Source organism: Eucalyptus grandis, chromosome 4 (assembly GCF_016545825.1).
Source record: "Eucalyptus grandis isolate ANBG69807.140 chromosome 4, ASM1654582v1, whole genome shotgun sequence".
NCBI lineage: Eukaryota > Viridiplantae > Streptophyta > Magnoliopsida > Myrtales > Myrtaceae > Eucalyptus > Eucalyptus grandis.
In genome coordinates, this window is record NC_052615.1 from 16,803,064 (window position 1) to 16,945,936 (window position 142,873).

The window sequence follows — 142,873 nt, forward strand, 5'->3', positions numbered from 1 at the left end:
GACAGCCGTTGATTTTGATGTGCACGGTTGAAGAGGTAGAAGTCAAATTTGTCAGCAATAATTCAACAATATGGACTAGTTCAAATTAGATTTCTCCCTTCAGTTTGCTTTCAGTTGGTCCTCGCGATTTTCAGCCGATTATTGCACAATGTCAGCCAATAGTCTCCTCTTCTATGAATGACTTATTGACAACAGCTGTCACGGAGGATGAGATCAAGGCAGCCACCTTTCAGCTCAGACGCACAAAAGCACCCGAACCTGACGGTCTGAATGGTCTTTTTTACCAAACTTATTGGAACACTTTGTGTGTTGATTTTATCCCCCTTATACAACAGTTTTTTTTTTTTTTTTATCTCGGGGTTATGCCTTTAGCTCTAAATCAAACCATTATTACCCTGATCCCCAAAGTTTCAAACCCTGAAAGCTTAGATCAGTACCGCCCTATTAGTCTGTGCAATTATGCTTATAAGATTATCTCAAAAGTGATTGCAAATAGACTTAAGCCTTGGCTCCCTGAATTGATATCTCCTTAGCATAGTGCCTTTGTTAGTGGTCGTCAAATTCAGGATAATATTCTCATCGTCCAGGAAGTGCTACATCAGTTGCGCACTAGAAAAAGCCAGAAGACTTTCCATGCAGTTTTAAAGATGGACATGCAAAAAGCTTATGACCAGGTGAAGTGGGATTTTCTAGAGGCTTACCTACTAAAATTGGGATTTCATCCTACTTGGGTCAGATGGGTCATGCAATGTATTACCACTGTGTCTTGCAATGTGCATTTTAATGGTGAACAACTACCCTTCTTCCAGCCAACCCGTGGTATCCAACAGGGTGATCCCCTTTCCCCTTATTTATTTATCCTTCTAGCTAATATGTTATCGAATATGATCAGTCAAGCTATCAACATGGGCAATCTCAAAGGCATTAAGCTCAATAGGTGGTGTCATGTACTATCTCATCCATTCTTTGCTGATGATGCAATTTTCTTTATAGAGCCAAACTACGGGAATGTCTAAATCTTGCAAATATTCTCAACCAGTATTGTTTAGCTACAGGACAGGCAATCAACCGAAACAAGTCTGGGATTTCTTTCTCTAAGGTTTGTCCTCTACGTTTACAGCACAATTTAGCTAATGCGTTGAGAGTTCCAATTCTTATTTAGACTGGCAAATATTTGGGAATCCCCTCGGATTGGGGACGATCTAAGAAGGAAATGTTCGCTTGGATACTTGCTCTAGTGAACAAAAAATTAGAGGGTTGGAAAGAAAGACTCATATATAAAGGGGGGAAGGAAGTTCTTATCAAAGCTGTGGTCCAGGCGATCTCACATTTCGCTATGTCTATCTTCAAAATCCCGGTTTCCATTTATATAGCCATTGAAAAGAGAATTGCACGATTCCGGTGGCAGAATGACTCTTCTAAATCAGGCATTCACTGGACACGATGGGAGTACCTAAAGGGTAGCAAATCTGAAGGTGGTCTCGGCTTTCGGGACCTATTGCAATTCAATAAAGCCTTACTAGGTAAACAGGCTTGGCGACTGCATCAAAATCCAACGGCTCTATGGAGCTAGCTTCTTAGAGGTATTTATTTCCACTCTATGGATTTTCTTACTGCTGCTAGAGGTTCTAGGCCTTCTTGGGGATGGCAGGGTCTTTTACTAGGTCGGGATTCCATTAGTCACGGCTTCCGTTGGTCAGTAGGTGATGGACGAAAAATTAGAATAAGAAAAGACTGCTGGCTGCCCAAAGGAGTTCTAGGAGGTCCAGCTAACCAACATGAACCTTTTAAGGTTGCTGATCTGGTTGATCCCCAGACCAATGACTGGAATTTCTCTGTTATTCATGAACTATATGATTATCATACAGTGCAGCAGATACTCGCAATCCACGTCAGCCCCTCACATATTGAGGATCAGCTGATTTGGACAAAATCTATTCATGGAGACTACACGGTTAGAAGTGGTTACCAATCTCTGAGGCAAACTGCAATACACCAAAGTCAGCCTCAAGTTTCGCCTGCTCACACTCTCCCTCAAGCATTGTGGAAACATCTTTGGAAACTACAAGTAGCCCCTAAAGTTAAATTTTTTATTTGGGCCTTATGCCATAATGTTTTACCCACCAGAGATAACCTGTTCCATCGGCATATTACTTCAGACCCGATTTGCCCACTCTGTCAGGATACCCTACCTGAAACAGCAACCCAACTGTTCCTATTCTGCCCAAAAACAGTCCGTGTTTGGTCCATGCTAGCTCAACATATGCCCATTCACATACACACTACGCATAGTATAGAACATTGGGTAGCAGCTCAGATACTTAAACAACAAAACTCACCTGATTCAACTACACTTGCTTATGTTCTTTGGAATCTCTGGAAGGCGAGGAATCACTTTATTTTCTGTCATCAGCAACTGGATCCCCCTCGGATTGTGGACTCAGCTCTTATACATGCCCGATCAATTATGTTATCTTCTCCTTGTTCTGTAGCACAAGCGCAACAGGGGATCAGTGGTGGCGAACTATGGAGACCACCCGAACCAGACACAATCGAGGTTAATTTTGATGGGGCTTTTGATCCACATACCACAAGTGGCACAATTGCCACCATTTGCAGAGATCAGCGCGGTAGAATGCTCGATGGACTTACCCGGACGATCACTGTCTCTTCCCCTCTGCAAGCGGAGTTTATGGCGTTGTTGCTCACTCTTCGTTATCGGCAACAAACTGGTAGACAGCAAGATAAACTCATCCTCGAATCGGATAGTTTGATTTTGGTGGAAGCGATTAATGAACTTACCTTGCCGCCGTGGGAGGTTCGGTCGATATTTGCAGAGGTTCAGTTTTTGTTGAGAAGTTTTTCCTGCGCTAGGGTTGTCCATTGTCGAAGGGGGGCAAATCGTGTAGCGGATTGGGCCGCAAAGCTTCATAGAGCTGGGGGTCTCTCTAATGCGTGGCCCATCTCGCCTCCCCCTCTGTTATTAGATCTGTTAACTCCTGATCTTTTAGCCGCTTGGTGTAATCCTCAGTTTTATTGAATATAGTTATGTTTCTGTCCAAAAAAAAAAAATTCTCCCAAAATAATAATAATAATAATAATAATAATAATAATAATAATAATAATAATAATAATAATAATAATAATAATAATAATAAAAAGAACTTTGAATTAGATGGACGGGGAGATGCGGAAGTTCGAATTTCAATTTCAGCTCTAGAGATCCATTGGGATGAACTTTTTGAAAAGGAAATCTTGGAGGCCCATATCTTTTTAATTAGAAGCGATAAAGGGTTGGGTTGCTGTTGACAAGTCGGTTTGAATCTAACCAAAAAAAAAAAAAGTCGGTTTGAAACAAGGTTGTCTTAAATTTGAAAATAATTTTTGGCTTCGGGTAGTTTCGGGCTCTTTCTTGAATGCATTGAGTGGAATCTGGTTGGACTCAATAAGGGAAAAGTGCTAAAAAAAGTCTTAAATCTGTTATCTTTGTGCTGATTTAGTCCTAAACATTTTTACGTTGTGCCAATTCAATTCTTTCTGACCAATTTTGGCCGGATTTTGTTGACTGAACGCCGGCCGACTGACATGGCATGATCAGCGCTGACGTGGACAACTTTTTATAATATTTTAATATTTTTGATTTCTTTTCTTCTCTTCTTCTTCCTTCACCCGATTGCCGAGCTCGGCAAGAATCGGGTAGAGGCGACGGCCAGCGAGGTCAAGGTCGACCTCATCGGCCACCTCGCTAGTGGCCACGAGGGTGGCCTCGCGCTAGGCGGCGAGAGGCCGCCCTCCAGGCCTAGGCGACAAGGCTCGCCCTCGTCGGATCTAGCAAGGGTCGAGCCTTGCCCATGGCCAACCGGGGGTGAGCCCTACCAGCAACGCAAGGCCAACTCGAGGCCGCCTCCTCATGCCAAGCTAGCGGGCTCGCTCTCACCAGCCATGGACGAGGCTCAGCCCTCACTAGATCCGGCGAGGCCGCCCCTCACGGCCACCGGCGAGGTGGCCGGCAAGGTCAACCTCGACCTCGCCGGCCGATTGCCAAGCCGGCGATCGGTTGGAGGAAGAAGAGAAGAATAAAAACGAAAAAGAAAAAGAAATCAAAAATATTAAAACATTATTAGAAGTTGTCCACATTAGCACTGATCAGGCCACGTCACCACCGGCGTCTAATCAGAAAAATCTAGCCAAAATTGGCCAGAAATGACTAAATTGACATAACGTAAAAAAGTTTAGGACTAAATCGGCACAAAACCAAAATGTTTAGGACTTTTGGCACTTTCCCGACTCAATAATCCTCAAGACATCTTCATCTTCACTACATTGCATAAATAGAAGTTAGGTTCTAGTTGGATAGTACCAACTTAATTCGGATAGTTTGGGTTTGGTTTTTCTTCAATTACTAATTCAATGGTCAAATTCGAATAATATGCGAAAATTATCTAAAAATTCATAAATCTATTGAACTTTTGTCAATTCAGTTATAAACATTTTAATTTTACTAATTTAGCATTTTCACTTTTTACCAATTAAATTTATCCGGTCAATTTTAGCTAGATATTATTGATGTGGACACCATCGATATGGCTGGCACTAACAAGAACTATTTTTAATAATTATTTGTTATTATTTTTTCTTTCTTTTTTTCTTTTTTCTTTTTTCTTCTTCCTTTTACGTCATAGGCGATGGCTAGCTGCCAACCATGGCCAAGTCAGCTGGCCTCACCTAGGCAAGGGTGGCCCTTGCTTACCCTAGGCAAGGTGCAATACGACGAGGCTCACCCTCACCTGGCAAGACTTAGCAAGGGTCAACCTTGCCTAAGCCAAATATGGCAAGACCAACCCTCACCCAGACCAAGATGGCCTTGTTGAGTAATAACCAAGTCAAGACGACTCCAAGTAAGGGCCAGCTTGGCCTAAGCAAGGCCAACCTTCACCAAGTCTCGCTTGGGCTAAGGCGAGCCTTGGTGAGGACTCCCCTCACTAAATCTAGCGAGGCCAACCTTCACTCTAGCTAAGGCAGCCTTGCCAAGCATTGCTTGTGGCATGTGAGGCCATCCCATTTGGCCATTGCCTATGGTTGATGGCCAACCACCAACAAAAGAAAGAATAAAGCAAAAAAAAAAATCAATAAAAATTTTGAAAAAAAAATAAAATATTATTAAAAATTGTCCACATTAGTATGGCCGTGTCACTTAGAACAGTTGATGTCCATGTTAGTAAATTCCAGTCAAAATTTGCTGGATAAACTCAATTAGTAAAATATGAAAAATTTAGAAATAAATTAGTGAAAATATGATAAGTTTAAGATATTTTGGACAATTTTTTCTTTACAATACGTTAGGATTGCATTTGGCTGGGCTTATTTTGTCTTTGGTACTTTGGTGAATGGGCTCCTATCCATAGCTTCATTTCGGAAGAATGGGAACTGTGCCTATATACAAATCTCATCTCCTGTCCTCATCATATCAATTGTTGGATGTGCGCTCCATGACAATTTATATACCCAAAAAAAAGAAAAGAAAAAAAAAAGCAGTATCCTTTGTCACCTTAGCCTACATTGTTGTGCCTCATGGCTTCCATCAAGCCGCCTATATGTGTCCCTCTCCCCATTAGTTGGCTCTACAAACCCATCACCTAGGGTCAATTCGGACCTAAAAAAAGACACCTTTGACCATCGCCAACACTGATTGACCTTGCACTAAGGCCAATCGGAGGTCCTCAACCTCAGAATAACCTAGATCTGAGGTCAAGCGAGTTCTTCATCTACTCCAATTCAATTAGAGTTCAGCCTACAAAATTGTTTGGTAATTTAATATAAAAAAAAAGTTAGTAAGTCGGACAAAAATAATTGATAACTTTATAAAATAGTTAGTAAATTTAAAGCATTGGTAAGAAATGTTAACAAAATTAATAAAAGATCAAAGAAGTTGGTAAAAATATATATATAAACATAAGTTGTGTTAATGCAACTAGCTAGTAATTTAACCATAAAAAACATGATAATCACTTTAATTGAGGTTGAAATTTTTCACAAATAGTTGGTAAATTTTAAGAGCTGGTAAGCAAAATAATAAAAGTGGCAACTCAATAGAAAAGTTGGTAAATTTAAGAATTGATAAATAAACGTCGGTAAGTAACTCAAAATAGGTAAGTAACTTAATCAAAGAAAAATTTATGAGTTGTACAAAAGAAAGTTGGCAATTCATGTAGTTCTCAGTAAATTTAAGCATGGTAAATAAGTGATAAGAGAAATTTTATGTTAAAATGAGTGTAGTAAGATCGGTGAATAAGTGGTAAGAGAAGTTCTTTTGTCAAAGATGATAAAAATTGGTAATTTTAAAAAAAGACGCTGATAACAAATTCAAATAAGAGCTGGTGATACAAAACCAGCTTATAATTTTACTAAGAAAACTTGGTAATCATGCTAACTACTAGGGTTAGTAATTTATAAAATAAAAAGTGGTAAATTCTAAAATTGGCAAACAAGAAAAATAGAAGTGATAACTCAATACAAAAATTGGTGAATTTAAAAAAAAAAAAATAAACGCCATTTTCTTATAAGTTGGGGAGTTTGATAGAGTTGAGAATCTTCCATTATTAACAGTTTCTACTTCTGAATGAACGCATCCATGAAGAGAGCATCTAATTGTCACAATGAGAACATACATAGTTGAAGATTATATGTAATCCTTCGACCGATATTGAAATCTTTATCAGGTTTTGTATCTCTATAGCTAGAGTTGGCACTAAGCCTCTCTATAACAAGGCTGATTAAATCAGATTATGATTCACCTAAACCGATAATCATAATACGTACCAATCGAATGCATATGGCATTCGGGCTGATCAGGCGAGAGTCAGATGTGCAAAATCCCCCATTAAAATTCAAAAAGGAATGTGAACTCAACCTCAATGATTCAAAACGCTCACTCGTAACTGTCTTCCTGTGAGAGCAATCCCTCACGAATCAACTTACATGCCTTCTCATAAGCCTGTTGGGGCAATGAATATGTGCAACCTTTTTCCACCTAATGATTTAAACCAAGACATACAACCATTTTATTAGAGTACAAGTCAAGAGTTGTCACGACCTCTCTTTTCCGTTCAGAAAGGGAAAAGACATAGATTTAAGGGTATTGCCCAAAGTTGAGCCCATCCGTTAGGCGTGGACTTTCCCAAGTCCATATCTTGCGCCAGAGTGTCGTCTCTATTAAATCAGGGACTCTAGAATCAAAGACTTGTTTACACTAATGTTTCTATTAGCACTTTTCTAGTGCCTAACTTGAGAGTATACTATTTGAAGTCTGAACTTGAACGTGAACGTGAAGAGCTTCTTTCAAAATGCGTATCTACAATTAGTTTTGAAAAGTGCCGACAATGACGATGAAGACGAAGAAGATGATGATGTTGGTAAAGACTCCCGGCCTTGAGTTTCGGGCAGGGGACTTGTTTTTAGCTATAAATTATGCCCTTAGGAGAGAAGGGTTACCCGTGAATTAGATGAGCTTATGAACAACGCGTGCAGAATGAGTATTTTGTTTGTGTAGAGGGTGGGCGAGTCATTGAGCGGCGTTATCTATAGAACATTGAAGTAGTTGGCAAGATGTTCTTAAGTTTCAGTACCTTGAAAATAAGGCGCATTTGAGGCAATTTTACATCACTTTGATGTTTTCTTAAGAGGGTTGAATGTCGTGGAAATTTTTTTGTGGAAGGGATTTACAAGTCATGAGAGAGGTAAGTTTAGTTTATTTGGTAGCTTAACAAGACCCGGGTGCTTCGATAATTAATGAATGAGAGAGAGTTGAGATCATTGTAGTATCACATGGGATTACTATACACCGAAAAGTTTAAAAAAAAAAACCAATCGTTAGCTAATGGATTCCAAATTACATGATGGACGGCAACTAACGGATTCCAAATTAGTCGATGGACGGCAACGGTTTGATAGGAAAGGCAACAAGTTGTGGAATTTCTGTGGCCATGTCAAGCATGTTTGGGCCAGGGATTAGGAACTTGCAGGGGGTCGTTGAGGCATTGCTTTCCCCATTTACCTCTTCTCTCTTGGGCCGGTAAGCTCAGAAAAAACTACATTCTTCACCCATGCTATAGAAAAATTCAGTCGAAGAAGCCTCGTATCGAGCAATCGAAATGAAGGCATTAAAATATTTAGGTTTATTTGTAATGACTAACTTGAAGTCAAGCATATGTGGTTAACGTTATAAGTGTGCAGTTCAGGAGATTGGGCTTTCAGTGCAATGGGCCTCTTAGTTTAGTCAGCTTGGCCCGACCTCCCCTCCTCCCTCCCTTCCTCCCTCTCTATCGGCCAAACCCTCCCATTTGCTCTTAGGGTTTTTATTATAGCACTCATTTTGCTCCGATCACCTCCCGCTGTGCGCTGCCTACCCGACCCTCCGACTCACTCGGATTCCACTTCCATCAACTCCCTGTTGACCAGACCTCCCGATCCTCCCATAGCTTCCACTCAAATCACGGTTAGCGTTCGAAGGTAGTGAAAGTGAAGGATGCTGATATGGTTCTTAGTTTTGTGAAGTCTTACTATGCTTAAATAAGTTTCTCTCCATTTCCTTTGTCATCTGTACCATCCATTTTTCTCTCGTTTAGATGGCGCCATTATAGGTGCGTAATTTTAGGCTTTGCAAATGGGTGTTCTTATGTCCATGGAGAGTAATTGAAGCATTATGCCTGAGTTTCTTTAAAGTGCTAACTTGCTTGATTGCTTTTCACTTTGTCAGATCCCAGGGTCTAAATCGAAGATGATTGTTGTTTCTCATTTTGACCCAATAATTCAGTGAGGGCTATCTTGAGTCCGACATGATTGTTTCTGTTATGACTAATAAGGCCACTCCTTCTGGATTAGAGATCACTTATATAGGGAGACACGCCCGAAAGAGGTTTCTAGGTTTGTATATTTGCACTGCAAGACTGTTTCTCTTTGGATCTTTGATTATTTGGATAATGTTATTAAGCCTGTGAAGCTGATAATTAGGGAAAAGCAAAAGTGAAAACAAAAGAAAGATGAATTTTTTTTCTTGTGATGTTTGCTTTGGCCATCGTTTTCACAAGACGGTGAGGAAGGACCCTCCGTAACGTGCAAGGAATGTGCAAGGGAACCAAACCCGAACCTGAACTTGAACGTGAACGTGAAGAGCTTCCTTCAAAATGCGTATCTACACCCAGTGTTGAAAAGTGCCGGCGACAACAATGAAGACGACGATGTTGGTGAAGACTCCCAACCTTGAGTTTCTGGTAGGGGACTTGTATTTTAGCTGTAAATTATACCCTTAGGAGAGAAGGGTTTCCCATGACTTAGATGAGCTTATGAACATTGCGTGCAGGATGAGTATTTTGTCTGTGTAGAGGGCGGGCGGGTCGTTGAGCGGGTTTTTACTATAGCACTCATTCCACTCGATCACCTCCCTATCGTGCGCTGCCTACTCGACCCTCCGACTCACTCAAATTCCACTCCCATCAACTCCCTGCCGACTAGACCACCCGATCCTCCCACCCGGGGTTTTGCTATAACTTCCACTTGGATCACGGTTAGCGTTCGAATGTAGTGAAAGTGAAGGATGCTTATATGGTTCTTGATTTTGTGAAGTCTTCCTATGCTTATTTAGGCAAAATAAGTTTCTCTCCATTTCCTTTATCATTTGTACCGTCCATTTTTCTCTTGTTTAGATGGCACCATTACAGGTGTGTAATTTTAGGCTTTGCAAATGGGTGTTCTTATGTCCATGGAGAGTAATTGAAGCTTTGTGCCGGAGTTTCTTTAATGTGCTAACTTGCTTGATTGATTTTCAATTTGCCGGATCCCGAGGTCTAAATTGAAGATGATTGTTGCTTCTAATTTTGACCCAATCATTTAGTGAGGGCATTTGCATGGAACATCCTATCTTAAGCCTGACAGAATTGTTTCTGTTATCACTAATATGGCCACTCCGTCTGGATTAGGGAGACACACCCAAAGCAGGTTTCTAGGTTTGTATAGTTACACCGCATGGCTATTTCTCTTTGGATCTTTGATCATTTGGATAATGTTGTTAGGCTTGTAATACTGATAATTAGGGAAAAGTGAAAGCGAAAACAAAAGAAAGATTAATGTTTTTTTCTCGTGATGTTTGGTTTGGCCATCGTTTTCAGGAGACGATAAGGAAGGACCCTCCAGAACGTGTAAGGAACGTGCAAGGGAATTGAACCCGAACCCAAACCTGAACGTGAAGGTGAAGAGCTTCCTTAAAAATGCGTATCTACATCAAGTCTTGAAAAGTGCCGACGACAAAGACAACGGTGTTGGTGAAGACTCCCAGCCTTGAGTTTTCAGCAGGGGACTTGTATTTTAGCTGTAAATTATGCCTTAAGGAGAAAAGGGTTTCCCGTGACTTAGATGAGCTTATGAGCAACACGTGCAGGATGAGTATTTTGTTTGTGTAGAGGATGGACGGGTTGTTGAGCGGGTTTTTACTGTAGCACTCATTGCACTTTGATCACCTCCCCGCCATGCGCCGCCTACCCGACCCTCCGACACACTCATATTCCATTCCCATCAACTCCCTGCCGACTAGACCTCCCGATCCTCCCACCCAAGGATTTGCCGTAGCTTCCACTGGGATCACGGTTAGCGTTCGAAGGTAATGAAAGTGAAGGATGCTGATATGGTTCTTGATTTTGTGAAGTCTTCCTATGCTTATTTAGGCAAAATAAGTTTCTCTCCATTTTCTTTGTCATTTGTATCGTCCATCTTTCTCTTATTTAGATGGCGCCATTACAGGTGCAAAATTTTAGGCTTTGCAGATGGGTGTTCTTATGTCCATGGAGAGTAATTGAAGCCTTGTGCCCGATTAATGTGCTAACTTACTTGATTGCTTTTCACTTTGCTGGATCCCGAGGTCTAAATTAAAGATGATTGTTGCTTCTAATTTTGACCCAATCATTTAGTGAGGGCATTTGCATGGAACATCCTATCTTAGGCCTGAAAGGATTGTTTCTGTTATCACTAATATTAACACTCCTTCCGGATTAGGGAGACACGCTTTGAAAGAGGTTTCTAGGTTTGTATAGTTGCTCTGCATCGCTGTTTCTCTTTAGATCTTTGATCATTTGGATAATGTTGTTAGGTCTGTGATGCTGATAATTAGGGAATAGCAAAAGCGAAAACAAAAGAAAGATGAAAGTTCTTTCTAGTGATGTTTGGTTAGGCCATCGTTTTCAGGAGACAATCAAAAAGGACCCTTCAGAACGTGCAAGTAACGTGCTAACTTGCTTGATTGCTTTTCACTTTACCGGATCCCGAGATCTAAATTGAAGATGATTGTTGCTTCTAATTTTGACCCAATCATTTAGTGAGGAAATTTGCATGGAACATCCTATCTTGAGCCTGAAAGGATTGTTTCTGTTATCACTAATATGGCAACTCCTTCTGAATTAGGGAGACACGCTCGAAGGAGGTTTCTAGGTTTGTATACTTGCACTGCATGGCTGTTTCTCTTTGGATCTTTGATCATTTGGATGATGTTGTTAGGCCTATGGTGCTGATAATTAGGGAAAAGCGAAAGCGAAAACAAAAGAAAGATGTAAGTTTTTTCCAGTGATGTTTGGTTTGGCCATCGTTTTCAGGAGACGATGAGGATGGACCCTCCAAAATGTGCAAGAACGTGCAAGGGAATTGGACCCGAACGCGAACCTGAACGTCAACGTGAAGAGCTTCCTTCAAAATGCGTATCTACACCCGGTATTGAAAAGTGATGATGACGAAGAGGACGGTGTTGGTGAAAACTCCCAGCCTTGAGTTTCCGGCATGGGATTTGTTTTTTAGCTGTAAATTATGCCCTTAGAGAGAAGGGTTTCCGTGACTTAGATGAGCTTATGAACAATGCGTGCGGGATGAGTATTTTGTTTGTGTAGAGGGTAGGCGGGTCTTAGAGTGGGTTTTTACTGTACCACTTATTCCACTCTGATCACCTCCCTGCTGTGCGCTGCCTACCCGACCCTCTAACTCACTCATATTCCACTCCTATCAACTCCCTGCCGACCAGACCTCCCGATCCTCCCACCCGAGGTTTTGCTGTAGCTTCCACTCTGATCACGGTTAGCGTTCGAATGTAGTGAAAGTGATGGATGCTGATATGGTTCTTGGTTTTGTGAAGTCTTAATATGCTTATTTAGGCGAAATAAGTTTCTCTCCATTTTCTTTGTCATTTGTACCGTCCATTTTTCTCTTGTTTAGATGGCGCCATTACAGGTGTGTAATTTTAGGCTATGCAGATGGGTGTTCTTATGTCCATGGAGAGTAATTGAAGCCTTGTGCCCGAGTTTCTTTATTGTGCTAACTTGCTTGATTGCTTTTCACTTTGCCGAATCCCGAGGTCTAAATTGAAGATGACTGTTGCTTCTAATTTTGACCCAATCATTTAGTGAGGGCATTTGCATGGAAAATCCTATATTGAGCCTGGAAGAATTGTTTCGTTATCTCAACTATGGCCACTCCTTCTGGATTAGGGAGAGACGCCCGAAGGAGGTTTCTAGGTTTGTATAGTTGCACTGCATAGCTGTTTCTCTTTGGATCTTTGATCATTTTGATAATGTTGTTAGGCTTGTGATGCTGATAATTAGGGAAAAGTGAAAGCGAAAACAAAATAAAGATGAATGTTTTTTTTTCGGTGATGTTTGGTTTGGCCATCGTTTTCAGGAGACGATGAGGAAGGACCCTCCAGAACGTGCAAGGAACGTGCAAGGGAATCGAACTGAACCCAAACCTAAACGTGAAGGTGAAGAGCTTCCTTCAAAATGCGTATCTACATCAAGTCTTGAAAAGTGCCGACGGCGAAGACAACGGTGTTGGTCAAGACTCTCAGCCTTGAGTTTCCGGCATGGGATTTGTTTTTTAGCTGTAAATTATGCCCTTAGGAGAGAAGGGTTTCCCGTGACTTAGATGAGCTTATGAACAATGCGTGCAGGATGAGTATTTTGTTTGTGTAGAGGGTAGGCAGGTCTTAGAGTGGGTTTTTACTGTACCACTTATTCCACTCTGATCACCTCCCTGCTGTGCGCTGCCTACCCGACCCTCTAACTCACTCATATTCCACTCCTATCAACTCCCTGCCGACCAGACCTCCCGATCCTCCCACCCGAGGTTTTGCTGTAGCTTCCACTCTGATCACGATTAGCGTTCGAATGTAGTGAAAGTGATGGATGCTGATATGGTTCTTGGTTTTGTGAAGTCTTAATATGCTTATTTAGGCGAAATAAGTTTCTCTCCATTTTCTTTGTCATTTGTACCGTCCATTTTTCTCTTGTTTAGATGGCGCCATTACAGGTGTGTAATTTTAGGCTATGCAGATGGGTGTTCTTATGTCCATGGAGAGTAATTGAAGCCTTGTGCCCGAGTTTCTTTATTGTGCTAACTTGCTTGATTGCTTTTCACTTTGAATCCCGAGGTCTAAATTGAAGATGACTGTTGCTTCTAATTTTGACCCAATCATTTAGTGAGGGCATTTGCATGGAAAATCCTATATTGAGCCTGGAAGAATTGTTTCTGTTATCTCAACTATGGCCACTCCTTCTGGATTAGGGAGAGACGCCCGAAGGAGGTTTCTAGGTTTGTATAGTTGCACTGCATAGCTGTTTCTCTTTGGATCTTTGATCATTTGGATAATGTTGTTAGGCTTGTGATGCTGATAATTAGGGAAAAGTGAAAGCGAAAACAAAATAAAGATTTATGTTTTTTCTCGTGATGTTTGGTTTGGCCATCGTTTTCAGGAGACGATGAGGAAGGACCCTCCAGAACGTGCAAGGAACGTGCAAGGGAATCGAACCTGAACCCAAACCTAAACGTGAAGGTGAAAAGCTTCCTTCAAAATGTGTATCTACATCAAGTCTTGAAAAGTGCCGACGGCGAAGACAACGGTGTTGGTCAAGACTCCCGGCCTTGAGTTTCCGGCAGGGGACTTGTATTTTAGCTGTAAAATATGCCCTTAGGAGAGAAGGGTTTCCCATGGCTTAGATGAGCTTATGAGCAACACGTGCAGGATGAGTATTTTGTTTGTGTAGAAGGTGGGCGGGTTGTTGAGCGGGTTTTTACCTGTAGCACTCATTGCACTCGATCACCTCCCGCCGTGCGCTGCCTACCCGACCCTCCGACTCACTCGATTCCACTCCCATCAACTCCCCGCCGATCCTCCCACCCGAGGATTTGCTGTAGCTTCCACTAGGATCACGATTAGAGTTTGAAGGTAGTGAAAGTGAAGGATGCTGATATGGTTCTTGGTTTTGTGAAGTCTTCCTATGCTTATTTAGGCGAAATAAATTTCTCTCCAGTTTCTTTGTCATTTGTACCGTCCATCTTTCTCTTATTTAGATGGCGTCATTACAGGTGCAAAATTCTAGGCTTTGCAGATGGGTGTTCTTATGTCCATGGAGAGTAATTCAAGCCTTGTGCCAGAGTTTCTTTAATGTGCTAACTTGCTTGATTGCTTTTCACTTTGCCGGATCCCGAGATCTAAATTGAAGATGATTGTTGCTTCTAATTTTGACCATATCATTTAGTGAGGGCATTTGCATGGAACATCCTATCTTGAGCCTGAAAGGATTGTTTCTGTTATCACTAATATGGCAACTCCTTCTGAATTAGGGAGACACGCTCGAAGGAGGTTTCTAGGTTTGTATACTTGCACTGCATGGCTGTTTCTCTTTGGATCTTTGATCATTTGGATGATGTTGTTAGGCCTGTGGTGCTGATAATTAGGGAAAAGCGAAAGCGAAAACAAAAGAAAGATGTAAGTTTTTTTCCAGTGATGTTTGGTTTGGCCATCGTTTTCAGGAGACGATGAGGATGGACCCTCCAAAATGTGCAAGAACGTGCAAGGGAATTGGACCCGAACGCGAACCTGAACGTGAACGTGAACGTGAACGTGAAGAGCTTCCTTCAAAATGCGTATCTACACCCAGTATTGAAAAGTGACGATGACGAAGAGGACGATGTTGGTGAAAACTCCCAGCCTTGAGTTTCCGGCATGGGATTTGTTTTTTAGCTGTAAATTATGCCCTTAGGAGAGAAGGGTTTCCCGTGACTTAGATGAGCTTATGAACAATGCGTGCAGGATGAGTATTTTGTTTGTGTAGAGAGTGGGCGGGTCGTTGAGTGGGTTTTTACTATACCACTCATTCCACTCTGATCACCTCCCTGCCGTGCACTGGCTACCCGACCCTCCGTCTTACTCATATTCCACTCCCATCAACTCCCCGCCGACCGACCTCCCAATCCTCCCACCCGAGGTTTTTCAGCTTCCACTCGATCACGGTTAGTGTTCGAAGGTAGTGAAAGTGATGGATGCTGATATGGTTCTTGGTTTTCTGAAGTCTTGCTATGTTTATTTAGGCGAAATAAGTTTCTCTCCATTTTCTTTGTTATTTGTACCGTCCATTTTTCTCTTGTTTAGATGGCGCCATTATACGTGCGTAATTTTAGGTTTTGCAGATGGGTGTTCTTATGTCCATGGAGAGGAATTGAAGTCTTGTGCCCGAGTTTCTTTAATGTGCTAACTTGCTTGATTGCTTTTCACTTTGCCGGATCCCGAGATCCAAATTGAAGATGATTGTTGCTTCTAATTTTGACCATATCATTTAGTGAGGGCATTTGCATGGAACATCCTATCTTGAGCCTGAAAGGATTGTTTCTGTTATCACTAATATGGCAACTCCTTCTGAATTAGGGAGACACGCTCGAAGGAGGTTTCTAGGTTTGTATACTTGCACTGCATGGTTGTTTCTCTTTGGATCTTTGATCATTTGGATAATGTTGTTAGGCCTGTGATGCTGATAATTAGGGAAAAGCGAAAGCAAAAACAAAAGAAAGATGTAAGTTTTTTCCATTGATGTTTGGTTTGGCCATCGCTTTCAGGAGACGATGAGGAAGAACCCTCCAGAACGTGCAAGAACATGTAAGGGAATCGAACCCGAACGCGAACTTGAACGTGAACGTGAAACCTTCCTTCAAAATGCGTATCTACACCCAGTATTGAAAAGTGACGATGACGAAGAAGACGGTGTTGGTGAAGACTCCCAGCCTTGAGTTTCCGGCATGGGATTTGTTTTTTAGCTGTAAATTATGCCCTTATTAGAGAAGGGTTTCCTGAGACTTAGATGAGCTTATGAACAATGCGTGCAGGATGAGTATTTTGTTTGTGTAGAGGGTGGGTGGGTCGTTGAGTGGGTTTTTACTATACCACTCATTCCACTCTGATCACCTCCCTGCCGTGCACTGGCTACCCGACCCTCCGTCTTACTCATATTCCACTCCCATAAACTCCCTGCCGACCAGACCTCCCAATCCTCCCACCCGAGGTTTTGCTGTAGCTTCCACTCTAATCACGGTTAGCGTTCGAAGGTAGTGAAAGTGATGGATGCTGATATGGTTCTTGGTTTTGTGAAGTCTTGCTATGCTTATTTAGGCAAAATAAGTTTCTCTCCATTTTCTTTGTCATTTGTACCGTCCATTTTTCTCTTGTTTAGATGGCGCCATTATAGGTGCGTAATTTTAGGCTTTGCAGATGGGTGTTCTTATGTCCATGGAGAGTAATTGTAGTCCTGTGCCCGAGTTTCTTTAATGTGCTAACTTGCTTGATTGCTTTTCACTTTGCCGGATCCCGAGGTCTGAATTGAAGATGATTGTTGCTGCTAATTTTGACCCAATCATTTAGTGAGGGAATTTGCATGGAACATCCTATCTTGAGCCTGATAGGATTGTTTCTGTTATCACTAATATGGCAACTCCTTCTGAATTAGGGAGACATGCCCGAAGGAGGTTTCTATGTTTGTATAGTTGCACTGCATGGCTATTTCTCTTTGGATCTTTGATAATTTTGATACTGTTGTTAGGCCTATGATGCTGATAATTAGGGAAAAGAGAAAGCGAAAACAAAAGAAAGATGAATGTTTTTTTTTCGGTGATGTTTGGTTTGGCCATCGTTTTCAGGAGACGATGAGGAAGGACCCTCCAGAACGTGCAAGGAACGTGCAAGGGAATCAAACCCAAACGTGAATGTGAAGAGCTTCCTTCAAAATGCGTATCTACACCAAGTATTGAAAAGTGACAATGACGAAGAAGGCAGTGTTGGTGAAGACTCCCAGCCTTGAGTTTCCGGCATGGGATTTGTATTTTAGTTGTAAATTATGCCATTAGGAGAGAAGGGTTTCTTGTGACTTAGATGAGCTTATGAATAATGCATGCAGGATGAGTATTTTGTTTGTGTAGAGGGTGGATGGGTTGTTGAGTGGGTTTTTACTATAGCACTCATTCCACTCTGATCACCTCCCTGTCGTGCGTTGCCTACCCAACCCTCCAACTCACTCAGATTCCACTCCCATCAACTCCTTGCCGACCAGACCTCCCAATCCTCCCACCCAAGGTTTTGCTGTAGCTTCCACTCTGATCACGGTTAGCGTTCGAAGGTAGTGAAAGTGATGGATGCTACTATGGTTCTTGGTTTTGTGAAGTCTTGCTATGCTTATTTAGGCGAAATAAGTTTCTCTCCATTTTCTTTGTCATTTGTACCGTCCATTTTTCTCTTGTTTAGATGGCGCCATTATAGGTGCGTAATTTTAGGCTTTGCAGATGGGTGTTCTTATGTCCATGGAGATTAATTGAAGTCTTGTGCCGGAGTTTCTTTAATGTGCTAACTTGCTTGATTGCTTTTCACTTTGTCGGATCCCGAGGTCTGAATTGAAGATGATTGTTGCTTCTAATTTTGACCCAATCATTTAGTGAGGGCATTTGCATGGAACATCCTATCTTGAGCCTGATAGGATTGTTTCTGTTATCACTAATATGGCCACTCCTTCTGAATTAGGGAGACACGCCCAAAGGAGGTTTCTAGGTTTGTATAGTTGCACTGCATGGCTGTTTCGCTTTGGATCTTTGATAATTTGGATAATGTTGTTAGGCATGTGATGCTAATAATTAGGGAAAAGCGAAAACAAAAGAAAGATGAAAGTTTTTTTCCAGTGATGTTTGGTTTGGCCATCGTTTTCAGGAGACAATGAGGAAGGACCCTCTAGAACGTGCAAGGAATGTGCAAGGGATTCAAACCCGAACCTAAACCTAAATGTGAATGTGAAGAGCTTCCTTCAAAGTGCGTATCTACACTCAGTATTGAAAAGTGACGACGACGAAGAAGACGGTGTTGGTGAAGACTCTCAGCCTTGAGTTTCCGACAGGGGATTTGTATTTTAGCTATAAATTATGCCCTTAAGATAGAAGGGTTTCCCGTGACTTAGATGAACTTATGAACAATGCGTGCAGGATGAGTATTTTGTTTGTGTAGAGGGTGGGCAAGTCGTTGAGCGGGTTTTTACTGTAGCACTCATTCCACTCTGATCACCTCCCTGTCATGCGCTGCCTACCTGACCCTCCGACTCACTCAGATTCCACTCCCATCAACTCCCTACCGACCAGACCTCCCGATCCTCCCACCCGAGGTTTTGCTGTAGCTTCCACCTTGATCACGGTTAGCGTTCAAGGGTAGTGAAAGTGAAGGATGTTGATATGGTTCTTGGTTTTGTGAAGTCTTGCTATGCTTATTTAGGCAAAATAAGTTTCTCTCCATTTCCTTTGTCATTTGTACCATCCATTTTGAAGTAGATTTTATGGTGATCATGGGGAGTCCCAAAACTATAATGAAACGACATCGATGTTTATTTGATTGAATTCCCGAGTCCTTTTTTTTTTTTTCCTTAAATGCTCTAAAATTGATATTCTTTGATGGTCTCATTTAGATGGCCAAGGAACTGAAGATGGAGGCGATTATGGATAGCAAAAAAGACCTTTACCATAATTTAAAAATCCTCTTTAAGGGAATGGTAGAGGATAGTCAATCTGAGTGAAAATGGGAAGGACGCAAGGAAGAGGTGGACAAACTCTTGACAATGACCTTGAATTCGAAACAAGTGGAGAAGACGAATTCGAGTTTAAGGGATTGGGTGTCATTTTATGAGGCCAAAAAGCTGAAATTGACGGCTTGATGGAATCATCAATGGGAGTCACGAAAAAGCTTCAGCAACAATTTTTATAATCTCTTGTTTGATGAGCTGCTACCACTGGAGTCTAAAATGCGGGCATCAGCTATGTTTCACAAGAAACTGGATAGTATGTTACACTACTTTATTTAGAAACTTGTCATATCATAGCAAATTGTCAAACAAATGGTTTCCCAAACCCCTTCCTCCACTGGTAATTGACCGTTCGATGCCATTTAAAGTCTACTTCTTTTCTGTTTTGTCCTATCACCACTAACATTTCGACTATTCGTTTTGTCTTTCCTTGTTTTAAGATGAAAGGGTTGAAGTGGAGACTGAAGAGGAAGAGGAACAAAAACGTCGCATTGAAAATAAAATGATTGGTATGTAAAAAGAGTTGGTAGAAATGGAAAGCAAAGCAAGCATCATCGTAGCTGTTCATGGCAGTTATCTAGGAGTATATTCTCTTCTATATAACGCAATCACCTTAATGATTAACTGCACATGGTATACTTGGTTTTGCGGGTGGGCCTGATGTTGGCTTTTGTATTTCTGATGTTGGGGAAAATTTACTTTTCATATCACAAGATACAAAACATTGGCAGAAAGAGACAGATTTTAATCAGACAACTAAGGGAATTATGGGAGGATGGTAACATACTCGCTAGAACTCTTTAACAACAATCGTCCATAAATGGAAATCCTCAAATAAATTCATCTACAAGGACTGTGATGGAGCTTGCTTCAAAGTTTGATCTAGAGTGGAGTATATCACTATTTTCCGGGATTTTCCTTAATAAAAAGATCTTGCCAGCTATATGCATAATTATCGTATTGGGTGTCACAATGTATTCTGGTTGTCAAGGTTGCGGTAAGATAATTTCTTTGTGCTTTGTTTCGAGTTATGTTCAATTACTAATAGTTGGTCTAATGTGTTTTAATAGGCAAAGCGCCGACACCAGCCCCTTACATTGGGGAAATGTGAGATTTAGCAGGTGAGCTTTTCTTTTGGTTATACAATGCCATAAACAAATTCAACTTTGTATGCTATATATTAGAGATGTGGCTGAAGCTCGATTTTAAAACAAAATTGTTTGTGAGTATCACTTTTCGCAACAGGAATTGCCACAAACTCAATCTGCATTCTGTTGGTTGGGATTGTCTTTCGTAGTTAATCTTTGCACTAAAAAAATGTTGAATCATTGTTTTTGACTTTTTGAGCCAAATGAAGGAGAGCCTCTTTTGTTCTATTGATAAGGGCCATCAATTGACCTATAAACAATTGCTGCTTTGACTGATGCCTCTCGAGCAATGAAGTTATGCTTCTATGAGGTTCAATCTTCAGTAGTTGAAATAGTTGTAGTTTTCATGATACAGGAGAAAAAGAGGAGAAAGAACCGGGTCCCTAAAGGCGTGGGAGAGAAGAAGAAGTTGGCCGGTAGTTTTTGCAAAAGAGGCCATGGCAAACCTCTCTTGAACTTTGAGCGGTTTTGAGTAGGAGGCCTCATCTTGTATAGTGGTTAGAATAGGAGATCTAATACGATGGGTAGAGTAGGAGGCGGCATCATTTTGGCATTTTGTATATTTGCACGCTAAATGTGTTGTTTATATGTCAATTCTGTCTATACATATTCTCTTTGGGATTATTTGTTGCTCTTCTAAATATCTTTGCTTAGCATGGGATAGGAGATAGAGGAATGGGCATGGGACAAAGCCATGCCCCACGGTCAATTTTTCTCCGAAAATGCTTCTACGAAGAAAAGAGAAAAATTAATTGTTATTGGTATCGGATAATGAACCAAAAGAGTGACGCAAGATATCAAATGGAACTGTAAAGTAAGCCGGTGTATGGAATGGGTACTCATGGATAGCGGGTAAGAAGGAATGAGTACCCATTTTCCTATGGAAAAGATCACTTGATCGAAATGAAAGTAGGTAATATGGACTTTCAAATGCAACAAACATCACAAAGAATGATGAATCGAACACATTGAAATGACCTCTTCAAGAAGCATATACACATGGTCCACACTAACCAGCCATGAATCAATATGGATTCTAATATTTTAGGAGAAAATAATTTGTTTGGTAAATCCAATATATGTAATATGTATTATCCACACTCATGTTAGTCAAAAGTAATCGGAAGTTGACAAAAGGAGATTTTCTACTCTTGTTCGTGTTCTTATTCAGTACCTCAATAATCCCAAACCATAGATTCACGTGGGAGAGGTTACTTTTGAAATCCATCACTCAAAGCAACAATAATTGAGTTAGTTGGGATACTTTGTGAGACTAAGGATTTTCATAGATGGTGAATGTTTTGTCTTGATTTATGCTGTGGTATCATGTCATTATGTTGTAATTTTTGCAACCAAACAAGGTGTTTTTTTTTTTTTTTTTTGGTGAGAAGAATATACTTACTAAATCAAAGTGAAGAAAAATCTCAAATATCGAATAATTGAGAATGTATCTATTCAACAGTGATCAACTTGGGTCTATGTCATTGACCTTGTATAGTGTTACTTCTGCGCAATTAATCAAGATGATTTTGCACTTATTTTATTTTATTTTTAACGTGAGAAGAAACTCCTTATTAAATCATCGGAAAAATAAAATTTTACAGACGAGTGTAGGTATACCACTTCAATGGTGGTCAATCGGGGTCCCTTCGATGGCACCCGGTAATGCGGTGCCTCCGCGCGGTGGAAGTCAATCCCCACCGTAGCAAGAGTTTCCTGCATCCTCGAAATCCCAATATTTCCCTCTTCCCCGACTCCAAATGCCTCATCATAGCGTGAGCTCTCTCCATCGTCAAACTCCAAAAATTTCCCTCTTCCCCCCACACAACATACGTATACCCTTTCATGCGAACCGGATAAACTTCACCACATGAACTGTCCCCACTTTCGTGCTTTTCTATCATATAATCAGCAAGCACTTTTGTATTCCTCTGCAAAGAAGGCCGGCTCGCAGCGATCGAGGCCCTAGCCCTCTCGTCAGACTTCTTGAGGAAGACGAGTGCGAGGAACACAGTGGCGGTAATCGCCGCCTTGGATCTGTTGTGGAAGTACAAGACTATCAACACGATCACCCAAATCAATTTGATCTGAAGCTGCCAATTGTACCTCCTCCACTGCTCGTTGTCATCAAGACTGTATGCAGAGATAGAATCAGCACTCCCGAGGACGAGCATCAGGAACACTGCCCAGATGGGGAATAATTCGTTGCGGAACGGAGCATCGCTCATGAGGCCTAGAGCATAGGTGAGTACGTAGGTTGAGAGAGTGCAGACCAAGAAAATGACAAGCCGGAACTTGCCACTGTTGTAGAAACGTCGCCACGAACCAAAGGCAACAAGGAAAAGGAGCAGGAAGCCGGTGAAGATGACTAGGAGCTCGATTTGCAAGAGCATCCCCGTGGGAGTTTCCAGGGACTTCACATTGCCCATCGTGACATTGCACTTTCTAATTGTCGCTGGCGCCATTACAATGCTTTGGTTCGTTTCCATCAGATTCCTCATGTTTGGTACTGATTAGTTCGCTGGCTATTCAGCTTCTAATTGGTGAAAGAAACGATAGGATTTCTGTGAGAGAAAGAGAGAGAGTTTACGGACTAAATCTTAGTTCTTATAGAGTAGGGATGCTAGGGACTAAGAATGTCAATTTTTTTTTTTTTCTGTTAATAATACGGGACATCCGAATTTGTCTCGGATAATCTTCACAATCACAGGAATTAAATTGCTTGATCCATATGAATCAGGTAAGGTCCAATGGCAGACCTCTCTTACAAGGTTACTACATTGGAAGATGCTATGACTTGTATGTATAATGTCTCGTGTCTATATGTACTTTAAATAGCTAAAAGTAGAAGTGTTATCCCAGCTAAGACAAGAAGAAAAATACTTTATTATGGATATTCTCCCCCTTTTTTTTTGTCAATAACCATTTTATGTCTATCTTTTCGTTTTGACAATAGTTTATGGATATCTAGAATTCTTGTGTGACAATACATCACAAAGAGAATTGTCGTATATTTTGTAAAAATTGCAATGTTCAATTTAGAGATCTGCAATATTTCTTTCTCAAGAATGCATATCTAGAATTTCATTGATTTATTTTCAAAAGAGAATATTGACATCCTTGCTTCCATATTTTTTTGGTGAAAATTTCATTGCTAATAGTTGGTTTTATTTGGCCTTTATTGATGCTTCCGGTCAATTATATTTTCAAATTTTATCATAATTAATTTTTAAATCTACATTATTATATCTAAAATTTTATATATATTAAGGTCACAATAGTGAAATATTCAAGGCCGTGTATTATAATTTATAACAGCTCTATGAGAAAAGAATTTGATAATAAATCAAAAGGAACATGAGATATCGTTAGAAGTTACAATAAAAAATAAGCTTAAAGTATGATGCAAATAATATTTTGCACTTGTTGTTGGTTTTATATATATATATATATATATATATATATATATATATATATATATATTAGAACCAAATGGGTTAAACAATGCCAATAGATGATTGAAAATATCTTCAATTGACGAGCTTTGTTGGATATTATCGTGACCTCCCCTTTCGCTCGAAGGGAAAAAGACATATAAGGTTTAGTGGAGTCGTCTAACAGATGGGCCTAGAGCTGTGATTATGTTTGCTTCCCTATCCCCCATACCTCACGTGACGATAGAGTGTTCAATCTAGCATTATAAGGATTTTTTAATGAAGAGTTGCCACTAGCTTATTAGAGTTGACTAGTTACCAAGTGAGCATAGAATTATATCTCAATTCCTACATAATTAGAGAATTTAGGGTCGGTGACTTAATTACACTAATTAATCAATTAATGCATTTTCGGTACCTAATTTTGTTCATTTCAAAAAAAAAATTGTCAATAGTTTGGATTGATTTTAAACCTGTCCACCAACAAATTATCGGGTACGCAATCATTAAAATATCAATTAGAAACCAATGAAATGTTAAATAAATTGCATGGAAGAACATAAATCTAACGTTACCAAATAAGGATCATGCCATTTCTAACTATGCTAAAGGCTCGACCCAAAAAAACTAAGCTAAAGGAAGGCCATAGTCATCATAAAAGTATGCAATCAAGAGTATTCATTTCTAGGAACAATTGAAATCCTATGATAAAAATCTAAGAGCTTGGTCAATTTTTTATCATGATTTTTGCAAAGGGTTTTTGCACATTTTAGGGATGGCTACCCAGAAGACTACTTTAAAGCTTTTTTTCAAGAAATTCTAATCTTTTGAAATTTTTTTCTCTTTTTCTGGGTTTGGGATTTTTGGGATTTTCCGAATTTTCTAAATTTTTCTAAATTTTTATGATTTTCTCAATTTTCTAATTTTTTTTTTTATGAATCTTCTGATTTTTATAATTTTGGAAATTTTTATAGAATTTCTTGTTTTGTAAAATTCTTTATATTTATTTTTTAAATTAACTCATTTTTATATTAAAATAATAATAATATCATATACGGACCCGGATCGGATCTTGACATCCGACCCAGGTCAAGGCCGACCCGGACCTGTACTGGGCTCACCAAATCAGCCCGGTTCGACCGCGGCCACAAACAAAAGAGAAGACAAAACGAGCCCAGCCCAAAGCTTCCTAAAAAACATTAGCAGTCTGCAGCCCGTATCACTATTCCCTTATTCTTATCCTTTTTATTTTTTCATTTATTTTTTCTCTTTTTTATTTCCTCTGTCGCTGCATCTTCTTCTTCTCCCCACTCTCTCCTTACCGAAGCACGTCTCCCTCGCGAAGGCCTTCTCCGAACCAGCAACGCCCAGAGCAACACCATCTCCCAAACGTGTTGTCACCAGCACCTACACCGACGCCGAACCACCACCATCCACAGGTCGTCCACTCCGACCGCCACTCGTCGCCCGACCTCCCCGCCGTCGGCCAAACACCGAACGACAACGGCGACGATGGGAACGCGGCGAACGACTACATGGCCGACGCACAAGGTCGCCCAACGCCATTGGAACATCACAATAGAGCGCGACGCACAAGGGCGACTCGATTTCGGCTAAAGACGAAGGTGCAAAGACTCGATCTCGTTGTGGCATCCTATCGAACAGGTGGAATACGCTAGAGGAACGAGAGATTGCGTCTCGCCCGAGACTCAAATCCGGACCGGAACTTTCGACAAGCAAACCAGAACACATAGCATCTCAACGGGGAACCGGCGGGGCTGGAGGTCGCGTGATCCGGAGCGGCCGTGAGCTCCGGCCCGGCGTGCCCAAGACAGGGTCGGAACAGGGAAAATAAAGGGGCTTACCGGTTCAGCCTGAGGACGTCGACCGGAAGAGATCGTCGGACAGGGTCCACGCGCGACCCAAGGTTCCCTTGCTTTCTCTCCATGGCTGTGGCTCTATAAAACAAAATCATTAAGGAAATGGAACTTTGTGGATGAGGCTTAAAGTGTAGGTTAATATGTAAGTCGAGAGCGTGTGGGCTGTGAAAATGATCGAACCATTCGGACTAAACCAATGGAATTTATTAAAATTGTGTCTCAAGTTTGAGCAACACAATACCCGATATAAATTTACGGAGGTCATCTCACTGATTTTGAGGATTCGGCTACACACGTTTTCATCTTAGAAAAATGAGAGGCTACTTTTTGACTAACGCGCAGAGGAGTCCTCAAATTTTTCTTCATGTTCAGGACTTTCACAAGCTGCCTTCGTTTGGAGTCTTGCACGGGGTGTACAAGTCGATTGAGACTTAGTAGGTTCTAACGTGCGTTCAGAAGAAACGTGTGCTTTCGAGTTGGTTTTCAAGTTGAATAAGCTCAATAGCCTTCAGGAGAAATGTGTGCTTTCGAATGTGCAAGAAGAGATAGATTAATAGCAGTGTCGTAACGTGTTCATAGCTAGAAACAAGTACAATTGAGTTTTAAAAGTTATTGCGAAAGTACAATTGAGTTTTAAAATTTAAAAAAAAAAATACAATTCATTATAGACAAATTGGTTTCCATGATACAGTCTTGGAGATCAAAGAGAATATCGAAAAACACCAAGGAATACCCATCTATAGACAAACTTTTGTCTTCAATGATGACGCCCTTGATAACAAGCTTGATGTTGATGTTGAGGGCTGCAACATCGTCAATTGCTCCCCCATTCGGCTCATAAGATTGAATTACGCATCGGAATGCTACCATCCAAAATGCAGCTCCCCATAGAAATTGAAGTGAATGACCCTGTGAAACGCTTGAGAAAGGTTGTCCGGTCCTTGGAAGATGTCCCTCTTAAGCGGGTGAAGCTGTATGCATATGGAACTAAATTTGAAGATGATCGTCGGACGTGCGACTACGAGCTTCAGGACATTTCCAGTGTTGATGTGCACATCAAGCCTCTGAAGTTCATGGTGATGGTGTTGCTGTGGAAAGCCAACCTCAAAGTTGCAGTGAAAGTGAAACAGTTGGATAAAGTAAAGGTTCTGAGGAAACAACTTGAGAAATTGTAGCCAAGCCTAAAGTTCGATCTTCCTTTAGAGGGGTATTTTTTCATAAGTAAGCAGAGTGGGATGGATGAAGATAAGTCATTCAAATGGCACGGCATCGAGATGGGCGATACTATTGAGGTTTTCAAGGGGACGATTTCACGATGAGACTTGGTTTTCGTGTCCCATTAGCGCTTTCAATGGGAGATCTAGAGCATGATGACAATAAAGTGCTTAGTGTGAGTATAGGCTATACGTCTAGTGACAAATGCAATCCCCTTTTACCTTTTATATTGACATTATCGGGTTTTATAGGCTCAGTTTTTCTTTCTCCCTTTTCTGTCTTTGTCGTCATTATTACTCTCTTCTTAAATAGGCGTCATTAGGAACATCATTTAATCTTGGCACGTGATATTCTTATTTCATTTCAATTCTGTTTGCAAAATGGGGAATCACATCCACAGGTCAAGCCAATTAATTTGCATTGAGAAATGGTGGAATCAAATAGTTTTCAAATATGGATTGATTAGCTTGCACAAACGTTGCCTCCTTAAGTACATGCTCGGATCGACAAATTTTCAGTTTATCTTTCACTTGTTCTCCTCAGCTGCTGAATCCTTTTGGCCAAATCCTTGCACCAACCAAAGAAGCTCTAGTTGTAAAATTCACCCAAATGCAACATCTACTCTGTCATTTTCGTCATTTTCTACCAAATGAGCAATCTTGTGGAAAAGCTTTGGAGGAAAAAAAAGATAAATGCTATCCCACAAGTTATCTTCTCTATAAAATCAGACAATCGTGTTCGAGGCGGTACTTCTTTCTTGCAAAAGTTGATCAATCCAATCTGAATCAATATGATCCTAAGAGATGATCGACTAGGTTCTTTCCTTATGCAAAATCTGGTCAGTGCTAGAACAACCCTATATATGCTCATCCATGAGGATCTATCCTAGAAAGCAAGCCATACCAAATTAATTGGCGGGTATCAGTTTAGCAGAGATCAATCCAGATCAAGGGGAATTACTATTTAACATAATTGTTCTCAATCTTACTCATAGCAAGAATGCTATAAGTACTGTGAAACTTTGTTACATAATCTTGACTACAAGAACCACCTTCCGCATTGATGTCTTTGATATATCAAAAGGATTCTAGTCATGTGTATAATGTCATCACTTTGGAATAAACTCAAGGTAAATATTCCTAGAACTATATTACAAGACCAAAAATAAGATGTCTCTGCATAATACATATGATGTAATAGTAGGGATAGATTTAATGCATGGTAAGAGCTGCAAGTGATGTGGCCAAAGACATTGCACAGTTAACTGGCGTGAGATCCATATGAATCGTACATAGGCAACCATTTACCATGGCAATCACCAGGCGCTTGCAACAAATGCTATCAAACACTGGACTAGTTCAGAAGCTATTCCTTCTTTCTAGTGCATTACGTTGTTTGGTAGGAGGACCTCTTTCAATCCCTGCGTGAGAGAGCAAAGCCCACAAGTGAGTCACAAACTCGCCTCCTCTGGTCAAATGCTCCGCATGTGCTGTCGCATTGTCCGAAGGTGCCACATATAACACCATTTCCGCCCAAAAGTCAGCTAAAATCCTCCAAATCATGTCCTTGTGTTTTATATCATTAGCGAGCTGATTCCCGAGCCGAGCACCCTGGTTGATAACAGTTTCTCCACACGCAGAAGGACCACTATTGTTCTCCTTCATCTTCTTAACCCGGTCCTTCATCCTCTTGCACTTTTGAAAGAAGTCCTTGGCTTCGATGATCGCCTGATCAAACAAGCACTCCGTAATGTAAGCATGATCCGGCAATAGCGATGGAGCAAAAGCAACCAAGTAAGCTAGATACTTGGACAAGCTAGTTGCCACTAGAAAACCCCTCCTTGTTGCAGGTGAGTCTGATCTTTCCAATGGTAGTTGGAACTCACAGAAGCTAGTGGCGATGTGCCACACTATTATGACCCGAGTCTGTGTCTCAAGTCGACATGCCCACAATAACTTCTTGGATTCATTGTTTACTCTTAGTGAGGCCTGTCCATTCTCCAATTTAGTACTGTAATTCGACTTTAGAGCATGAAACACCGCTTGCTTGACTTCTTCAGGCAATTTAATGGGCGCACTTTGTCTCTGGCCATCCCTAGTTTGATTAATGCAGACTGCCGTTGATTTGTTGTTCGATAACTTGCAAGGCTTATATGAGTATGACTCGAGGAATGAGTATTGATGAAGCTTTTGCTCCCAAGGCTTCATCAATTTGACCCGACAAATTGCTCCGACTATCCTCTCAATCCACACATTTTCTTGCCATGACTTCTTCTGCACATACTTACAGATCAATATCACTTTAGCCCATTCCGAGAAACCTACAAAGATGAATTGCATAAGCTCCATCAGGATGAACGAGATTATCATCATGCTGGTCACGACTACTTCGACGCTCAACCCATTTGGCATAGTGCCCAGTTGATTTTTATTGTCATGTCTCTTGTAATTCTTCAATATTGATGTTGTAGACAAAATGCCAAGAGTGACATAAAGAAACTCTAGCAATTTGAGGTGTAATCGGCCAGGCTGGAATATGATACTGTACTTGGTGTAGAAGAAATCGAAAAGAAATGTGAGCTCATTCTCAACGACTCGAAATGCTCGCTTGTAGCCATCTTCTTTCGAGAGCAATCCATGGTGAATCAAGTCCCATGTCTTCTTGTGAGCCTCTTGGGGCAATGTGTAGCCAGCATATCTTAAACGGAGGAGCTTGAAGAGTGCAAAAGAGAGGCATACGTCCTTGATCTTGTGGTGGGGGTCTCCTTCTGAGCTTAAGAGCCTCCCTTCACACTTCCACACCTGGGTGATGAGTTGAGCTTGGATATAAGTTTATTGCCTAGTTTATTGTCCAAATGCATGGTTATAAATTGCCTTATATAATTTAGTCTCCCTCCATTTAATGGTTTAAGCATTTTGGTTGGACATACTAACGTGGCATCATAGCACATATCAAGAGTTCATATGCCAGCACTTTTTTCTCGAAGTCGTTGCTTGTAGTGGGTTTAGAACAACTGACTTCCTTAAAACAAGAGCCATTTCTATTTCACAAATAACTAAGCGGAGTCATACGCCCGTAAGAGGTTGGGCCAGGATTGCTAATTGTAATCCTGCTTTGCTTAAAGCTACGAGGTTATAATGTGCCTCATTTGCATTTAGTTTCCCTCTACCTTGTCGCTTAAATTTTTCATTAAATTTTACTAACGTGCAAAATGAAATCAAATGACCTAAGTATGATAAACGATGCATGCTGAGATAAAGAATCCAAAAGTAATATGAGTCAAATGTAATGAGGATTCACAGGAGGAGATCCTCCGCCTTCATTTGTGTTCTTATTCAGTGCGTCAATAAGCCCAACTGTATGTCCAATTGAAGGGGGTTAATTTTGAAATCTATCACTCAACACATTGATAATTGAGATTCATTAAAATACCATGGCAGGTAGAGGTTCATATTGTCATTTGGCGCCTCAATAGTCCTAAACATAGATTCATGTGAAAGAGGCTAGTTTTAAAATTTATCACTCAATGCATCATGGTTGCTAGAAGACTATGTTGAGTCCAAAAAGTCATAAATATATTGCGCTTTTACCAATCTAATCCTAAACCTTTCAAAGTTGAGCCCTAAACATTTTCACGTTTTACCCATTGAGTCCATTTGGAAATCGCTGACGTAGATGCCGACTGTCTTACGTGGACAAATTTTTTTTTTATAATTTTTTAAAATTTCTGAATTTTTATGTTTTTTCTTTGTAAGTTGGGCCTCGACTATTCTTGGCCGGGCCTCGGCCATGACCGGCAAGAATTGGCCAACAACCCTTGCCAAACTTGATAGAAAGAAAAGGAAAAGATAAAAATAAAAAATAAAAAAAATTGTGCATGTTAGTGCCGACCGTCGACACTGTCAGCATCCACATTTAAAATTGATTAGATGGATTCAAATGGAAAAACATGAAAAGATTTAGGACCCAATTAATAAAATTGAAATTTTTATAACCGAATTTGTAAAAATGCAATAAATTTAGGATTTTCTGGATAATTTCCGATCATGCTCTATCCTATGGTATCGAATAATTTATAATGCATACTATCATAATTTCTGTGGTATTTTTTTCACGATTAATTGAGATTTTTTTTTTTTAATGGGCGAGAAGAAGATCTGTATTAAACTGAAGTTTAGGGAAAAAAAATCGAACAGTTAAAGATATACCTTTTCAATGGTGATTAATTCATCTACGTTATCCAATGGGGTCCGAGGGTCCCGTGCGAGCGCAGCCTCCTTCTTCCCAAGACACCTCTTGATGAATCTCTTAGCAAGAGCAAAGGTACCCACCCATCTCTCCTCTTCACCCCTCACCAAATATGTGTACCCACTCATGCGAATCGGATCGACTTCACCAGGTGCAACGCCCCCACTTTCGTGCTCCACGCTCATATAATCAGCAATCACTTTTGTAGTCCTCTCCAAAGATTGCCGGCTCGCCGCCATCAAGGCCCGAGCCCTCTCGTCAGTCGTCAAGGACAAGATTAAGAGGAGGTACGGGGTCGCGAGCCCGGCCCCCGTGTTGGAACTGTCTCGGAATTGCCAGTCTACCAAAAAGAACAACCAAAACAAGTTGATGATGACCTGCCAATAGTAGCTCTTCCACCTCTCGTTGTCCTCAAGACTGTATGCTGAGATAGAATCGGTGCTCCCGAGGATGATCACAAGTAACACTGCCCAGACAGGGAATAACTCGTTAAACGGAGCGTCTTGCATGAGGCCTAAAGCGTAGGTGAATACATAGGTTGAGAGATTGTAGGCCGCGAAAGTGACGAGCTGGAACATGCTGCTGCTGCAGCGGCGCCGGCATGAGCCGAAGGTGACGAGGAAGAGGAGCAAGAAGGCGGTGACTATGAGTAGGAGCTCGATCCTCACGAGCCTCCCCTTGGGAGTTTCCAGGAGCCGCGTGATGCCGTCTGTGACATTGTCGTTTGGGATCGGCACCGGCGCCACCGCCGTGTTTAGGTTCGTTTCCATCAAATTCCTCATGTTTGGTACTGATTACTTAAGCTGGTTATTCGGTTTCTAATTGGAGAAAGAAATGATGGAATTTCTGTGTGTGAGAGAGAGAGAGAGTCGCAAAGTTTTGATTATGCTAGAGTACTAAAAACACTTGATAGACGCATATCTATGACGAGAGAATCAGTGGCTTTTGGGAGGTTCAAGGGAAAGGAGATAAGGAAACGAACGAAGGAGAAAGGAAGTTGACAACAAGAGTTTTAGGAATGGGTTTGTCAAAAGAAAGGGAAGTCGAAAATACCTTTGCCATGTTTTTTTTTTTTTTTTTTTTTTTTTTTGAACTTTTGGCAAGTACTAACAAAATTCCACACAGTGGGCCCTCCCTATATATGTGTCAATCAATCAATCAATGGGTCTAGTACAGTCTACTTGGCACTTGTGAAGTATGCGGTATGGGAAGACATTTTCTCATACATGCGATATTTTCTCTCAAGAATAAGTATGGTGGTATGAATTTGAGTGGAGCAGTGGACATGTCGAGAAATCGTGCTGTGACCTGGATGGTTTCAGTTTGGAACTGCTCTTGAACTTTCACGGTTTGATTCAATTCAACTTGACTTTCAAGTTGAACTGGCTTGATAGGCTTTAGGATAAACATGTGACATCAAATGTGCAAAAAGAGGAAGATTAATAAGAGTGTGGTAACGTGTTTAGAGCTTATTATACCATTTAGAAATAAGTAAGATAAAATAAGGGTGTACATTGATCCCAATCCAACTAGAGAGCCTGATCAAATTGGATCAAGCCAACTAGTTTTGGGTTGTTTCTACAAGAATCGATCTGGTTCTAGTTCTTGGTTCCCAATTTTTGGAAGCAAGAGTAGCTAGTCCGCTTCCTGGCTTTGAGGGATGAACTGGACCAATTGAAACAAACCGATGAAACTTGTTAAAATTGTGTCTTAAGTTTGAGCCACACAATATCCGATATAAATTTACCGATTGGACCAAACCGATGGTACTTTTTGACCAATGCGCAGAAGAGTCCTCATTTCCCTTCTTGTGCGGGAATGTCACAAGCTGCCTCCGTTTGGAGTCTTGCTCAACTTGGCAACAGGGAAAACTGGAAGAAACGAAGGAAGGAGAGAATCCCACTTTTATTAGTATTTTAATAAGAAATAAATATACTAAATATCCTAAGACTTATTATGAAAATATAATTAAGTTCTAAAACTTTCAAAAAGTGTAATGAAGTTCTTTCATCAATGCAATCAATTTGGCTAATGGAAAATACTGACATCGAAATTTTAAATTATTTTCTCTCTCTTGCATGGCATTTTTATTACTTTTTTCCTTTAAATTTTATTTAGTTTAGACTAAAAAATGAAAAAAAAAAAAAGAGGCTAAAATGCTTAAATTTTACTTTGTTTCATATAAATTTCTAAAATAGCCAAGTTAATTTCAAATAAGGGCTCAATCTTACTGACGGGCCAAATTTTCACGGGCAAGCGGCACTTGATTTTTCTGGCTGTGGAAACATAAAAATCCTTCCAGCAAAGGACTTGACGCTGATTTTTTTTCTTGGGCCTGGAGGGCGGCCAAGGAGTCCTGCAACATGCAGCTTTTCTCCTCCATGTCCTCCATGAGCATCTTACTCACGTACCTAAGAATAGAATTAGAGTTTCCCAATCTTTGGGAGATTGCACCTCCGAGCTATCGGAAGCCGCGATGCATCAACAATCAGGTTGTCGGGTTAGCGGCGTGTTTGAATCCATTAACAAGATTCCGACTTGGGTGGATCAAAAAATCAAAATCAATCCATGGTCAAGCGTCAACCCATATAAGAAATTAAAATGTTATCTGAAAAGTGTTTCCATAAAAATCTAACCCAGAAAAATCCAGACCACAATTCCTTGCAAAAAAAAAAAAAAAAAAAAATTGAGAAAACGAAGATGCCACGTGTATTCAAGAAGCGTTAAGCCTTCTAATGCGCCTCATCCTGCTCTTCACTGATCTCGACCTCCGCCGTGGCATCTGGTTGGAAGAGTGCGGAGAGGCCCGACATCGAGCTCCGCCAGCCCAGATTCGTGGACAAGCTCTGTCATGAAGCCGAGCATCAGTCAACCCTCGCCAAGGGTCAACTGCTCTCGCCGGGAAAATCCAACCGGCCATGACGTACGCCCCCACCATCTGCAATCTCTCTCTCTCTCTCTCCTAGTTTGAGACTTTTTTTTTTTTTTTTTTTAAGTTTTCCAGTTTTTCATTTTTCGTTTTAATCTTTGTCCATATTTTGTTTGGGACAAAATTGCCCAGTTTTGGCCGTAGGAGAAATTAAGCACTCGTTAGTCTGCAAATTCAAATTCTTATTTTAAATTAACTCCGCCACTTTAAAATTTATTTAAAATAAGGTTGTTTGTGAATTCTATTTTTTTTTTTTTTTAAATGCTCCTACTTTATGCCCTTATTTATAATTTTCCATCATCAATTAACGGTCACTCCCTTGTGCAAATGTCTAAGATACATTTAAGATCATGAACCCTAGTGATTGGATTTTTTTTTTTCCATATATGTATCCATTTCACTTCTAAGACATTCACTCAATTTTGTGACAATAAGCATCTGGATTGAGCTTTTATTCAAATCACATTTTCATGTTTTCTTTGAGCTCTAGGAAGGATGACGTTTGAAATTGGTTATGATGATACATTCCTGGAGATTAAAGGGAAGATAAAAAAATAACACGAAAAATCCATCTATGGCCAAACTTTTGTTTTCGACAGTGAGGTTCTTGAAGACGAGCTCAATGTCGAGGTTGCAACATCCTCAATCATTCCCACATTTAGGTCATCTTTGTGCCAGAGTCACTTCCATCCATTAAAATTGAACTTAGCATAGGATTGCCACCGTCCGAAATGTAGCTTCACATCAAAGTTAACATGAATGATCTTATGAAACCCTTTAGAGAGGTAGTCTGATTCCTAGAAGATGTCCCTCTTGAATGGGGGATGCTATTTGCAAATGGAACTTATCTTGAAGATGATCACCGGATTTGCTATTATGAGCTTCAGGAAAATTCCGGTGTCGACATTCATAGCAAGCCTCTGTTGAAGAAGTTTGCGATGATAGTGTTGCCATGGAAGGCCAACCTAAAAGTTGTGGTGGAAGTGAAACCGTGGGATAAAGTAAAGAATTTGAGGAAAGAGCTCGAGAAGTCACAGCCAAGCCCAAAGTTTGATCTTCCCTTGGAGGGGTATTTTTTTCATACATAAACAAAGCAGGATGGATGAAGATAAGTCTTTCAAATTGGCGCGACGTCGAGATGGGTGATGGTATTGAGGTTTTTAGGGGGAGGATGTCACGGTGAGTCCTGGTTTTTGCTTCCAATATCCATTCAATGCGGTTTCTCGGGAGATCTATGGCAGGATGACAATCAGATTTTTCAAAAATCAATTTCTTATATCACCTTTCCTCTTCCATGAAAACACCCACCTTCTCCCTCTCCTCCTTTGCTCTGTTCTCCTCTCTTCAACGCCCTCACATTTTCCTCCCCCAAATCGCAATCTCAATCCGCTCAGTTTCTCGTCGTCCTTCATGATCCACATCTTCGCCGAAGGAGATTCTCTTTCTATTCACTTCCATCTAGACTCGCCTCTTCAAAGCACTGCAAGTGGAGAGAGACAAGGTAGGGGCATTTATTTATTTATTTATTTATTTGGTAAGGTAAGAGGTAGGGGAATTTATTTGTTGACACCTTGTTGGAAAACTTGGGATTGCGGAGAAGAAGTAAGTTTCTTTCGCGATCAAAAACATCCCTTTCTTCTATATTATAACTCTTGTTCTGATGTAGAATTCGCGCTGTTTCGATCGTTTTTCGCTTCTCTGATTTTGACCCATTGGGTTTCTTTCTCCCCGTCCCGAGACCCAAGTAGTCTGTCAATCAATCAATCGTTTCGTTGAACCCCCAAAGTCTGAATCTTCCTTTCTTTCTTTTCTTGATTTCGTGTCTGGTATGCTATTGCAGTGCCTTTTTATACGCTACGTTCTTGGTTCTCTCACTCTTTTCCCGGTTTTCAATCTATTTTTTGTGCTCTTGATTATGTGGGTTTGTAGGTTTGCTGGAGAGAGAGAGAGAGAGAGAGAGAGAGAGAGGGTTATTTGTGTGGGGCACAAGCGTGATGTTTTGGTGCTTGAAATCTGCAGAGTGTAATTGGAGTTTGATAAGGTAGAAGTTTTGGGATATTCCTTTTCCCCTAATTCTTTTAGTTCAAAGCACAAGTTGTGTGTTACTTCTATATATATATATTGGGCACAACCCCGGAGAAATTCAATTTTTAGCTCTTTGTTTCTAGCTCTACCTTCTTGTCACAGGCTGAAAAAGCAGCACGTATGACGGCTGAAACAAAGAAATGAACTTTGAAGACGTTTTTGTTGTCATAGCCTGGGTGTGAAAGCAGGAGATACTGTGACACTGTTTTACGACCCTGCTGAACACAGCCTTGCATGGAAAGTCAGAAATTTAGTTGAGATATTCCTATAACCGACCCACCGGAATGGGCCATTGCCGCCACAGAGAATGGTACCTGCAGAAAATGGTCCTCATGTAAAAGCCACTGGTGAGTCTTAAAGTCAAAATGGTCTGTATGTGGGGTGCCTGTACAGCTTCTCTAGAAATACAAGAACTAGTCAGTAGTATTCAGCCTGTTTCATTGTTTTTGGATTTATTAATTTCTCTTTCTTAACTTCTCGAATAAAGCTGAAAGAGAAATGATGAAATATGACAATGTGCGGGAACTCTTAAGATATTGTTTTAGCTCATCGTGATTCCAAGATGCTTGTCTCTAGGAGTGAATTTTCTAAGGAATTATATCCTTATGCTGCTTAATAAGTAATTGACTGACATACACTAAGTGCTCTTATCAGCCAGAGTCAAAATCATTCTTACATGCAAGTTAATTAGCATGTTGACTTGCTTTGCAGTGGAAGTTCCATTGGATGCTTACATGATAGACTTTGTGTTCTCTGAGAGAGAAGATGGAGGGATTTTTGACAACAAAGATGGCATGGACTACCAATACCTGTGTTTGGAGGATTAATAAGGGAGCCACCAATGCACACATTACACATTGCAGTTGAAATGGCTCCAATTGCGAGGGTAATCTCTATGTTGTGATTCCAGGTATTATTGTCTGTCTACTTCGCGCTCCTTTATCAGGCCGTTTTTTCTTGACGCTACTGTTGGCCATTGGTTACTCCTCAAAAATACTTCCAACAACTTCAACTTCTCATTTTGTTCAGTGTGGACTTGAGATTTGATACTAAAGAGAGTGCGAGAGTGCAAGGATATCCATGTAACCAGCTCCACTTAGTTGGAGACAGATTAGTGGTTATTTTTGTTGGTAGTCATTATCCTGTTCTTGGGGCATGATTATCATATAGTACTTGAGAGTGCCAATGCTATCAGAGTTTTAATGGACATGGATTTGATGTTTTTGCAAGTTTTATTATTCTCATGGAAAAATTGTCAAAAGCTGAAGTAGGTTTTTGCCTACTATTCTGCCTATTTGTCCTGCATTGTGGATGAACATTCACAGAAGTAGAAATATTCCATCACCATGGCCCCTTGGAGGACCCTCCAAAGTCTGTAACGTGCTGCACCATGGGGATTGGAATGAACTTGAGTGGTTCTTGTTTGGCATTCCTGGACAATCAAGGACGGGACATGATAGCGAGCTTGCTGAAATATGCCATCATATTGTAAAAGATCATTTTTGCTCCTTTTTGATAGTTGGTCTAGCTTTTAAGCTAAATTAGAGGTTCAAAAATCAGTACTCCAAACTTTTTATCCTTACCAAAAGGAAGTTCTGCTCAGCACCTCATTGGCCTTCTTCCTTGTGGTTCTCCACTCAGTTCCTTTGTGACCCCACTCCCATCCTTTTCTCATATTTGTTGCATGTGGAAAAAATAAGCACAAGTTTTGCAGTTCTGATGGTATGTCATGAACATGAAACTTGCTCATCATCTCCAGCAGTAGATAATTCTCCAATATAGAAATAGTAAAACTGTCGGGATTGAAGTAGTTGGCCATGTTAAACTTCCATCTTTCAACTCCAAGCAATATGGTATGATGAAGAATCTTCTTCAATGAGAAAAGTTTGGAAGTTGAAACCGAACAAGCGTGGTGGTTGTAATTTTTGCTTTCTTAAAACAGATATGATTTTTTCTAAATATGACTAGATATGTAAACCTAAATGTTGAATTGTCATGCAATTTGCTGCAGTAGTCTGATGACGTGCAGATGCACTTGCATTGCTTCTCAAGGACCAGAAGAAAAAACAACTTCCCCCACCGCCCGCATTATCTTTCTTTACCTATATTGTGAAATTCCATGATAACTTCGGCTTTCGTTTGGATTCAATAACATGCCGTTCATTTTGTTACAGAATTCCTTTTACAATGTGACGCAGGTGGGAGGCCTTGGTGAAGTTGTGACTAGTCTATCCCATTCTGTTCAAGAATTAAATCACAATGTTGACATTGTTCTTCCAAAGTATTACTTTTTGAACCTTGGCATTGTGAGCTTCAATTCTGTTGCTTTTGCTTTTTAATTTATGTTGATTCTGCTGAGAGTCTTAGTCTTAATCTTTGTGACTATTGCCTTAATTAACCCTGTATAACATGAATTAGTTAAGATCTATGGAAAGCAGTTTGTCGAACTGCCGGGCCTAAACAGACCTAGCATTAGCAAATTTGAATTGGTATTGGAATGGCATCACATCGTTGACTCTAGACCAAGCATAAGGCAGTCCATTGTTCTCATTGGTTGGGAATGTCAAAACATCTTAGAGTTGGCATTTTAAAATAATAACTTTTAAGTTGTTCCTGATGTGCCTGTACCTCCGTAGGTGAAGGAAGACCTATATCTTTACCACGTTCAGAGTTCCTTTATGGTGGATGGTGCTACATGTAATCTTGCTTCATATTGTTATTGGATGCTTTAGCTTGCTACTTAATGTAACAGATGACGTAGATGGTCAGCTGATTTGGCTTTTCCTTTTCATTTTTTTGTGGTATCTTGAGTCCTTAAAATACTTTGATCTTGAGGCCTTAAATTGCTTTGTATTAGATCAGCTTTCTTGCACACGACCTTTGTTGGCAGTTTAAGTATTAGTCTTCTCTGCTGAATGATTATAAAGTAAATCAGGATATTTTTGCTGGCTAAAGTTTCATCATGAGTTTGCATATCTTTTGAATTTCTTCTGCTCTCTTAAACATTTCTGCAGAAGTGTTGGCCTTATAACTGTACTCTAATTACTTCTTGTATAAATCCTTTGATTAGGTCAATGACTTCCAGCTTCACAGGAGTTATGGCTGGGGTGAGAATGAAATAAAAGTTTCGCATGGAAAGGTGGAAGGTGTTCCGGTGTACTTTTTGGAGCCACAGAAAGGGGTAAATATTTTCTGTAGCACCCGTTTGCTTCTTATGAGACTCATACTCTCCATTACACGGGTCCATCTTACTACAGGAGTTGTCTATTACAAGCTAACTTTTTGAGAAATGTCTAATCTGAGCTGTGTGCTTCTATATGAAATGCTGTCTTTGAAAGCTCTATGAAGGGACTCTTTTGTGGAAACTGCAGTGTCAAATTTGTTTCATAAAAGATAAAGTTGAAGGGGACGGAAAATGAATGTGCCCGCTTTAATGTGGCACATACCAGAAAGTTTACTATCTACTTGGTTTATCTAAAATATGCTGTTCTACCATGGGTGAAGTTGCTTTTTGGGTGAAGTTGCTTTTTGTGGCTAATTAAAGGAGGCATAGTTACTTGATTTATGGTGGGGTGGATCATAAATTCTGCTAATAGTTTGTAGATTATTATTTCAGCATAGGATTATAGATGCCTTGTGCTCTGCGTTCTGAGAGTGCTATGGAACTGACAACTTTTAGACCGTACATCTTAGGATACATACGTGTTGATTATTGCTAGTGACTAAAGAGTCCTTACTCATATTGCCCATGGAACTGCTGTTGTTCGTTATAGTTATGAGTTTGTGATACTCAGATCTGACAGTCGATACTGATGCTCCTGGATCCTGTAAGCTAAAGAGTTCCTTAGACACCTGCGAGTTGTCCTTTTTCCATCTGTGTATCATTAGAAAATAATTGCATCTCATTTTTAATGTAAAGTGGATATTTTAAGGATATTGAAAACACACAAAAGCAACCTGCATGAGAACTTCTTTTAGTTTCCTCTGATTTAGTTGAATAATAGTTAAAAAGTAAACAATCATTTTTCAGTACATGTGAAAGACAGTTGTCGCCAATCTGGACATAAAAAAAATTTCTTTATGAACCTGTTAATGACAACTATAGCGCGATTATGTTCACAAGTTTTGCTATGTCATCGTTTGCTGTGCACTTTTTATTTTTATTTTTATTGAAGTATGTGGTTTATGGTAAAATCCACTAAGAAAAGGGCCTGAACCTGTCTTTTCCTTGCAGAATTTTCTGGAGAGGCTGCGTATATGGCTGTAACAATGATGGTGAAAGATATTGGGTTTCTTTTGCCATGCCACATCAGAGTTTCTACAACAAAGTGGCTTCCATCCTGTAAGATCAATTGATTGCTCTTGATCCATGGGGTTATGATTTTCAGAGAAACGAGGGATTTTCACATCCAGATTACTGTATAAGTAATTTTGGTTGCTAATCATATGAATTGATTTTCTGTGCATTTTGACATTTATGCATACACATGCTTCGATGTATAGGTGGTGATATTAGGGTTTATGGATATTCACTTTGGCAGATTCACTTCTTGTAGAGATTAAATATCCTTATTGTTTCTTTTGTCAATTGCAAGGATGTTTTTTAAGCTTATATCATAAATGCAAGTGTTTCATTTTTCCTCCTCAATATGGTCTAACTTTTCCTGTTTCTTGATCTTTCGTAGGATATCATCTGCTGCCATCATTGGTCCGGTGCAACCTGTCTCATGGTTGTTTAAGGACCACGATGAGTAGTATGGTCTTAGCAAAGCTCGGATTGTCTTCACTATCCACAACCTTGAATTTGGGGCACATCTCATTGGGAAAGCTATGGCTTACTTGGACAAGGCTATAACTGTTAGTAATTCGCATTCATTCAACTTTTCATTTCATCTGATCCATATTTTATGATATTTTTCATGTGTGGACTTTTAGGGAAAATGGGATTTTGGTTTTATTTACCATAATTCTCTTTGGAAAGAGGATTGACATTTCTCTTGTTGAGGATAAATTGCTCTTTTCAAAAGATGGATGTACTGTCTAGCTAAAGTTATAGGGATATGGGCATAGTTCCTTTGGCTTTTTTTCTTGATTTTGTAAGTCTTTTCATCTGTGTGACCTTCTAAATTGATTGGTAATCTCCTGACCTTTCTGCAGATATCCTACTTTTCATTATCAAAAAAATGGTTTTGCAATTACTGATGGAGGAAGTGGTATTGCTGGTAATATCAGATTGATCATTACACGATCTTAGGTTTGCATTGTTCTTTGGTTGCAGGTCTCAAAACACTTATTCGAAAGAGATTTCTGGAAATCCTGTTATTGTTCCTCAACTATATAAAATTCATGGCATTCTGAATGGAATTGATCCAGATATAAGGGACCCATACAATGACAAATTCATTCCTGTAAGCTTTTTGTACTTTGTTCTTTCCTTTCTCCTGCTATTTTTTTCAGAAAATAAAACGATTCATTTAACTCAATTCAGGCTGCTGTGAGACTTCTCTCCCTTGACCATGAAAATTCAATGTGTAACATCGTTCAATAGGGAGGAACACCATATGTTGGTATAGCGTGTAGAATGGCTTAAATTGATCATTGCGCCTAACCTATGCCAATTTGCTGGTCATCGTAAGCTTTACTTCTCTGCTTAGGACAAGATCCCTCAATTAAAAATTCTTCCAAGACAGAGATCTATTAAAGAATGCTTTTGTAATCTTATAAATGAAGAAATTGAAGATTCTATGTAATTGTGATCTTATGTAGCTGGAGTTGTCTCAATATATATATCAATACTTAAAAATGACTTTTAAGCTGGTTGAAACACTCATTAACTCCCCTGATTGCAAAGGAAGAACCTGCATCACTTTCATGGTTTTTGTTATGTCATATGAAGTATCGGCGCGTTTAAGAAATGTATATATGGATGAAGTTACATGACTTGAAAATGAGGGAAAGAAGAAATAAGGTAACATTGGCTACATGTATGTTTGCAGGTTAATTTAATTACAGCCAAGTAAGCTCTTTTTACACTAAGTGCATTGCACTGTTTTTTTTTTCCTTGTGATGACGATTGTGGGGTGCAATCTAATCATATACCAAACTCATCGGGATATATTCTTTAAAACCGTCCTGTATAGCCAAAAATCTGTTCAGTTGGCAATGCACAACTGTAGATGCATTAGAAACTGTTGTTCTTATTTGTCCATGTCATTGATGCAGACTGAAGATATTTGTTCCTCTGGCATTCCTGGCACGGACTATTTTGGTACCAGTAAATTGGACGAATAGCACTGTAGAGCTGGCCAAGCTTGAGTGTGTGACTTCTAGCAATACTGACAAACTCTCAATTTCAAATGTTCCGCTAGGATCAGTTACGTATGGAACTTTTGCTCATTTGGTCCAGCTTTCTTTTCCTTGTTTGGTAATCGCCAATTTGAGTCTATGTTTCAGCGGTTGATAGGCTGCTAGTCGGTATTCAGTTTGGGGCGTGACTCCAATTGTAGTGGACCTGTTGCTTATTTTCACAAGGCTTGCTCTATAGGCTTTCAGTTTAATCTTTTGTATTCTTTTAGTTGTATTGAAACAATTGACCTAAGTATGAAAGGATAAAAAGAGTTTACCTGAAAAGTTGGAAAGGAATTATTCTGTGATTGGTGCGTTCACCAACTCTGTAATCTTGGAAGTTTGGTGTTATCTTATGTACTGTAATTGAATGTGGTGGTCTTCAATCGAAGTACATTCATTATGATAGTCATGATATCTGACTCCACTTGAACCTGACAACAATAATGACTTTTTTCCATGTTTGTTAGAAGCATAGTGCAGCTAGTGGTCATGCATATAGATAAATGTTGCATTAATTAATTGGTACTTGATTTAGATTTTTCTTGTGAAGAGGAACTGTCATTGTCTTTACCAGTGTTATGTAGGAGAGTTATTGCCATCTAAATCACTAAGGAAATAAAAGGGCGAGAACCAACTAACCTTCTAAAAACATGAGAAAGAAATGTCATTCTCATTGCTTACTGGACTCTTGTTATATTTTGGTATCGGTTGCTAGCTAACTATTCTTTTTATGCACCATGTGGCAGGTTTTGGGCTTATATTGTAATGGCTCATGTATTTACCTTTTGAACATGCTTTGTGTTGCTTAAGGGGTATGAGACTGTTGCTTCAATGCGGCTGCAGTTTGTTGTATCAGAACGGGGACACGCTGATCAACTTTCAGTAGGGTAGACTGCATGTGTCGTTCGAATCAACTTTCGGTAGGGTGGACTGCATGTGTTGTTTGGTGGAAATTAAGCTAGACAGATGATCGTTTGTTAATGTTGATTTGGTTGAAATCTTTAATTTTGGAACTTGGAGGCTATTTATTGCAAGGGTTTGTCTGTAATATCCTATAGTTTTCCGTGGACCCAAATCTTAGTCGGTGCTTGCGAGAAATGTTCCCCCAGATCCAGATGAGTATGATAGTGAGCTCGTGGAGCACTTTTTCTTGGTTAATCATCCGGATCATTATCGAACCCGTCAGGTTGGCTTGATGAAACTGAAGGTCTTTCTACCATAAAATCTGGTAGATATTTTGTATGGGAACGGCCACGCTATGGCTTCATGTTTCTTGTCAAGATTTAAAATCACACCGTCGAAACCCATTTGCTCACCATGCTGCCTTTTAGGATCTGTGATAGCTTCTATCCGTGTGACCATTCCCGTATGGTATATTTGAATCTTTCTTTGTGCTTTATACACAATTAATCGCTGCAAAAGTTTTCCATTTGACACCAGAGACTGGCATGGTATATGAGCAAGATTATATATCTTTCTCCCCCTCCTTGTCGATCCACTAGGCAAAGGTACCGATTGTCGCTGTTAGATAGTTCCTGGATGGCATCTGGCCTGTTATTTGTCATTTTTTCTATTATCACTAATATATGGTCAATCCTTCTAGATAAGAGATAACTTAGATAGGGAGACAGACCCGAAAGAGGTTTCTAGGTTTGTATAGTTGTACTGCATGGCTGTTTCTCTTTGGATCTTTAATCATTTGGATAATGTTAGGCCTGTGATGTTGATGATTAGGGAAAAGTGAAAGCGAAAACAAAAGAAAAATGAAAGTTTTTTCTCGTGATGTTTGGTTTGGCCATCGTTTTCAGGAGGCGATGAGGAAGGACCCTCCAGAACGTGCAAGGGAACCGAACTCGAACATGAACTTGAACGTGAACGTGAAGAGCTTCCTTCAAAATGCGTATCTACACCCAGTATTGAAAAGTGCCAACAACGACGACGAAGACGACGATGTTGGTGAAGACTCCCAGCCTTGAGTTTTGGGCAGGGGACTTGTATTTTAGCTGTAAATTATGCCCTTAGGAGAGAAGGGTTTCTCGTGAATTAGATGAGCTTATGAACAATGCGTGCAGGATGAGTATTTTGCTTGTGTAGAGGGTGGGCGGGTCGTTGAGCGGGTTATCTACAGAACATTGAAGTAGTTGGCAAGATTTTCTTAAGTTTCAGTACCTTGAAAATAAGGCGCATTTGAGGCAATTTTATGTGACTCTGATGTTTTCTTAAGAGGGTTGAATGTCGTAGAAATTTTTTTGTGAGAGGGATTTACAAGTCATGAGAGAAGTAAGTTTAGTTTATTTGGTAGCTTAACAAGACCCGGGTGCTTCGATAATTAATGAATAAGAGAGAGTTGAGATCATTGTAGTTTCACACGGGATCACGATACACCGAAAAGTTCAAAAAAATTAATTGTTAGCTAATGGATTCCAAATTACATGATGGACGGCAGATAACGGATTCCAAATTAGTCAATGGACGGCAATGGTTCAACAAGATAGGCGGTAAGCTGTGGAATTTATGTGGCCATGTCAAGCGTGTTTGGGCCAAGGATGGGGAACTGGCAAGGGGGTCATTGAGGCGTTACTTTCCCCATTTCCCTCCTCTCTTGGAGTGGTAAGCTCAGAAAAAAGTACATTCTTCACCCATGCTACAGAAGTTCTTCAGTCGAAGAAGCCACGTATCGAGTAGTCGAAAAGAATGCATTAGAATATTTAGGTTTATTTGCAATGACTAACTTGAAGTCAAGCATACGTGGTTGATGTTATAAGTGTGTGGTTCGGGAGGTTGGGCTTTCAGTGCAATGGACCTCTTAGTTTAGTCGGCCCGACCTGACCTCCCCTCCTCCTTCCCTTCCTCCCCCTTCCTCCCTCTCTGCCGGCCAGACCCTCCCATTCGCTCTTAGGGTTTTTACTGTAGCACTCATTCCACTCCAATCACCTCCCTGCCATGTGCTGCCTACCCGACCCTTCGACTCGCTCAGATTCTACTCCCATCAACTCCTTGTCAACCAGACCTCCCGATCCTCCCACTCGAGGTTTTGCTGTAACTTCCACTCAAATCACAATTAGCGTTCGAAGGTAGTGAAAGTGAAGGATGGTGATATGGTTCTTGGTTTTGTGAAGTCTTACTATGCTTATTTAGGCGAAATAAGTTTCTCTCCATTTCCTTTGTCATCTGTACCATCCATTTTTTTTCTCATTTAGATGGCGGTAGTACAAGTGCGTAATTTTAGGCATTGCAGATGAGTGTTCTTATGTCCATGGAAAGTAATTGAAGCCTTGTGCCTAAGTTTCATTAATGTGCTACCTTACTTGATTGCTTTTCACTTTGCTGGATCTTGGGGTTTAAATTGAAGATGATTGTTGCTTCTAATTTTGACCCAATCATTTAGTGAGGGTATTTGCATGGAACATCCTATCTTGAGGCTAATAGGATTGTTTCTATTATCACTAATATGGTCACTCCTTCTGTGATAGTCTAAATTTTCAGATTTCTTTTTCGATTAAATACATCGGGCCTTTCATTGACGCGTCGATAGTGCTATTCTCTAAGCTGATCACTCATGAGATAACTGGACTATCTGAAGAAGCAATTAAAGGATTTTAACGCAATAGACTTGAGAATTCGACCAGGAATTGACTACTCGACCATGTTGGTCTGCAAGGTTCATTACGACACTATCAAAATTGATCAGAGATCAAAGATAGGTCAATTTGACTAAGATATGTGACTAGAGTGTGGGTGATTTTATCTAATTGCAAAATACTCGTCGATCGGCACTAAACCGATTTTTCTATTGTTTTGGTACTTGGGACTTGTAATTGAAACCTCGCGATTTTCACGACAACCAATGATCGCCAATGTGTCGAATATGTATATTGTGACTCGAGATAAATCGATCATGGGTCAATTGCACCAAAAATTCCTAAAAGCTACCCGGTAGACTAGGTCACGCTAAAATCGCATCGGATTGAAATTAACCGCGAATTTAAACCCGATTTTAGAAATTGAAAGTTTTTTGGTCTCATGATCTATTTTAGGAACATTAACTCATCTCCCAAAGATTTTTCGGAGATTCCGAGATTTTTGTGGAAAATCGATTCGGATGTTGCAGAAAAATAGCGGAAATTTAGACGGACCAAATTAAAGGAAATTTGGACTTCCAAGCCGAGCTTTTGAGTGTCAGGGACTTACAAAAAATTGTTCGGGATTTTTCTTCATTGAAATTGGACCTCAATTTGGGAAATTGAGTGAAGAAATTGAACTTTAATCGGTGAAATACGGAGCTGATTTTTGGGGCAGCAAAATTGGTTTCAAAATTTGATTATTTGGGGAATACTAATCAAGAAAATAATTAGGGGACAGCATAGTATAATCTTGAATGGACCTGAGCATGTCCTTAAACTGCTTCACCCTGAACAGGGCATCCCAGGGTGCCCAGTCAGCCCCAATAAGGGGTTTGACTGGGAAAACGGGATAACACCCCCATTGGGCTTCCCCGCCAAACCCCTCCAAGGGAGGGGAGCCCACCTCGGATCCCCGTGAAGCCCTTCTCCTAGCATACTAGGCTGGGTTCAGGGAAATGAAGAGGCCCGGGTAGCCCCCCACGTGAGTGGGCTACCCGGGGCGGCGGCGGCCGACTTTTGGGCAAGCCAGTGATGATTATAGATATTTTATTTGGGCTTCTCTTCCCCTCAACGTCTCGAGCACGCCTCCTCCGTCCCCATCTTCTTCACGGCTTCTCTTCATTTTGATTCCATCTGTCTCAGCTTTTGCTTTCCTTTCATTGGGTCGAAATCCACCCCACCGAAGCCTCTGCAACTCCTTTGCTTTCATTTCCTCTGTCTCTGTCTTCCACTCACTCTCTTCCTCACAAGCCAATTGAAGCCGTGTGGACCGTCAGCACCGTTTTGAAAATCAAGCAGCCCATATCTCCACGTTTCTCTCCCTTCAGCTCGAGCTCGCCCCAGCCCTCCATCAGCGCTGACTTCCTGCTTTGCTGACCCCTTGCCACTCCTTCGGACGCCAGCTGCTCCAATTCACCGAAACTGCCGCAGCTGTCATCCAAGCCCCCACGCGTTCGAGCCCTCCTCTTGTTCGGTCAACAAACTGGTGAAACTCTCTCTCCCTACTCCATCTTCGACCGCCTGCCAGCGTCCCAGCTTCTGCCAGCATGCCTTCACCACCTTGTGTCTTCTTCAGTCGAGCATTAAGCAGCGAAGACAAGCCACCAAAGCAGCTCCCATCTTCGCTCGTGGATCAGCCCAGCAAGCCGCGACCCATGAATTCATTCTTTGAGCCCAGGTTTCGACCCATCTTCAGCCGTGAGACCCAGTCCAGCAAGCTCGCAAGATCAGTCCTTTTGAAGCCCACAAAAAAAAAAAAAAATTGCAGCAATTCAGCCCATCTTAGCCCATTAAATAAGTCCAACAGCCCAACTTTCGGCCCAGCAGCAAGCCCACGCCTTTTTGAAGCCCGTCGAAATCAGAAGCACGCGATTTTGAGGCCCAAGTCCAGCGTCTACAGCAAGCACAGTCCAACGCAATGACAAATCTCAGTTTGGGCTGAGATTTGTTGGGGCAATTTCAGGCTCGGTCCTAGCTCGTGGATGTGGTTGCGAGCCCAAGTTCGGCCCCTGTTGCGTCGTCATCGCAATGAACCGGTTTCCGCAATAAACCGATGAGTTTATGCACTAAACTCTTCTTAGTAGGCTAATGACGTCTAAGGGGTGTTTAGTTTAATTTAATTAGGAATTATGTGGTTAGTTAGATTAAATTAGTGATTTAATTATCCAATTATGCATGCTAGGTGGTTAGATTAGATTATGTGAGGCCTAGATAAATTACATTACTTATGTATAAGGGTTCGGGAATTTTCCCAGTTCGTATTGGTACTTAATTTAGTGATTCGGCCTAGGTTAGTAATTTTAGAATTTAAATTGATTTATTTAATTAATTTTAGTGTTTATTTAATTATTAAATATTTTTCGAAAATTATATCGGGATAGCCGGTGACCGGAATTTCGTGCTGATTGTAATGATGTGGTTAATTTCTACAATCGAGTGTTAAATTGTGAAAATTAAATGCTAATTGGAAATTGAGTCAATTATTTCAAAATTTGTGAATTTTGACATTTATCCAAAAATCCTAGGTGTCGGGTTCTAAACTAAGAAAATGGTTTTATATACTACATAAACCAGTGGAATTTTGAAAAAAAAAAAGGAATATCAGTCTTTTGGGGTGAATTGATTGTATACCCCCACACGACATTTTTCATGGCTTCAAGCGGCATTGCTGGCTTCGAGCTTTCTCCCTCTCACAAAAGAGAGAAGTTTGAATCCCCAGCACGTCGCAAGTGGACTTACCCGCTTCACGAGGATGGTTGGTTCCTTCGTGGGCCTTAGGGTTTGCCGGCTGTTGACTTACGGATTTTCCTAGTTCATCAAAAAAAAAATAATAATAATAAGCCAGGTTCACCATTTTCATGGAGATATTTGAGTGCAATGCACGGTGCCTTGGGTCATGTTTGAGTGATTGTGTGTTAGTTAGGAGAACTTGTCCCGAGCTATTAAGCTGGACGTTACCCCCATATGAGATGCCTTACCAATGTGCTCTACCAATGGATGCCGGTCGCAATAGATTCTGGACCGATTCTCTTTTATGGAATGCCATCGACGTAGTAACAATGCCGTGTACAATGGTGTGAGACGATGCATGGTAATGCCAAAGGATCACTGAACATAAAGTAGGCCGTACTATATGCCGAGAGTAAAACTAGGAACGCATGATTGATTGAGTGTGGCGTTCCTGTTATTGGAGCTTAATTGTTGCTCATATATGTATGGTTGTTTGTGATATAAATTGTACTGATCTATAAGGTGGATCTGACGCGAGGTAAATCCTTATGATTATGAAATTAAGTGGTTAGAACGCCTCTAGGCGTATTTCCCTCATAATTGGGGTTTAGAGCGTGAACTCGCTGAGATTTATATCTCATCCCGTTGTGGACTTAAAGTTTCAGGGTCGTCGAGTGGAGGATCTAGAGCCGAGAGAAGATGATCTGAAATGTAGGTCAATTAGGACTGCTTCTTTTTAGAAATCCAGTTTATGTAGTCTTTTGGTCATAGACCTTGTACATGACTCAGTGTTTATATAAAATGTGTGTTTTGTTTGTGAATCTGTTGTCCTGGTTTTCTATCCCGAGATGGTTACTGTTAGGGGATTTTATTTTCACTTCTGCATGTGCAATAAGAAAAGAAAGGATTGGCGACTCGTCTTGAGAAGTCGCAAAATTTATTGACCAGAGAGGGATGGGCATGCACTCGAGGATTGGGGTGTGACACCTTCTAGGTCTTTTATCATTTGGATAATGTTTTTAGGCCTGTGATGCTAATAATTAGGGAAAAGCAAAAGTGAAAACAAAAGAAAGCTGAAAGTTATGAGGGTAGTGAAAGTGAAGGATGCTGATATGGTTTTTGGTTTTGTGAAGTCTTGCTATGCTTATTTAGGCGAAATAAGTTTATCTCCATTTCCTTTGTCATTTGTATCATCCATTTTGAAGCAAATTTTATGGTGATCGCGGGGAGTCCCAAAACTATAATGAAAAGGCATCGATGTTTATTTGACTGAATTCTGGAGTCCTTTTTTTTTTTTTTTTTCCTTAAATGCTCTAAAATTGATATTCTTTGATGGTCTCGTTTAGGTGGCCAAGGAACTGAGGATGGACTTGATTAGGAAGACGAATGTAGAGTTGGATGTCCAAAATGAACTTTGGGAACATGTGGAAATCCTATTCAATGCTAAACATGCGCCATTGAAGCTTGAAATCGATGATGCAGTGAATAATGTTACGACAATGGATGATGTTATAAGGAACTGTGGTGATAGACTTGTTGCTCTAGAAGAAACTATCGAGAAAATGATTTCCTCTACTGGTAGGTGACTGCCCCATACTTGTTAGCTACTTGTTTTCCTTTTTTCCTTGCGGCTAGTAGCATTACAATTTTTTTCTCATCTTTCTTTGTTTTCTAATTAAAGGAGTGAAATATATTACAATTATTTCTTGTCTTTATTTATTTTCAAATGAAAAGAGTGAAATTGAGAGTCCAAATGAAAAAATACAGCGTATTGAAGCTAAAATCCTTGATATCCAAAAGGAACAGGTAGAGATGCAAGACAAGGCAAATGGAGTTTTGGTTGTATTTAACAATCATCTTGGGGTTTATATGACGCTTTACAACGTCGGAATAGTGCTGCTCTATATGCACTCATACATATGGTCATTTTGGATATTGGGGACTTTTTTGGCAGGGTTGAAGCTCCAAGTTATGAATTCATACTCGAAGATACAAAAGATTGGTAGGAAGCGAGCGAGTTTGATCAAAGAGTTGACTGAATTACATGTTGAGGCTTAGACATTGAGTGACTCCAAAAGATTGGAAGGATTCTCAACTCTTGCTTCTAACTTGACGCAAGATAGCAAATGGAACTTTAAAGTAAATCCGTGTATGGAATGGGTACTCATGGATAGTGGGTAAGGAGGAATGAGTACCCATTTCTCTATGGAAAAGATCACTTGATCAAAATGAAAGTAGATAACATGGACTTTCAAATGCAACAAACATCATAAAAAATGATCAATCGAACACATCGAAACGACCTCTTCAAGAAGCATATACGCATGATCCACACTGACCAACCATGAATAAAAATGGATACTAATATTTTGGGAGAAGATAATTCGTTTGGTAAATTCAATTTAAGTAATATGTATTATTCACTCATGTTAAATTGTCAAGAAAATGTAAATGTCAATTATTTTAAGGATTGAGATATGTTGATTAAGGGAGATTTCATGAGCCAATATGACAATTTTTAGGGTTTGCCTCTTGATCTTTTCCCACAATTACTCATGTTAGTTTGTTAAGAAAATGTAATTGTATAATATTTTAAGGATTGAGATATGTTGATGAATGGAGATTACGGGAGCCAATATGACAATTTTTAGGGTTTGCCTCTTGGTCTTTTCTCACAATTACTCATGTTAGTCTGTTAAGAAAATGTAAATATGCATTATTTTAAGGATTGAGATATGTTCATTAAGGGAGATTTCATGAGTCAATATGACAATTTTTAGGGTTTGCCTCTTGGTCTTTTCCCATAATTACTCATGTTAGTTTGTCAAGAAAATGTAAATGTGTATTATTTTAATGGTTGAGATATGTTCATTAAGGGAGATTTCATGAGTCAATATGACAATTTTTAGGGTTTGCCTCTTGGTCTTTTCCCATAATTACTCATGTTAGTTTGTCAAGAAAATGTAAATGTGTATTATTTTAATGGTTGAGATATGTTGATTAAGGGAAATTTCGGGAGTCAATATAACAATTTTTAGGATTTATCGCTTGATCTTTTCCCACAATTACTCATGTTAGTCTGTCAAGAAAATGTAAATGTGCATTATTTTAAGGATTGAGATATGTTGATTAAGGGAGATTTCGAGAGCCAATATGACAATTTTTAGGGTTTGCCTCTTGGTCTTTTTCCATAATTACTCATGTTAGTCTGTCAAGAAAATGTAGATGTGCATTATTTTAAGGATTGAGATATGTTAATTAAGGGAGATTTCATGAGTTAATATGACAATTTTTAGGGTTTGCGGCTTGGTCTTTTCCCACAATTACTCATGTTAGTCTGTCAAGAAAATGTAAATGTGCATTATTTTAAGGATTAAGATATGACTGATAAGCTGCTACCACTAGAGTCTAAAATGCGGGCATTAGCTATGTTTTACAAGAAACTAGATAGTATGTTACACGACTTTGTTAAGAAACTTATCATATCATAGTAAAATGTCAAACAAATGATTCCCCAAACTCCTTCCTCCACTGGTAATTGACCGTTCGATGCCATTTAGAGTCTATTTCTTTTCTGTTTTGTCCTATCACCACTAATATTTCGACTATTTGTTTTATCTTTCCTTTTTTTAAGATGGAAGGGTTGAAGTGGAGATTGAAGAGGAAGAGAAACAAAAACATCGCATTGAAAATAGAATGATCGGTATGCAAAAAGAGTGGGTAGAAATGGAAAATAAGGCAAACGGCATTGTCGTCATTTATGGTAGTTATCTGGGAGTGTGTTCTCTTTTATATAATGCAATTGCCTTAATAATTAACCGCACATGGTATGTTTGGTTTTGTGTAGGCCTAATGCTGGCTTTTGTATTTATGATGTTGGGGTAAGTTTACTTTTCATATCACAAGATACAAAACATTGGCAGGAAGAGATGGATTTTAATTAGACAACTAAGGGAATCATGGGAGGACACTAACATACTCACTAGAACTTTGCAACAGCAATCGTTCATAAATGGAAATCCTCAAACAAATTCATCTACAAGGACTGTGATAGAGCTTGCCTCAAAGTCTAATCTAGAGTGGAGTATATCACTATTTTCCGAGATTTTCCTTATTCAACTGATCTTGCCATCTATATGCTCGATTATCGTATCAAGTGTCAAAATGTATTCTGGTTGTCAAGGTTGCGGTAAGATAATTTCTTTGTGCTTTGTTTCGAGTTATATTTAATTAATAATAGTTGGTTCGATGTGTTTTAATAGGCAAAGTGTCCACACCAGCCCCTTACATAAGGGAAATGTGAGATTTAGCAGGAAAAATTTTCTCTTGGTTATAAAATGCTAGAAAAAAAAAATTCAACTTTGTATGTCATGTATTAGAAATGTGGCTGAAGCTCAATTTTAAAATGAGATTGTTTGTAAGTATCGCTTTCCGCAACAGGGAATTGCCACAAACTCAATCTATATTCCACTGGTTGGGATTGGCTTTGGTAGTTAATCTCTACGCTAAAAAAATGTCGGGTTATTGTTTTTGACTGTTTGAGCAAAATGAAGGAGAGCCTCTTTTGTTCCGTTGAGAGGGGCCATCAATTAACCAATAAACAATTGCTGCTTTGACGAATGCCTCTCGAGTAATGAAATTATACTTCTACGAAGCATTATTTTAATAATTGAGATATGTTGACCAAGGGAGATTTCAGGAGCCAATATGACAATTTTTAGGGTTTGCCACTTAGTTTTTCCCACAATTACTCATGTTAGTCAGTCAAAAAAATGTAAATGTGCATTATTTGATATGTTGATTAAGGGAGATTTCGGGAGCCAATATGACAATTTTTAGGGTTTGCCTCTTGGTCTTTTCCCATAATTACTCACGTTAGTCTATCAAGAAAATGTAAATGTGCATTATTTTAAGGAATAAGATATGTTAATTAAGGGAGATTTCGAGAGCTAATATGACTGATGAGTTGCTACCACTAGAGTTTAAAATGTGAACGTCAGCTATATTTCGCAATAAACTGGATAGTATGTTACACAACTTTGTTCAGAAACTTGTCATATCATAGCAAACTATCAAACAAATGGTTTTCCAAACCCCTTCCTCCACTGGTAATTGACCATTTGATGCCATTTAGATTCTACTTATTTTCTGCTTTATCCTATCACCACTAATATTTCGACTGTTTATTTTATCTTTCCTTATTTTAAGATGAAAGGGTTGAAGTGGAGACTGAAGAGGAAGAGGGATAAAAACGTCGCATTGAAAATAGAATCATTGGTATGCAAAAAGAGTTGGTAGCAATGAAAAGCAAGGCAAACAGCATCGTGACTGTTCATGACAGTTATCTGGGAATGTGTTCTCTTCTATATAACGCAATCGCCTTAATGATTAAATGTACATGGTATGCTTGGTTTTATGTTGGCCTGATGTTGGCTTTTTATATTTATGATGTTGTGATAAATTTACTTTTCATATCACAGGATACAAAATATAAGAGACGGATTTTAATCAGACAACTAAGGGAATTATGGGAGGACGCTAACATACTCGCTAGAACTCTTCAACAGCAATCGTCCATAAATGGAAATGCTCAAACAAATTCATCTACAAGGACTGTGATAGAGCTTACTCAAAAGTCGGATCTCGAGTGGAGTATATCACTATTTTCCGAGATATTCCTTATTCAATCGATCTTGCCAGCTATATGCTCGATTATCGTATTGGGTGTTACAATGTATTCTAGTTGTCGAGGTTGTGGTAAGATAATTTCTTTGTGCTTTGTTTCGAGTTATGTTCAATTAATAATAATTGGTCTAACGTGTTTTAATAAGCAAAGCGCTAACACCAGCCCTTTACATTGGGGAAATGTGAGATTTAGTAGGTAAGCTTTTCTCTTAGTTATTCAATGCCATAAAGAAATTCAACTTTGTATGATATATATAGTAAAGATGTGGCTAGAGCTTGATTTTAAAATCTTTGTGAGTATCACTTTTCGTAACAGGGAATTGCCACAAACTCAATCTGCATTTTGTTGGTTGGGATTGACTTTGGTAATTAATCTCTACGCTAAAAAAATATCGGGTCATTATTTTTTACTATTTGAGCAAAATGAATGAGTGCCTCTTTTGTTCCATTGATAGAAACCATCAATTGACTTATAAACAATTGTTGCTTTGACAGATGTCTTTCAAGCAATGAAATTATACTTCTACGAAGCATTATTTTAAGAATTGAGATATGTTAACTATGGGAGATTTCGAGAGCTAATATGACAATTTTTAGGGTTTGTCTCTTGGTCTTTTCCCAAAATTACTCATGAGTCTGTCAAAAAAATGTAAATGTGCATTATTTTAAGAATTAAGATATGTTGATTAAAGGAGATTTCAGGAGCCAATATGACAATTTTTAGGGTTTGCCTCTTAGTATTTTCACATAATTACTCACGCTAGTCTGTCAAGAAAATGTAAATGTGCATTATTTTAAGGTTTAAGATATGTTGATTAAGGGAGATTTGGGGAGCCAATATGACTGATGAGTTTCTACCACTGGAGTCTAAAATGCAAACGTCGGCTATGTTTCGCTATAAATTGGATAGTATGTTACACGACTTTGTTCTGAAACTTGTTATACCATAGCAAACTGTCAAACAAATGGTTCCCCAAACCCCTTCCTCCACTGGTAATTGATCATTCGATGCCATTTAGAGTCTACTTATTTTCTGCTTTGTCCTATCACCACTAACATTTCGATTGTTTTTTTTTTTTTTTTTTATCTTTCCTTGTTTAAAGATGAAAGGGTTGAAGTTGAGACTAAAGAGGAAGAGGAACAAAAACGTCGCATTGAAAATAAAATGATTGGTATGCAAAAAGAGTTGGTAGAAATGGAAAGCAAGGCAAACAACATCGTGGCTGTTCATGGTAGTTATCTGGGAGTGTGTTCTCTTCTATATAACGCAATCGCCTTACTTATTAACTACATATGGTTTGCTTGGTTTTATGTGGGCCTTATGCTGACTTTTGTATTTATGATGTTGGGGCAAATTTGCTTTTCATATTACTAGATACAAAATGTTGACAGGAAGAGACGGATTTTAATAAGACAACTAAGGGAATTATGAGAGGACGCTAACATACTCACTAGAACTCTTCAACAGCAATCGTCCATAAATGGAAATCCTCAAACAAATTCATTTAGAAGGACTATAATAGAGCTTGCTTCAAAGTTTAATCTAAAGTCGAGTATATCACTATTTTCGGGGATTTTCCTTATTCAACTGATCTTGCCAGCTATATGCTCGATTATCGTATTTTGTGTTACAATATATTCTGGTTGTCAAAGTTGCGGTAAGATAATTTCTTTGTGCTTTGTTTCTAGTTATGTTCAATTAATAATAGTTGGTCTGATGTGTTTTAATAGGCAAAGCGCCGACACTAGCCCCATACATTGGGGAAATGTGAGATTTAGCATGTAAGCTTTTCTCTTGGTTATACAATGCCAAAAAGAAATTCAACTTATATGTATTAGAGATGTGACTGGAGCTCGATTATAAAATCAGATTGTTTGTGAGTATTGCTTTTCACTATAGGGAATTACCACAAACTCAATCTATATTCTGTTGGTTGGGATTGGTTTTGGTAATTAATCTCTACGCTAAAAAAATGTCGGGTCATTATTTTTTACTATTTGAGCAAAATGAATAAGAGCCTCTTTTGTTCCGTTGATAGAAACTATTAATTGACCTATAAAAAATTGCTGCTTTAATGGATGCCTCTCAAACAATGAAATTATACTTCAACGAATCATTATTTTAAGAATTGAGATATGTTGACTATGGGAAATTTTGAGAGGCAATATGACAATTTTAAGGGTTTGTCTCTTGGTCTTTTCCAACAATTATTCATGTTAGTCTATCAAAAAATTGTAAATGTGCATTATTTTAACAATTAAGATATTTTGATTAAGGGAGATTTCGGAAGCTAATATGATAATTTTTAGGATTTGCCTCTTGGTCTTTTCCCATAATTACTCACGTTAGTCTGTCAAGAAAAAATAAATGTGCATTATTTTAAGGAATAAGATATGTTGATTAAGGGAAGTTTCGGGAGCCAATATGATTGATGAGTTGCTACCATTAGAGTCTAAAATGCAGGCGTTAGCTATGTTTCACAATAAACTAGATAGTATATTACACGATTTGTTCATAAACTTGTTATATCAGAGCAAACTGTCAAACAAATAGTTTCCCAAACCTCTTCCTCCATTGGTAATTGACCGTTCGATGCCATTTAGAGTCTACTTATATTCAGTTTTGTCCTATCACTATTAACATTTCGACTATTTGTTTTGTCTTTTCTTGTTTTAAGATGAAAGGGTTGAAATTGAGACTGAAGAAGGAGAGGAATAAAAATGTTGCATTGAAAATAAAATGATTGGTATGCAAAAAGAGTTGGTAGAAATGGAAAGCAGGGCAAACAGCATCGTGGTTGTTCATGGCAGTTATCTGAGAGTGTGTTCTCTTCTATATAATACAATCGCCTTAGTGATTAACTGCACATGATATGCTTGATTTTGTGTGGGCCTGATGCTGGCTTTTGTATTTATGATGTTGGGGCAAATTTATTTTTCATATCAAAAGACACAAAACGTTGACAGGAAGAGATGGATTTTAATCAGACAACTAAGGGAATTGTGGGAGGACGCTAACATACTCGCTAGAACTCTTCAACGGCATCGTCCATAAATGGAAATCCTCAAAGTCTGATCTAGAGTGGAGTATATCACTATTTTCCGAGATTTTCCTTATTCAACTGATATTGCCAGTTATATGCTCAATTATCGTATTGGGTGTCACAATGTATTCTGATTGTCAAGGTTGCGGTAAGATAATTTCTTTGTGCTTTGTTTCGAATTATGTTCAATTAATAATAGTTGGTCCGATGTGTTTTAAATGGCAAAAGGTCGACACTAGCCCCTTACATTGGGGAAATGTGAGATTTAGCAGGTAAGCTTTTCTCTTGGTTATATAATGCCAGAAAGAAATTCAACTTTGTATGATATGTATTAGAGATGTGGCTGGAGCTCGATTTTAAAATTAGATTTTTTGTGAGTATCGTTTTTCGCAACAGGGAATTGCCACAAACTCAATCTGCATTCTATTGGTTAGAATTGTCATTGGTAATTAATCTCTACGCTAAAAAAATGTCAAGTCATTACTTTCTACTATTTGAGCAAAATGAAGGAGAGCCTCTTTTGTTCCGTTGATAGGAGCCATTAATTGACCTATAAACAATTGCTGCTTTGACGGATGCCTGTCAAGCAATGAAATTATACTTCTACGAAGCATTATTTTGAGGATTAAGATATGCTGACTAAGAGAGATTTCGAGAGCCAACATAACAATTTTTAGGGTTTGTCTCTTGCTCTTTTCCCACAATTACTCATGTTAGTCTGTCATAAAAATGTAAATGTGCATTATTTTAAGAATTAAGATATGTTGATTAAGGGAGATTTTGGGAGCCAATATGATAATTTTTAAGATTTGCCTCTTGGTCTTTTCCCATAATTACTCACGTTAGTCTTTCAAGAAAATATAAATGTGCATTATTTTAAAGAATAAGATATGTTGATTAAGGGAGATTTGGGGAGCCAATATGACTGATGAGCTATTATCACTAGAGTCTAAAATGCGGGTGTTAGCTATATTTCGCAATAAACATGATAGTATGTTACACGACTTTGTTCAGACACTTGTCACATCAGAGCTAACTGTCAAACAAATGGTTCCCCAAACCCTTTCCTCCACTAGTAATTGACCATTCGATGCTATTTAGTGTCTACTTATTTTCTGCTTTATCCTATCACCGCTAACATTTCGAATGTTTGTTTTATCTTTCCTGAAAATGTTGAAGTAGAGACTAAAGAGGAGGATTAAAAACATCGCATTAAAAATAAAATTATTGGTATGCATAAAGAGTTGGTAGAAATGGAAAGCAAGGTAAATAGCATTGTGGCTGTTCATGGCAGTTATCTAGAAATGTGTTCTCTTCTATATAACGCAATCGCCTTAATGATCAACTGCACATGGTATGCTTGGTTTTGTGTGGGTCTAATGTTGACTTTTGTATTTATGATGTTGGGGCAAATTTACTTTTCATATCACAAGATACAAAACGTTGACAGGAAGAGACGGATTTTAATTAGACAACTAAGGGAATTATGGGAAGACGCTAACATACTCGCTAGAACTCTTCAATAGCAATCATCTATAAATGGAAATCCTCAAACAAATAACGAACTCTTCAATAGTAATCGTCCATATTTGGAAATCCTCAAACAAATTCATCTACAAGGACTATGATAGAGTTTGCTTCAAATTCTGATCTAGAGTGGAGTATATCACTATTTTCCGGGATTTTCCTTATTCAACTTATCTTGCTAGCTATATGCTCGATTATCGTATTAGGTGTCATAATGTATTCTGATTGTCAAGGTTACAGTAAGATAATTTCTTTGTGCTTTGTTTCGAGTTATGTTCAATTAATAGTAATAGGTCTGATGTGTTTTAAATGGCAAAGGGCCGACACCAGCCCCTTACATTGAAGGAATGTGAGATTTAGCAAGTAAACTTTTTTCTTGGTTATACAATGCTAGAAAGAAATTCAACTTTGTATGATATGTATTAGAGATGTGGTTGGAGCTCGATTTTAAAACCATATTGTTTGTGAGTATTGCTTTTCACAACAGGGAATTGCCACAAACTCAATCTGCATTCTGCTAGTTGGGATTGGCTTTGGTAGTTAATCTCTTCCCTTAAAAAATGCTGGTCCATTGTTTTTTACTGTTTAAGCAAAATGAAGGAGCTTCTTTTGTTCCGTTGATAAAGGCCATCAATTGACCTATAAATAATTGCTGCTTTGACGGATGCCTCTCAAACAATGAAATTATACTTCTACGAGGCATTAATTTAATGATTGAGATATGTTGACTATAGGAGATTTCGAGAGCCAATATGACAATTTTTAAGGTTTGTCTCTTGGTCTTTTCCCACAATTACTTATGTTAGTCTGTCAAGAAAATGTAAATGTACATTATTTTAAGGATTAAGATATGTTGATTAAAGCCTTGTACCTTTACCAAAAAAAAAAAAAAAAGATATGTTAATTAAGGGAGATTTCCGGAGTCAATATGACAATTTTTAGGGTTTTTCTCTTGGTCTTTTCCCACAATTACTCATGTTAATTTGTCAAGAAAATATAAATATGCATTATTTTAAGGATTAAGATATGCTGATTAAGGGAGATTTCGGGAGCCAATATGACTGATGAGCTGCTACCATTGGAGTCTAAAATACGGGCGTCAGCTATGTTTCGCAATAAACTGGATAATATGTTACACAACTTTGTTCACAAATTTGTAATATTAGAGCAAACTGTCAGACAAATGGTTTCCTAAACCCCTTCCTCCACTGGTAATTGATCGTTGGATGCCATTTAGAGTCTACTTATTTTTTGTTTTGTCCTATCACCACTAATATTTCAACTGTTTGTTTTATCTTTCCTTATTTTAAGATGCAAGGGTTAAAGTGGAGACTGAAGAGGAAGAGGAACAAAAACGTCGCATTGAAAATAGAATGATTGGTATGCAAAAAGAGTTAGTAGAAATGGAAAACAAGGCAAACAGCATCGTGTCTGTTTATGGCAGTTATCTGGGAGTGTGTTCTCTTCTATATAACGCAATCGCCTTACTTATTAACTGCACATGGTATGCTTTGTGTTTTGTGGGCCTGATGCTGACTTTTGTATTTATGATGTTAGGGCAAATTTATTTTTCATATCACAAGATACAAAACGTTGATAGGAAGAAACAGATTTTAATCAGACAACTAATGAAATTATGGGAGGACGCTAACATACTCGCTAGAACTCTTCAACGGCAATCGTCCATAAATGGAAATCCTCAAACAAATTCATCTACAAGGATTGTGGTAGAGCTTGCTTTAAAGTCCGATCTAGAGTGTAATATATTACTATTTTTCGAGATTTTCCTTTTTCAACTGATCTTGCCAACTATATGCTCGATTATCGTATTGGGTGTCACAATGTATTTTGGTTGTTAAGGTTGTGGTAAGATAATTTTTTTTGTGCTTTGTTTTGAGTTATATTCAATTAATAATAGTTAGTCGGATGTGTATTAATAGGCAAAGTGCCAACACCAGCCCTTTACATTGGGAAAATGTGAGATTTAATAGATAAGCTTTTCTTTTGGTTATACAATGCTAGAAAAAAAAATCAACTTTGTATGATATGTATAAGAGATGTGGCTAGAGCTCGATTTTAAAACCAGATTGTTTGTATCGCTTTTCACAACAGGGAATTGCCACAACTTCAATCTGCATTCTGTTGGTTGGGATTGGCTTTGGTAGTTAATCTCCATGCTAAAAAAATTTTGGGTCATTGTTTTTGACTATTTAAGCGAAATGAATGAGAGTCTCTTTTGTTCTGGTTATAGGGGTCATCAATTGACCTATAAATAATTACTGATTTGACTGATGCCTCTCAAGCAATGAAATTATGTTTCTGTGAGGTTTGATTTTCAGTAGATGAAATAATTGTAGTTTTCATGATACAGGAGAAAAAGAGGAGAAAGAACCGGGTCCCTAAAGGTGTGGGAGAGAAGAAGAAGTTGGCCAGTAGTTTTTGCAACATAGGCCATGACAAACCTCTTTTGAACTTTGAGCGGTTTAGAGTAGAAGGCCTCATCTTGTATAGTGGTTAGAGTAGGAGATCTAGTATGGCGGGTAGAGTAGCAGGAGGCATCATTTTGGCTATTTGTATATTTGCATGCTAGATGTGTTATTTATATGTCAATTCTGTCTATACATAGTCTCTTTGGGATTATTTGTTACTCTTATGAATATCTTTGCTTAGCATGGGATAGGAGATAGAGGAATGGGCATGGGACAAAGCCATGCCTCGCAGTCAATTTTTCGCCGAAAATGCTTCTACGAAGAAAAGAGAAAAATACCAACGACCGTGGTGGCTCCACTGGGTAAGCTTCTGTGATCATTTGCGAGAGAGGTGAGGAGTTCGAATCCCTTGCAACGCAAGGAGGCTGGTGGAGTTACTTGGTGACTTACCCGATGGCATGGAGTGGTGATTTCCCACGTTACCCCAGGTTTTTTCTGCCGGCTATCGGCTTACGGGATTTCTTAGGTCTTAGAAAAAGAATAATTGTTATCGATATCGGATAATGAACTAAAATGGTGACGCAAAATAGCAAATGAAACTGTAAAGTCAACCGTTGTATGGAATGGGTACTCATGGATAGCGAGTAAGAAGGAATGCGTACCCATTCCTCTATGGAAAATATCACTTGATCAAAATGAAAGTAGGTAACATGAACTTTCAAATGCAACAAACATCACAAAGAATAATCAATCAAACACATTGAAATGACCTCTTCAAGAAGCATATTCGCATGGTCCACATCGAGCAGCCATGAATCAATATGGATACTAATATTCTGGGAGAAGATAATTCGTTTGGTAAATTCAATATATGTAATATGTATTATCCACACTCATGTTAATCTGTCAAGAAAATGTAAATATGCATTATTTTAAGGATTGAGATATGTTAATTAAGGGAGATTTCGAGAGCCAATATGACAATTTTTAGGGTTTGCCTCTTGGTCTTTTCCCACAATTACTCATGTTAGTCTGTCAAGAAAATGTAAATATGCATTATTTTAAGGATTAAGATATGTTGATTAAGGGAGATTTCGGGAACCGATATAACTAATGAGCTGCTACCACTGGAGTCTAAAATGCGAGCATCAGCTATGTTTCACAAGAAACTGGATAGTATGTTACACGACTTTGCTAAAAAATTTGTTATATCAAAGCAAACTATCAAACAAATGGTTCCCCAAACCTCTTCTTCCACTGGTAATTGACCATTTGATGCCATTTAAAGTCTACTTATTTTTTGTTTTGTCCTATCACCACTAACAATTCGACTGTTTGTTTTATCTTTCATTGTTTTAAGATGAAAGGGTTGAAGTGGAGACTGAAGAGGAAGAAGAACAAAAACGTCGCATTGAAAATAGAATAATTGGTATGCAAAAAGAGTTGGTAGAAATGGAAAGCAAGGCAAACAACATCGTGGCTATTCATGGCAATTATCTGGGAGTATGTTCTCTTCTATATAACGCAACCGCCTTAGTGATTAACTGCACATGGTATACTTGATTTTGTGTGGGCCTGATGCTAGCTTTTGGATTTCTGATGTTGGGGCAAATTTACTTTTCATATCACAAAATACAAAACATTGGCAGGAAGAGATGGATTTTAATCAGACAACTAAGGGAATTATTGGAGGACGCTAATATACTCACTAGAACTCTTCAACAACAATTGTCTATAAATGGAAATCCCCAAACAAATTCATCTACAAGGACTATGATAGAGCTTGCTTCAAAGTTTGATCTAAAGTGGAGTATATCACTATTTTTCTGAGATTTTCCTTATTCGACTGATCTTGCTAGCTATATGCTTGATTATCATATTGGGTGGCACAACGTATTCTGGTTATCAAGGTTGCAGTAAGATAATTTCTTTGTGCTTTGTTTCGAGTTATGTTCAATTAATAATAGTTGGTCTAATGTGTTTTAATAGGGAAAGCGCCGACACTAGCCCCTTACATTGGGAAAATGTGAGATTTAGCAAGTAAGCTTTTGTATAGATTGAGCAGTTTAACTTTTCTGTCAAAAATATCACAAAATTCGATTAATAATCTTGATTTCTGAATTTTTCAGTTTTAGGTTCTAGATTGACCAAAAACAAAATTACTCTTATTCTAGTCATAATTAAATATAGTTCATTCTTTGACATTTGGTTTAGGGACTCTTTGAAATTTGTTTTAGCATTCAATTTTGAGATTTATTGAGTCAAAATATGAATTGCAGTTTTGAGCCCTAATTAGGGGACCAAAATTGATCCGTCATCACTTGCGAACGGACAATTGTTTCTCATTCATTTTCTTAAGATAAGTCCAAATTCAAGATGAATTTTGTGAAATTCACACAAGAACTCATCAATTTGAAAAATTTTATCCTCCCAAGCATTAGAAAGTCAAGGAACTAAGCTTTAATTGACAAAATTCAAATTGACCCATTCATGGCTATGGTTTAATTTCATAAATTTAGGTCTAATTTTAATATTAGGCTTAGATCCATTTTTACCTAAGTTTGAGAACTTCAATTTAAGGTCAATTTGAATGTGCTAAGTGATCTTACCTATGGGTAGCTCATTAGATAGGGCAATTGTGACACTAATTGAGTTCAATTTTGATTAACTTGCAATTGTACCCATTGAATTGCAAATTTTACCATTTTAGTCCTTTATGCCCAATTCAAAGCACTCATGGTTTTGACTCATTTTTTTCCATGATAATCATTTAATTAGGTCAATAAAAGACCTCTAGATCACATTCATAAAGTTTGATTAGCTTAATTGTATCTTAATTGGTCAATTTCTTCATAAAAAGGATAAAATTCATTTTCAATTAGGTCTTTTAGGTGTCAAATTGCATAAATTTTTTACCCACAAGGGTCCTAAGTGGAAAAAATGGCAGGAACTGGACCAAACCGATCAAGAATCGGTCAAAATCCAGCTGAATCGGTCCAGTCAGTCTGACCGACCGCTGGCGAGACTAGCTAGTTCGGGCCCTTGTCAGCCAGTTATTGGCCTCTGGCCACCGGTTCTAGAACCCTCTCAATCTGAATTTCACTTATACACCCTCAATTTCTCAAAATTTTACAAATTAAGCCTCAAATTTCGTCAAATTACAAATTGACCTATAATTAGACATTTTGACGCAATTCTCGATTTTGGCTTGGTTTTTTGCAAATCAAACCCATTAGATCAATTACCCAACAACTCGAGATCATAATGGAGCCTTCGAAATGGATTTTTGACCGTTGGATCGAGATTTTGGCCATAGGATTGAACCGACGGCCAGAATCGCTTAATGTAGGAGTATATAAGTGAAATCTCTTCTATTTTCAGCATAGGGGCTTCAGTTGCACGAATTTTCTCTTTCCTCAGCCTCTCTCTCTTTCATTTCTCCCTCTAAAATCCTACCCAAACAGCTCATTCTCTCTCTCTCTCTCTCTTTAAGTTTTGGTTTATCTCTTGGACCGACTCATCTTTTTTTTCTTGAGCCGGTGATTCAATTGATCCCAATCCAAGCCATAGTGACTTGATCTATATTCTTGGAGTCCCGATCATGATCTGGTGATTTGATCTGACTAATCGCAATAGAAACCGACGAAAATCGCAACGAAGGTAACGATTCGAAGTTCGAATCCAATGAAGTGAGATCGAGTTAGTCGATCGGAGCTAGAATTCAAGATTAGGAGCTTTTACATGCTTAATATTGATGAGTATGAATGCTGCAATGAGTTGTTGATGATTTGAATGATGATTGTGATTTTAAGCCTAATTTGTGATTTTCGTAGGCCTATACATAGGTTACTATTTTGGCCAAAACAAGGTCTGAAACGACCTCATTTGAGCTCAAGTCCTCTTAAGATTAGATAATAGACATCCTGAGTTTTGAAACGATAGGTCGCACGCCCAAAACGACCATCGTTTGGCCCTCCAAAAACACCTTTGAAGATTAACGATTTTGTAGTAGTGTAGGTTTTTTTTTTTTTTTTTTTTTTTCAGTTCTAATTTAGTTCCACTTTCTGACTTTGTTATTTTTGTGCCGATCTCATGCGACGCCGCTTGAGGTCCACGTGACCTCAAGTGGTGTCGCCTAAGGTCTGCGAGCACTAGGCAACGTCACCTAAGGTCCACGCAACCTAGGCGATGCCACCTGGGTCACAGGTCGCACCACCCCCAAGCAGTGGTCACCGGGGACGCGCGACCCTCAAGCGGCGACGGCGGCTGCCAGAGAAGCCCGATGGGCGGGGAAGAAGAAGACAAAGTGGGAAGAGAAGATGAACAGTGACACGGTTGCATTTCCAAAATGTCCAATGCCCAAAGCACCTCCTCCCCAGCATTTAGCTTTTAGCATTCAGATGCCCACATTTGGCAAATGAGCTTTCAAAAACATTTGCTAAACATAAAAAAAATTTCCCCAAGGGACTTTAGGGACCCAAAGCCTCTTGCGAAAGTCGAACCAAACAGGGCCCAAATTGACCTAGTTTGGACTCGAGCTCTTCTAGGAAGATGTAGAAAACATTTAAAAGTTTCTAATCCCACTGATTTCATGCCAATCGCTCATCGTTTGGACCAATTTTCCTTTTCTTCAAAGTCAAATTACAGTCTGAATAAGGGATCAAATTCGAACCCTTGTTTCAACCCCTATCTGGACAAACTTTTGATATTTTTGTTTCATTTTTTTTTAATTTGGAATATGAACTTGGCCTCTTAATAAAACTTGTTTGTCATCATGTTGGATATGTTGTGTGTAAATTTGATAATTTTTAGACATGTTCTGATAGACTTCCTCCCGACTCTATTAAAAGTCGAACCACATATCGCAATGGTAAAGGCAATGGCTCATTTTTGGAATCTCATGAATTCCACCTTCATGTTTAATCAATATGAATTGACCCCTACAATTGAGGAGTTCCGGAAAGCCAATGGGTTAGGTAAAGCTTCTTTAGGTTTCGCCACTCCTCTTATTGGTCAAGATCCAATATCTCTTCTAAGTCAATTCCTCAATATCCCTACCGACAAAATTGAGGCTATTCTTAAAGGAATTCTCATTCAATGCTTCATAATTTCCTTGAATAACATTTCCTTAGCCTTAAACCTAAATCTGGGAATCAAATTCCTCGTGTCTTCCTACTCATGTTCTTTGGCTTTGTGGTATTCCCACAAACTCGAAAAATAATGGATCCTTTAGTCACTCACATTGTCAACCAAGTTTGCGCTTTTAATAGTTTTACACACGTGATCCTTGCCGAAAATTTTGTGTCTCTTAATCATTTCAAAGCAAATGGACAAGGAACTCTTAGAGCCCCATTAGGACTTCTCCAAATTTGGCTCTTTTCACATATCAAAGAATTTTTTTCTCTCCTCTTTTTTTCTTCTCTTTCTTTTCTTCTTCTTCTTTTTCTTCTTCCTTTTGGCCGGCCTTAGCCATGGCTGGCGCCAGCAACCGACCAAGTGAGGGTTGGCGACCTTGCTGGAGCGTCACTAGCCCCTAGAGACGCTGGGCCACGGTGAGGCTCGACCTCGCTTGGACTGGGCGAGATCGACCTCGCCCAGATCTAGTGAGACCGAGCTTACCCAGCCACCAATAAGGCTCGGCCTCGCCCGGCCTCCGGGCGGAGGCGAGCCTCGCGGTGCTTGCTAGGCCACCAGAAGGCTCAACCTCGCAAGATTTGGGCCTCGACCTCGCCAGTGATCAAGCGAGACTCCGGTGAGCTCATCGGCCCTTGCCTAGCCGGTCACTAGCCGCCAGCGACCGCCCATAAAGAGGAAGAATGAGAGAAAAGAAAAAAGAAAAAAGACAAAAGAAAGAAGAAAAAAATAAAATATAATAAAAAATATTTAAAAATCAAAAGAAACAACAAAATTATACAATTTTACCAAACACATTTCTTTCCCAGGAATAGAAATTTTTTGCAATTTTTATACTAAAAATTGTTTCCGAGAACGGAAACAAAACAAAAAAAAAAACTATTTCGTTTAAAAATTGTTCCCGAATGTAAGCGTTACCAAACGCACCCTAAGAGAAAACAAAAGGAAAGTAGCAACACTTGCAACCACCTCCGGCAACGATCCGAACGACCATATTTTAGTAGTCACTAGAGGCAGGCATCTTTGACGTCAATCGTGCTCTCCAGTGTTCACTGCAGTACATGTAGATATAGAACCATGACATTTCTTCTTTTTTTAATCTTTTGATTTTCAAACCTACTAATTCAAATTGTGTTTTTTCTTTTTTTTTTTTTTGCTAAGATCATCCCAATTTGTTAATTGCTCCATTATAATGTGGTGCTCTATCTAGATAATATTATATAGTGAACTTTAAATGTGTTATATGGCGGGTACGAATAGATTGAACATAGAACTACATAAAGAAAAAAACATCCAAATACGTTATGTTGAAAAAACCATTGAATCTATCTATGACTAACTCAAATTTTATTGGACCTAATCCATTCATTTGCCACGTCTAGACTCTAGCCATTGTCGCAACCTTCGGCACGCATCAGTGGTCTCTCTTATTGCCCCTCTGTATATTTAGCACCAATAGTCGCAACCCCACTAAAAAATTGCAAACCTCGATCATCTTCCTCTCCTCTCCCCTTCTACTCCCTTTCCATGGAAATATATAGAGCCGGTCAAGGTCGTCGCTTGATTCAATTGTTGGAATCCTCGAGTAGGACAAATAAAACGCCAACAATGCGAGTGGGCCCCCCACTCAAAACAAAACAGAAAATATAAAGGCCAAAGTCCAAAGTGGGACTGTACCTATACGAAGCCTTGTGGATTTCTTCCATTTTGTGATTTCGAATCTAAAATCTTTACATATTTTCCGTGTATCATGTGAGAAAAAGTAAGGTTTGACCAATTTTTCTATACTTGGATTGGTCAAAGGCAGTGTTGAAGGAGGAGGACGCAAAAGAAAGCGGGATACTGAAAGAGGTGATCCAAGTCCTTGACGCCTTTCAAGGTGTGATGCCGTCCGAGCTGCCAAAGAAGTTGCCCCCTCAAAGAAAGTAGATCATCGGATCGAGCTCATGTCCAATGCTTAACCGCCAACCATACCTCTGATTTTCATGTCAACTAATTCAAATGGTGTTACCACCCAAGCCAATAAAATAATCATTTTACAAACAAATTATGGCATGCATTGAATAGGCCCATCTACTAAATTAGATAGGTATGAGCTCTTAGCTTATTGGATTACCCTCTCTTCTACTAAGTTAGATATGTATATCATGGGATCAATCCTCCTACTCTCATCTCACCCCTTAAAATTTTTACACTAGGTTTAAGCCATAATCAAATATCTAGTTAAACTAGCGACAGGTTAATCAGGTTGACCAATTTCGCCAAATTTGACTAGGCCTTCTTCTTTTTTTTAACCATCCAAGCTATTAACAAGATCGAACCATAAAATGATCTTCTTTCCAATCTAATAGGTTAAGCTAACCAGTCTAATATGGTTTGAGAACACTAAATTTAATTGTGGGTGGGCAAAAGTGTTAGCTCTACTTTTATAGGTGGCAAAATGATTTTAGAACATCTATTTTGACTTGTATATTGCTAGATATGATTATTTTTGGTTAATAGATTTTTGTTTATGAAATATGTTAAAATGGTCTAACAATAAGGCTCAACTATAATATGATCTCAATGGGTTTGAATCTACCTTATTTATGATCTATATGGATCAAAACGTTGGGGAAAAAATAGTCCTGGGATTGGAAAAAGAAAGAGAAATTAAATAAATAAATAAAAATAGAGAGAGAGAGAGTAGCGACACTTCCTACAACCTCCGGCAGGCGGCAGAGATTGGATAGCCACATTGTAGTAGTCACAAGAGACAGGCATCTTTGACGTCAATTGTGCTCTCCAATGTTCGCTAAAGTACATGACATTTCTTCTTTTTTAAATTTTTTGATTTTCAAACTTGATAATTCAGATTTTTTTTTTTTTGTTAAGATCATCCTAATTTGTCAATTGCTCCATTATAATGTGGTGCTTTATCTAAATAATATTATATAATGAAGCTTAAATGTGTTCTATGGCGGGTACAGATAGATTGAACATAGAACTACACAAAAGAAAAACACATCCATATAAAACTGATCGATCTATTTACGACTAACTCAAATCTTATCGGACCTAATCCATCCATTCGTCACGTCTAGACTATAGCCACCATACCAACCTTTGGCACACATCGGCGGTCCCTCTCGTCGCCCTTCTGGATATTTAACACCACTAGTCTCAACCCCACCAGAAAATTCCAAACTTCGATCATCTTCCTCTCCTCTGCCCTTCTACTCCCTTTCCATGAAAATATATAGAGCCGGCCAAGGTCGCCCCGTGATTCAATTGTCGGAATCCTCGAGTAGGACAAATCAAACGGCAACCGAGCGAGCGGGGCCCCCCCACATAGAACAAAGCAGAAAATATAAAAGGTCAAAGTCCAAAGTGGGACTGTATCCATACGAAGCCGCGGGGAAATTTCATGCGCAATCCCCTCCAACCCCACACGTACACGTGTCCCCACATCGACCTTTCACAGGTTGATTTTTTTCCCGTTGACCGAGTCAACCTCGCTGCTCTATAAGAAGCAAGGCCCACCAGCCCCCTGTATCTTCATCGCCATCTCTTCTAAAGCTCTTCAAAATCCCAAGCAACTCTCTGAAGCAAAGAAGAGGTTCGAACAAGATTGAGACTCCTCAACCTTGTTCTTCCCTCGGTGTTCTTCGGGTAACGTCTCGCGATCTTCGCAGGGTTCTTTAGGCCCTTGATAACATATATTCATCACGATGTTCAAGTTTAGTTACTGTCATCTATCCATGCAGACACAGATCCATGTGAAGACCTTAACGGGCAAGACCGTCATCATCGAAGTGGAGAGCTCGGAGACGGTCCACAACGTGAAGGTCAGAATACAGGACCAAGAAGGCATTCCCATGGATCAGCAGAAGCTGATCTTCGAGGCAAGGAGCTCAAGAACGACGTCCGGACGCTCGCCGAGTATGACGTTCACAGCGAGTCTGTGCTCCACCTCAATCTCTGTCAAAAGGCCAAAAGGAAAGGTATGTGGCGCTTTCTTGCTTTGGCACGGCGGCTTTCTAGGTGAATGTTTCGTAGCCTATGTAATTGTGTGTTGATGAATTATTATTGATGTGGTGAAGAGATCCACTGTTCTCGTACATCATGAAATAAGCTTATCCTGAGAGTTTGTCAATTGAAGAGGACGTGGACGACCTTGCTATTCTGCACAGCAAACCAAATCTAAGACCAAATGTAAGGATTTTTTGACTTTTTGAATTAGCATATATGTTTTTTCCCCATTTTGAGAGCCTTGTATGAGCCTAAACATGGCAGCTGTATGAATGAATTTGAAGAATCTTGAAGGGATTTAGTGTACTGTACAAAATGATAGAGTCAAAGTTTAATGTGTACACTCAGTTTGTCGGCTGAATCGTCTTTGTCCAGAATCTACATGTTTAATATGTATGACCATTTCTATTGCTGAATGAGCAAGGGCTTTCAGCTTTAACGTAGATTGTGACAATGAGGGCGTAACAGAGTAAACACGACTTTGCGGAGGCTGTTTTTTCATTAGTTCATCGGAGAAATTAAGGAACATCCGCAGTTGAACTTTTTTTCATAGGCCAGTCGACCGGGACTCGCTGAAATCATTCTTTTGTGATAGATATACGCCCTTACCGACGAGCGAAGGAGAGAATTTAGTGGACAGAGCATTGCCCTTTTGTATTCTTTTCATGGTGTGATCAAATGACTCCAACTGCGTATTAATTATTCTTTAGTTTGTTTCTTGCTAGATGTATCTGCAGGTGAGGATGATACGGATATGGAATTAAAGATCTGATGAAAGATCGATACTCTCAAACCCTCCCAGACAGTTAACCATGTTAGTACTACTTAGTACTGATGTCATAACTCAAACTTGCGCTAGGTTGGACGCAAGATCAACACCACATCACTGTACACACGTTCTTCTACACACGTTCTTCAAGACTTTCATGTTGGCAGGCCTTACATGGTAGGAGTTCAGAGTTCTGTTGAACCATGAAGCCTTCGAAGGGGAAGGCTATTCATGTTCCTGATGCTTAAATTGACATGGGGGCTTTTGTTACTTCACATGGAAAATAAAATAAAAATCATTTGATTCGGTGGTAATCAACAAGAATAATGGTTTCTAACCCCCCAAAAAAAAAAAAAAAAAAAAAAAAACAAGAAGAATGGTTTTTCCAAGAGATAATTCTTGAAAGATGAATGGTTTTGCAAGAGACAATTCTTGCCACCACATGATCGGTCAGCACCCATACGGCCACCAGGAAAGATGTCGACAAACACTGCCGTTGATTTTGACTTGCACTGTTGAAAAGGTAGAAGTCAAATTTGTCTGCAATAATTCAACAATATGGACTAGTTCAAATTAGATTTCTCCCAAAATAATAATAATAATAATAATAATAATAATAATAATAATAATAATAATAAAGAACTTTGAATCAGATGGACAGGAGATGCGGAAGTCCGAATTTCAATTTCAGCTCTTGGGTTGGGATCCATCGGGATGAACTTTTTGAAAAGCAAATCTCGGAGGCCCATATCTTTTAATTAGAAGTAGTACGGGGTTGGGTTGACAAGTCGGTTTGAATCTGCCCAGAACACGAAAGTCCGTTTCAAATTGGGTTATCTTGAATTTGAATATAGTTTTCGGCTTTGGGTAGTTCCGGGGTCTTTCTCGAATGCATTGAGTGGAATCGGGTTGGACTCAATAATCCTCGAGACATCTTTAGCTTCAGTCTCTTGGATAATATAGAAGTCAGGTTCTAGTTGGATAATACCAACTTAATTCCGGATCGTTTGGGTTTGGTTTTTCTTCAATTACTAGTTAAATGGTCAGATTCAATTAATATGGGAAAATTATCTAAAAAATCTTAAATTTATCGCATTTTTGCCAATTCAGTCATAAATTTTTCAATTTTGTTAATTCAACATTTTTACTTTTGCCAATCTTAAATCTATTGCACTTGGTAATCATTCTAACTATTAGGGTTAGTAGTTTATAAATAAAAGGTAGTAAATTCTAAAGATGGCAAAAAAGACAAATAGAAGTAATAACTCGATACAAAAATTGATGAATTTAAGAAAAAAGAAAATAATTAAACGTCATTTTCTTGTAAGTTGGGGATTTTGATAGAGTTGAGAATCTTCCATTATTAACAGTTGCTACTTCTGAATGAACGCATCCATGAACAGAGCATCTAATTGTCACAATGAGATCATACATAGTTGAAGATTATATGTAATCCTTTGGCCAATATTAAAACCTTTATTGGGTTTTGTATCTCTATAGCTAGAGTTGGCACTACGCCTCTCTATATCAAGGCTGATCAAATCAAATTATGATTCATCTTAACCGATAATCATAGTACATACCTATCGAATGCATATGGCATTTGGGCTAATCAGGTGAGAGTCGAATGTGTAGAATCCCCCATTATATTATATAAATGAAATAACCACTGTCCTAACAACGCTGGCCAAACAAACTTGTGACAGCAACTAAAGATATCGAGATACTATGAAAAGGCATAAATCGCTAAAAGGTCAACCAAATCAAGTTGGAAATCTTATCTGTAAAGCATACTTTAGAATCGATGATCATACAAAAATGCAAAAACAAAATAGGTCTTTCAAATTGCTGGTCAAGATTGGTAGGAAGCTGTAGCTGTTGATCATAAAGTTCAGAAGAATATAATAATATTTGCATTGCAGGAACATTTGCTACTATATAAAATTCTATATGATTCATTCAACCGGTTAGGCTCATTTGCTTTTAATCCTTCGTTATATAACTGTCCTACACGGCCTCATTAGAGTTTAAGCACTGACAACCTCGTCGTTATGCAAAAAATAAAATAAATTAAATGAATGTTATTGTCGATCCGCTTTATCTAATCTTATTTAATTAAGAGCATGTTCAAGTGATTTATTAAACTTCAAATAATTGGAAAAAAAAAGTATTTGTGGGCCCCACACCTTTCCAAAATGAAAGGTGAGTGGGACATTAGTTAATAGGCTGCGTACTTATCTTGAAGATGATCATTTTTCCTGCAATAGTAAATGTAATTAAACAAAGTTTGAAAGTACGTTTTTTCTTGCTTGTCCCCACATCACCCACCTTCATCGATGCAGACATTACAACCACCGTACGAGAAATTTCTCTGTCGAGGTGTACTGTTTGTTCCATCTCTCTCTCTCTCTCTCTCGCCCCACCTCCATTTTGCCCTTTCTTCATTATTCATGTATTCTTAATCCAATTTGGACTTATCGGATGTTTATGACGGAATGTGTATATTGTTCTACTTGAATGAAATAACCATTAAATTGGACCTACTAGTGTAAAGAGATCTACAAAAGTAGCTACCAACTAGGCACAGTTCGATAGATTGAGAACATGGTAATTGAGAATTCAATTTAACCTATATTAAAACTTGTGATGAGATGTCAAAATTCATGTTCTTATTAGATGGAGAAAAAAGAGATTGTGATGTAATTGATTCTATTTATCACATCTGCAAGTGGAAAAGAAGTTCGAGTAGTAATTTCCAGTTGCGAGATACTAGTCAAGCTCTTTGAAGGCCTCTTCCGCTGCCACCCATTACATCTTGGGATTTAGGTTGGGGACCTTTTGAGATTTTTACTTTCAAGCATTAATACCATTAAAAATCTCAAGCGAAACATCCATGACACATTAATCTAGACGAACTTTTATGTCACAAGAATCTTAAATTGATCTCTCAAGATATATTTACATTCTAACTAATTTTGTCGAATAGAAAAATTAAAGCTGATACTCTTGCTTTAAATCTACCCTTCATCATGATTTTCACCAAGTATCTCATCAAAATGCATACGTGTCACACAAGTAGAAAGCAAACGGATCTAACGTAGAGAATAATATTCTTAATAAGTATTTTAATGAAGTGTAGATTTGGGTCATAAATACTAGTTAGGTATTTTTTATGAGACGAAAATTAGTTGAGATAAATGGGTTATGGCATATCAGCTTGGGAATTATAGGGTACTAAGTCGGTAATATCAACAGTGTTAACTCTAACTTAAATGCTAAGAGTGAAAATCAAAGCATGACTGAAAGGACAAAAACCAGATGTCGTGCCTATCCTATGTGTCCCCCTTCAATGCAAGAACCATCTATCCTTATTGCCCATCCTACGTTAAAATCACTTTTAGTTCGTCGAGTCCTCGAATAATTTTAAAGGAGTTCGAGAATCATAACTGGTGAAGGTAGTTCCTGTGAATCTTTCTGCTGCAAGTGGGTGGAGATATGAAGAGCACACAGAATCTGCTTTTTGATGGACATTGGAGGCCAGGACACTGCACAGAGCATATTTGTCCAGGTCCGGGAATTTCTTTATTGCACGTTCCCCTTATTTAATGCATGAATTCCAGCAAAAGGCCAAAGGAAATAAATAATTTAGATAGAATTCCCAAAGGTAAAAGACAAGTCCAACCAATTCAACTACCTATCAGACCTGAAAAGACTCCAGGCAGTAGCAGGAGCCACACACAGCTTCTTCCACACACAAGCTTCAACTACCAGTCTTCTCCTTCTTCTTCTTCTTCACCATCCATTCTTTGCTTGGCATTTCCATTTCCATTTTCAATTTTCTTTTATCTCAGTTCTTTTTCTTGTGGGAACATGGTTTCTCCAAGGTGTGTTTCTTCCATTATTAATACACGCCAGTACTTAAACCGCCTCCAAATTGCCCCAACAGCAAGTAAAATCCCCTCTCGGCTCCTCTTTCTTTTATGTACATTCCAAGAACAGCGACAGATAAGGCCCCGAGATCTGCAAGTCTTCTTCACACTACTCGCTGATGGCTGATTCTGAACATTCTTCTTCTGATGACACTTACGTGGACTCTAGAGGTAAACTATTTTGACAAGTTAATTTCACCATCTCCCTCTTTTCTTCTCCTGTTTATTTTGCATCAGCTTTGACTCTAGATGCAATTATCCTGCTTCTTGCAGTAGAAAGTTTTCAGCTTTCAGTTAAAAAGACAAATTTTCTTTCTGGGTTTTCCGCCTTTCTCGAGATTTCTCGTAATCCCCCATCAATATAAGTTCCTAAGTCTATGAATGATTATGGTTAATTGACGACTATGTAACAGATTTGACCCTGGATGTAATTAATGATCCTGCCCGTTTCTTTCACCAATCAAATCAAACACTTCTTCTTTCCGATCCTATTTCAAGACTTCCGATCCTATTTCAAGACTTCAAGTATAGTTATTGGAAGGAATCCCGTAATTTTTGGTGGGCTTCAACTTTATTTTCAGAGTTGATTATATCATGAACAAGACTAGTTCATGCCTTTAATCTCGCATCATGCAAGGGCCTTGTTCTGCTTCCAAGAATTTGTTTTATCCTACATATATCGTTCTATTTATCTTTTTGGTCTTGGGTTATTTTGTGCAGAAGAGACAAGTGAAGAATCAAAGCTAGATTTCTCTGAAGATGAGGAGACGCTTGTAATTAGAATGTACAACCTGGTTGGAGAAAGGTGAAATTCTGTTCTGTTGCTTCTTTCCTGCTTCTCTTTTACTATTGATGATTTCCTCTCTTTTTTTTTTTCTTTTTTTTTTTTTGCAAATATGAAATTACTGAGCCAAAATTATATCATCCGTGATCAGGTGGTCTCTAATTGCTGGTAGAATCCCAGGGAGGACAGCTGAAGAAATCGAGAAGTACTGGAATTCCAGATATTCAACAAGCCAATGAAAGTACTAAATCAAGATGACTGTCTTACTTAGAGTGACGTGAATGCTTGGCTCAGAAAATTTCCCCGAGGATGTGAAGATTTTCTTAATTTGCGTTCTGAACTTAGACCCATTGAAGTTCAAGGTCATTTCATATGATCTTTAGGAATGGAGTTTCTCCCCCCTCCCTTTGTCGGTTGATCTTTGTTTGGTGCTCATGATTAGGGTAAAGCCATTGGTTTTTTTTCAAGGTGCAATGTATTTGGAAGTAGGACCTTAGATTCTTGGTGTATATTGTTCTCTCTAGTTATAGTGTACAAATGCGTCGTCCCTAGTGTTGTCCCTAATGATATGACATTGTTACTCCCCTTATTTTTTCATCACTAATGTGTGCCTAAGTAAGGTGTACCTTTTTCATCACTAATGTGTGCCTAAGTAAGGTGTACCTTAAAGTTTAAAAATATACGGTACGAACTTGTCAAATCGCAACTTCTAGAGTGTCCATAATGATATGATGAATGTTTAAACTTCTAGATCAATCGATATGGGTTTCCTTCAAAGGAATTAATGAAAAGGGACCGAGCACTCGACCGGCCTAACGAGAGTGGCTTGAAGGTAGAAGTGCAAGGTTAGAATTCAAAATACGACAATAACACATAGCTTTACCAAGCCAAAAAAATTGACATTACACAGAAAAAAGTAGCTATCGTGGCCTTCTACCTATGATCTCATCAGGCAATAAGCTTATCAAAATGAATTGCTGAGGGATCACCCAAGAAAGTTTAGAAGTTAGAATGCACCATTAGGATAAAGTAACGCTAGGGAATCAATGTTCAATTCAAGCAAAGCTGTGCAAGATGACTCACAACATTACTCTTGCTTTCGCATATCCATCTACTGTACGGCTTTACAACCATCAACGTAGTTGTCATAATTGGAAGATGATATATCGGTTGGTTGAATAACAATTAATCAATACAGATTTTTCTCTGTATGTATGAAGATGACAATCATGTCATTTTCCCAAGAAAGTAAAACCACTTAGGATTGGAGAAATTTGCTCCTTGACTTTCCTTATAAGATGGAAGAAATGGTACAAACAGACAGAAGCATAAGATATGGCCAATCTTTCGGAAGGCATCAACTTTTGACCTCGGATCAGATGTACCAAGCTCAAAAACAAAACTAAAGAGATACGATGAAGTATAAAGTCAAATAGAAAATCGTGCTCATCATTATCTTTTAAGAATAATTCAACTAAAGAGATGCAATGAAGTATAAAGTCAAATAGAAAATCGTGCTAATTATTATCTTTTAAGTTCCAGCATAGAAAATAATTCAACTAAAGAGATGCAATGAAGTATAAAGTCAAATAGAAAATCGTGCTAATTATTATCTCTTAAGTTCCAGAATAGAAAATAATTCAACTGATGTTGCCATGAAAAAAGCCATTCACGGATACAACTAAAACAGTATGCCACTCCCACATATTGACATAATAGTCACCGACCACCCCATAGAGGACAAGGGCGATCCTGTAGAGAGCAAGGGCTTCAGAGATGCATGAGCAAGGTGACCGATGAGGACCTGAGGTCCTCACGCTTGTTTCGTATGATTCTCAGCTTTCCAAACATACTAAGACCTGAGCTAGTCAAAAGCTTATGGCCAAATGAGTCATTTGCAAAATCTAAAATGAATAAACAACGAGCCATTCCCCATAACTTCAAATAAAATGTATCCATCCTCCTCTACAACAATGCATGACAAAGAATTCAGTGCAGGTTATTTAAGAATCTTTATCTGGGAAAGGAAAGATTGGTGTACAATAGAGTCCTAAGCAGAAGGTAAGTGCAGAACTGGATGTTGCATACTGAATTTTCACAAGCACAATTCAACTTTGCTTGTTAAAAAGAAAACTGAAAAGAGCACTAATTGCAGATCATTCCATTCAGGAAATGCAGATATTGCAGATCCTACGAAAATCATACTTTACAGCCTCATTAACAAATTCTTGCCAGATATCGATAAAGTAATGGTTAGAAGTCATGCAAGAAATCAGTACTATAGATCATGACATCCTTAAGAGAAGATCAACATGGTTGTATTACACATTGCTTTGTTTATAAATCTTGGTGTCCAGTACTTGCTTGCCGCACATTGCACAAACCCCTGCAGTAAAAAGTGAACATTAGCACTTGCAACATAATACTTGCCCAAAGAGATGAAACTTTCCAAAACAGCAGGAGAATTTGAAAAACACAAATTTGCAAATGCAAAGCACCTTTTGTGTATGCACAGGTGTGACAGTACTTGGCATCTTGATGCACCTGCTGCTTGCAAATAATGCACTTTGTATTTCCATAAGGAGTCCACCTGCAAGCAAGTACATTCTAAAATCAAGAAAACCATAGAAAACTAACTCAAACTGACAGTTACTTCTCGGTGTTATCAGAATTCAAAATGCTATCATCTGAAGTATAGATAACTTGCATGGAAGAACACGACTGACTTCATCAAACCAAAAAAATAAGATAACCCAGAGATTTCCTCTTTCTCCTAGAATATACTCATCAGCACTACGTAATGATGTACAATAACTGTCATAGGTGTGGAATCTATTTCCAGATTTCACGAATTTCAAGAAAACACCCCAGTACACATCACCCATCCACTGATTCGCCAAAATGAATGGATTAGCAGTAGTATTACGATATCCAGCTCAGTCCTTTTGCCCCCAGGTGATTTGTCTCGCCAAAATCTGACTGACAAGGCAATAAAACAACTAAAATAGATGTGCATTCCAGTAATCATTTCAGGGACCCTTAGCAGCACGAACTTGTATAAAAAAGAACTACATAAATCATATATCCCACTCTAAAAGATGAAAACTTTCTGCAAACGGATTCATCCACAACAAACATAATGCCCATTCCCACTAACGATAGTCGAGCAAAAGCAATGAATCACACAGAAAAAACAGAAAAAAGAGCGATATCTAAAAATGCTTCAAAGGTTAGAACGTGCATTCAGAGATTTCTTCTACCTTAACACGCTAGTGGTTCACATCGAGATTGATCCGGGAAAAAGTGCCACTGGTTCACAAGACAATAAATCCAAAAACAATTACTCTGAAAGTCATGCTCCCGGCCGACTAACATGACACAGTTCACCAAATTACAAATATCAAAAGCAGCTTCCACGCTCCGACACCAGCTTAGCTCCTTCTCTTAAAAAAGTGCCACTTTCCAGATGACATATAATTCTCCTAAATGCTTGTCATCCCAATTCACCCTAATCAGTAATTGCAACTCGCGGAAACAGCCCATTAACCTTCAAACCCCACCCCAAGACAAGAACCAACACCGATCGAACTAGAGAACATCTCTCTCTGAATAAAGCGCATCAGCTAGCTACGATCTCAACATCCACAGCTAGTCCGCAGCATAGCAATACAGCTGCCCCCTCGAAATTCATCTCCCAAAAGAAAGGGCAAGAGAGAGAGAGAGAGAGAGAGAGGGGTAACCTGGCCTTCTTGGAGAGGAGCTTGTTCTCGTTGATCTTGCGGCCGCCGCCCTCGGTGGTGTTGCTGGCCCCTTCCTTCCACTTGTCCGGCACTATCACCTTCGCCAGCTTCTTCTCACCTGAACCAACATCACACACGCAGCAATCAGAACCCGCCGATCCCACAAACCCCACCGCAGCAGAGCGCTCGATCGAGCGGGCAGCGGATCGATCGAGGGGGAGGAAGGGAGATCGGGCGGCTTACACTTCTCGCACACCATCTTCGCTTCTCTGTCGTCCCAAAATTCGAAGCCCTAATTCGAGTCGAGGAGGAGAAGAAGAGGGGCGGAATTGGGGATCTTCTTGCTGTCTGCAGAATCCTTGGCGGCGTTCGATTTTTGCTATCTCCAGAATCCTTGGCGTTCGGTTTTTGCTTAATGCGCTCTCAGCGCGGATGGGGTGCACGTTTTCTCTCTTAGCGAGAAGGGATGTCAGTAGGGCGGTGCTTTGCCACTGGCCAAGTCGCACTTTGCTTAGAAGAAAACTAATTGAGAAAATTTGTCTTGCCAAAACTTTGGACAGCATTTATATTTTCCTTGTGGATTAGTCTTTGTATAACTAGTGTTACCCACATTCAAATAAAAAACGGAACCTAATCATATGTCATGGTTTTGGAATTTATTTTCGATTTTGTGTATTTACGGAATGAAAATATTAACAAAATGTTGCAATCGACTAAGGAAATTTCAAAAGAACACCTTGAAGAGGTGCCTTGAAGTTGGTGAAATGTGCCACGATCAATCCTCTTGACTAATCGATGGCCAAATTTCTTGTCGGATGACAAGAACACGGCTTTCACAACTTATTTTTGAGCCTAAGAAAGTGGCATTTTCATCCGATTATTATAAAAATTTGACTCGTTCACGCGCATTTGTATCAAATTCCCTAATCAGTGCATTAAGCCCCAATCGGCGGTCCAACTGGAGCAAAATCAGAGAGAAAGGGAAAAAGTTAAAGGTGGAAGAACATTGCGCGTGCGATAGGAGCCTGCACCGTGAACATCAGGGATCGATGCAAACTGGCGAGGCGCCTTTTTGGCTTGCCCGAAGTATGGGGGCAAGTGCACGCCAGTTTTAGGGTGTGGAATTAAGGCGTTGATTTGGGGTTTCGATTTTGGGATTGGCTTGTGCTCATTTTCTTTTCAACGCACTTGGATGAATTCACTTGTCGTCATAATGTCCGTTTTGATTTGTCCCATATTGAGTGTTGCATTTTTCTGTAGGTAAGTATTTCTCCAACGGGTCATCCCTCTCACTTGAACATGTTCGACATTGAAGTTCCAATACCGCGTCAAAAGACATCTACACCTCTTGTGAGTTAATTCTAGTGTTACATATATAATCCAGGAACACTTTCTCTCCATTTAGTATTGATTTAGTTCATTCTTGCTCCCATTTACCATCATAAAGCTTGTCCAGAGCCACATCTTGTCTCAACTCTCTTAACTCATCGATCCCTCCTGCCCTAGTTGGACTAGGTCTTTATAGGCCTATCAATTCCCGCGTGGCTCATTCTCAAACCATGTACCTACTGGAAGAGGCCATGCTGTAATATTGTAATATAATAACCATAGATTAACTTAATTAAAATATTGTCCATTTCGCTCCTTGCATACTTACTTTTACAATTTTGTCATCTAGCATATAAGTAGGTATTTTTGTAGGAAGTCAACTATCCTAATAATGCCATCAACTAAGCTTGCTTAACATTGGATTTTTAATGTTAAACGTTGCCATTACATTAAAATACGCTTCTTATGAGTTTATTCTAGATTTACATATATAATTTAAGAACGTTCTTCTCGTGTTTAGTTCGCAATTCAGGTCATTCAAGTCCCCCTTCGCCATCCTAGAATTTTGTTAATAGCTGCTTCTCTTTCAAATCCTCTCGCCTTAGCGATTGCTCCACTATCTTTGTTGAATGGGATCATTATATTCCTTCTTTTAGTGGAGTCATTATGGGTGCTTCAATTGGGTCAATGCCCCCATTAGCAATAATCAATCCCACCAAGCCATTTCTATTAGGAAAATTATTTAAAAAGTCATAAGCTTATTACACTTTTGTCAATTCAATTCTAAACATTTTCACTTCTTGCTAATTCACTCTTAAATTTTTTTACTTCTTGCTAATTGAGTCCGTTCGGCCATTGCCTAGAAATTACTAATGTGGCATTTTTATAATATTTTCAAAAAGTTTACGATTTTTTTTTTCTTTTTTTACTTTTATTTTATTTTATTATTATTTGGTTTTTAGATCTAAAGTCGAAACTCACCGGCCACAAGCGAGGGCCACGATGCCTTTGCCAAATTTGACCAAGCAAGGGCTTGGCGGCCCTTGCTTGGCCAAATCTAGTGAGGGTGTCGTGGCCCCGAGCAAGAGTTGACCTCAAATTCAAAAAAAAAAAAAAAAAAGTAAAAAAAAAAAATCAAAATATTATTAAAAAATATTACATTAACGTCGACCGTCCATGTCAACAATTTCTGGCCAAAATTGGGCGGATGAATTTAATTAACAAAAAGTGAAAAAAGATTCATAACTGAATTGACAAAATTAAAATGTTTAAAAATTTTTAGACAATTTTCTTAAATTTTATCCTCCGACAAAGGACTAAAGCTGCATAAGTCGACTTGCAAAAGAGTAGGAAGAAGAGAGAGAGAAGCTTCTCCTTGGAAGACAGCTGATTTCGTGGCTTAATTTACCAACAATCTTGGCTTTGGCTTTTGTTTTTTGTAAATCAAAAAGTGACATGTCCCCCGGTACCGTCATGTAGACCAAGGCTAATGCCGAAAGCGATCCAATCACACGAATCATACCCCACATCGACTACACCCGAACCTTGTCAATCATAATTCTTTGATAAATCGGCATAGACAAAAGAGGGTTTTTAATTGCACATCTGTTAATCGAATCAAAATCAATGAATAACACAACTTACAAAAACGACTTACATATTATATTTGCTTTGCAAATTAGTCTCTTTTTTTTTTGGTAAAGTTTGCAAATTAGTCTTTGTATCTCTAATATTACCCAAATTCAAATCCAAATGAAACATAACCATCTGTTATGATTACGAAATTTATTTCGACTTTTGTGTACTTTATGGCACAAAAATATTGACAAAAATGTTGCAATCGATATGGAAAGCTTCAAAAGAATACCCTGAAGAGGTACCGATCTCCCACTCAATCATGCTCGAATCTCGTCGGTCCAAATATTTTGGTAAATCGGTATAGAAGAAAGAGGGTTTTATTTTATTGTGCTGAATCTATTAACTGAATAGAAATCAATGAATAATGCGAACTTACAAAACGAATTACACATATCAGATGGTCAAAATAAATAAGGAAAATTGGATGGACCGCATGATCCGAAACTAGCTGTAGCAGATCTTGCCGATCAATCCCAAGGGCTGAGCGAGCACTCCCAAGGCAAGGTCGGGAACCTCTGGGTGTCCTTGCAGTAGTCGTAGATGACGAGGTTCCGCTGGACCCAGGCGTAGTCCTTCTTCTGATCCTCGGACAAGTGCCAGGCGCTGTACTGATCCCACCAGTTCTTGGTCGTCGTCGAGACGCAGGCCGGGAAGGGGTCCTCCCACTGGCACCCGTCGAAGCTGAAGTCCTTGTAGGTGGACACGAACGGCGCCTTGGTCCAGTCGGTCTTCTCGAGGCCGCCCCTCGTGGCCCAGTCGTCGGCGTTCCAGATACTCGAGAAGAGGTACATGGGCTTCTCGTTGGGGAAGAAGTTGTTCGCCTCGCCGTTGTTCTTGAACACCCTGACCGGCACCTGGTCGACGAAGAACCTGCAGAACCGGCCGGAACTTAAAGGAGGGTCGCGCGTTGATCGAGAACTTGAGCAATGCCTTAGCGAGACAGAGAGGGAGAGCTTACACAATCTGGTGGCTGTTCCAGAGGATGGAGTAGGAGTGGAAGTCCTCGGTCGGGTCGAACCAGAGCATGTGCCGCATCTCGCGCGAGCCCGTCCCGTTCTTGTACACGTTGGTCTGGATCAGATACGGCTGCCCGCTCCGGTTCCCCAAGAACTCGAAGTCCAGCTCATCCCTCTCCGGCCCTGCCCCGTTCTCCGAACACATCTGCATCATTTGCAGATCGAATAGATCAAGATCACAATCGCAATCACTTCTTCGAAATACTTAAACCTTTCTGTGATCTTAGCCGGTGCAGTTAGGGTGCTCGTTAGGGACACGCTCATTGAGAAATGGGAGTTGAAGAACTCACGTAGTAAGCAGTGACCACTCCGGCCGAGTCGCCTCCCACGAGCTTGAGCTTCATGCTGAACCACCCGAATCGGTATCTCTGCTTCGTTTGGAACCCGCAACCTGTTCGAGATCAACACCTTCGCCATCACAACATGCTTTTTTTGCAGATTGGAGCGTACACCGGGACTGAAGAAATAAATGCGAAAAGGATTCGGTATTCGAGTGGGTTCGTGCGGTTACCTGTTTCTTTGTCCAGAGACAAGTACCAGATCTGGCCATCTGCGGAGGTCTTGAAGTGCTCCTCCGACCACATTATGTCGAAGTTGTCGACGAAAGACCCCTTGGACTGCGGCGCTGCATCCGATGAGCGTGGCTCGGCCAGAAGAACGAGCGAGATGCAGAGGAGAATCGACAATGGAGAAACCATTTTCTCCATTCTTGAATCTTGCATGAGAAGTTGTGAAAGCAGAGATGAAGAAAGCTCTCGAGTCCTCTCTGCCGGGTCTTGTGGGAGGAGGGATGTATATCAAAACGTTCGCTGTCTCGTTGGAAATAAAACATTTCTTATCTTGCTGTTGACCATTTTAAATCACCTCATGTGTATGACCTTCGAGACCATGCGAAAAAACCAAATAATAATGGGAAAAAAAATAGAGGAAGTATAATTACCGCGTGGGGTCTAGTCACTATCAACGACGTCTCATGTAGACCGCCATGTTGGTGATTTCCAATGGCAATTGATCGGAAGGACGTCATTAGATTTCACATAAAAAATTTAAATTGCATTGACAAAATTGAAATGTTCAAATTTGAATTGACATCCATATAATAAATTTCAAATTAAATCGATAATTTTCCCTCATACTCTAATTGTTCTTATTAGGGGAAAGGACAAGTAGAGCTAACATTGGCACTCTAGAAATCGAGAGTAGAAATTAAAATGATGCGTGTGGGGAAAAAAAAATTCCAGGATGTCCAAAAATTCACAGATCTACAACAGGAAAATCCAGCTGCCAATCTAGTGACCATCATTATTTTCATGATGGGGCCAATGAAAATGGAGATGCTGGAGGGGGGGCCCACGTGTTTTCATGTGAACCTCACTGATTGGCCACACACAATAATTCGAAACTTCTTGGGCTTGACAACTGGATTTTTTTGGATGTGTAGGGGAGAGATGCTGACCGTCAGGGATGTTGAATTAAAGAATTGCCCACTTGAAGAACCATGTTATAAGAAAAATAAATTATTGAATTGAATAATTGATTAGAGAATTGCATGTTGGCTTTACAAAAAAAAGGTTAAAAGAGGAATACAACCCCCAAGGGTTAATTACTTTAATTGTCTAGTTTGAGGATTCTGTAGATTGGTTGGTTCCCTTTAGTGGGGCAAGACTGATTTTTTTAAAATAAAAAAATTAATTATATTATTGTTATTATTATTTATTTTATTGAAGAGATGAGCTTCTTGATCAAGGAGCTTTCACTGTTATTAAGAAAGTTACCGACATGCCCGCCGCGTTAATCCGTAAAGGTTTCGATACCCTTTTTAACTTATTCAACAACAAAAATTACCCTAATCGAGGATTTTGGCATATTTACAATTTTTAGGAGAGAAGAAAATAGATTTGTGTGAATTAGCGAACTCAATGGATCCAATAAAATAGTAAAAGTTTGAGTCTCGAAGAGGAAATATCCTCCCCATCAAAATTCATTTGTGTGGAATGAATTCGTGGGTCAATGGCAATCAAAATCTCTGGATCAGTTTGTACTGAGATCAAAGACTTGGGCTTCGGGGGATTGCGATTGGTATGATCAAATCATGGTCTAAGGTGTCTACATTGATTGTTTTCACCTAGAAATATGTCGTAAATAAGATGGACCCACACATGTTGGAGCTATAGCAACGATAGCTCAAAGTCATAATAGAAACCAGTTGTAATAGGTGTATTGAGCACTTGGGCAATAGTCAAATTATTCTAGCAATTGACTAGTTAAATTACTAGAATATAAAGAATATCTTCCCAAAGAATATCCCCTCCCAGACACTACACCTCGTGCAGCACGTGCTCCTCCATTATTATGTGTCGGTGAAGTTTGTTGGGAGAGAGCATATGGCTATACGTTTTAAGGAATTTATAAAAAAAATTAAGAGCTCTTTGTCAGCAGTCGACAGTTTGGCCGAGTGGTCTAAGGCGCCAGATTTAGGCTCTGGTCCGAAAGGGCGTGGGTTCAAATCCCACAGCTGTCATGTTTTGTTATTTTTTGTTTTTCTCCATTCTATTTTCACTTCTCTATATTTTTCTTTTTTTGCAAACTCTTCTCTTTTTTTGGCCAGATTTGGTGGAAATATTACTCTCTCTGAAATGATCGATTTTCCATGCTTGCTACAAAGAGAAATACAAAAGCCAAATTATGTGTTGATTTTTCTTCAGAAAATGCTAAATGTATTCATAAATCTTATTTCTCGGTTTCTTTATCATGTAAATTCCTTTCTACATGAATCAAGAAGTAAGAAGAATGTTTAGCTAATAAATAACTCACCTCTTGGATTTCGACCCTCTCAATCACTACAAATGTTCCCATTGAGATGGGTTTATTTGTTTATCTTTTAACTTGAAATGGGAGCAAGTTTGAAAAAGGATCTCGGAGCGTCCTTCCTCCATTCTATTTTCACTCCTCTCTTTTTCTTTGCTGCAAACTCTTCTTTTTTGGCCCGATTTGGTGGAAAGATTACTCTCTCTGAAATTATAGATTTTCCATGCTCCCTCCAAAAAGTATAGATACAAAAGCCAAAACATATGTTAATTTTTCTTCAAAAAAATGCTAGATGTATTCATAAATCTTACTTCTTGGTTCCTTAGCATGTTAGTTCCTTTCTATAGGAACCAAGAAATAAGAAGAATGTTTGGCTGATAAATAACTCACTTATTGGTTTTCGACCCTCTCAATCACTACAAATGCTCCCAATTTATATAATGGGATGGGTTAATTTATTTATCTCCTAACTTGAAATGGGAGTAAGTTTCAAAAAGGGATCTTAGAGCATTCTTCCTCCATCTCACCAAAAAAGTCATAAACCTATTGTAACTGTATCAATTCAGTCATCGACTTTTTTTTTTGCTAATTTAGTCTTAAATTTTTTTACAATTGTGCTGGTTTAGTCCATCTGGCCAAAATTGGCTGACCGGCACTAACGTGGATATCGACTATCTGGCAAAAGCTGACATAGCAATTTTTTTTTTCATTTTTTTTCGATTTTTTAAAATATTTTTGAATTTTTGAAATTTTGATTTTTTTTTTCCTTATTCTCCTTCCTATGGCCGGCCAGTGTCAACCAAAGGCAAGGGTTGACAAGGTCAATCTCACCGGCCAATGGCGAAGGCAAGCCTTGCCTAGCAACAGCGAGGCTACCATCACCAGATCTGGCAAGGCGAGCCTTGCCGTCCCTGGGCGAGGAGCCTCGCCAGCCACTAGCGAGGTCACTATCACTAGATTTTGGGAGGCTCGGCCTCACCCAACCATAGCGAGGTCAACCCTTGCCTTGGATCTGGCGAGGCTCGACCCCGCCCAACCATGGCAAGGGTCGACCTTACTAGTGCCGACGAGCTCGGCTCTCACCATGGCTGGGCGAGGCCAAGCCTCGCTAGATCTGGCAGGGCCTCGCCTAGCAACGGCACCAGCCAGCCTTGCCATTGGTCGGCGCCAACCGACTAGAGGAAGGAGAATGTGAAAAAAAAAAAAATTCAAAAATTCAAAAAAATTTAAAAATTTAAAAATTCAAAAAAATAAAATGTATATTAAAAAATTGTCATGCCAATTTTCGTCGGACGGCCGGTGTCCACGTTAGCATTGGCTGACCAATTTTAGCTGGATAGACTAAACTAGCACAATTGTAAAAGGTTTAGGGCTAAATTGGCCAAAAAAAAAATTAAAACTGAATTAGCACAATTACAATAGGTTTAGGACTTTTTTGGTAATTCTCCCATTTTCACTCCTCTTTCTTTTCCTTTTTTTGCAAACTCTTCTTTTTTTTTTGGCCTGATTTTGTAGAAAGATTGCTCTCTTTGAAATTATCAATTTTCCATGGTCGCTCCAAAAGAGAAATACAAAAGCCAAAACATAAGTTAATTTTTCTTTGGAAAATGTTAGATGTATTCATAAATCTTAGCTCTTGGTTTCTTTAGCATGTTAGTCCCCTTTTGCAGGAATCAAGAACTAACTTACTTATTGGTTTTCAACCCTCTTAATCACTACTAATGCTCCCAATTTATATAATGGGATGAGTTTATTTATTTATATCTTAACTCGAAATAGAAGCAAGTTTGAAAAGGGATCTTAGAGCGTCTAGGGTTGGGCTAGGAGGGATCTCTTGATACTTATTTCAACTTTAAGGAGGTTATAGTAGCGTCCATCCTTCATGTTCTTTCCAAAACATATGTTAATTTTTCCTCAGAAAATGCTAGATGTACCTAGAAATCTTACTGATGTTTACTTGGTAAAGAGATGGGGTAAAATTTCAATTGGGTTTTGAAATAAGTGGGACCTCTTCATAAAATGTATTCGTTTCTTTAATTATTCAATAAAACATTGACGCATTGCTGGATAAGTATTGTATATTGAACTTAGTATCTTTGGCATGTTAGTTCCTTTCTGTTGGGATCGAGAAGTAAGAAAAATGAGTGCCTGATAAATAACTCATTTCCTGATCTTCGATCCCCTCAGTTACTACGAATGCTCTCAACCAATATAATGGGATGGGTTTATTTATCTACATCTTAACTCGAGATGGGAGCAAGTTTGAAAAGGGATCTTAAAGCATCTAGGGCTGAGTCAGGAGGGGCGTCTAGATGCCTATTTCAACTTTAAGGGGGTTACAGTAGTGTCTATTTTTTTTATTCTGTCCCCAAAATCGTTGTTCTTTTCAATATGGCCTCCGATTTCATAATAAAGGGAAAGTAGAGATCCTTATTTAGAGAATTATTGCAAATAAAAGGGACATATTCTTTGCTTCCCCATCTAAACAATCGATCGAGGGAACAAGGAGATCTCCACTTTGGTGTCACACTTATTTTCTTCTCTCTCACCTATCCTTTTTCTTTGCCCTAGTTATTGAAAAAGGTAAAGAGAAGGCTTAAACAAAAGGGAGAATATATAAAAGATGCCCTGATGAGGGCGGTGGTGGCTCCATTCTGTGCTATTTTAAGGGACGATTTTGGCATCTTGGTGCCTCTCCTACTTTGTGAATAAAAAGCAAATCGGGGTTCGGATTCTCCACCATGCAACCAGTTCATTTACACTTTTATCCCCTCCTTTGCTACGGATTAGTCCCTAATTTACTCCTACGTCAAGGAGTAACCTTCATGCAAACTTATCGTTTCATCTTATATCAAAGTTGAGGTTTCGTCCTAAATCAATTTACATGTTTATCTAATAGAGTTTTTTCGCCCATCCACAATCCGTCTATGAGATTTGCTTGCCTCGGGAGATCATAGCGAATGATGCGTCTTGCTAGCTACGTTTGACCTGTGGCAAAGCTACCCGACAATGTCCAACCAAAAGTAAGAATAAAGAAGTGAAGAACAAGCTGAAAAGTCCTGAGCATCTAGTTTACTCATATTTACTAGAACTTCATCTAGCTGATGAGAACGACCCTTCTATTATGTACCTAAATGACACGCCCAAATTCATGCATTAAATCGTTCAGCTGATCTTATGATAAACTTTTAGTACTGGCGACTTATGTATGATCCAACAACATGTCATATGCTACGTATCTCAATGTACTTAACTAATATTGCCGAAATTTATCTATCTAAGCTTGGAGCCTCGCATCATTTTAAATAAAAAAATGCTACTTACTCTACCAAATCGACACGTATTTTAGGTAGCCATTACAAATACCACAAGAATAAGGAAAACCATCACTAAGTATGGCATGCACATCTCCTACCTACTCCGTCAACTTTGGTAAAGACCAGGTGAGTAATTCTTTTCATCAGGAAAACAGGTAACTAGTTCTCAAAACATTGTGAAAGAGCAAATCAGTGTATCAACCAGATTAGGCCCCTCCGCTGTCAAATTAAAGCTATATTGTTAGGGTTTTACTCTTGGTCATTATTCTCTTTTCAAGATGGGAGGTGCATAAAGGTCAATTTGGCCACCTAACTAAAAGAGCCTTCTCCTCTTTCTCTTGCCCCTCTTGATTCCTCACCCAAGCTTGAACACCTTTATGGACCTGCACCTTCCATATATACGTTTCCAAAAGCCTCACGACGACAGAGAGAGAGAGAGAGAGAGAGAGAGAGATGGAAGAACAAGTTGAATTGGTGGGGAGAGCGTTTGTGGATCACTACTACCAGCTCTTTGACACAGATCGAGCCGCTCTCTCTTCTCTCTACCAGCCGACCTCGATGCTGACATTCGAAGGGCAGAAGGTTTTGGGAGCACATGCCATCTCCGAGAAGTTCATGCAGCTGCCCTTCGATAAGTGCCAGCACCATATCAGCACCATCGACTCGCAGCCCTCCTCCACCAGCGGAGGTATCGTGGTTTTCGTCAGCGGCAGCTTGGCATTGCCCGGGGAGGAGCATCAGCTGAGGTTTGGTCAGGTCACGTCTCTCTCTCTCTCACTCTCTCTCATCTCCTACTCATTTCTTCGTTGGTCTTAACGAGCCTCAGTTGAGTGAAGAAGTTTGCTTTCAACGCCTCGCTTCTGCAGATGTTCCACTTGATTCCATCGACAGGAGGAAGCTTTTTCGTGCAGAACGACATGTTTCGCCTGAACTATGGCTGAAACCTTTGCACATCTGAATGTGCATCTTCTGTGAAACTAACACTGATTTAATGGACGTCCATCAATTCATCTTTCTCTCTGAAATATTAAGAACAATTTATGGATGTTCGTTGCACACGAATGAGCTTAATGCGGTCGACTGGCCCCGACATACATATGATGACCTTCGTATAAAACCTTGCAGGTGCTGTGGAAATAAAGTCTTGGGCTTACTGTAGCCTAAAGTATGGGCCAAGCCAACAATTACTTGTTCTTGATCTTTTTCTATCCTTTTTCCTGTTGTTATTTTTTTTTTATTTCGTTGGAATATTACTTTTTATATCATATAGTTAAAGACGAAGAACAACCTAAATGGGCTTCAATAGATAATACATTAAGGAGCCGTTAAGGGGCACTGAAAACCCAATTCAAAGGGAGAGACTGGCAAATTTAAGCTTTGCCAATCCAATTCGCGGTTTATTTAGGTATCTATAAGAGTGAACCACCCGAAGATATGATAAAAGAGAGAGCAAGGCCTCGCCCTCCTTGATAAGTGCTTCTACATCCCACGGTACATAATCTAAACTTAAGCACTGCATTTAAATTGTCTGACTCCAGCTATTAGAACTAAACTTTCTCTCTCCTTTCTCATTCCCTCACTAACTTCATCCCTTCAGCAATGGCTAGGGTTCCGGCATGGTGTGGGAATTTTTTAGTCATTTGATTGTATTGGATTCAAAACCACAATGGTCTTACAAGACCTTGAAAGCCACAGAAATAATTGATCTACCAAATGATGTAGTTGGTTGTTATTGGGTATTTAATGTGACTCGCTTGCTTAAATGACCCCTGGAATCCGCCATATCACTTAATAAATTAATTTTGTAAGTGACTCTTAATATGTCTAGCACTGTTCTTGAACTTATACTTTCAGAGCCCAAGCACGAAGTTGACTTTAGTTTCTCAACATATGGAATAATTATCGGGCCATAAACCTTAAGATGTAGTCCACATGGTTGGCCACTAATGTCGGATAAAGGTAAGGAAAGAGCGTGTTTTATAATCTGGGTCGATTCATATTGCTCTTTTCCAAATAAGAGTAGAATTTGATCAAATGTATGTGCCCGGGCCCTTTTTTTGATAAGAGTAAGGGAATAATCGAACCATGGGTTGCGGAGCTTAAAGAAGTGCATGTTCAGACTCAATTCTATGATGGAGGAGATGACGCAGTAAGCTTCAGTTTTGTCCAGGGTCTATTGACTTATTAGCCATTGGACAGAGTTGTTTGTGAGTTAAAAAAAAGGCTGTCAATTCGTGTTCAAGTGTCAAATGCCGGTTATAGGTTCATTCCAATTTGTTCATAATTGCAAAACATGAAATCTAATTTTGTTGAACATACGAAAAATTTGATGTGCTTTGAATTTATATAAGTCCATTTTCTTAAATATGGTTGTTAGTTTCAACACAAGAAGATACAACTTGATATGTTTGTTAATGATGAACTTCAAAATTTGGAGTTGAGGCTAATAATTGAAATCGTTGTAATTGGATTTGAGATCTTGAGTGGGAAATGGATGGTAGTATTTCTAGAGGAATTGTCCTCTCTGTATCTATGGGCATGAGTTTTATGACCGAATCATGCAAATCTTTTTATGTGCATGTTTCATGGCCATGTCATCTTGTCTACTTCTTCTAAACAGCCTTGTAATTGGTGGAACTAATTACAAATATGGATATCATCCGTATCCATGTTGCATGGGTTTATTCCCTAATTGAAACCCATAAAGAGAACGAAGTCTTTCTATACTAAGCTACTAAATTAGCCATGCCATGAAACTTGTGGAAAATGGTAGGTTCATAAAAAATTCCAACAAGTTGTAGAATAGACAAAAGGATCAACCGGGGATTTAGATGCGTGGCCACAATTCGAGAGCTATTTCCAATCAATCTATTTTGAGGACATGAAAGCATGTCACTCATTAAAATAAAAAATAAAAAAATGCAATGATTAATGGAGAGAGAGGGTCGACGTGTTCATATCCATCATTAGGTTTAGACATAATTGCCAATGACAATGTGAAATGCCAAGCGATGCACATTGATTGATACCCTGCTTAGCGTCTAAGCATGCTTGTCCAGCAATTAAACCCTTGATTAAACTTGTACAACGCAGAATTTCCTGAGCCCAACTTCCACCTAGAGAAACAATCAATGAGGAAATTGACTCTTATACTAACCTCGGCTTGGGGAAGAAGTACTCCACCAATGATTGACCATAGTTTTGAAAAATCTAATCCATCCCTCCTTTCATTAAAACTGTCCCCAGGAGAATATCTAGACTGTGACGTGTGTACCATGGAACGTACCAACGTAATATCATCCACTCAATTAAAGGAATGTTATCTCCTTCTATGCCCACCCCACCTAGTGCCCGCCACCTATAATAATGTGTCAGAAAATAGGTCAATTGATTTTAAACTTGTTGTACAGATTTCAAATCGATTTTAAATTTTTCGATTTTGTCAATATTAAAGTTATGTGAAATTGTAATATAATTTTTCTGGTCAACTTTTGTTAGATAACTCTAATATGACAGTCTAATCGCTAGAAGACTTATGACCACATCAATAATTTCAGAATTGATTAGACGGCTCCTCCATTCGACAAAAGGTACAGACACCATCACCACCTTCACCAGGGCCCAGCACCAGCCTTCCACACTGATGACCACCAGCACGCTGTGGCTGCGTTTGGCAACCACTTTGCCAAGGATCTTTAGGGGTCTAAAGGCCTTTAGGCCAAAAATGAGTGTTTGGGAACCAGCTTTGCAGTCCCTTATGGGAAAGAAGATCTTGGGAAGGCTGAAAGCCCAGCCAGCTCGCCAAAGATTCTCGGCATCTTTGGAGATTCTTGTTCATTTATTTTTTTTCCAAATTTGTCCTCACGAATTTTTTGTTTTTCCGGTGCGTGCCCTCGTACGTCACTGTTCATCTTCTCCAGGACTCCGCGAGCCTCGGGGTCGGACGACCTCCGCCGAGGGTCCGCCGGAGGTCGCAGTCACCCGGAGGTCGCAGTCCTCGCGGCTCGGGTCGCCGGAGGTCGCGCGACCTCCGTGAGCGGTCAGATCTCGGTCGCGCGGAGGTCGCGCGACCCGCCGCGCGACCTCGTGCAACCAGATCCGGTTGTCGGAGGTCGAGCGACCTCGCGGCTACAGATCCGGTCGCCGGACCGGTCGGCCGCGAGGTCGCGCGACCTCCGGCGAACAGATCTCGGTCGCGCGGAGGTCGCGCGACCTCGGCCGCGCGACCTCGTGCAACCAGATCCGGTCGCCGGATCGGGTCCCCGCGAGGTCGCGCGACCTCCGCGCAACAGATCCGGTCGCCGGAGGTCGCGCGACCTCTCGCGCGACTGCACTCCGCCTCCCGCGACCCATCGGGGGTCGCCGGAGGTCGCGACGGCCGCGCGACCTCGCGGCCCCAGATCCGGGTCGCCGGAGGTCGCCAGAGTCGCCGCCGGCCACGGATGCCGCCGCCCTTGCTGGTTTTCATTTTTTTATTTTTTATTTTTTTTTAATAATTTTTTTTTTTTACAAAAGTCCTTTGTCCCCCAAACACCATTTTGCTTAAAGGTACTTCACAAAGGGCTTTTAAATTACAATTTACCAAACACAGTTTGATTTTGGAAAACACATTTAACTCAAAGTGTTGCAGATTTTTCTAAAGACTTTCCCAAAAGTCTTCCCAAACGCACCCTGTGTCTTCTCTATCGATTCTCACTTCCGTAGCCGCGTCCTTGAACACCCCGTCTGCACCATCTTCTCAGACTCCCCTCTCCTCTGTCTCTTTCTTTCTCACCATCTGCACACTCAACCTCCCGCTTTTATGACTCGTCGTTGTGACCTCGAAGCAAGATCGATCGTAGATGGCCGACCTTGATTTAAGGTCAACAAAACTAAACCAATTAAAGTTTTAAGAACCCAAATCGAGACACAGTGCGAGGTTTATTGCCATCACTATCATCAACGTCGAAGAGAGAGAGAGAGAAAGAGAGAGAGAGAGAGAGAGAGAGAGAGAGAGAGAGAGATGTGTGTTTGGATTGGTGATTAGGCAAGCTGGAAAATCAGCGATGAATGTATAGATGAGACAGGCATCGAGCCGTGTTTTGAATGAACAAGAAAAATGAAAACTTGAGAATGGCGATAGGCCTCTCCTTCTCCGATGACACCCTTGATCGGAAAGTGACGTCGACATGTTATGTGAATACCATGTAGGCATGTGAATTCTAGAATATTTCATCAACAAAACACGAACATGGAAAGAAAAAGTATCACGCGTATACTAATGCCATCGCGAAATAGAATTAATGATTTAGTCCCACTCAACTCGAAAGCTTCTGTGCCCTGCAATTGAAGCCAATCGTAGGGAATAGGAATGAATATTCGAAGGATTATGTTCTCAGTAGCAGCGTATCTATGTCCATATCCACATATATGTTCAATCTAGTGAAATTATTAGACAAAAAGATATAGGGGAAAAGTACTAAAAAGGTTGTCATAAACATTTTGCATTTATACAAATTGAGTCAATCCGGCCAAAATCACCAATATGGATGTCAACCATCTTGGTTGCATGGCTAACACTGGCATAAATAAAATTTAATAGTATTTTGAATTTTTAAAAATAATTTTCTTTTTCTTTTTCAATTTTATTTTCCTTTCTTCACACTTTTTTGGGGCTCGGGGGCCAGCAACCCTCTCTTGCATTGGGCAAGGGCCGTCTAGGCATTATGGCCTTGTCTAGTGCAAGCAAGGGTCAGCCAACAACCTTGGCTGGCCCTTTGGCCAAAAAGAAAAAAAAAAGTGAAGAAAGGAAAAGAAAAAAAACCAAAAAAATTATAAAATCCAATATAATATTTATAAACTTCGACATTAACATCAACCATGCCATGTAAGAGGGAAAAGTATAAGTCTTTAATATATTGTATTGGTATCAATTCAGTTATAAACATTTCAATTAAACTAATTTAGTCTTAGGCCTTTTTGCATAAGTACCAATTCAGTCCATCGGGCCAATTTAGACTATAAATCACTGACATAGACATTAGTCGTCCTATATAACATTGCTAACGCAAATATTAACATTTTTAAATATTTTTTCAATTTTTAAATTATTTTTAAAAATTTAGCTAAGGACCAATGAGAGTGTCGCGGCCCTCACCAACCACAATTGAGGGTTACTCTCCCAAAAACTAGCCAGGGTCGTGCCCTCGTGACCTCTAGGGAGGGCTTAACCCTCGCCAAGTTTGGCAAGGGTTGCCCTTGTGCCCAAGCCACAAGGGTCGAGCCCTCACCAAATCCCACGAGGGTCGCCTTCACCCAAGCCGCAAGGGTCATGCCCTTGCTAGATCTTGCGAGGGCCACAACACCCTCACGGCCAAGGTTGGTATCATACACAAGGCAAAGGAGAAAGAGCAAAAAAAAAAAAGGGAAAAAATAATATAAAAAAGGAAATTTTTAATAAAATAATATAAATATAAAAAAATATAAAAATATTTTAAAATGTCCATGTTAGCAATTGCCCTGTCACATAAGATAATCAGTGTCCACGTTAGCAACTACTAGTCTAAATTGGTCGGATTGATTGAATTGGTACCAATTAAAAAATATTTATGATTAAATCGATTCAATAAAAAAATTTAGAATTGAATTGGTACTAGTGCAATATGTTTATTTTATTTTTTATTTTTACTTTTCTCCCATGTAGGATAGCCACTATTCATGTTAGTAATTTCCGACTAAAATTTGCCGAATGAACTCGGTTGACACAAATACGAAAAGTTAAGATCAAATTGGTATAATTAAAATATTTATAATTGAATTGATACAAATACATTATGTTTATGATATTTTTCATAATTTTCCTAAAATATGGTCGTCATATCGCCATTTGGGTCATTTCTCGATGGGACTTCAACCGCAGATCCTACGACATAAAGTCATCCAACTTTCTTGACCTTTGACATGAGTAGGCATCAAGCTCCTTAGTCGGTCTTGCGACCTAGCAAAGACTAGATCTATTCGTAATCAATTTCAGACAGATAATGAATGACAAATCATGAACAAGGTCATTTTGAAAAATAACATACACAGAAGCATAATCACAAAGTGTACCATGCAAGTTCTCAAATTACAAAACAACCCTTCATCACAAATTGAGGTCCCAAAGAATGCCACATGGGGGTATCGAAATTATTCTCTAGGGCCCACAGATCTGATACTTTGTGCGATTCATTAGATAAATAATATCCGCCTCATGTGATCTGCCTTGAATTGGATATGTTCTTGGTACATTATTTGCTGATCGGGTATACAAACAATGTTCTTCCTTTTTGTGTACTTCTATTGGAGGTTGGAGAGAATGGGAAGATCCTTTGCACCATTTATTAAATTCAAGGTTGCTCTTTGGGCGACCGAGAGATTGCCACATTAGGTAGTCAGCGAGATGTGGATTGTGTTCCACCAAAAGAAACAACACCTCCAAACGTGCTAGCAACCATCTGTGCCTATATAATATAATATATAATGGAAAAAATATCGGATACAACTAAGCATTTCTAAGCTAGAAAAAGGGGGAAAATAATATCCTTCACACGACTAAACGCACCATCGAGGTCGTAGGAGATCCCCCGGAGAAGTCGCAAGAACTTCAGTGCATTGGATCTTGAAATTCTATGCTCAGAAGCATTGCACAAAGAGAAATGATAGTTGGAAGGATAAAATTTTTATTTGCTTTCGAAACATGACACCCTTATCATCAATGTGTGTGAGTGTAATGAATTTTCTTTATAATAACTTTCAATATGACAATCGAATGGATAAACACGTGGCGCTCCTAAAGCGTCTAAAACTCTCTTCTTTGACCATCCTTTGGTGCTCTATCATTGTAGAGCTTACAAAGCTATTTAAATAGCGTATTCTGAGAAGTCCATAATTACAGATATGTAGTTTAATGATAGCGCGCATCAATAGATAAAATGCGCTAGGAGCAAGTTTTCTCGATTGCAAAGCCCTCTTTTCTCTTACATAACATCATGCAATCAATGTGGGATCCGAAGTGAAGACACTAACAACGAGTACATCGATACTAGTATCAACCCATAACTTTTTAAAACCAGAGAATTCAAGTGGAAAATAGTGCACTAATTACATAGTTGGCGTAGCATCCAAATTAATGTACGCATTAGGGTGAGCACAGGAATGTAATGGAATTGACTGATTTTGGGTGATTCTGTTGTCGATTCCTAAAATTTGGAACCGGTAATAATTGATCTGGTTTTCGATTTTAGATGTGGACCATTTGGACCAGAACTGATAGTTTTTTCTTTTTCTTTTTTTTTTATTACCAAAAGGCAGGAGAAGAAAACAAAAATAACTTTCATAGACGCTTTTGCACCCTACAAGAATGTTCCCTTCCCCGCAAGAGTTCAAAAACAGCGTTCTTTTCAATCCCTTATCCAATTCCAATGTTTCATTCCCTATCAAGGAATATGATGAAAAGAAGAAGAAGAAAAAGAAATCAGGCCAATCCCGGACCAAGTGGGTTGGTTCCCGATTCCACAAATTGGAAACTGACCCTTCTAGTCTATTTCCAAAGTAGGAACTAGCCTAACATAAAATAGATCACCCCTGGTATGCGTCAACATATATGCATGATTTATTTTCCTTTTTTTTTTCCACCATGTTAAAGTATCCTATTCGCTTGTCTAAGGGGTTCATATGCTCTTTATTTTCATGTATTCTCTCTCGACTTATTAACTTAAATTTTGATTCAATATTCTAATATTGTATCAAAGCTAGATTTTGTCCCAGTTTATTTTGCGTGTGCAACTCACCCATTGCTCAAATTTCACATATCATTCCTAACATTGTTTACACAAGAAATCAAGTGTTAAAAGTATCCCGCATCATTTGTCTAAGAGGTTTATATTATTATTTTTATACATGTGGTTTCCCTCTTCTTATTAGTTTAGACTTTTGAGTTGGATATTCTAACATACCAACCAACAAGTGCACCAAATTTATTTATTGTAACACTCTATATAATCTCTCGCAGAAAAGTATAAATAATCTAAGTATCCTATCACCTTCTACCGTGAGAGTTTAGACATAGCAATAAACAAGCCATACCCACATTCCAAAATCCAAGTTGCATTTCTATTAGTCACAGTTCAATATACTCTTATAATCATGTGGCCGGCACGAAAGAATTGAAAATGGCTGCCGAGAGAGAGTATATTCTGTCATCAAATCTTTATAAAAATAGCATCGGCTTATATGGTTGGACTTCAATATCTTTTGGTAAGCTCTCAATTTTTTTTCCCTAAAAATGAATTTTCAACTACGAATATTCTGGAATTTGCTTTTGACATATGAAACTTCAAAGCTATAGGAAGCAAAAGCTGGCAATAAGACTTATTAAACAATAATGCCCTATCATCCTAGGAACAAATATAAAAATGTTTGACCCTCTAATTAATTTCTTTCAAAGGAAGAATATTGAGGAATTCATGACAAATGGACGATCAAAATTTTATCAACTAAGAATCATCTCTTAATTCTCTCTTTGCCTTTTGCATGACTAATCAACCAAACTTCCATCTATCCTGAGTCAACTGCAATAATCGCAATTTGGATTGCGTTGATGATAGCTTGTTCGAGCTTTTGGATTATCTCAATTTATACACCTTCGAATAAATAATTGATTGTCCTTCTTCTTGCTCTTACCCTTATCTTTTTCCTCCTTAAGTTGTTAGTCACTAAATCAATTTCACCTCATTGTCCATATATGGACCGTGATTTCATTAAGTTATCCATAGATCATATATATTACAAAGCTTTCTAATGAGAGAGTTAGATTGAAAACATAAAAATAATCCAAAATTATAGAAGAAAAAGTAAAGCGCAAATGTTGTATCACCTAAGCTCTTGCGACCTCTTATCAGATAGTTCAAATATGCAGAATAATCAAGGATATGTACACTTATCGAAGAAATTATTTTCTATTCACAACTTGAAAATCTACCTTTTTTGGTCGACAAACTAAAAATCCCTTCTGTCATTCGTTAATACCCTAGCTATCAAAATTTTCCCCATTTTTCATCTCACAAAATAATTAAAGATTTCAAATTTTTCCATTTCAATTTTCTTATTCCACGTTTACCACCCTTATAGTGTCATGGTGCGACCAAAATTGGCATGTATGAATATAATAAGAGCATATAGTTATATAGGGCACAAACCACAATAGACCCTAAATTATGTATTATGACACATTTATTATAATTTTTTTATAACACTAAAAATAAACTTGTACATGCGTGACACATTTATCCTTTGTCAAATTCTAACAATAATAATCATTCAAAATCTACCTATATAAACACTAGAAAGCAAATAGTATTGACAAGATAATCATGCAACTTAAGTGAAATAAAAATGATGTTATTTTGGTTAAAAAATCATTTGATGAAACCTCAATGAAAGATAAATATGTCACATATGTATAAATTTTGATTTTTTATGTCATAGAAAAAGATTATGATAAATATGTCACAGTAAGCATAGTTTGGGATTTTTGATGTATTAAAAAAATTCAATATAAATGTGTAATAATGAACGCAATTTGAAGTTTTTTGTGGCTTTTTCCTAATTATATACATATTTAAGAAAATGTGGTCGCATTGGTAATATGGGCGTAAATATATGCTATAAATTCCGTACACATATAAGAAAATGGACCAAAAAACATACAATTGCAAACTACGATGGGCCGTTGACTGTTCCAACATTCAGACACGGAACAGCATCGGCCTCCGCACTTCCTTGATGAATCTTTTCGTCAGTTAGCAGCGTGGTTTCCAAGGTAGGTCATTAAATAGCTTAAATGCATCAATGAGAAAAAAATAATAATAATAAGAAAAAACAAACAAACGAATCCCCTTTTTTGTGCTAGAACAAAAACTCACTTGATTCTAAGACATTCTCATCATGGCAAAACAGATCAATTTCATTTGCTAACTAAATTTGCCATTCATGTACTTATCTTGATCTTCATAGAAAATACATAAATAATTTATACAATTTATATTGTTAAGCAATTAAACAAAAATCTTTTTAATAAGTGGCAAATGTCACTCATAAAATATGAATGAAAATAACAAATATATATCTTTTCAACAATTTGAACATAAAGAAAAAAAAAAGGATGTGATAAACTGATGATCGAGCATACCAACAACAGCTTGCAACCATGGAAACGAAATTCCGAGGATGGGAACGTAATCATAATTGAAGTTCTTACGTTAGTGGTTTAAATTTGCATTTGGCCATGATTTTCTTTTTGTTGGCCCTGGATTTAGCCATGAGTTAAAGATGTGACAATTACTCTTTTGTAATTTTTGGTACATACAAACTAGCATTTTCTTAATGACAACAAAAGACTCTAACCGGAGTCTCTATCATCTATTAGGTAACCATATAAAAAGATAACAAGATTTTCCATATTTGACTTTTCCTATGATATGGTGATTAATTATTTTGATGTTGAGACTTCCTTGAAAATTTGAGACATGACACTAGTAAAAGCAACAATAATGATCCTCCAAGTTCGAGGATAAATCAAGATTTTTTGTAAGAAATACACTCCGTCCTCTCTCTCTCCGAACAAGCAAGGCACCTCCCCTGTATTTTAATGTCTGACTGACCTTTCCATCAATTCCTTCCTTCTACGCCTTGACAGCCTTCCTTCTTCGCCCCTCGTTTGGGAAGGCTTTCATGCTCACCCACCTTGTCCTCTGCTCCTCTTAGACCCTCTCTCTCTCACTCTCCCTCTCTGTCTGTCTCTGTCTCTGTCTCTCTCTCTGTCTCCAATTTCTTTTTCTTTTCTTTTTTTCTTTTGAAGAAGGCGAGAAGAAAGGAAACATGATCCAATTTCCTCATCATCTTCTCAATCTTGCATCGCCTTAACATCTTTCTTCTTCTTTGTTTTGTGGGTGGACTTTGTCTGGGTCAATCTTCGGTGCATGCCCGCCCTGCGCTCTTCGGCATTTACAGAGAGGCTGTGCATTGGTCCTTTGTTTTTCCATGAAAAACACTGGTTAAGAACAATGGAAAATGAAGCCTTTTGGCGATGGTCGAAGGAACTGTGGACAAGCTCGCATCTTTTCTGAACCTTGGTCCACTTTTTTTAAGGTAAAGCTTTAATTCATGTGCCAGTCGTTTCATGAATGTGTTCTTGTCCTCTTAAACATGGCATCTGAACATTTTCCCAAATTAGGTCCCATGTGGGAGATTCAGTAATAATCTGAGTTAATGAAGTAGCTGGAACATTCGAGGAAAACAAAATGCAGATTTGCTAATTTCATCTTTACCTGAATATCTCTGTTTTTCTTTGCTTCTTTCCTTTTCCGATTCGGTGACAGGGAGAGTAACTGTCTGAGGTTGGTCAGAGATAAATTAGTCTCACCTTCGGTCTCCGTTTTCTTCCTTACTACTGCTGCATTGGGGCTTGCTTTGCTTGTTGCGTCTCCGATGGCAACCAAGATGAAAGGAATCTACAAAGGCTTCAAATACATCTCCCAAATATTTGGTAACATAATCACATCTTTTTCTCTAATGGGTTTTCTTCTTCTTCTTTTTTCTCGGGCCCCTCTCTCAAAAAGTGATGTTTTTGAGCTCACGTTGATAATGCATGATTCTGTTTTGTTTGGATTCTTCTGGGACTGCTTCCATGGTGGTGATCTGCTTCTGTTCTGTTGCAGTTGTGAAGGAGAGGGATATGGAAATTGGGTACCCAACAGATGTTAAACACGTGGCACACATCGGGTGGGATGGTCCGTCTGGGAGTGGACCCAGTTGGGTGAGTAAAATGATAGAAAGATGGAAGAGGCGTTCATTTCACTTTCCAGCTCCTGGGTCCTTTTTCATTCTTCCGTCGTGTAATCTTTTCAAAATAATATGAGAGGAGAACGCTTTTCTCGTTGTTTATTCAAAAAGAATTTCTTGGTTATGGTGATTGATTCTCTTTTATGCTGTTATTGTTGATGCAGATGAATGAATTCAAGAATGCACCTGATTTTTCCACTTCCCTCGGTACCATTGGCGATCCTGGTGACTCCAGCTCTGTGGCTCGTTCCACATGGTCCTCTCAAGGTCTGTTCCTAGAACTATCCCGGGTTTTCTTGTCTTTACAAGCGTTTTGCTGAAAAGAAAAACATGAAACATTATGGCATGTGGGAAGTAATTGAAATCTAAGGAGTTTTATGCCGAGATTTTCTTTTATCTCGTACGTATGTTTAGGTCTATTTGTTTGAGTCATGTGGAGGTTCATAAACAGACAAGGATGAGGAGGGCTGCTTTCTTTCACGGGTCACATAGCTGTGCCGGATGCATTCTCAAGGGCCTTTGTGTTTTAGTTCCTGTAGCTTATTTTGTTATGTTATGGACAAAAAGTTCTCAAGATTCTTTGCCTCCAAGTGCAAGAGTTTGGCTCTTCTGTCACGAGAGCATCCTTCCTTTATCAAGGGGAATCTGCTTACTCTTGGCCCTGGACAAGTCTTTTGATTTTGGTGGTCCACGGGTTCACCATGTGCTTGTACATGATAGACGGTTCTTTAATATTTATACATGGGGTTTAACATGGAAGTTAAGTCATTTTTCATTTGCCCTAAAATCATGGTGAAATCATTGTATGTAGCATACGCATTTAAGTAGTTCAAGTAAGAGATCTCCACAGAACACATCAGAGCAAGTGCATTGAAACCAATCTTCTTGACTAAGGTTAATTGGCATCAGCTTTAAAGTGAACTGCTCATGACTGCGTAGAATATGGAAATGAATTAACTATGATGCTGATCCACCGATCTTTACATTCCATGAGTAGCACTTTTGTGCACAACCCACCCTTTCAAATAGCAGCACCAACCACATGACTTGCGGTTGCAAACTTCTCGTTTGCTTTTTGACTTCCCACCTTGTGTATAACTTTTGTGTCTCAAAGATTACATAGGAAGCAGAAGTTAATTCTGTGTGTATGCAATCACCCAACTGCTAGACGCTCTAGATTTCTTATCTTTCAGTAGTTGATTAATAGATGAAGTGAGGCATTAGCTCTTATTGGTGGACTTTAATGCTTGAACTGAACATTGGCATTAGCTCTTATTTTTCCCTTGTAAAGGCTTATTAAAAATCATTGCAGTTAAAAATTACGCCATTCTACATCTCACAGACTGATAAACATCTATTTCCAGTTATGATAGAAAAATAGCAGCTAAAATATGTCCTTAGTTCCTGTTAAAGAAACTCGTTATGGAAGATACCTGTAAGGTCTGCGGATGTTCAAAAAGAAATTGCTGAATCTCTCTGATTCTTTAATGTCATAAGCACTCGTAGTGTGGCACATCCTATCACATCTTCTGAAGTAAAGCGATGACTAATTTGCTAATGAACTGCCCTTTTCATTTTGTTTCAGGTTTCACATAAGTTTCTCAATTTCTACATTTTCCACTTCTGCTGATGCCCTTTGTTTCTTTTGGTAGATTTTGAGCAAATCTTGGGACAGCAATCGACATCCGAGATGTTCAAAGAAAATCTGCCAACAGATCTTCCGAATATCCCCAAGAAGCAAAAGAGGAAAAAGAGCAAGTCGACTTCATCCCCAAAGTCTTCATCATCGTCAAGATCCTCTCGAGCAGCAAAGTCAAAGGCTTCATTCTAGAAAAGGATAAAACACTGAATCTACAACACTAGACCTGGTGGGCTATAACATGACGAGGAAAGAACGACAATGCCCACTGATGTGCATAGGAGAACTTGCTTGTTTGCTTTTTCTGAAGATGTTTTCGATGAACAAGAAAATGTAGAAAGTCGACAAGTTTGTGTACATTTGAACTTGACTGTTCTCTTCAATTTTACAGGGATGTCGAGAAATAGGTGAGGGTGGAGTTTGGGGGAGAGGGAGGACAAGGGAAAGGGCATGACTGAGTTCACTGACAACAGTGATTTAAGGAAGTTTGCGATTGTTTATTTACATTATTTTTTTTTCTTTTCTGTTCTCAACATTGTTGACAGATTGATTATTCAGTTATGCTGGTGAAAGGTTCTGCAATTGAAGTTATTGGCTTTGTCAATGGGTTGTGATCAGGTGGATCAACTGATCCTGCATCGTCACTCAAAATTCATCTGGGTCTGATTTTTTAGCATTCAGGACACGCTTTCCAATGATATGAGAGACTTATCCTGGAATGATGAAATCATCATATAATGCTTATGAATTTGGAACTTTACTTATATCTGTTATGCTAGGAAGAACCTTACATATATTTCATGAACGATTCAGTGATTTAAGTAGTAGACCTTGATGGGGTGGTTCGGGGATTCAAGTTGGCAAAAGGGTCTTGTAGTACTTTTGAACTGCAAGAATGGAGGCCAACCGAGAGTGCGCACACAGTAAAAACCCCACATCGGTGAGAACCAAAAAATAGAGATGGACCAGACCACTGCCCTGCCAATTTATTGGCAGAGTAACTTTCATGGGAGAAACTATTTCCTGAAAGCTTCAACACTCGAAACTAATCAAAGCCGTCGGTCAATCGTTCAGGCGTCAAACGTGGTTCAATATATGGGATCTACATCCACTGATGGAGCAATAACGAGAGTTGGGACACAGATGGCAACCACATTCGACTCTTAAGCTCAGAGAATGCTCTACAGACTTTGATCTAATCTCACAAAGGGCTTTTCCAAAACCCTCCAAGACGATTAACCGCCCTAATCTCTTTGTTAGATTTGACGAAACATGATGAGGAGAACGGAAACAACCATATATACTTACAGAGACATTGAGGAAGCCCTTAAGTCGGAACTCGATCTAATTGTTAATAAGCGCTCGCTGTGTGGACTGGCCAACCACCCCTGTCCAACCTAGCCGAGCTCCCAAACGAGTCAGCGGTGCCACCGGCGGGCCCTGAACCTTCTTGTCCTGGCCACTAGACGCTATCAGGGGTTCTTTCCGATCCCTTCAGGCGTTCGCTTCTAATCCCTACTCCGTTGATTTTGTATTTCAATTTTCAAGCATTGCAAGTGCCTACTCAAGTTGGGTGTTCAGCGTTCACCAAGTGGGCCAAAACTTAACACAAGAGGGAGGGCGCATTCCACATGCCTATTTAAGTTGAGTTGGCTGTTCACCAATTGGGTCCAAACTTAACACAGAGCATTTCACTTTCCATGTAGTACGGGTCAATTTTTATTTTTTAATTTATCGAGAGAGAGGCAATATTTTCCTTCTATCTCTAATCGAAAAAAATCGTATCTCTAATCGGTAAATTATAGGTTATGGAGATTGCCTGCGAGTAAGCTTAACTAAATTCAAAATGTGGGCGTGTCCATAATGAAAATGAGTAATGTAACTATTAGTATGGAAATTACTTTGATTGCCTTCGCAATTGAGTGGGTCGAATCTTTTTCCGTAAAGGATAAGATGAATGGCATGGACAAAAGTGGCAGGTTTGTGACTTACATGGGCCAAACTATAATAATTAATTATTATTTTTTATCCAAAAAAAATGGCATGGACAAAAAAACTTTGTGATGATCGGTCACTTATTAATTTCGTTGAATAAAATATGTTTATTTGTGGGATCTTTCGTGGAAAGAGGCATCAATTCTTAATTGGAACACATTTTTGCCTTGACTAAAAAGTGTCCCATCAAAAGGCATTGCACTCGAGGGACAATGTCGGTCTGACTTTTTTCTTGTCACATAATAATACACTACCCTTGTGCGAGAGTAATATCAGCCAAATGTGGCATCTTGATTCGAAAAACATCCCATCAAACAGTATTGCGTTTCACACCAAGGACAATGTCGCTCTCACTTTTTCCGTGTTGCATAAAAATGCTTTCAAGTGTCCCATCAAAAGGCATTGCGTTTTACACAAGGGACAATGTTGCTCTCACTTTTTCCGTGTCGCATAAAAATGCACTACCTTTGCGCGAGAGTAATATCAATCACATGTGACATCTTGATTGTGACGGTGATGTACAATTGACTAATTCAGGCATGTGCGATTGAAGATGTTACTCACTAATATAGGAAAAGCAATTCAATTCCACGCCTCTCTAAGTCTTTGATGGTGGTTGTTCTTGAATAGAAGATGATTACTGCTAGCTTTGAAGTCCATCAAAACATGGCACCTTCAAGAATTTGCTCATGAGCCTATCAATTTCCCCAACATGGTGCGTGCATGCAAATCGTGAAATCAAGATCAAACTGACCCCAAAAAAGTCATTCGTATTTCCAAACAGTTTGTATCCCACTCGTCAATAATATTGTCTGTTTTGGGCTATAAGACTCACCTGCCTCGTGCCCTCACAGTTGTATCATTTGGGTTTCCCCTTATTTAGCACATTACTTCATTGTCCCTAAGTAATGTGAGATTCAGTTCATTCTTGCCACTTTCATTATCCTCGAGGCAAAGCCACACTCTCATCCCTCGCAAGACTAGGTCGTCACACATGCACAGTGAAGGGACTTGAACACATAGGTAAATTCAGAAAGTTTTCATTTTTAAATGATGGAAAACATAAGGTGAATGATGGATTTCCCTTCACTTATGTCAAACTAAATTTATCTCCTTATATTCAATGGTGAAAAGGGAAGGAATGATTTTGACTTCACTGGGTGGATGAGAAATTTGTTTTTTCTGCACCCTACATCGATCACTCCTTAATACGGTAGTTTCTTTTTTAACATAGCTAACTAACTACTCATGCCAATAGTGAAGCATGCACATGAGATAAGAAACAAAGAAAAGTTGTGCATGTGCATCATGTGTAAAAAGCAAAAAAAAAAAAAAAAATCATCTTGAAAGAAACGTCATTTAGGTTGAGACGAGCTCAAAAAGTGGTCACAGCCCATAAACTTAAACTAATTAGGACGTGAGATTGACGTTAAAATGTTTGCCATTAAGAGCAAAGGGCCATGCCAAACCACCATTGTTTTGTCGTTAAGCTCGAAGGACAAGGGCCGTAAATATTGATGTCGAATTTCTACAAAAGTAATACTCAAAGGTGATGAGATTCCTAAATGGTATCTCCAAGTAAATTTCTTATGCATACCAAATCCCCCATTTGTTATAGGACTTGAGGTATCAAAGAAAAGCTTTTGTAACCACATAAGAGGATCAATATCCGAATAATGCTATATTTTGAATTTATGGTAATTGCTGTACAAACGCCTCATCTTATTAGAGATAACTAAAATAATTATAGATATGCTGGACGGACGTCAAACCTAGCCGGGCTCCCAAATCAATTAGTAGTACTACCGGCGGGCCCCGGACCTTTCATGTCAGAGTTACTAGACACCATCCGGGGTGTCTTTTCAGTCCCTTCAAGCGTTTTCTTCACATCCGTACTCCTTGTCTTTGTATTTCAAGCCTTCCAACAACCTATGCGAGTTAACATAAGAGGTAATATTTTTTATTTTTTATTTATAGAGAGAGAGGCAATATTTTCCTTTCATCTGTGCTTGAAAAGGGGCAATATTTTCCTTCTATCTCATATCTCTACTAGGTAAATTATAAGTGATGGAGGTTGCCCGCAAGTAAGCTCAATTAAATTCAAAATATGGACATGTCTGTAATGAAAATGAGTAATGTAACTATTCGTAAGGTAATTACTTTGATTGCCTTTGCGATTGAGTTTGTCAAATCTTTTTCTGTAAAGATTAAAATGAATGGCATGGAAAAAATACTTAAGTATGTTGATCAGTCGTTTACTAATTTCAAGACATTTATTTGTGGGATTTTTCGTGAAAAGAGGAATTGATTCTCACTCGGAAAATAATTTTGCCTTGACTTGCAAGTGTCCCATCAAAAGGCACTAAGTTTTACACGAGGGACAATATTGCTCTCACTATTTCCGTGTCACATAAAAATGCACTAATCTCACTATTTCCGTGTCACATGTGGCATCTTGATTGTGATGATGACGTATAATTGATCGATTCGGGCATGTGCTAGAAGATGTTACTAACTAATATAGGAGAAGTGATTCAATTCCACGCGCCTCTACGTCTTTGATGGTCATTCTCGATTAGAAGGTGATTACTGCCAATTGGAAGTCCATCGAAACATGGCGCCTTCAAGAATTCACTCATGAGCCTGTCGATTTCTCCAACATGGTGCGTGCATGCAAATCGTCCGACTTGTATCATTGATACTAATAGGAGCTGAACTATTATGGCAAGGAAAAGTTTGATTCAGAGGGAGAAGAAGAGGCAAAAACTGGAACAAAAATATGAAGTCAATATCAAAAAGACCCAAAAAAAGTCATTCATATTTTCGAATAGTTTGTACCCCACTTGTCAATGATATTGTCCGCTTTGAGTTATAAGACTCACTTACCATGTGCCCTTACAGTTTTGTCATTTGGGTTTCGCTCAAAAAAGGTTTCCTTATATAGCACATTACCTCACCATTCCCAAATGATATGGGATTCGGTTCATTCCTACCCCCTTCACCACCATCTTTGAGGCGGAGCCACACTCTTGTCCCTCACAAGACCGGGTCATTACATGTGCATGGTGAAAGGCCACAAACACAAAGGTAAAATCAGAAAGTTTTCATTTTCAGACGGAAAGCAAACAGTGGATTATGATTTTGATTTCATTAGCTGGATGAGAAATTTGTTTTTTCCGCACCCTATATCGATCACTCCTTGATATGGTATTTCCTTTTTAAAATTGGTAACTAACTACTCATATCAACAGCAAAACACGCACATAAGATAAGAAACAAAGAAAAGTTGCGCATCATGTGTAAAAAGAAAAAAAAAATCATCTTGAAAGAAACCTCATTCAGGTTGAGATAAGCTTAAAAAGTGGTGACAGCCCAGAAACTTAAACCAATTAGGACATGAGATTGAAATTAAAATGTTTGCCATTAAGAGCAAAGGACCATGCCAAACCACCATTGTTTTATCGTTAAGCTCGAAGGACAAGGACCGTAAACAATGATGTCAAATTTCTATAGAGGTAAAACTCAAAAGTGATGAGATTCTGAGATGGTATCTCCAAGTAAATTTCCTATACAAACCGAACCTCCCATTTGATATAGGACTTGAGGAATCAAAGAAAAGTTTCTGTGACCACACAAGAGTTAGAAATTATACATGCCGATGAATTTTTGGATAACGCTATATTTAGAAATCATGGTGATTGTAGTATAGGCACCCCATCTTGTTTAGCATAATCAAAATAATTATAGATATTCCGGATCAATGTCCAACCCGCAGATCTCCCAAATCAATTAGTAATGCCACCGGCGGGCTTGTCAGAGTTACTGGACGCTACCCACGGGGTCTTTTCAGTCCCTTCAAGTGTTTGCTTCTCATCCCTACTCCATGTCTTTGTATTTCAAGCCTTCCAAGTGACTATGCAAGTTGGGTGTTCACCCAGTGGGCCAAAACTTACCATAAGAGGAAGGGAGGGAGCATTCCACATGCCTATTCAAGATGTGGATATTTCCCACAAGTAAGTTCGACTAAATTTAAATATAGGCATGTCCTTTGATGTAGCTTATCAATCAGAACACCGTTAGGAGAAAATTCACTTTAATCAAGAACGAAGAAAAAAAAACGATCCTCATGAAAATGAGTAATATAATCACTCATATGAAAACTACTTAGAGAGCCTTTGCGATAATTTTTTTTTTTTTTTTTGGGTTTTTTTCTTTGTAAAAGTTAAGATGAGTGGCCCGGACAGAACTTGTAACTGCCACTTATTATATTTATTAAATAGATGTTTATTCATGAGGTTTTTCATAGAAAGAGATGTTTGGGCCCCAGCTTTTAAGTGGCATCAAAGGGCACCACGTTTTTCGTGAGAAAGAGGAGTGATTCAAGAAGGTGCCGTGTTTTGTGCGTCGCATAAAGACGCCCTTACTTTCGTACGAGAAAATTCTGGCCATCCTGCAAATATCTGTCGGAATGTGTGCATGTGGCTTGCTGGTCGTGATGATGATATTTTTATTGGTCAGAATGGTGAGGTAGAATTGATCGGTTTAATTACGTGTTGTTGGAGACGTTTGTTATATGATTTGTTATATTACTTAAAAAAATCAATTTATGACTAATTGAATCAAGAGTAACACTTGAAATTGAATCGTGAGTGAGTGATGACAACATATTTTAATCATTCATTTTTATAAGTGATATGAGTGATTATTTTTTGGAAAAATATTTTCCAAATCTTAAGTTTCCCATTAAAGAAACACCCAATAAATCTTGATGATTGTTCTCAAATTAAGGTGATTCATATTAGCTTGAAAGTCCATCAAAACAATGGCGCTTTGGCGCCTCCGAAAATTCACTGGTGAGCCTCTCAATTTCCCTATCATGGTGCATCCACGCGCAAATCGTGAGGTCAAAATCAAATTGAACCTAGAAATCGTTCCTATTTCCAAATGGCCATGAAAGGGCAAAAGCAAGATCAATCAACGCACGTGTTTAATATTTTTCCAATCAGTATTTGGGTCAAAGACTCCCAACACGACAGTGATGGCCCACGCTACTCATTCTTTTTCTTTTTCTTTTTTTGGGTCGGCCACGCTACTCATTCGGACGGTGAAAGGGGGCACGAACGCAGTTTTCATTTTGGATTGACGAATTTACCAATGACCCTTCGCTTTTACTAGTATCAAACTAAATTCCTCTCTTTATATTCGATGGCGAACAGGATAGGAATAATTTCGACTTTACACGGACATGTGAGAAAATTTTCCATATTTCATATTAATCACATAATTTCACATATTTTCACTTTAATCCCAAATTTGCCAGCATGTCCAAAAACTGCCACAAATTTCTTCAAAATTATTGACATTGAGGCCAATCATCGGTCCATTATCAGAACTTGCATCTTCTCACCATCCCTACTTTTGTATCGAATAAGAACAACCTCATAATATTACTAATCTTGAGGGAGGCACGTGGTGATTTTTGGATACCTTGGCAGATTTGAGAGTTAGACTGAAAGTTGAGATTTTAATAAATAAATAAAAAAAAAGGTTCTAACATAATTGAGATTGGACATAGAGTCAGGGTTTTCTTTAGAGAACTAACCCATTTTTTTTTACATGAGTAACTAATTATTTATACCAATGGCGAAGCATTACATTTGGAATGAGAAACATATAAGAGTTGCACGTCAAGTGTGAAAAGGAAAATGAAAAGATTGATGTAGAAAGAAATGTGAATCCAGGTCAAGACGAGCTTGACAAGTCGGGACGGATGAACCCCACGAGCCCAAATCGATCAGGACGTGAGACGGAAAGTTTGCCATTAACACCAAAGGGGCCATGCCCAATCACCAATGTTTTGTCATTGAGCTCAACAAACGAGCGTCGAAAACGATCATGTCGGAATTTCTACAAAGGTACTATTCAAAGTGATGAGATTCCGATAGCCACACATTTGTGATAAGACTCAAGATATTAAAAAAAAAAAAATTGTGATCGCATAATAGTAACTTTCGTACGACACTCGACACACATGTGAGTGTAATAATTTTTTTTTTCCTGATGATTTAAGTGCCATAACTTTTATTAGAATATTTAAATAATAAATCATACTTTCATATAACAATTTAAGTTTTTAGAACAATATCAGAGTAATTCAAATATTCTAGACTCCTAATTGCTTCCCCCAATCGAATATTTCCACACTTTAGATTAAAGCCAAAGTTTAACCTACGCGTGAGGGGGAGTGCTATAATATTCAAATAATAAATCACACATTCATTTAAAAACAATCACTACAACTGCCATGCTTCTTAAAATTATGGAACTCGGCTGATTAATTGAAATGTTATATAATAACGAAATTATGGACAAGGCTATATTAAGTGATTATAGTGATTGTAGTATTGACATGGAAAGTAAGAAGAGGACGTCTTCGTTTGTGGTTAAGAATCTCAGTTGATGGGATTTTCAAATGTGGATCAATTATAGGTACGCATTCTTTTAGTAAGGAAAACGTGGCATTTCTTTTTTGCTTTTCTACGAGCTATTGTTTCTTTTTTGGCACCTCACTTATCTTGTTGAATTATGTCTCAAATTTGAGTATTTATAAAACAAGATTCGCTAGACTCTTTAAAGCTGCACAAAGAAAAAAAAATTTATATAAAAAAAAGGAATTCTTCCCCTGCACGTAAAGATTAGTTAATTGGTGGGGCTCTAGGTCAAACTTGGGCGCGCGCAAACACGTATTTCACGTGGAGAAAATATTGGGTGGTCCGAGACCACCACGTCGGCGTGGTCCCGGACCACTCACACGGCGCCACGTGTATGGGAAGCGCAGACAAAGGACGAAAACCGGGCCCACTTCTCTGACGCTCTCTCTTCTCTTTCTCTCTTTTGTCCCCTCCCCTCATATGTGGCACCATATGAGTGGTCCGGGACCACGCTGACGTGGCGGTCACGGACCACCCAATATTTTCTCATTTCACGTGTGGATTTTTCTTACTCGATCAAGAAACGAAAAGAAGCGTCTGTACGTAAAAACAAAATAGGTGGGCCCAAGTCAAAGTTTTGACCTTTTGGCACACACATATACATTCGTTTCCTGCGTGCGTGGACGGTGGAAAAACCCTACGAAGCCGCACGTCCAACGATCTTTGAAGTCGCAAGCCGCGAGAAGCTTTGAAGAGATACCCGAAGTCGTACGTACGCTGACCAAATACGAACGTTGGAGTTCCTAATTTTGGTGTATGTAGAGCGTTTTGTTTAAAGCTTGAACACACGATAGTTTTGTGCCGTAAATTTATGTCTAAGTGAGTTATTTATTTATAAATGCTTTAGGTTTATAATTAAATCTAGGTGTGGGAAACACTTGAGCGTTTGAGCGATTGTAAACTATGATTCTCCGATTATAGTGAATTATTTGCTGCTGACTTTCTTCGTGGACGTATGTACCGATACTTAGATCGAACCACGTAAATTTCTAGTGTCCTTATTATTTTTCGTTTATTTTTTTGGCGATTTCGTGTTAACGTAAATTGCAAGATCTTGTCGTTTTCGCGTATCATATTCCAACATATCTAATGGGTAGCATAAAACAAATCATTGAGCTGTTGTTGATAGGATTTCAGAGTTACTATAGTTACGATGGCTACTAGGAAACAAAACGATGCAATAGTATGGTACATATTCTACTCGATGCAAGCAATTGATTTCTCACTTTTTTCGTTTATTAGTACTGTTCAACTCGTTTAAAGCATGCGCGTCTTCTTCATCGTAAAGCTGAGATTGTCTTCGAAAGAGACCTTGACGCCATTCGTGTATAAATACCCGTTCGAATCTTCAGGGAACCACATCGCTCGTTTGCATAATAGCTCTCGGCTGCTTACTTTCCGATCCTCAAATCCGTTCTCAACTCAATGACTTCGAGCATCAAATCCGATCTCTTTCTCACCAACAAATTGTCAATTGCTCGTAATGAACGATCGTTCTCTAGCATGCAAAGAGCTGTAAGTAACAACTTGCCGGCTGCTAGCGCCGTGAAAAGTGGGTCGAAACGTTTGCACGTGGAGAGGGCGCTGCGCGAAAGAAAAATCGATGAGGTTGAGAGAAGAGAGAGCAGTGGCAAGTTTGGGATTTATGGAGGGAAGTTTGTGCCTGAGACGTTGATTAGTTGCTTGGGCAAGCTTGAAGCTGAGTTCAACTTTGTTCTACATGATGCTGAATTTCAGGTTCGTGAGGAGAGATTTCTCGCATAAAAAAAAAAAAATGATATGATAAATTATTGGTTTCATAATCAGCAGTATTTATTCCTCTTTAACTCCAACTTACACCTTTCTCTTCTAGGACAAAATAAGAAACATTCTTTTCTACTGTTTCCCTGCCCCGTTTTCCTTTTACCATCTTTTTCAGTCGTGGGCTACCACTATGGAAGAGAAATTGTTGGGTGTCTGATCATATGTATGAACTTGACACATATACTTTCCAAACTGTGATTGACAAAATTGTAGGCGGAGCTGGCCATAGCTCTAAGGGACTACGTCGGAAGGGAGACGCCTTTGTACTTCGCAGAGCGGCTCACCAACTATTACAAGAACGAGAACGGAGAAGGGCCGGACATTTACCTGAAGAGAGAGGATCTCAACCACTGTGGCGCACACAAGATGAACAATGCCATCGCGCAGGCGATGATCGCCAAGCGCATGGGCCGGCAAAGGGTGGTGGCTGCAACGGGAGCAGGCCAGCACGGCGTAGCAACCGCTGCCGCGTGCGCTAAGCTGTCTCTGGATTGCACCATCTTCATGGGTTCTGAAGATATGGAGAAGCAAGCTTCTAATGTGTTCTTAATCAAGCTACTAGGTGCTCAGGTTAGCATACTCTCGCATGAACCGGTGTCGTAACGCGATATCAGCTTTTGCACATAAAAGAGAGGGACTTCCATTCCAGATGCAACTTGCATAAAGTTGCATCTGCACAAGTTTGTTCTAGCAAAGTTTGTTATTGCTGAAAGTGAGCAAGAGAAACCTCCAGTGAAACATACAAAACATTTCAAATGAACATTGGCTAGACCCCCATCAATTTCCACCAACATCAGCAAATCAATGACCTGGAAGTCTCAGCTAGTTCAATCTTGCAGGTGACCAAAGTGGAAGGGAGCTTCAAGGATGCAAGCTCAGAGGCCATAAGGCAATGGGTGAACGACTTGGAAGTGAGCTATTACCTGACAGGGACGGTGGTGGGTCCGCACCCATGCCCGAGCATGGTGAGGGAGTTCCAGTCCATCATCGGGAGGGAGACGAGGAGGCAGGCGATGGAGCGGTGGGGAGGGCGGCCAGACGTGGTGGTTGCATGCATCGGGAGTGGCTCCAATGCACTGGGGATCTTCCATGAGTTCGTTGGTGATGAGGGGGTGAGACTGGTCGGTGTGGAGGCGGCTGGGTTTGGCCTTGACTCAGGGAGGCATGTGGCCACTCTGGCCACAGGCCATGTTGGGGTCTACCATGGAGCCATGAGCTACTTGTTGCAGGACCAGGAAGGCCAAGTTCTTGGTGCTCACTCCGTTGGTGTCGGGTAAAGATCGCTCTCTATTTCAACTTCTACACAGGATTCGCGTTTGATTTGGTTTTGAGAAATGTCTTTAAGAAAATACAAAAGCTTTTGGGCTACAAGGGTTTTCCAACAAGTAAGTAGTGTTTAATAAGTTATAATTTTAAAGTGTATTGAAAAATAATTTTGACTTAAATGGCGCTTGGCAAAATCACACTTTGGAAAGCCTTTTTGCCTTAAAAAAAAAACTTAAAACCAGCAAGGACTCGATGGCCGGTAAGCCAGATCTGGCCCTAGTAGCCTCGCTAGGGTCGCACGACCTGGATGTTGAGCGAGGGCAAAGTTTGAAGGAGGAAAATTTGTATTTACATTCTGAAAATGCAATATTCCAAATTTCTCGAGACCTCTTTTAGAGTAAAGGCTTTTGGAGAGTTCTGGAGATATAATTGCATTTCCCCAAAGCTACCCAAAAAATTTTCCAAGCGTCATTTGTATTTGCCTAAGGGATCTTAGAGTTTTGCAAATGTTGAACCAAACCCATGATCGTTCGTATTGTCAACTGTGATTACCAGGCTACAGTATCCAGGAGTGGGTCCGGAGCTGAGCTTTCTCAAAGACACGGGACGAGCAGAATTCCATACCGTCACCGACGAAGAAGCCCTGAATGGTAAACGATTCGACCCCACACCCCATTCCTTACGAAGCCACGAATACCAAAATCGATCCTGATTAATTCGTGTGACATGCTGTTTTTGGTTGCAGCATACCAATTGCTATCTAGATTGGAAGGCATAATCCCAGCAATGGAGGCTGCTCATGCACTGGCGTATTTGGAGAAACTCTGCCCGACCCTCCCCGATTCTACAAAGGTTGTGGTGAATTGCAGTGGACGAGGAGATAAAGACGCGCCTCTGTTCTTTCAACACCGACCAGCCCTCGACGCATAAATCTAGCAATATGTATAGAAAGTATAAAAATGTAACATTATGATCTCTTTGTCAATGTCATAGCCTATAAGATTTGGAGAGCACCTGACCGAAGTATCTCATAATTTCCATTATATAACTTAGATCCCAAATGAATGCTGCCGTTTAATCTAAGTTTTCCAAAGGCGTTAAGCGAAATCAACACCAAAAATCTACAATCACATTGAAGGGACAACCACATGCTTCACGCGTGTTGACACCCAAATTTTTGTTGACCTTTGAAGTATCCATTCATATATAATTAAAAATATATATAAAAATATATAAAATGAAAAAAATAATAAGAAAATAGTAAAAAAAGAATGAAATTAAATAAACATATGATGAAAATGAATAAAAATAAAATGAAATCACGTGGGCCGGTGTTTCGGCCCATTTTGTAACGTTTATGTTATCGAAACAATTTATTTTCAAAAATATTTTTTTCTATTTCTATACTCGGGAATAATTTCTAAATATTTTAAGATATTTGGTAACTATATAAAATTTATGTTCCCAAAATAAAAATACATTTAATATGACCCCAAATATTTTTGTAACTTAGAATTTCTTTTAATTTATTAATAATTTTATTACATTTTTCTTTCTCTTTTTCTTCTCCTTCCTCTAACCAATCGTCGACCTTGGCCATGGCCAGCCAACCACCGACGAGGGACCCCCCGAGCCTCGCCTTGCCTCAAAGAGGCTGGCCTCACCCTAGCCGAGGCGACCTCGCTTGGCACTGTGATGCCAGCCTTACCCACCCAGGCGACGCCAACCTCAAGGTGGTTAGGTGAGGTTGAGCCTCGCCGTGGGCAAGGGAGGCTCAGCCTCGTCTTGGCCGAGTGAGGCTTAACCTTTCCAAATCCAGGCAAGGTCGACCCTCGCTAGTCGCCGGCGACCAATTAGGGGGAAAAAGGAAGAGAAAAAGAAAGAAAAGAAAGGGTTATTACTATAAAAAAAAAAAAAAAAAAAACCCCAAACTGTTACACTTGTGACAAATTTACCCCAAACTATTTTTTTTACCACCAAAAACTCAAAACTGGTACATTTTTGACAAATTTACCCAAAACTGGTATACTTGTGACAAATTTACCCTCTGTTAGTTTTCATTAAATTTTAATTAAGTCAAATGACACGTGACAGTTAATTGGTATATCGATTTGAGATTTTACACTATGTTTGTCATAGTTTACAATTTTTGTGATTTTTTTGTGGTATTAATCCAATTTACTGCAAGGTATAATTGTCACAAATTTACTGGTTCGAGGTTTTTATGGTTGAATAAATTAGTTTTGGGTAAATTTGTCATAAATGTACCACTTTAGGGTTTTTTATGGTCAGTCGAGGTAAATTTATCACAGGTGTACCAGTTTGGAGTTTTTTATGGTCAAAAAAATAGTTTGGGGTAAATTTATCACAGGTGTATTGGTTTAGGGTTTTTCAGGGTATTAACCCGAAAAGAAATGAAGAAAGAGAAAAGAAAGACTTATTTCTTGAGTTGTTCTCGAGAACAAGAAACAATTTTGTTTTTGTTTTTGTTTCTTGTTTCTTGTTTCTTGTTTCTACTACAAATCTATTCCAGGAACAAATGTTCGGGAATAAAAATATTACCAAACGCATTTATATTTTATTTCTCTTCTCGAAAACAAATGAACAGAAATAAGTGTTCCTCAAAGCGTTATCAAATAGCACCTAAATATAATGCAAGTTCCAACAGAACGTCGCATCGTGTGGTGGCGTCATGGAGGACTAATTTTGTTTAAAGATTTTTTTCTACAGATACGAGAAATTAATTTATTTTGTTTGGTAATATCATTTTCTGTTTCCGGACTCGATAAACGCCCGAGTCTGGGGTACACTCGGGGCGAGGAAAAATAACTACATTAGATTTATTTTCGGTAAAATGAAGCAACACAGAATAAGCTAATTGTGGAATTTATTAGGTTTTGAAGTTTAAGCCGGGGTTTTGGACAGGTGATTCCCCGTAATGATGGTGGGGTGGGGTCAGAGGGTAAGGAAAAAGGAGTGGATGGAAAAATTAACCAAATTGGGAATTGAATATCCATAACGTCTTTTAAAGTTACAAATTATAACTTTAGTACATGATCGATGGGTAATAGAATTTGTGATTATACTTTGAAATGGTAGGTACCAAGATGTATTTAGTTTGATATGACTTTTAGAAAATTGGCAAAATTATGGAAAAGTTTTATCGAATTCATAAAAGGTGACTTCCGAGATTTAGGTGCTATTTGGTAACATTCCCTGAAACACTTGTTTATGTTCTTTTGTTTCCCATAACATAATAAAATAGAAATGTGTTCAGTAATTTTTTTGTTCTTGGGAATAAATTGTTCCCGGAAACAAATTTAGAACAAAAACAAGAAACAAAAACAAAATCATTTCTTGTTCCTAACAAAAACACAAGAAACAAGAAACAAGTTGTTTCTTTTCTTTTCTTTTCTTTCTTTATATTCCTCTCTTCTTCCCGTAGCTGGTCGTTAGCCTCGGCAATGTCAACAACTGGCCAGACAAGGCCTAGCAACCTCGCCAACCCTCGGTGAGATCACCCCAAGATCGCCGACCACTGAAGGGACCCTCCCTACCGCTCGTTATGGCGCAGCGAAGCTGAGCCTCACCTAGCCAAGGTGAGGCCAAGCCTTGCCTGGCCACGGTGAGGCTTGACCTCACCCGACCATCGCAAGATCGGCATTGCCTGGGTGGGCGAGGCCGACCTTGCGGTGGCTAGTTGTGTTAGATATATGCTCTAAAGCTGCTATGTAATATGTACATACTAGGGATTCCATTTGTACATATAAGGATTATGTTATTATTGTTATTTTTAAGGAAATTGATTAATTATTAATTAATTAATTGATTAATTAATGTGGAAATGGTCAGCAAATTTTACTGACCACTTCGCACGATTCGTGCATGATGGTCAGCGGTTGCTGACCATCGTGCACGCATTTAGTTCGTGCATGGATGGTCAGCAACCGCTGACCATCGTGCACGAAATCGTGCATAAACGGTCAGCGGTTGCTGACCGTTCCATTCATGCACGATCGTGCTGATCCCACGATCGGCAACCGTTGCTGATTCATGTATAAATATTAAAAAGATAGGCTGCAAAAAGGTTGCAACTAAGAGAGATTTTCTGTGGGTGTGCGTCTTGTTTTTGGCGACACTTCAAGGGGTTGAAATACAGAGAAAGGTGGGCGTGCGCTATTTGTTTTTAGAGAAAATGAGTTGCTGAAAACAAAGAGAAATGTGTGTGTTCTTGTGTTCTTGTATTCTTTGAGAGACACGAGAAAGTAGAGTGTTTTTCTCATTCGGGCCGTGACTATAATACATTGAGGATACGTTGGATCATTTCCACGTGATTGCTAGCACAATCGAAGTGGAGAATATCCGAAGGTTCTCTCTTCCGTTCGACGTTCGTTGTTGGTGTGTCTGAACTAGAGGTCCAACGCTTGTGGGACTCGAATTGTAGAACAACCGAACTGACTCGTTTCAAAGCGCGCTTCGAGAGGTATTTCGTTTAACTCCCTTTTATGTTTAGATTTTTGATTGAAACGCACGAACAATGCCTTAGGAGAATCATGTGTAAAAGATATCTTTGTTTCCGCTGCGTTCATTTCGTTAATTTTTCTTATACATGATTCATGAAACACCAACAAGTTGAGGTCGAGCCTCATTGAGCCACGGTTAGGGGGACCCCACCTAGCCTCGTCTGGTCAATCGCCAACCGGCCATGTCGAAGCGTATGACCCACTAGAGGAAGGAGAAGAAAACGAAAATAAAATAAAATGTAATAACATTATTGATAAATGAAATGATATTTTAAATCACAAAAATATTTAGGATCGTACCAAACATATTTTTCTTCCGATGATAGAAATTTTGTTTAGTTATCACATGCCTTTAAACACTCAGAAATTATTCCCAATAATAGAAAAAAAAAGTATTTCTGAAAAGAAACTGTTTTTAGGAATAGAAACATTATCAAACGCGGCCTTAATAAACCTTCACCCTTTTCTCCCTTGTCCTAACTTCCCATGTTCTTTATTAAACTAAAGAGAAAAGGCTAGACGAGAGAGGGAGAGAGGGATGTTGGCAGACGAGTTTCGGCCATCAATGAGAAAAGAAGTTGTAGAGGGAGGGGGGGCGTTGGCCATTTGGGGGAGAGAGCTAGTAGAGGAGGCGAGGAGAACGTCTAGCTGTGGAGAGAGGTGGAAAAAAACTGAAAAGGGCTTCGTTCGTCGGGACGGTAGAGAGAAGAGAACCCTCAATTCAAAAAAAAAAAAAAAACCCTCTCTGAAAAAATTCTCTTTGAATTCAAGCAATCTCCACTAATTCTCTCTCATCTTCTCCATTGACCGAACTCCACTATGTCCAAAAGCTCTATCTCTCTCTCGTCCTCCAAGCTGGACCGAGAACTTCATTTGGCAGAGAACATGGAGAGGCTCTTTTTGGATTCTTCAGCCGCTACTCATTCTCTTTCTCTTTCCACCGTCTCTGTCCAGCTTTTTCCATTGAGTATCTCTGGAGGAGTCTTATGTTGTTGTTGTAATTGATTATTATTGTAATTACATATTTTAATGGCTCAACATTAATGAGACGTCTCTTCAATTTGTAGCTATTATGTCTCTTCAACTCATGTCTTAATTGTTGCAGTTTTAATAATAATAATAATAATAATAATAATAATAATAATAATAATAATAATAATAATAATAATAAGATGAACGTAATGTGAACATAACTGATGTGACTCTTTAATTCATATCCTTTCAATTTTTAGCAGATGTTTCCCTTATCTATAAATAGGCATGCTCCTTAGTTCAAAAAGTGAATATATACTCCTAAAAGTACTACTTCAGTTTTCTCTGTACTCATTCCCTAAGTGTGCTAATTTCAAGAAGTAATCAACAAAGTCCTACTTGTATAGTACTGATACAAACAGGTTTGAGGTGTTGTATCTTATGAGGCATAATTTATTAAGCTACTTAGCACTGTTAGTAGGAGCTAATGCCTTAGAGAGATTTGGTTAGTTGTACCTTACCTCCTATTTATTTTGTTATCACCTTCTCAGAAATATTATTTTTCTGAATACAAAAATAATGTTGCATATTTTTCTCTAATACGTAATTATATTTTTCCAACAATCTTAAGGCAATTAATTTTTACTATTAGTTGGGTTTATCAAAAAATCGAGATGGCTAAAAACAATAAGGTACCCCATGATGTCCATAATGTTTCTAGGGGCGTTCCTATGGTCATTTCGACTATTGAGGTTCAAACCACCTCGCTTGGTATTACAACAGCAAATGGTGTGAGCCTTTGGGCTGAAACCATTTATGATGGTATGGGTACAAGTCACTTAACTGATATACTCGGGAATGTTTTTCAAAACAATACAGGCCAAATGGCACATGGTTTAATTCCTAGAGCGATGATTCAACAAGCTTTGCCTATTCTGATGATACCAACACTAGTAATACCGAATGAGAAATCGGAGAAATTCACTGATGTGGGCTTTAAGCAATGGCAATCGAAGATATTCTTCTATCTAATCATGCTTAATCTAGTCAAGTACTTATTGAAGACGTGCCCAATAATTTGTCCAAATGAGCAAGATGTCACGACGCTTGGGGCATCAAAGGCTCGGAAATACAGGGACTTCATATGCCTAAATTGTATCCTTAATTGCTTAGTAAATTTCTTGTGTAATGTTTATTGCAACATTGAAATTGATAAACAGTTATGGGAGTCCTTAGAAAAGAAATATAAAAATCAGGATTTTAGCATGGTAGATTCTAAATCAATCATGAACCAGATCCGGGAAGTGCGAATAATTTTGAACGACATATTTGCTAAGGGAATGTTACTTAGTGAATCATTTCGAGTGGTGGCTATTATTGAGAAACTGCCTACGAGCTAATCAGACTTCAAAAATTATTTGAAGCACAAACAAAAAGAGATAAGCCTTGAAGATCTCATTTGCACCTCAGAATCAAGGAGGACAATAGGAGGAATGCAAACACTCTTATGGAGGCAAAGGCCAACACTGTTGAGTTTTCCAATTCCAAGCAAGATAGGAAGAGAATGAAATCCTTTCAATGGAAATGCAAGCAGAATGAACAGTCCCAGAAATTCCAAGGGAGATGCTATGTTCACAATAAGCGTGGCCACTGAGCTAAAGATTGCAAGAAATGCCCAAACGAAGGCAAAAGTGGTGGTGCAACCATGCATCTGAATCTGATAGAGGATAAGAGACTAATCGTTGTGGTGGTGTATGAGGTATCCTTGGTATCGAATAATATTGATTGGTGGTTGAACACAAGTGCCACAAATCACATTTGTGTGGATGAACACATGTTCTTGTCTTATGATAAGCTTGAGAAAGAAGAAAAGCTTTATACGGCTAACTTTACGTTAACAAATATTGCCAAAAGAGGAAACGAGATCATGAAATTCACCTTTGGCAAGAAATCACCTTGCTAAATGTGTTGCATGTATCGGAGATTCGGAAAATCTAATTTTTAGCCCCACACTTTTCAAGAAGGGTTTCAAAATAGTATTTCATAAGATAAATTTGTACTTTCCAGAGGGGGATGTATATGGGGAAAGGTTACTTGTATAATGATCTGTTCAAAACCAATGTGGCTCTCATTGATGTAACCTAGAAAGTTTTGTATCCAAATTAATAAATAGAAACCTTCAATTTATATTGTTGGATCTCATTACCTATGGCATAGTAGATTAAGACATGTAAGCTATGGTGCAATAAAGAAAATAACAAACTTGGGGCTAATTCAAAGGTTTGAGTTGGATGTCCATTACAAATGTAAGACTTGCATTAAGGCTAAGTTTGCTAAGAAACCATTCAAATCAGTTGAAAGATCAAGTGAACCTCTACAACTAATCCATAGTGATCTATGTGATTTATAATTTGTAAAAAGTAGAGGTAGAAAGAAGTACTTCATCACTTTTATAGATAACTATACTCAATTTTTCTATGTTTATCTATTAACTAACAAAGATGAGGTTATGAGCATGTTTATCAAGTATAAATATAAGGTAAAGAACCAACTTGATAAACGAATTTAATTGCTTAAGTCTGACAAAGGAGGAGAATATAGTTCTTCAAATTTAAAGAAATTGTATGCTAGTTTAGGGATAATTCTTCAAACGACTGCACCGTATACTCCACAACAAAAGTTCGGGTTTATCTCAGAATTTGTGGGGAGAGTAGTTTTAACAGCAAACTATATTTTCAATAAAGTGCCTCAGAAGAGACGGGTAAGACTCCACATGATTTATGGAATGGAAAACTTCCATCCTATAATTTGAAACCATGGGGGTGCCTAGCCAAGATGGCGATTTCTCATCCAAAACAAACTCAGTTAATACCTAAAGCAGTAAATTGCATATACATCAATTATGCTTAAAATACCAATGCATATATATTTTTGGTTCACAAATCTGAAAATGTGAAAACCTATGCCAATACTGTGAGATGTTGAATTCTCTAAGGATATATATCTTGCAAAAACAAATCATGGTAAACCTTCTTAGAAGAGAATGATGAAGTTAAGGCACACAAAGCTAAACTTCAAAGGTGCTAGAGGTTGCGGATTGAAAAATATTTCAGACCTGAATATCTAATGTGCACGTTAGAAGGTGAGTCTCAAAAATTTAAAGAGGTAATGTCAACTTCAAATGCTTCTTATTGAAAATAAGCTATTAACAATGAAATTGATTTTATCCTAAGTAATCACATTTGGGAATTGATTGATCTTCCATCATGAAATAAACAAATTGGTTGTAAATGGATAAAGCATAAAGTTAAAGGTTCCATTAATAAGTATAAAGCACTGGTTGTTGCCAAAGGATTTAGACAAAGATAGAGTCTAGACTACTTTGATACTTATTCATCTATAGTAAGAATAACATCAGTTAGGATGCTAATTGCTATAAATTTGCTATACAATTTACAAGTACATCAAATGGGTGTGAAAACTGCATTCTTGAATGGTGATCTCGATGATGAAATTTACATGAAACAACTTGAAGGATTCTAGGTCAATGGATAAAAACACAAAGTGTGTAGACTTGTCAAATCATTGCATGGACTTAAACAAGCTTATGTACAATTGTCTTGCGATTTGCAATAGCTAATATATCTCTTACCTTTACCAAAAAAAAAAAACTTTAGAAAGAATAATTGAAACAGTATCAAACAACTAGAGTACTCTCAAGTGATGAGCAGCATCATGTACGTAATGAATTGTACTATACTAGATATTACGCACTTAGTAGGAAAACTGAGCTGGTATACAAGCAACCCTAGTCTTGAGTACTGCAATGCTCTTTTGAGAGTGTTGGGTTATTTGCAAAGAATCAAAGACTATGTTTTGTAATATAGCAAATATCCAGCTGTTTTGGAAAGCTATTGTGATGCCAACTAGATTTTAGCTTCTAATAAATCAAAATTGACTAGCGGATATGTTTATACGGTATGAGGTGTTGTGGTATCATGGAAATCCTAAAAGAAAATTGAAATAGTGTGTTTCACGATGGAATTTGAGTTTGTTGCTTTAGATAAAGTTGTTGAAGAAGCAGAGTAGATTTGACAATTTTGAGAAGATGTTCCATTATGGCCAAAACCTACGCCTCCGATAAGCATTCACTATGACAATCAAGTAGCGATTGCAAGGAACGAAACATGATATATAATAGTAACTCTAGCCACATTCATCATAGAAATAATACCGCAAGGCAATTGCTCGTGAATGAAATAATTTCTTTGGACTTTGTGAAGTCAAAGGAAACCATTGTGGATTTGCCAACAAAAGGTTTGTTGAGAGAAAAGATAAACCGGAATAATGTTAAAAGCTTTAACCTAATAAAGAAACTCCAAGGTGGAAATCTAACCTAGCGATTGGAGATCCCACAAACTAGGTTCAATAGGACAATGCCAATTTTGGAAGCTCTAGTGAGTGCACTATCTCCCATTCCTATGATGTAATAGTGCTTCCTACAACATTTTAAGGGCACTCTATGCATTTAATGATTCCTATAGCTTGAATTTCAATATCCTAGTAAGGTATGATAAGAATGCACCTATATACGTGAAGTTGGTCAATTCTATAAAAATCTTTAAAAGTTAGATTTTCTAAACCACAAATGAATCTTGAGAGATTTAAAGCCGAAAAAATGAACACAACCAAGAACAAGTCTTGATTCGGAGGTACTCTATATGAGATCTATTGTCTAGGCTTACACAAACTACTGGCGATTCAAGGCCTAGTCCATTGACTGGTTAATATGTCCGATAAACTTTCACTAAAAAATGTTCAAAATGAGAGCTACTTATCTTGATGCGGTGTATATCCACCGGTACACTTGGAATTCTATGAGTCAAAAATGTTATGTTGAGCCATTAATGTGGGAGATTGTTGCAATTGTAATTGATTATTATTGTAATTATAGGTTTTAATGGCTCAACATTAGTGACACATTTCTTCAGTCGTGTAGCCATTACGTCTCTTTGTCTGTTATGTCTCTTTAGATCATGTCATAATTGTTGCATTTTCTGAATTTATTATTATTATTATTATTATTATTATTATTATTATTATTATTATTATTATTATTATTATTATTATTATTATTATTATTATTATTATTAAATTTAATGTCTCAACTAATGTGAGCATTACTGACATAACTCATTAATGGCTCAATTACTTTGAACATAACTAACATAACTCTTCACTTCATATCCTTTTAGTTTTTTGTAGCTATTTCCCTCGTTTATAAATAGAGGTGTTCCTTAGTTCAAAAAAGAAATATATTTATATATATATATATACTCCTAAAAGTATTACCTTAGTTTTCTCTGTAATCACTCTCTAAGTATATCAGTTTCGAGAAGTGTTCTACAGGATCCTATTTGTATAGTGCTGATACAAGTGAGTCCAAAGTGTTATATCTTAGGAGACATAGTTGTGAAGCTACTTAGTACCTTTGATAGAAATTAATCACCTTAAGGAGATTCGGTTAGTCATATCTCACCTCCTGTTTATTTTGTTATCACCTTATTTGAAATATTATTTTTCTGATTACAAAAACAGTGTTGTGTGTTTTTCTCCAATATCTAATTATATTTTTCCAACATTTCCGAGCTCATCTTTTCACGTATATGGAGCGAACATTGAGCAAAGGACGAAGAGGATTCCCACTAATCCTTCAACGTGTACTCTAAACCTGAAGATTTACGGGAGCAAATCACGATACCAGCCAATCTTCAAAGAGACCTTGATGGGGGTGGTTCGGGGATTCAAGTTGGCAAAAGTATCTTGTAGTACTTTTGAACTGCAAGAGCGGAGGCCAACCGAGAGTGAGGACACAGTAAAAACGCCACATTGGTGAGAACCAAAAAATAGAGATGGACCAGACCAGTGCCCTGCCAATTTATTGGTAGAGTAACTTTCATGGGAGAAACTATTTCCTGAAAGCTTCAACACTCAAAACTAATCAAAGCCTTCGGTCAATCGTTCAGGCGTCAAACGTGGTTCAATCGATGGGATCTACATCCATTGATAGAGCAATAACGAGAGTTGTATTCGACTCTTAAGCTCAGAGAATTCTCTACAGACTTTGATCTAATCTCACAAAGAGCTTTTCCAAAACCCTCCAAGACGATTGACCGCCCTAATCTCTTTGTTAGATTTGACCAAACATGATGAGGAGAACGGAAACAACCATATATATATATACAGACATTGAGGAAGCCCTTAATTAGGAACTCGATCTAAATGTTAATAAGCGCTCGCTGTGTGGACTGGCCAACCACCCCCGTCCAACCTAGCCGAGCTCCCAAACGAGTTAGCCGGACAATGTCGGTCTCACTTTTTCCTTGTCACATAAAAATGCACTACCCCTGTGCGAGAGTAATATCAATCAAATATGACATCTTGATTTGAAAAACAATTTTGCCTTGACTTTCAAGTGTCCCATCAAAAGGTATTGCACTTTACACCAAGGATAATGTTGCTCTCACTTTTTCTATGTTGCATAAAAATGCTTTGAAGTGTCCCATCAAAAGGCATTGCATTTTACACGAGGGACAATGTCGCTCTCACTTTTTCCATGTCACATAAAAATGCACTATCCTTGTGCGAGAGAAATATCAACCACATGTGGCATCTTAATTGTGACGGTGATGTACAATTGATTAATTCAGGCATGCGTGATTGAAGATGTTACTAACTAATATAGGAAAAGCGATTCAATTCCACGCCTCTCTAAGTCTTTGATGGTTGTTCTCAATTATTGCTAGCTTTGAAGTCCATCAAAACATGGCACCTTCAAGAATTTGCTCATGAGGCTGCCAATTTCCCCCACATGGTGTGTGCATGGAAATCGTGAAATCAAGATCAAACTGACCCCAAAAAAGTCATTCGTATTTCCAAATGATTTGTATCACACTCATCAATGATATTGTTTATTTTGGGCTATAGGACTCACTTGCCCCGTGCCCTCATAATTTTGTCATTTGGGTTTCCCCTTATATAGCACATTACTTCACCGTCCCTAGGTGATATGGGATTCGGTTCATTCTTACCCCTTTCATTATTCTCGGGGCAGAGTCATACTCCCATCCCTTGCAAGATTGGGTCGTCACACATGCACAGTGAAGGAACTTGGACATAGAGGTAAAATCAGAAAGTTTTCATTTTTAAATGACAGAAAATAGATGGTGAATGATGAATTGCCCCTCACTTATGTCAAGCTAAATTCATCTCCTTATATTCAATGGCGAAAAGGGAAGGAGTGATTTTGACTTCACGGGGTGGATGAGAAATTTGTTTTTGCTACACCCTATATCGATCACTCCTTAATATGATAGTTTCTTTTTTAACATAGCTAACTAACTACTCATGCCAATAGTGAAGCATGCACATGAGATAAGAAACAAAGAAAAGTTGTGCATCATGTGTAAAAAGAAAAAAAAATGGTCTTGAAAGAAACGTTGTTTAGGTTGAGACGAGCTCAAAAAGTTGTCATACCCATAAACTTAAACTAATTAGGATGTGAGATTGAAATTAAAATGTTTGTCATTAAGAGCAAAGGGCCATGCCAAACCACCATTGTTTTGTTATTAAGCTCGAAGGACAAGGGCCGTAAACAATGATGTCAAATTTCTACAAAAGTAATACTCAAAGGTGATGAGATTCTTAGATGATATATCCAAGTAAATTTTCTATACAAACCAAATCCCTCATTTGTTATAGGACTTTAAGGTATAAAAAAAAAAAAAAGCTTCTGTGACAGCACAAGAGTTAGAAATTATACGTACTAATGAATATTTGAATAATGCTAGTTTTTGAAATTACGGTGATTACTGCACAAACGCCCCATCTTATTTGAGAAAATCAAAATAATTATAGATATACTGGACGGACGTCAAACCTATCCGGGTTCCCAAATCAATTAGTGGTACTACCGGCGGGCCCTGGACCTTTATGTCAGAGTTACTAGACACCATCCGGGGGGTCTTTTCAGTCCCTTCAAGCGTTTTCTCACAATCTGTATTCCTTGTCTTTGTATTTCAAGCCTTTCGACTGCCTATGCAAGTTAACATAAGAGGAAGGGAGGGAGCATTGCACGTGCCTATTTCAGTTGTCGAGTTGGGTGTCCACCAATTGGGTCCAAACTTAACACAAGGGGCATTCCACTTTCCATGTCGTACGGGCCACTTTTTATTTTTTATTTATAGAGAGAGATGCAATATTTTCCTTTCATCTGTGCTTGAAAAGGGGCAATATTTTCCTTCTATCTCTGACCCAAAAAAAATCATATCTCTACTAGGTAAATTATAAGTGATGGAGGTTGCCCGCAAGTAAGCTTAACTAAATTCAAAATATGGGCATGTCCATAATGAAAATGAGTAATGTAACTATGTAAGGTAATTACTTTGATTGCCTTTGAGATTGAGTTTGTCAAATCTTTTTCTGTAAAGATTAAAATGAATGGCATGGACAAAAATACTTAAGTATGTTGATCAGTCATTTACTAATTTCATTAGATAAGACATTTATTCGTGGGATTTTTAGTGAAAAGAGGAATTGATTCTCACTCGGAAAATAATTTTGCCTTGACTTGCAAGTGTCCCATCAAAAGGCACTACGTTTTACACGAGGGACAATATCGCTCTCACTATTTCCATGTGACATAAAAATAGACTAAATTTGACGAGAGTAATACTTGCCACATGTGGCATCTTGATTGTGATGATGACGTACAATTGATTGATTGAGGCATGTGCTAGAAGATGTCACTAACTAATATAGGATAAGCGATTCAATTCCACACGCCTCTACGTCTTTGATGGTCGTTCTCGATTAGAAGGTGATTACTGCCAGCCTGGAAGTCCATCAAAACATGGCGCCTTCAAGAATTCGCTCATGAGCCTGTCAATTTCCCCAACATGGTGTGTGCATGCAAATCGTGAAGTCAATATCAAAAACACTCCAAAAAAGTCTGTTCATATTTTCGAGTAGTTTGTACCTCACTTGTCAATGATATTGTCCGCTTTGGGTTATAAGACTCACTTACCATGTGCCCTTATAGTTTCGTCATTTGGGTTTCGCTCAGAAAAGGTTTCCTTATATAGCACATTACCTCACCATTCCCAAATGATATGGGATTCGGTTCATTCCTACCCCATTCACCATCTTTGAGGCGGAGCCACACTCTTATCTCTTACAAGATCGGGTCGTTACATGTGCACAGTGAAGGGCCATGGACACAAAGGTAAAATCATAAAGTTTTCATTTTCATAGGACGGAAAACAAACAATGAATTATAAACAACGCTTCGCTTTACTTATATCAAACTAAATCATCTCCTTATAATGGCAAAAAGGGAAGGAATGATTTTGACTTCACTAGCTGGATGAGAAATTTGTTTTTTCCGCACCCTATATCGATCACTCCTTGATATGGTAGTTTCTTTTTTAACATAGGTAACTAACTACTCATACCAACAGCAAAACACACACATGAGATAAGAAACAAAGAAAAGTTGCGCATCATGTGTAAAAAGAAAATAAAATTCATCTTGAAAGAAACGTCATTCAGGTTGAGACAAGCTCAAAAAGTGGTGACAGGCCCATAAACTTAAACTAAATAGGACATGAGATTGAAATTAAAATGTTTCATATTAAGAGCAAAGGGCCATGCCAAACTACCATTATTTTATCGTTAAGCTCGAAGGGCAAGGGCCATAATCAATGATGTCGAATTTCTATAGAGGTAATACTCAAAAGTGATGAGATTCCAAAATGGTATCTCCAAGTAAATTTCCTATACAAACCGAACCTCCCATTTGATATAGGACTTGAGGTATTAAAGAAAAGTTTCTGTGACCGCACAAGAGTTAGAAATTATACGTATCGATGAATTTTCGGATAATGCTACATTTAGAAATCATGGTGGTTGTAGTATAGACACCCATCTTGTTTAGGATAATCAAAATAATTATAGATATTCTGAATCAATGTCCAATCTGTCGATCTCCCAAATCAGTTAGTGGTGCCACCAACGGGCTTGTCAGAGTTACTAGACGGTACCCACGTGGTCTTTTCAGTCCCTTCAAGTGTCTGCTTCTCATCCCTACCCCCATGTCTTTGTATTTCAAGCCTTCCAAGTGCCTATGCAAGTTGGGTGTTCACCTGGTGGGCCAAAACTTACCATAAGAGGAAGGGAGGGAGCATTCCACATGCCTATTTAAGTTGTGGATATTGCCTACGAGTAAGTTCGACTAAATTTAAATTCAGGCATGTCCTTTGATATAGCTTATCAATCAGAACACCGGTAGGAGAAAATTCACTTTAATCGAGAATAAAGAAAAAAAAAAACAATCCTCGTGAAAATGAGTAATATAATCACTCATATGAAATCTACTTAGAGAGCCTTTGCAATAATTTTTTCTTTCGTTTTTATCTTTGTAAAAGTTAAGATGAGTGGTCCGGACAGAACTTGTAACTGCCACTTATTAATTTATTAAATAAATGTTTATTCATGAGGTTTTTCATAGAAAGAGATGTTTGTGCCCCAACTTTTAAGTGGCATCAAAGGGCACCACATTTTTCGTGAGAAAGAGGCATGATTCAAGAAGGTGCCGTGTTTTGTGTGTCCCATAAAAACGCCCTTACTTTCGTACGAGAAAATTCTGGCCATCCCGCAAATATCTGTCGGAATGTGTGCGTGAGGCTTGCTGGTCGTGATGATGATATTTTTATTGGTCAGAATGGTGAGGTAGAATTGATCCGTTTTTTTACGTGTTGTTGGAGACGTTACTCATTAATTTGGAAAAAGCTGTTCAATCTCGCACCTCTTTTAAAACAAGGGTTTATTTCATAAAAAAAAAAAAAAAACTCAAAATATGATTTGTTTTATTGCTTAAAAAAAATCAATTTATGACTAATTTTTCTCATGAGTGATGAAAATATTTTTTATTCGTTCATTTTTATATGCGATACGGGTGATTATTTTTTGAAAAATTATTTTCCAAATCTTAAGTTTCCCGTGAAGAAAACACACCCCAAATCTTGATGATTGTTCTAAAATCAAGGTGATTCCTATTAGTTCGGAAGTCCATCGAAATAATGGCGCCTTCCAGAATTCACTAGTGAGCCTCTCAATTTCCCTATCATGGTGCATCCGCGCAAATCGTGAGGTCAAAATCAAATTGAACCTAGAAATCGTTCCTATTCCCAAATGGCCATGAAAGGGCAAAAGCAAGATCAATAATCAACGCACGCGTTTAATATTTTTGTAATCAGTATTTCGGACAAAGACTCCCAACACGACAGTGATGGCCCACGCTACTCATTCGGACAGTGAACGGGGCACGAACGCAGGGAGGGAAAGTTCATCTCTTTATATTTGATGGCGAACAACATAGGAATAATTTCGACTTTACACGGACATGTGAGAAAATTTTCCATATTTCATATTAATCACAAAATTTCACATATTTTCACTTTAATCCCAAATGTGCCAGCGCGTCCAAAAATCGCCACAAATTTCTTTAAAATTATTGACATCGGGGCCAATCATCGGTCCATTATCAGGACCTACATCTTCATCAACATCCCTACTTTTGTATCAAATAAGAACAACCTCATAATATTACTAATCTTGAGGGAGACACGTGGTGATTTTTGGACGCCTTGGCAGAGTTGAGAGTTAGACTGAAAGTTGAAAATTCAAAAAAAAAAAAAAAAAAAAAAAAAAAAAAAAAAAAAAAAAAAGGTTCTAATATAATCGAGATTGGAGATAGAGTCGGGGGGTTATTCAGGGAACTAACCCTTTTTTTTTTTTTTTTGTACACGAGTAACTAATTATTTATACCAATGGCGAAGCATTACATTTGGAATGAGAAACACAAAAGAGTTGCACGTCAAGTGTGAAAAGGAAAATGAAAAGATTTATGTAGAAAGTAGAAAGAAATGTGAATTCAGGTCAAGACGAGCTTGACAAGTCGGGAAGGATGAACCCCACAGGATGTGAGACGGAAAGTTTGCCATTAACACCGAAGGGACCATGCCCAACCAGCAACGTTTTGTCGTTGAGGTCAACAAACGAGCATTGAAAGCGATCACATCGGAACTTCTACAAAGGTACTGCTCAAAGTGATGAGATTCCGATAGCCACACATTTGTGATAAGACTCAAGATACAAAAACATCTTTTGTGATAGCATAATAGGAACTTTCGTACAAAAATCATGTGAGTGTCATAATTTTTTTTTCTGATCATTTAAGTGGCAAAACTTTGATTATAATATTTAAATAATGAATCATGCTTTCATATAACAGCTTAAGTTTTGAATCACAAAAGCATGAACTTCGATAATGGCTGTCGATGGAGACAGTGGTGGCGACCAGCGAGGCGGAGATTGAGGATGGCGAAGGCACTATGGCCTGACGCTAGCGAGGTCGATATGGAGATTTTCGATGGCTGTACTGGTGAACACAAGTGAGAAGAGAATGGCCGTAACAACGAGAACAACGAATGTACATTTTACAGCGACTTAAACGGGTGCTTGCACCGACCAAAAAAAAAAAAGGGTGCTTGCGACGAGGACAATCAGTGGACAGGCTTCTGTATCAAGCAAGTATTCAGTGAAGTAGTATGGTGCATATTCTACTTGATGCAAGCAATCGATTTCTCACTTTTTTCGTTTATCAGTACTGTCAACCTCACCTGACATGTGCTGATGACAATGAAACAATCATTCAACTCGTTTAAAGCATGCGCGTCTTCTTCATCATACCGAGCAATGCTAAACCACAAGCTGAGCTTGTCTTCGAAAGAGACCGTGACGCCATTCGTGTATAAAACACCCGTTCGATATCTTCAGGGAACCACATCGCTCGTTTGCTTAATAACTCTCCGCTGCTCACTTTCCGATCCTCAAATCCGCTCTCCACTCCATGACTTCGAGCATCAAATCCGATCTCTTTCTCACCAACAAATTGTCATTTGCTCGTAATGAGCGATCGTTCTCTAGCATGAAACGAGCTGTAAGTAACAACTTGGTGGCTGCTAGCGCCGTGAAAAGTGGGTCGAAACCTTTGCACGTGGAGAGGGCGCTACGCGTAAGGAAAATCGATGAGATTGAGAGAGGAGAGAGGAGAGGTAAGTTTGGGATTTATGGAGGGAAGTTTGTGCCTGAGACGTTGATTAGTTGTTTGGGCAAGCTTGAAGCTGACTTCAACTTTGTTCTACATGATGCTGAATTTCAGGTTTGTGAGGAGAGATTTCTCACCATAAAAAAAAAAAAAAAAAAAATAAAAAATAAAAAAAAAAAAAAATTGATATGATAAATTATTGGTTTCAATAATCAGCAGTATTTATTCCTCTTTAACTCCAACTTACACCTTTCTCTTCTAGGACGAAATAAGAAACATTCTTTTCTACTGTTTCCCTGCGCCGTTTTCCTTTTACCATCTTTTTCAGTCGTGGGCTGCTACTATGGAAGAGAAATTGTTGGGGTGTCTGATCATGTGTATGAACTTGACACATACTTTCCAAACTGTGATTGACAAAATTGTAGGCGGAGCTGGCCATAGCTCTAAGGGACTACGTCGGAAGGGAGACGCCTTTGTACTTTGCAGAGCGGCTCACCAACTATTACAAGAACGAGAACGGAGAAGGGCCGGACATTTACCTGAAGAGAGAGGATCTCAACCACTGCGGCGCACACAAGATGAACAACGCCATTGCGCAGGCAATGATCGCCAAGCGCATGGACAGGCAAAGGGTGGTGGCGGCGACAGGAGCAGGCCAGCACGGCGTAGCGACCGCTGCCGCATGCGCTAAGCTGTCTCTGGATTGCACCATCTTCATGGGTTCTGAAGATATGGAGAAGCAAGCTTCTAATGTGTTCTTAATCAAGCTACTAGGTGCTCAGGTTAGCATACTCTCGCGTGAACCGGTGTCGTAAAGCGATATCAGCTTTTGCACATAAAAGAGAGGGACTTCCATTCCAGATGCAACTTGCATAAAGTTGCATCTGCACAAGTTTGTTCTAGCAAAGTTTGTTATTGCTGAAAGTGAGCAAGAGAAACCTCCAGTGAAACATACAAAACATTTCAAATGAACATTGGCTAGACCCCCATCAATTTCCACCAACATCATCAAATCAATGACCTGGAAGTCTCAGCTAGTTCAATCTTGCAGGTGACCAAAGTGGAAGGGAGCTTCAAGGATGCCAGCTCAGAGGCCATAAGGCAATGGGTGAACGACTTGGAAGTGAGCTATTACCTGACAGGGACGGTGGTGGGTCCGCACCCATGCCCGAGCATGGTGAGGGAGTTCCAATCCATCATCGGGAGGGAGACGAGGAGGCAGGCGATGGAGCGGTGGGGAGGGCGGCCAGACGTGGTAGTGGCATGCATCGGGAGTGGCTCCAATGCACTGGGGATCTTCCATGAGTTCGTTGGTGATGAGGGGGTGAGACTGGTCGGTGTGGAGGCGGCTGGGTTTGGCCTTGACTCAGGGAGGCATGCGGCCACTCTGGCCACAGGCCATGTTGGGGTCTACCATGGAGCCATGAGCTACTTGTTGCAGGACCAGGAAGGCCAAGTTCTTGGTGCTCACTCCGTTGGCGTCGGGTAAACTTCGCTCTCTATTTTAACTTCTACACAGGATGCACATTTGATTTGATTTTGAGAAATGTCTTTAAGAAAATACAAAAGCCTTTGGACTACAAAGGTTTTCCAATAAGTAAGTAGTGTTTAATAAGTTTTAATTTTAAAGTGCATTGAAAAATAATTTTGACTTAAATGGCGCTTGGCAAAATCACACTTTAGAAAGCCTTTTTACCTTAAAAAAAGAAAAAAAAAAAAAACCTCAAAACCGACAAGGACTCGATGCCCTAGTAGCCTCGCTAGGGTCGTGCAACCTGGATGTTGAGCGAGGGCAAAGTTTGAAGGAGGAAAATTTGTATTCACATTTTGAAAATGCAATATTCCAAATTTCTCGGGACCTCCTTTGGAGTAAAGGCCTTTGGAGAGTTTTGGAGATATAATTGCATTTCCCCAAAGCTACCCAAAAAATTTTCCAAGCATCATTTGTATTTGCCTAAGGGATCTTAGAGTTTTGCAAATGTTGAACCAAACCCATGATCGTTAGTATTGTCGACTGTGATTACCAGGCTACAGTATCCAGGAGTGGGTCCGGAGCTGAGCTTCCTCAAAGACACGGGACGAGCGGAATTCCATACGGTCACCGACGAAGAAGCCCTGAACGGTAAACAATTCGACCCCACACCCCATTCCTTACGAAGCCACGAATACAAAAATCGATCCTGATTAATTCGTGTGACATGCTGTTTTTGGTTGCAGCATACCAATTGTTATCTAGATTGGAAGGCATAATCCCAGCAATGGAGGCTGCTCATGCACTGGCGTATTTGGAGAAACTCTGCCCGACCCTCCCCGATTCCACAAAGGTTGTGGTGAATTGCAGTGGACGAGGAGATAAAGACGCGCCTCTGTTCTTTCAACACCGACCAGCCCTCGACGCATAAATCTAGCAATATGTATAGAAAGTATAAAAATGTAACATTATGATCTCTTTGTCAATGTCATAGCCTATAAGATTTGGAGAGCACCTGACCGAAGTATCTAATAATTTCCATTATATAACTTAGATCCCAAATGAATGCTGCCATTTAATCTAAGTTTTCCAAAGGTGTTAAGCGAAATCAACACCAAAAATTTACAATCACATTGAAGGGACAACCACATGCTTCACGCGTGTTGACACCCAAATTTTTGTTGACCTTTGAAGTATCCATTCATTTCATAAAAGATATATATAATTAAAAATATATATAAAAAGATAAAAAGAAAAAGAAAAATAATAATAATAAAATAGTAAAAAAAAGAATGAAATTAAATAAACATATGATGAAAATGAATAAAAATAAAATGAAATCACATGGGCTGGTGTTTCTAGCCCATTTTGTAACGTTTCTGTTATTAGAAACAATTTCTTTTCATAAACATTTTTTTTTCTATTTCTATACTCAGGAATAATTTCTAAATATTTTAAGATATTTGGTAACTATATAAAATTTATGTTCCCAAAATAAAAATGCATTTAATATGACCCCAAATATTTTTGTAACTTAGAATTTCTTTTAATTTATTAATAATTTTATTACATTTTTCTTTCTCTTTTCTTCTCCTTCCTCTAACCAGTCGCTAACCTTGGCCATCGTGACCAACCAACGACGAGAGACCCCCCCGAGCCTCACCTTGCCTCGAAGAGGCTTGGCCTCACCCTAGTCGAGGCGACCTCGCTCGGCACTGTGATGCCAGCCTCACCCACCCAGGCGATGCCAACCTCAAGGTGGTTAGGTGAGGTTGAGCCTCACCATGGGCAAGTGAGGCTCAACCTCGTCTTGGCCGAGTGAGGCTTAACCTTGCCAAATCCAGGCTAGGTCGACCCTCGCTAGTCGCCGGCGACCAATTAGGGGGAAAAAGGAAGAGAAAAAGAAAGAAAAGAAATGAAGAAAGAGAAAAGAAAGACTTATTTCTTGAGTTGTTCTCGAGAACAAGAAACAATTATGTTTTTGCTTTTGTTTCTCGTTCCTTGTTTCTACTACAAATCTATTCCAGGAACAAATGTTCCTAGGAATAAAAATATTACCAAACGCATTTATATTTTATTTCTCTTCTCGAAAACAAATGAACAAAAATAAGTGTTCCTCAAAGCGTTATCAAATAGCACCTAAATATAATGCAAGTTCCAACAGAACGTCACATCGTGTGGTGGCGTCATGGAGGACTAATTTTGTTTAAAGATTTTTTTTCTACGGATACGAGAAATTAATTTATTTTGTTTGGTAATATCATTTTCTGTTTCCGGACTCGATAAACGCCCAAGTCTGGGGTACACTCGGGGCGAGGAAAAATAAGTACATTAGATTTATTTTCGGTAAAATGAAGCAACACAGAATAAGCTAATTGTGGAATTTATTAGGTTTTGAAGTTTAAGCCGGGGTTTTGGACAGGTGATTCCCCTTAATGATGGTGGGGTGGGGTCGGAGGGTAAGGAAAAGGAGTGGATGGAAAAATTAACCAAATTGGGAATTGAATATCCATGACGTCTTTTAAAGTTACAAATTATAACTTTAGTACATGATCGATGGGGTAATAGAATTTGTGATATATTTTGAAATGGTAGGTACCAAGATGTATTTAGTTTGATATGACTTTTAGAAAATTGGCAAAATTATGGAAAAGTTTTATCGAATTCATAAAAGGTGACTTCCGAGATTTAGGTGCTATTTGGTAACATTCCCTGAAACACCTGTTTATGTTCTTTTGTTTCCCATAACATAATAAAATAGAAACGTGTTCAGTAATTTTTTTGTTCTTGGGAATAAATTGTTCCCGAAAACAAATTTAGAACAAAAACAAGAAACAAAAACAAAATCATTTCTTGTTCCTAACAAAAACTCAAGAAACAAGAAACAAGTTGTTTCTTTTCTTTTCTTTTCTTCCTTTTCTTTCTTTATCTTCCTCTCTTCTTCCCGTAGTTGGTCGTTAGCCTTGGCAATGTCAACAACTGGCCAGACAAGGCCTAGCAACCTCGCCAACCCTTGGTGAGATCACCCCAAGCTCGCCGACCACCGAAAGGGACCCTCCCTACCGCTCGCTATGGCGCAGCAAAGCTAAGCCTCACCCAGCCAAGGTGAGGCCAAGCCTTGCCTGGCCACAGTGAGGCTTGACCTCACCCGACCATCGCAAGATCGGCATTGCCTGGGTGGGCGAGGCCGACCTTGCGGTGGCTAGTCGAGGTCGAGCCTCATTGAGCCACGGTTAGGGGGACCCCACCTAGCCTCGTCTGGCCAATCGCCAACCGGCCATGTCCAAGCCTATGACCCACTAGAGGAAGGAGAAGAAAATGAAAATAAAATAAAATGTAATAAAATTATTGATAAATTAAAATAAATTTTAAATCACAAAAATATTTAGGATCGTACCAAACGTATTTTTCTTCCGATGATAGAAATTTTGTTTAGTTATCACATGCCTTTAAACACTCAGAAATTGTTCCCAAGAACAGAAAAAAAAAAAAAAAAAAAAAAAGCATTTCTAAAAAGAAACTGTTTTTAGGAATAGAAACGTTATCAAGCGCGCTCTTAATAAACCTTCACCCTTTTCTCCCTTGTCCTGACTTCCCGTGTTCTTTATTAAACTAAAGAGAAAAGGCTAGACGAGAGAGGGAGAGAGGGATGTTGGCAGACGGAGTTTCAGCCATCAATGAGAAAAGAAGTTGTAGAGGGAGGGGGGCCGTTGGCCATTTGGGGGAGAGAGCTAGTAGAGGAGGCGAGGAGAACGTCTAGCTGTGGAGAGAGGTGGAAAAAAACTGAAAAGGGCTTCGTTCGTCGGGACAGTAGAGAGAAGAGAACCCTCAATTCCAAAAAAAAAAAAAAAAAAATCCCTCTCTGAAAAAATTCTCTTTGAATTCAAGCAATCTCCACTAATTCTCTCTCACCTTCTCCATTGACCGAACTCCACTATGTCCAAAAGCTCTATCTCTCTCGTCCTCCAAGCTGGACCGAGAACTTCATTTGGCAGAGAACATGGAGAGGCTCTTTTTGGATTCTTCAGCCGCTACTCATTATCTTTCTCTTTCCACCGTCTCTGTCCAGCTTTTTCCATTGAGGATCTCTGGAGGAGTCTTATGTTGTTGTTGTAATTGATTATTATTGTAATTACATATTTTAATGGCTCAACATTAGTGAGACGTCTCTTCAATTTGTAGCTATTATGCCTCTTCAAGTCATGTCTTAATTGATGCAGTTTCAATAATAATAATAATAATAATAATAATAATAATAATAATAATAATAATAATAATAATAATAATAATAATAATGTAATGTGAACGTAACTGACGTGACTCTTTAATTCATATCCTTTCAATTTTTAGCAGATGTTTCCCTTATCTATAAATAGACATACTCCTTAGTTCAAAAAGTGAATATATACTCCTAAAAGTACTACTTCAGTTTTCTTTGTACTCGTTCCCTAAGTGTGCTAATTTCAAGAAGTAATCAACAAAGTCCTACTTGTATAGTACTGATACAAACGGGTTTGAGGTGTTGTATCTTATGAGGCATAATTTATTAAGCTACTTAGCACTGTTAGTAGGAGCTAATGCCTTAGAGAGATTTGGTTAGTTGTACCTTACCTCCTATTTATTTTGTTATCGCCTTCTCAGAAAAATTATTTTTCTGAATACAAAAATAATGTTGCATATTTTTCTCTAATACGTAATTATATTTTTCCAACAATCTTAAGGCAATTAATTTTTACTGTTTGTTGGGTTTATCAGAAAATCGAGATGGCTAAAAACAATAAGGTACCCCATGATGTCCATAATGTTTCTAGGGGCGCTCCTATGGTCATTTCGACTAGTGAGGTTCAAACCACCTGGCTTGGTATTACAACAGCAAATGGTGTGAGCCTTTGGGCTAAAACCATTTATAATGGTATGGGTACAAGTCACTTAATTGATATACTCGAGAATGTTTTTCAAAACAATACAAGCCAAATGGCACATGGTTTAATTCCTAGAGGGATGATTCAACAAGCTTTGCCTATTTTGATGATACCAACACTAGTAATACCGAATGAGAAATCGGAGAAATTCACTGATGTGGGCTTTAAGCAATGGCAATCGAAGATATTCTTCTATCTAATCATGCTTAATCTAGTCAAGTACTTATTGAAGATGTGCCCGATAATTTGTCCAAATGAGCAAGATGTCACGACGCTTGGGGCATCAAAGGCTCGAAAGTACTGGGACTTCATATGCCTAAATTGTATCCTCAACTGCTTAGTAAATTTCTTGTGTAATGTTTATTGCAACATTGAAATTGCTAAACAGTTATGGGAGTTCTTAGAAAAGAAATATAAAACTAAGGATTTTAGCATGGTAGATTCTAAATCAATCATGAACCAGATCCGGGAAGTGCGAATAATTTTGAACGACATATTTGCTAAGGGAATGTTACTTAGTGAATCATTTCGAGTGGTGGCTATTATTGAGAAACTTCCTCCGAGCTAATCAGACTTCAAAAATTATTTGAAGCACAAACAAAAAGAGATAAGCCTTGAAGATCTCATTTGCACTTCAGAATCAAAAAGGACAATAGGAGGAATGCAAACACTCTTATGGAGGCAAAGGCCAACACTGTTCAGTTTTCCAATTCCAAGCAAGATAGGAAGAGAATGAAATCCTTTCAATGGAAATGCAAGCAAAATGAACAGTCCCAGAAATTCCAAGGGAGATGCTATGTTCACAATAAGCTTGGCCACTAAGCTAAAGATTGCAACAAATGCCCAAACGAAGGCAAAAGTGGTGGTGCAACCATGCATCTGAATCTAATAGAGGATGAGAGACTAATTGTTGTGGTGGTGTCTGAGGTATCCTTGGTATCGAATAATATTGATTGGTGGTTGAACACAAGTGCCACAAATCACATTTGTGTGGATGAACACATGTTCTTGTCTTATGATAAGCTTGAGAAAGAAGAAAAGCTTTATACGGCTAACTTTACGTTAACAAATATTGCCAAAAGAGGAAACGAGATCATGAAATTCACCTTTGGCAAGAAATCACCTTGCTAAATGTGTTGCATGTATCGGAGATTCGGAAAAATCTAATTTTTAGCCCCACACTTTTCAAGAAGGGTTTCAAAATAGTATTTCATAAGATAAATTTGTACTTTCCAGAGGGGGATGTATATGGGGAACGGTTACTTGTATAATGATCTGTTCAAAACCAATGTGGCTCTCATTGATGTAACCTAGAAATTTTTGTATCCAAATTAATAAATAGAAGCCTTCAATTTATATTGTTGGGTCTCATTACCTATGGCATAGTAGATTAAGACATGTAAGCTATGGTGCAATAAAGAAAATAACAAACTTGGGGCTAATTCAAAGGTTTGAGTTGGATGTCCATTACAAATGTACGACTTGCATTAAGGCTAAGTTTGCTAAGAAACCATTCAAATCAGTTGAAAGATCAAGTGAACCTCTACAACTAATCCATAGTGATCTATGTGATTTATAATTTGTAAAAAGTAGAGGTGGAAAGAAATACTTCATCACTTTTATAGATAATTGTACTCAATTTTTCTATGTTTATCTATGAACTAGCAAAGATGAGGTTATGAGCATGTTTATCAAGTATAAATATAAGGTCAAGAACCAACTTGATAAACGAATCAAATTGCTTAGGTCTGACACAGGAGGAGAATATAGTTCTTCAAATTTAAAGAAATTGTATGCTAGTTTAGGGATAATTCTTCAAACGACTGCATTGTATACTCCACAGCAAAATGGATTGCTAAATGGAGAAACAAAACTCTAAAGGAGATGGATAATGCCATGCTCCTAAGTTCGGGTTTATCTCAGAATTTGTGGGCAGAGTAGTTTTAACAGCAAACTATATTTTAAATAAAGTGCCTCAAAAGAGACGGGTAAGACTCCACATGATTTATGGAATGGAAAACTGCCATCCTATAATTTGAAACTGTGGGGGTGCCTTAG

General features: G+C 38.8%; 9 protein-coding genes, 3 long non-coding RNA genes and 1 other non-coding gene across 33 annotated transcripts in view; 9 read left to right on the top strand and 4 right to left on the bottom strand.

The window, feature by feature from the left end:
* LOC108959007 overlaps positions 1-345 on the top strand; it is an 11,295-nt gene extending 10,950 nt beyond the window's left edge. The window contains exon 3 of the long non-coding RNA XR_001986482.2: positions 1-345. This exon is cut by the window's left edge and continues 419 nt beyond it. This is a non-coding gene — a long non-coding RNA (uncharacterized LOC108959007).
* Positions 346-27,522: 27,177 nt separating this feature from the next.
* LOC104442904 (hypothetical protein) lies at positions 27,523-31,843 on the bottom strand. The gene is made up of 2 exons (XM_010056280.3): positions 30,791-31,843; positions 27,523-29,383 (listed from the first exon to the last, which is right to left on the bottom strand). The coding sequence occupies exons 1-2, from the start codon at positions 31,610-31,612 to the stop codon at positions 27,941-27,943; spliced, it is 2,265 nt and encodes a 754-aa protein (XP_010054582.2). The 5' UTR covers positions 31,613-31,843; the 3' UTR covers positions 27,523-27,940.
* Positions 31,844-33,544: 1,701 nt separating this feature from the next.
* LOC104441379 lies at positions 33,545-43,508 on the top strand. Of its 20 annotated transcripts, XR_005550635.1 has the most exons (10): positions 33,811-35,260; positions 35,689-35,800; positions 35,947-36,191; positions 36,556-36,754; positions 38,043-38,150; positions 38,915-39,025; positions 40,079-40,186; positions 40,530-40,701; positions 41,123-41,252; positions 42,067-42,597. It is a non-coding gene; the product is annotated as an uncharacterized LOC104441379 (long non-coding RNA). The 20 variants fall into 20 exon arrangements; XR_005550628.1 differs by adding an exon at positions 33,545-33,753 and having other exon boundaries at positions 34,647-36,191; XR_005550638.1 differs by lacking the exons at positions 33,811-35,260; positions 35,689-35,800 and adding an exon at positions 33,570-33,753.
* Positions 43,509-44,006: 498 nt separating this feature from the next.
* Positions 44,007-71,457, top strand: LOC104442905. Its single transcript, XM_039310756.1, has 5 exons — positions 44,007-44,144; positions 44,265-44,329; positions 69,873-70,014; positions 70,110-70,346; positions 71,100-71,457. The coding sequence occupies exons 1-5, from the start codon at positions 44,007-44,009 to the stop codon at positions 71,136-71,138; spliced, it is 621 nt and encodes a 206-aa protein (XP_039166690.1). The 3' UTR covers positions 71,139-71,457.
* Positions 71,458-74,830: 3,373 nt separating this feature from the next.
* Positions 74,831-76,471, top strand: LOC104441380 (MYB-like transcription factor ETC1). Its single transcript, XM_010054515.3, has 3 exons — positions 74,831-75,243; positions 75,793-75,877; positions 76,008-76,471. The coding sequence occupies exons 1-3, from the start codon at positions 75,192-75,194 to the stop codon at positions 76,093-76,095; spliced, it is 225 nt and encodes a 74-aa protein (XP_010052817.1). The 5' UTR covers positions 74,831-75,191; the 3' UTR covers positions 76,096-76,471.
* On the bottom strand, positions 75,951-77,010 carry LOC120292957. Its single transcript, XR_005550548.1, has 2 exons — positions 76,520-77,010; positions 75,951-76,482 (listed from the first exon to the last, which is right to left on the bottom strand). It is a non-coding gene; the product is annotated as an uncharacterized LOC120292957 (long non-coding RNA).
* Positions 77,011-77,855: 845 nt separating this feature from the next.
* Positions 77,856-80,090, bottom strand: LOC104441381 (cysteine-rich PDZ-binding protein). The gene is made up of 4 exons (XM_010054516.3): positions 79,840-80,090; positions 79,597-79,714; positions 78,355-78,446; positions 77,856-78,242 (listed from the first exon to the last, which is right to left on the bottom strand). Exons 1-4 carry the CDS (start codon positions 79,853-79,855, stop codon positions 78,178-78,180), a joined length of 291 nt encoding a protein of 96 aa, XP_010052818.1. The 5' UTR covers positions 79,856-80,090; the 3' UTR covers positions 77,856-78,177.
* A 2,774-nt stretch (positions 80,091-82,864) lies between these two features.
* On the bottom strand, positions 82,865-84,407 carry LOC104441382 (probable xyloglucan endotransglucosylase/hydrolase protein 8). The gene is made up of 4 exons (XM_010054517.3): positions 84,091-84,407; positions 83,870-83,970; positions 83,522-83,724; positions 82,865-83,433 (listed from the first exon to the last, which is right to left on the bottom strand). The coding sequence occupies exons 1-4, from the start codon at positions 84,299-84,301 to the stop codon at positions 83,031-83,033; spliced, it is 918 nt and encodes a 305-aa protein (XP_010052819.1). The 5' UTR covers positions 84,302-84,407; the 3' UTR covers positions 82,865-83,030.
* A 1,613-nt stretch (positions 84,408-86,020) lies between these two features.
* Positions 86,021-86,100, top strand: TRNAL-UAG. Its single transcript has one exon. It is a non-coding gene; the product is annotated as a tRNA-Leu (tRNA).
* Positions 86,101-90,107: 4,007 nt separating this feature from the next.
* Positions 90,108-90,891, top strand: LOC104441384 (nuclear transport factor 2B). The gene is made up of 2 exons (XM_010054518.3): positions 90,108-90,460; positions 90,571-90,891. The coding sequence occupies exons 1-2, from the start codon at positions 90,158-90,160 to the stop codon at positions 90,643-90,645; spliced, it is 378 nt and encodes a 125-aa protein (XP_010052820.3). The 5' UTR covers positions 90,108-90,157; the 3' UTR covers positions 90,646-90,891.
* A 10,443-nt stretch (positions 90,892-101,334) lies between these two features.
* Positions 101,335-104,808, top strand: LOC104441385 (CRIB domain-containing protein RIC10). The gene is made up of 5 exons (XM_010054519.3): positions 101,335-101,872; positions 102,103-102,269; positions 102,442-102,539; positions 102,730-102,832; positions 104,218-104,808. The coding sequence occupies exons 1-5, from the start codon at positions 101,811-101,813 to the stop codon at positions 104,394-104,396; spliced, it is 609 nt and encodes a 202-aa protein (XP_010052821.1). The 5' UTR covers positions 101,335-101,810; the 3' UTR covers positions 104,397-104,808.
* Positions 104,809-114,028: 9,220 nt separating this feature from the next.
* LOC104441386 (tryptophan synthase beta chain 1) lies at positions 114,029-116,824 on the top strand. Its single transcript, XM_010054520.3, has 5 exons — positions 114,029-114,427; positions 114,707-115,063; positions 115,333-115,766; positions 116,315-116,409; positions 116,505-116,824. The coding sequence occupies exons 1-5, from the start codon at positions 114,116-114,118 to the stop codon at positions 116,687-116,689; spliced, it is 1,383 nt and encodes a 460-aa protein (XP_010052822.2). The 5' UTR covers positions 114,029-114,115; the 3' UTR covers positions 116,690-116,824.
* A 17,159-nt stretch (positions 116,825-133,983) lies between these two features.
* Positions 133,984-136,907, top strand: LOC104442906 (tryptophan synthase beta chain 2, chloroplastic). Of its 2 annotated transcripts, none has more exons than XM_018872628.2 (5): positions 133,984-134,536; positions 134,848-135,204; positions 135,474-135,907; positions 136,450-136,544; positions 136,640-136,907. In XM_018872628.2, exons 1-5 carry the CDS (start codon positions 134,225-134,227, stop codon positions 136,822-136,824), a joined length of 1,383 nt encoding a protein of 460 aa, XP_018728173.2. In that variant the 5' UTR covers positions 133,984-134,224; the 3' UTR covers positions 136,825-136,907. The 2 variants fall into 2 exon arrangements, with proteins under 2 accessions (XP_018728173.2, XP_039167160.1); XM_039311226.1 differs by having other exon boundaries at positions 134,263-134,429.
* Positions 136,908-142,873: the final 5,966 nt, after the last annotated feature.

Excerpts from the sequence above, each read along its gene's own strand:
- LOC104442904 (XM_010056280.3), bottom strand. The coding sequence starts at position 31,612 with ATGAGGAATTTGATGGAAACGAACCTAAACACGGCGGTGGCGCCGGTG. Across the intron at positions 29,384-30,790 it reads AATTAATCACCATTGAAAAG|GTGTGGAAGTGTGAAGGGAG; the intron begins GTATATCTTTAA and ends CTCATCACCCAG.
- LOC104442905 (XM_039310756.1), top strand. The coding sequence starts at position 44,007 with ATGAGGAAGGACCCTCCAGAACGTGCAAGGGAACCGAACTCGAACATG. Across the intron at positions 44,145-44,264 it reads ACGACGACGAAGACGACGAT|GATGAGTATTTTGCTTGTGT; the intron begins GTTGGTGAAGAC and ends CAATGCGTGCAG. Across the intron at positions 44,330-69,872 it reads GTTATCTACAGAACATTGAA|AAGCAAGGCCCACCAGCCCC; the intron begins GTAGTTGGCAAG and ends CTGCTCTATAAG.
- LOC104441380 (XM_010054515.3), top strand. The coding sequence starts at position 75,192 with ATGGCTGATTCTGAACATTCTTCTTCTGATGACACTTACGTGGACTCT. Across the intron at positions 75,244-75,792 it reads CACTTACGTGGACTCTAGAG|AAGAGACAAGTGAAGAATCA; the intron begins GTAAACTATTTT and ends TATTTTGTGCAG. Across the intron at positions 75,878-76,007 it reads TACAACCTGGTTGGAGAAAG|GTGGTCTCTAATTGCTGGTA; the intron begins GTGAAATTCTGT and ends ATCCGTGATCAG.
- LOC104441381 (XM_010054516.3), bottom strand. Across the intron at positions 78,447-79,596 it reads CTCCTCTCCAAGAAGGCCAG|GTGGACTCCTTATGGAAATA; the intron begins GTTACCCCTCTC and ends ACTTGCTTGCAG. Across the intron at positions 78,243-78,354 it reads CACCTGTGCATACACAAAAG|GGGTTTGTGCAATGTGCGGC; the intron begins GTGCTTTGCATT and ends TTTTTACTGCAG.
- LOC104441382 (XM_010054517.3), bottom strand. The coding sequence starts at position 84,301 with ATGCAAGATTCAAGAATGGAGAAAATGGTTTCTCCATTGTCGATTCTC. Across the intron at positions 83,971-84,090 it reads GTCTCTGGACAAAGAAACAG|GTTGCGGGTTCCAAACGAAG; the intron begins GTAACCGCACGA and ends GATCTCGAACAG. Across the intron at positions 83,434-83,521 it reads TGGAACAGCCACCAGATTGT|GTTCTTCGTCGACCAGGTGC; the intron begins GTAAGCTCTCCC and ends CCGGTTCTGCAG.
- LOC104441384 (XM_010054518.3), top strand. The coding sequence starts at position 90,158 with ATGGAAGAACAAGTTGAATTGGTGGGGAGAGCGTTTGTGGATCACTAC. Across the intron at positions 90,461-90,570 it reads ATCAGCTGAGGTTTGGTCAG|ATGTTCCACTTGATTCCATC; the intron begins GTCACGTCTCTC and ends TCGCTTCTGCAG.
- LOC104441385 (XM_010054519.3), top strand. The coding sequence starts at position 101,811 with ATGGTCGAAGGAACTGTGGACAAGCTCGCATCTTTTCTGAACCTTGGT. Across the intron at positions 101,873-102,102 it reads CTTGGTCCACTTTTTTTAAG|GGAGAGTAACTGTCTGAGGT; the intron begins GTAAAGCTTTAA and ends ATTCGGTGACAG. Across the intron at positions 102,540-102,729 it reads CTGGGAGTGGACCCAGTTGG|ATGAATGAATTCAAGAATGC; the intron begins GTGAGTAAAATG and ends TTGTTGATGCAG.
- LOC104441386 (XM_010054520.3), top strand. The coding sequence starts at position 114,116 with ATGACTTCGAGCATCAAATCCGATCTCTTTCTCACCAACAAATTGTCA. Across the intron at positions 115,064-115,332 it reads TCAAGCTACTAGGTGCTCAG|GTGACCAAAGTGGAAGGGAG; the intron begins GTTAGCATACTC and ends TCAATCTTGCAG. Across the intron at positions 115,767-116,314 it reads GCTCACTCCGTTGGTGTCGG|GCTACAGTATCCAGGAGTGG; the intron begins GTAAAGATCGCT and ends TGTGATTACCAG.
- LOC104442906 (XM_018872628.2), top strand. The coding sequence starts at position 134,225 with ATGACTTCGAGCATCAAATCCGATCTCTTTCTCACCAACAAATTGTCA. Across the intron at positions 134,537-134,847 it reads TACATGATGCTGAATTTCAG|GCGGAGCTGGCCATAGCTCT; the intron begins GTTTGTGAGGAG and ends ACAAAATTGTAG. Across the intron at positions 135,205-135,473 it reads TCAAGCTACTAGGTGCTCAG|GTGACCAAAGTGGAAGGGAG; the intron begins GTTAGCATACTC and ends TCAATCTTGCAG.